Below are 121,896 nucleotides of genomic sequence, written 5' to 3' on the forward strand. Positions count from 1 at the left end.
CACCCTACCTCTCTCTTTCAATACTCCGTATTAATCTTTATCTCTCTACCCCCTTTCAGACCCATTCTCTCCCAACCTTATCTTTTTCCCTGATTCTCCCAATCCCTCACCATCATCTCTCTCTCTCTCTCTCTAAACTTCTGTATATATACATATATATTATTTTTATTTTTTTACTCTCTTTCTCTCTCTCTAAACTGTACATATATATATTTTCTCTCTCTTTCTGTGTGTAACCTCCACCTATAACCACTACTCCTTTTTGTTTCATCACCACAAATGACACTATTAGGTAAATTCTCATCCTTCATAAATAGTAGGTTTAATGAATTTTGAATATGAAATTTGTTAAGCCTTGGTGTTGTAAATTGTTGAGAATGTGCTTAGTTGATTATGTTGTTAGGATGTGTTGAAGATGAATTTAATATTCAAGTGTTACTTGTGGGTATTAGTTAGAATTAATTTATGTTTATGTCACTGTTTGATGGTTGAGTGTAGACACTATTTAGGTTGAATTAATAAGGGGATAGAGATTGGTGTACGTGTTGTCCGCAGCGTATTTGCAACCTAGAAATTAGGAATTTATCAATTTTGGAGAATCATCTTTTAGAACAAGTTTAAATTCATGTTATTAATGATTGTGTGAAATTTTAGAGTTAAGTAAGATCATTTTTAGAGTAGAAATTAACAGATTATGATGGCCTTGAATATGACATTTGGCTGAATATATTGTTGAGATAAAATTTTATTGTTTACATCATTTTATTAGAAATTTTTTCACTTTCTTATAGTCAAGAAAACTGTCAACTACCACAACCCATTAAATTGCTACTTACTGAGCACGTGGCAGCTCACCACTTTATTTCACATATTTTTCAGAATTGTAGAAAGTTCCTTCATTTGAAGTGATAACTTTTGATCCTAAGATTCCAGAGTGGACTTGGTTTTGTCATTTGAGGTTGGAAGTTTTGGGGATTGATGCTTTGTTGCATGAAGATGGTTTTGGTTGTACAGAGAGGTTTCTTGTGGTCATATTTTAGTTATTTTATAATTTTTGTTAGAGTATTTGTATTAATGTTTTGAATACCTTATCGGTGACAATTTCGGTCAAGGCATTGAAATGAAATATTTTGATACCGGTACCGTTTCGAATACCGTTTCGAAATAGTCTATATATGAATAAATTATATATATATAAATTATATTCCAAAATAATAGTCTATATATGAATAAATTATAAATAAATATATAAATTATAAATAGTCTGGTCTGAATTGGGGGGGTCAAAAAATGAGCTTGTTGTTTGAAGAAATGAATAAAAAAAAAAGTAAAAGCGGAAATATCGGCCGGTTTGGGCCGAAATATAGGCCGGTACGGGCCGAAACAACCGAAATTCTAACTGATACGAAACTATACCCTTCTCTATAACAACTACTCCACAAAAGGGTATATTTCGGCCATTAAGGTCAGTACGGTACGAAATTCAAAATTTTGATTTGTATTGTAATTATTTAGAACTTAATGGCTCTAGCCGAACTTGTGAATGAGTTTTTGAGGATCATTGTTTACAGTTGTGAATAGTTTGGAAGTTGTGAATTTGAAATATATTTGTAAACAAAAAGAAAGTTTTAAAATATAGGCGGAACTGTGTCTGTTTATGGTTTTGGGTTTGGAGCGTTACATAGGCCTTTTCAAGTTTTTCTTAAGCCTTGAAGTTGCTCGTTCCACTAAGGGTATTTCTCTTTGTCAACATAAGTATGCATTGGATATTTTCAATGATACTAGTTTTCTTGGGGCTAAGCCAGTCAGTTTTCCAATAGAACACAATTTACATCTTACTAAATCAGATGGTGTACTACTTTCTGATCCCAGTGTTTATCGTCAACTCATTGGAAGATTGTTGTATTTGAATCTCACCAAACCTGATCTCACCTATTATGTCCAAGCTTTGAGCCAGTTTCTTGATCAGCCACGTGATTCCCACTTACATGCAATTCATTGCATTTTGTGTTACATTAAAGCTTCTCCTAGCCAATGCCTATTCTTTCCTTCTACTTCAACTATTCATCTTAAAGGGTTTGCAGATTTTGATTGGGTAGCTCGTCCCGACTCTTGGCATTCCATCACATGATTTGTGTGTTCCTTAGTGACTCACTTTTGGCCTGAAATCTAAAAGGCAACATACAATTTCTCATTCTTCTACTAAGGCAGAGTATAGGGCAAGAGCTTTGGCTATTTGTGAATTGTCTTGGCTTTGATATTTACTACTTAATTTCTCAATCTCCCATTCACAGCCTGCACTCCTATTTTGTGACAATCAAGACACACTCCATATAGCTACTAATCATGTGTTCTACGAGCGTACAAAACACATTGAGAGAAATTAATTGCCACCTTGTATGCAAGAAGCTTCAAGCCGGCCTTATACGAGCGTTACATGTTTCTTCTGCTAATCAATTAGCAGATGTCTTAACCAAGCCTTTTGGCTTTACTGCATTTTCTACCTTGTTGCGCAAGATGGGTCTTTCCAACATTTATTCTCCACCTTGAAGGGGAGTATGAAAGATAAAATCATATGTTTTAAGTTTATGACTGTACGTTAAAAGATATATCCATTTGTTGCTTGAAAATATTTATGTTGCTCGTAAGATAATCATTACTTTATGTTGCTCGATTTCTGTGTTGTTTGATTCTTAAATGCATATATAAGCATGTTGAACGGGGCACTATATCCCCCTGAAGCAGAATAAGGTATGCTCAATAAGTATGCATTATTGCTCAGATTTCCTTATGCTTCATACTTGCATTATTCATTATCATCACATGCATTTTATGTTTAGTCATTGATTATAACTTACTAAGATTTCTTTAAATCTTGCCATAGTAGTCTTACTATGATCTCACTCATCGAAACTATAGACTTTGATGTAGGTAAGGGCGTGCAAGTGCAAGAAGACGTAATACAGCCTGAAGAGTAACATGGGGGCATGTCCCCATTCGGGTTATTGTCCTGTACTTGACCATTTTTGTTTGTTTTAATGACTATGATGGATCGTTTATGGTTGTAAAGACATTGTGATGTGAAGACAGTGTGACTTATGGATAGTATATGATGTTGAGGTTAATGTTTTAGTATTTTTTTCTGGTATTGGTATAAGTAGATAATATTTGTGCCCTTTATATTTTTCCACTGCGAATTTTCATGCTAAGTATACGAGCTCATAAGATTATCACAATTGCAAGGGGTGTGACCCGTGAGGTGCACATTCCAACATCTTGACTTTTTGCTAAATCACAAGTGGAGATTGAGGGTGCCACAACTTGTTAATAGAATAACTATTTTGTTTTATTGTGTCTGCTCCTCTCTCTAAACCCATCTTTCGTTTATCTACATAAGGTGCATATCTAATTAGAGGGAGGAGCTTTGACTCGTTCTCCTTCATACTTCTCTCTCTTTCCCTTCCAAGGCTTAAAAGTCAATATTATAGAACTTTTTATGTTTTTTCTCCTAGAATTCTCCGTCTTAGGAGAGCTAGATATATCTTCTCAAGAGAATGTGGAAGTCTCATGACACTACATTGTGCAACCGAGCTTGATGCTTTGACTCCTTTTTCTATCCAAGGTTGTGGAGTAAAAGATCTTCATCAACAACAACAACTCATTTAGAATTGGTGCAATCTTATCTATTATATCATTCTCACTCTTCAGAGACTTGCCAATAAAAGTGCTAGCTCCAATTTGTTTTTTCTTTGACCATGTAGTTATCTACTGGCCAATAAACATAGGATCTAGGCTACTCTATTAGTTCCAACTTTATTTCCTATATTTTCCTTTTACATTTCTTTTAACTATTTAGCACCAAGATACAAACATTTGGTAGCAATTGTGGTTGCCCAACCCCTACTATTGTATATTGGATAATTATTGTAAAGTTATTTACATTACATTTAAAAGAAATTGCAAAGTTTCTTATTACTTACAACTAAAGATCTAACTAATCGTTGCCCCAAGAAACTTTGGTGGAATAAGGTATGTATAGTCAAGAATAGGTAGAGATGCTTTTATTTATTATTATTTTTTGGGTCAAATAGGTTAGGGATGTGCAACCAGATCTGGATCCGGGTATCCGGCCATGACCAAATTCAGATTCTAAAAACTAGCTTGACGTTTTAATGGACAAGCTGACTATGGAAGATATCTTCAAGTCAGCTTGATAGGGAGTGTTGAAAAATTGGAAAGATAATCTGCAGTAATTGCCAAGATTATATAGCTATAATTTAGGCAGTAATTAGTCAATGATTATAAATTAGGCTTGTTGTTTTTCCAAGTTGCTAGTTTGCGATGAATTTTCCAGCAAGTCTCCCAGGTGTGGCGCAATTTGTTGCTATAATCACACCAAGCCTGTGATTTGTCATCATTCATGTGCTGGTAAGTGATGGCTTTGCTGGAATTTGCATTGACAACTACTAAGGCAGGGCTTTCAACAGCAATACCAAGTCCTTTATTGCCTAACATCACATTCCTTTGACTCACCTCTCTCCTTACCTCCGAAAAGACGTCACCAATTGAAGGAAGAGACTGTCTTCCAATAATTCTCCCCCTTAGTTCATCAAATTCAATGTTGAGGCCAATAAGAAATTTAAAAATCCGATTGTCCTCCACAATTTTCTTGTGATGATGGCTATCTTCCACATATTTCCATTCATAGGTATTGAATAGATCGAGATCTTGCCACACCCGTTTCAGAGAGTTGAAATACTTGGTGACACTATCCTCTCCTTGATACATCTCACTAAGTTTGAGAGTTAACTAAAAAATTTGAGATTGATTACCCAAATCCGAATACATTTGGTTCACATTCTCCTAAAGCTCTTGTGTCGTTAGATAACACGTATGGTTAGAGCTAATATCCTCTTCCATGGAATTCACAAGCCATGTCATGACCGTGGAATTTTCAGCATCCCAAGTCACATAGGTCGGATCATCTTCTACAAGGGCTATTTTTTCACTAGTCAAATAGTCCATTTCCCGCACCCTCGAATATACATGCGAACCAATTGAAACCATCACAAAAAATTATTACCATTCAAACAGATAGTGGTAATTTGAACAGAGTGAGACTCGAAGTTGGTTCCATTACCTTTTGACGGGTTTGCATTAGAGGAGGATGGTGAGACTGCAACAGACTCAATTGAAACATCAGACATGGTACTATAGCTGAGACATAAAATGGGAAAGGAGTCAGCAAGCAATTGCCTGCTCTGATACCATAAAAATGGAGATAATAGTTTGGGAATAATTTCCTTATTAAATTGAATTATTTTTTACTTACACGAGCTCCTACTTATAGGAATTACAAGAAATCTAAACTTGGAAAAAAATAACTAATTAGTTTACCTAATAAAGATACATTCCTAATTTATAATCATTGACTAATTATTGTCTAATTTATAGCTATACAATATTGGTAATTATTGCCGAATATCTTTCTGATTTTTCAACTTCCACTAGTCCTTCCAACATCCATTGGAACAATTTGAATGCATTGCCCGTTAACTTATTCTCAGCAAACCCTACAATAATTGCATTCCATGAAAGAACATCTTTATGATTCATGCTACTAAACGCAGCATAGGCATCATCACAAACTAGTCGACATTTTACATACATTGATATCAGAGCATTCCCAACAAGGGTATCTGTGTCCAGTTCAAATTTAATCACATAAGAGTGCAAACACTTCCCCGTATTGAGTTCTAATAACAATGCACACACTAGAAGAATGGTAGCAATAGTGATAGAGCTAGGTTTAGCTTCACCACCTTTGTGCATAACATCATACACTCTCATCACCTCCACATCATACATTCGGGACCCAAAAAATCTAGAGAGAATGATATTCCAAGTGATAGGATCAGAGTTGCCAATTTGACTAAACAGCCTCTAGCAATCATCAAGCACGTCGCATTTCGCATACATGTTAAACAGAGCTTTATATATAGCATGGCAGGTAAGATGGCCCTGCTTCACAATGTAATAATGAAGAGTTTTCCCAAATTTAATGGCTAAGAGAGTAGCACATGATTTAAGAACAACTGCCAAGACTTGGTGATTAGATCTAAAGCCTGATAAATATCGTATATTTTCAAGGAAAAGGGACAAAACTTCATAATGTCGGAGCCCACACAATAGGTCCTGGTTGTGGCACTCCGTATTTTCAAACCCATGGGAAGTAGATCCATTAGAAGCTTTTGTGCAATTTTGTAATATCAAGCTATGATGAATTTTATGTGTGAGATCCCACGAGATGAAAAAAATACCATTTTTTTAAATTAGTTGAAATCTCTTAATATCAACCTAATATTTTGTTGATGAGTCAGAACCTCTGAAAAGCTCTTTAAGCCACGGTCCTAATTCAAGGTAAGCACTTCTACCAAATTGGGTATGTCCATTAACTCATTCAAACCCATTTTAAGTGCTTGCTACAAGTCTCTTTTTGCTATAAAATCAATTATGTCAAGGCAATGGTGAATAGAACTAAAATAACAAGCTAATATTGCCACAATGCATATAATACTAGCAAGCATAGATAACATCAATTTTCCTCTCCGTTTTTGGACTCAACCATTCAATTTACACAACAATGACTATACAAGTAAAGGGCAAAAACAAGTTAATCACCTATTTCAATGTAGCTCCTAGCAGCAAAGATAATCACCTAATTCAATGCACACTTAATACCAATTCAATTTCTATTTAAGCACATACTATCAATTAATAAATCAATTCTTCTAATTTGCCATCCATCATCCAATTAATCTGCTCGTGACATTAAACTGAGTACCCAAAACAAATTTTTTCTTCTCCTAACTCAAAATTATAGTACTCATAATACAATTTCACCAAAGAAATTATTCTCTCCATAAAGCAACCCTTATAATTTGAACATATTCTGTAACAAGTTGATAGGTGCCTTAGGGTTAGGAGGTGAGGATGATGGCAGTACAAGACTCGAGAAGGGAAAGGCAGAAGTGAAGGGGATTGAAGTGTAACCTAGAAGTTGAAGGTTGGCGCTAGTAGTGGGCCCTGTCAGGCTAGGCTTGTCGTGGCCCAGTGGGTATCTTTTTAAGAACGATTCTATGTTTAATAAAGTCAGTCAGGCCTTAGTCCATTTAACCCAATTATTGTTGGGTTGGGCTTCAATATGTTTAGCCAAATTTCAAACGCAGTCTTTATGTTTAGTCCAATCCGTAGTAAGTCTTTAAAATTGTATTCACTGTAGTGAATCACACAGGAGTCAAAGTAGTTTTTGTCAGATGGAATATAAGCCGTGAAACGTGTAATGGGAATGGAAGATCATAATCAAACAGTATTTTTCTTCTATCTCTTTTTTTCTCTCGTCTCTTTTTGGAGGACCACTCCCCTCGAAGTGAGTATTACATTTGTAAAATTCTAGCAAATAGCAGTGATGTGTTACAATTCTAGTATCAGAGAGACACCAATCTCTGTATGCAAAAGAAAAACAAAAAAACAACAATGGCAGAAGGTATAAGGCTTAATCAATTACAAGATGGGCTCACTGCCCTGAAGAAACCCACAGACTTTTAGTACCAAAATCTGGAAACTGAAATGATGGCGTTGAAGAGGCAGAATGACTCCATTGTGCAGCAGTTGGCAGTGTTCACAATAGAGCTGCAAAAGAACCACCATAACAACTCCTAAGGTGAATCATCAGCAGGAGGATTCAGAGATCAGTAGTCAATGGGTGAGATCTAGGCTCGTACAATGCGCCTCGAGTTTCCCACCTTCCATGGAGAGGATCCTGCAAGCTGGATTTACAAGGTGAACCAATTATTTGTATTTCATAATACTTTACCCCAATATCGCAACAGACTGGCATCTTTCCACATGGAGGGAAAGCCTTGGTGTGGTTCCAAAATTTGGAAGACTTGGGCCAATTGCATGATTGGGACTCATTTATTAAGGACTTGTTGATTAGATTTGGTCCTAATGCATACGATGATCCTATGGAATCCCTAACCAGACTTAGACAAACAGGGCTTGTAAAGGAATACAAAGCTAAGTTTGAAGCACTAGCCAACAGGTTGAGGGGCTTATCAGATGATTACAAACTTAGTTGTTTCCTAACTGGGTTGAAGGATGAAGTGAGGGTACCAATAAGGATGTTTAATCCTACTAGCTTAACTAATGCTTATAGCCTGGCCAAACTACAAGAAGAAAACATTTACATAGCCAGAAAAAACCCAAGATCCAATATATCATACTCACCTAACCCAAGAATCCTCAGAACACCAAATACCAGCCATATAGATCCAAATAGAACGAACTTAAAAAAACCATTACCAATCCAAAAAATAAACCAACAACAAATGAAGGAAATGAGGGAGAAAGGGCTTGGTTATTATGCCCCGAACTCAAATGCCAAAATCCTAAGTTGTTCCTTTTGGAAGAAGTGTTGGTTGAGAGGGATGACAGGGAGCTCAAGGTTGATGAAGAAGAAGAAGAAGTTGGTCGGGAGGTGCTGGGATTACCTAACCAAATTGAAAACCCAGAAATATCCTTACATGCCCTAACTGGTTCCCAAAACCCAAAAACAAAGAGGCTAAAAGGGAGGCTAGGCAATCAATGGTTAAGAATTCTTGTTGACACTGAGTTCACTCATAATTGTTTAGGCCCTGTGGTAGTTCAAAAGCAGAAATTAACTATGGATTGTAGGGAGACAGTGAAGGTAAGGGTAGTTAATTGAGAACTATTGCTCAGTGAGGTAAGGTGTAAGGGCATGAGATTAAACAAACAATGGGTGTTAATTGAAGTAGATGTCCATGTACTTGTGCTAGCAAGTTGTGACATTGTCATGGGAATCCAATGGTTGAGGGAATTAGGAACAATGTCATGGAATTTTAAGAGTCTGTGTATGCAGTTCAGCCTTGGAAATAAGGCTGTGAAGTTGCAAGGGTTAGCTCCTTCCCAACTCATTGAGGAGGGCTCTTTGAACATCCTGAATAAGTTAGAAACCAGGGGTATACTCCTACATGTGATGGAAGCTGGGGCAATGGGGAAATCAGACTCACCAGGTAAAAGTTCCTAAGGAGATCCAAACACTGGTCTCTCAGTTTGGAGATATTTTTTAGGAACCTAAGGGACTTCCCCTACCTAGATCCCATGATCATGCAATTAATCTAATACCTATAGATATCCTTACTACCAAAAGGGTGAAATTGAAAGAATAGTCAAAGAATTGTTGAAATCAAGGGTTGTCCAACCCAGTCAAAGTCTATATTCCTCACCTGTCCTCCTGGTGAGAAAGGCTGATGGATCTTGGAGATTATGTGTTGACTACAGGGGCTTAAATGGGGTCATAGTGAAAGAAAAATTTCTCATACCTGTTGTAGAAGAACTTATGGATGAATTTCATGGTGCTAAGATTTTTTCCAAGCTGGGTCTTCGATCTGGATATCACCAAATTAGAGTTAAGCCATCAGATGTGTTTACAAATTTTAAAGCCTCATGAATGAGTTATTCCATTTATACTTACGCAAATTTATATTAGTATTCTTTGACGACATTTTGGTGTACAACAAAACAGAGGGTGAACATGTGCAACATTTGCAACTGACTTTGGAAATTTTAAGAAAGAACCAGCTCTATGCTAAACAGTCCAAGTGCCACTTCAAGTGTAGAGAGATCTCATACATGGGCCACTTAATCTCAGGAAAAGGGGTCAGGGCAGATGCTGAGAAATTGAGGGCAATGGAAGGCTGGCCTCTACCTAAAACTATCAAGGCATTGCAGGGTTTCCTTGGGTTAACTGGGTATTACCGCATGTTTATCAAAGGCCATGGGGGTATTGCAGGGCCCCTAACTAGAATGCTAAAGAATAATCAATTTCAGTGGAGTGAAGAAGCCAAACTGGCCTTCCACAAATTGAAGGAGGCTGTTACCCAGCCCCCTGTGTTAGTTCTTCTAGATTTCACTCAACCATTTACCATAGAGTGTCATGCATCTAGTATTGTTATTAGGGCTGTTCTAATGCAGATGGGAAGACCCATAGCTTTCCACAAGCAGGCACTGAAGGGCAAAGCCTTATTATTATCCACTTACGAAAAGGAGCTATTTGTGCTGGTTTTAGCAGTGTAAAAGTGGAGGCCATACTTGCTGGTAGGGGTGAAAATCGACCCTATTGGTGTGGTTTCGATTTGAACCGAAACCGCACCGATGTGTTTTTCAGGGGGAGATACCAACTGATACCGCTGATGAAGGGAGATAAAACTAATTACCATCGGTTCATCAGTTACCATCACCCTATCTGTGTTCCCGTCGGTTCATCAATTACAAGTCTTGCCAGAAAACGCATTACAAAATACCAACCCAGAAAACTCAAATCTCATCAACAAAAAACTAGAAAAATTAAAAGAACCCATCAATAAATCTCACAACAAATATCACAAGATTCGCAACAAAATCACTAGAAAAATTAAAATAACCCCATCAACAAACCTTAAATGAATCAGCGATGGGAGAACTTGAAATGGCGCAAATGGATGAAGTGATGCAAATGGATGGAGGGAGAGAGGGACGATAATGGAAGAAGAACCCCATCAACGAATCTTAAATAGATCGATGGCATCGAAGAGAGAGGGAGATGAGAGAATCTGAGAAAGAAAGAGAGACAACGATGCAGAGGAAGTGAGAGGAAGGGGGGCTCGGGGGTTAGGGCTTCCAAAACGGCGTTGTTTGATGTATTAAACCAAACAGTGTCGTTTCATATATTTTTTTTTTCAAAACAGTGGGTATCAAATGATGTTGTTTAAATCACTTAAATGAAACAACATCGTTTTGTATCAGAAATATATATATATATATATATTATATCTGTCGATTCAGCAGTTTGAACTTGGTTCAAACCGGAATTGAACCGGCCGACGTCGGTTCTAGCTATTTTTTGTCACTGGCCTACCAGTTCTTCACCAATTTCAGCCTATTCCGGACTCTGGCAACCCGTCTGCGTTGGCGACAGTTGGTCTGACCTGTTCCTGTACAGCCCTACTTGCTGGGTAGGGCGTTTGTGGTCAAGACTGATCAACATAGTTTGAAATATTTGTTGAATCAGAAGATAGGTACCCCCATGCAACAATAGTGGGTTACCAAACTTTTGGGCTATGATTTTTTGGTAAAGTATAAAAAAGGGTTTGAGAACAGGGCGGTTGATGCCCTCTCAAGAAATGAGGCAATGGAGGTCTCACTGATACTGGTGACGTTTCTTTCTATTGGGTGGGTGGAGGATCTGAAGGCTCTCTATGCTCAAGATGACCACATGAAGGACTTGGTGCAACAATTTCAAGAGCAAAAACTTGGCCAAGATTACAATATGAAGGATGAGCTATTGTTGTACAAACAAAGACTTTACATTCCACATATCAAGGAGTTCAGAAAGAAGTTGCTTGAATTAACCCATAGAAGCCCTTGGAGTGGTTACTCAGGATATAACAAGTCAATCCAGAGAACTAGAAGAGATTTCTACTAGAGAGGCTAAAGAAGGATGCCAAGACCTTCATTAATGAGTGTGAGGTACGTTAAAGAATGAAAGTGGTGAATTCTCATCCCAATGGCCTTCTCCAACCCCTGTCTATACCCTCTAAGCCATGGATCCATATCTATATGGATTTTATTGACGGTCTTCCACCCTCTAAGAGTTTTAACTGTCTATAGGTGGTGGTTGACAGGTACATGAAATATAGCCACTTTACCCCTTGAAACACCCATACACATCCAAAAGTGTGGTTGACCTCTTCCTAAAAAACATCCTCAAACTTCATGGCCTACCCTAGTCTATAGTCTCAGATCGTGACAGAACAGAACATTCACCAGCCATTTCTGGCAGGAGTTGTTCTCTCTACAAGGGTGCAACTATCAATGAGCTCAGCCTACCATCCCCAATCGGATGGTCAACCGAGGTGGTTAACAAGACCTTAGAAGGGTACTTGAGGTGCTTTTCAAGTGAACATCTTACCGACTGGTCAAAGTGGGTGGTTTTAGCAGAATGGTGGTATAATACCACCCATCACACCTCTACAAAGATGACCCTATTCGAGGCTCTCTACAGCTACCCACCCTCGAGGCTTTTAGACTATATCCCCAGCACCACTAAATGGGAGGAAGTGGACCAAACACTCAAAGCAAGATATCAGATCTCGGATCTGTTACGCAAAAACTTACACAGAGCCCAAAATCAAATGAAAAAGTATGCAGACACCAAAAGAAAGGAAATGGAGTTTGATAAAGGTGAGTGGGTATACATGCGCCTGCAGCCTTACAGGCAAACCTCCGTGCGCCAACGACGGGACTTGAAGTTGGGCCCTAGGTACTATGGACCATTCCAGATCGTGGCCATGGTTGGAAGTGTTGCCTACACTTTGGATCTGCCCCATTCTGCCAGCATCCACCCCACGGTGCACGTCTCTCAGTTGAAACAAAACTTGGGTTCTCAGTTCACAGCCATCCTAAACCTTCCGCCTATGGATGAGCAAGGTATTTTGTGCCCAGAACTAGAAGAAATTATTGGTAGAAGAATGGTCAAGGCAGGGAATCGTGCAAAAATCAAACTTTTCATTTGTTGGTAAGGTTGCAGCTCAGATGAGGCTACATGGGAAGGGTACGCATACCTCAAAGACAACTTCCCACATCTTGTGGGCAAGGTGTTTTGATGGGAGAGGGAATGTAACAAGTTGATGGGTGCCTTAGGGTTAGGAGGCAAGGATGACGACGGTACAAGACTCAGGAACGGAAAGACAAAAATGAAGGGGATTGAAGTGTAACCTAGAAGTTGAAGGCTGGCTTTAGTCGTGGGCATTGTTGGGCTGGGCTTGCCATGGCCCAGTGGGTATCTTGTCAAGAACAATTCTATGTTTAATAAAGTCAATCGGGCCTTAGTCCATTTAGTCCAGTTATTGTTGGGTCGAGCCTCAGTGCGTTTAGCCAAATTTCAAACGTAGTCTTTATGTTTAATTGAGTCTGTAGCAAGTCTTTACAATTGTATTCACTATAGTGAATCGCACAGGAGTCAAAGTAGTTACTGTCAGATGGAATATAAGTCGTGAAACGTATAATGGGAATGGAATATCATAATCAAACAATATTTTTCTTCTATCTCATATTTCTCTCGTTTCTTTCTAGAGGACCACTTCCCTCGAAGTGAATATTGCATTTGTAGAATTCCAGGAAATAGCATAGGTGTGTTACATATTCTTCCTCCCCTCATCATAAACATCAAACGTCCCATGACACATATCCATCTCGTAGTACCCATACAAGTTACCTTATCATAAGCACCCTTAGCCTTAATGCCTGTTCAACAAACTTATATAATTATCGACAAGTTCAACCAATTTGGTGTGAAAGAGAGAGAGAGAGGCGTACCGAGAGAAAGAGAGTTGTACTTTTCGGTACATGGTAGGAGGAACAGATGCCGTGGTGGTAACGAGGTAACTGGGCGCACTAAGCAGCGTCGTGGTAGGCACCGATATGAGACCCATATAGCTTCAGTGGCAAAAACGACGACAAAAGGTGTCGGGTAGCGGCTGGGTGGCTCGATATTGACGTCCAAGCGTGGAGAGTGGCCGAGTTGAGCTCACTTTCGGTGGTTTTTGTCAGTGCAGATGAGATGGCCATGAGAAATAGACCTTGAGAGAGAAAGAGGCGTAAGTGCGGTCTTGAGAGATGGTCTTCGTCGGTGCAGTCTTAAGAGACGGCGTGATATAATAACAGTCATGGTTCAATCCCATCTAACCAACCTAATCAATGTCACAACACAGACTTCCATGAATTTCAAGGCCTAATAAAATCAATTGAAAGTTAAAATTATATGCATGAGTGATATAATAACAAATTGTTAGAAAGAGATATACAAAATGGGTTTGAACTTGAAGCAGAGAAAGGAGGAAGGACTGAGGCAACTAGATCGACAAAATTAGTAAAATTCTTGATATAAGTTCCACTCTTATATATCACTTAAAAACATATGATTCTATTATTTTATTCTCATGAAATATGAGAATAAAAAAATAAAATCACATATTTTTAAATGGTGTACAGAGTGTGGAGCTTCTGTATAATATGATTCACAAAATTAACATGAACACATTGCGAATCTTTTATAGATATAATATTTATAGATGATCAGTCGATATAACATTTGTAGTGGTTGGTTACCCTACAATTATCTTGCAAAGGACTACAAATTAATAGAGCAACTCTTCAACTGTTTGAGAAATATATTTATTATGGAATTATATTTTTATGAAAAATTATTTTTATCAGTCATTATTCACCACTTCACTCCTCATACTTTATGAAAAACACTCTTACATCTTATGAAAAATACATCTACACCTTATGAAAAAACTATAGATGTAGAGCTTGAGAGTAAATAGTAACTGATATATAACGTTTCTCTATTTTTATTCACAAATAAATAAAATAGTTCACCAACTATTTTAATTTTATCTATATTATAAATTTATCTTTAAATTTCGACACACCAAGTTTGAGTTTTTTAGTGTCTAATATACATATATCAATATATATTTAAAAGAATCTGAGCATGTATCTTATTAATAACATAATATCATCTTATATTTTTATATTTGAAAATTATATTTTTATTTTATAAAAAATAATAAATATAATTCGAGCGTCCGAAACAGGCTTGTTTGTTATCGGCTCTAGTTGCATGTAAAGCCGAAACTGACTTGGCGAGATTTCCAAAACTCCATCTTAAGCCAACTCATTACAAATATCTTTTCCTATTCGATTCCATCAGTCCCTCTCGGGTTTGTGCGAAAAGAGTTGAAGGGAAAGTTGGGAGCGTAGCAGGGTAGAGAATCAGAGAGAAAGAGATGGCGCCGCCCCCGGGGACGGAGGGGCAAGTTCAAGTGCAGCAAGGTAGACAGCAACAGCAACAACAGGGTGGGTTCTCTCAAATGATTACGGGTGTCATAAGGATGGCTGTCTTTTGGTACTTCGCTTCCAAATTCTTCTCTCCCAAAACCCCATCCGAGCCTTCCCAACTCATCTCCAATCTCTTTCACAAGGCCGAGCCCCTGGTAATACCCTACTCGAGCCTTTAATCTCTCTCTCTCTCTCTCTAGACGTATTCTTTCTTCTACTTACTCTGCGATCCCTATCTACGATTTTATTTGTTAAAAATTTTATTTATTTGTCGTAAAAATTCATTCATGGTAGTGATCATCTAATAAAATCAAAGTTCTAGTTGTTATGATTTTGGCGCTGCTTTGGCGGATTATTAAGGTATTTTTTGCGGCTAGGTTGTGTGGCGATTTGGAAATTATTATTTTTTTTTGTTTCTTTTACGTGTTTGAGTTTTGATAATTGCATCATTATATACCTGATAAGAGTAGATAAACTACAGTATCGACCGAAAATAAGTAAATGGAATTTAATTTGATATGCCAACATGGTAGACTCCTTAAAACCCTACACATTCATTACCATCTTTAGATTTTGCCACTTACGTATAACGCGGTTGCCCGAATTTATTTTTTGGCTGTTAGTGCTTTACACTGTTTTTCATCGTGTGTATAGACCAAATATTTCCCGTTCATGTATTCTATCTTCTTGTTTATGTCGTGGACCTCACCAAAGCAGGGCCTTTCGAACCCAACCATGGGGAGTAAATCGGGATGCACGATCCCATTTTTGTATTCTTCTCCTTCCCGTACTTATATTTTATTTCTTGTTTCTTGTTTGATTAGGATATGTGGTTATATGTCTCTGAACATGAGAAGTTCAATGACTTCGGCAACGAACAGGCACTTATTTGGCATGAAAGAAATATTCCGTTTGCAGTTTGGGGACTGGAGAGTACCAGGTCTCTTTCTTTGAAGTATTATCCATCTGAGGTATCACTTGCAGTAGGATGCACTAGATTTATCAGCATTGTCTCTTCTTTGTATGTGTACTTTATTAAAGATATTGGGCAATGTGTAATCATTTCCTTGTCCTTGTTGCTTCTGATAAGTTATTTTCTTCTGAGCCATGCTTTTGATAAGTTAATATCCTAGAAGTTGATTTCTTTTTTCCAGGCTTTGAAGCACAATGGGAGTCTATATGCTCATGTTTTCTTTGCACGCTCTGGTTACCCACCAGACCCAAATGATCCAGAGTACCTACCTCTGGCTGCTTTCGGAAGGACACACCGTGAGAATCTCCCTGGGCATTTTCTATATATCCATTTCTCTTTTTATTCTTTTAGTTCTTTCTTTTGTATCAATAATTAAGTGATGACTCAGATCAGCAGTAAAGAGAGCTTCCATTTAATTGATTTCAGCTGTTGTAACATACTTGCCCAAGTCAAGAGCAGATAAAAGGAAGAGCTTATTGGGAAACTCCAAAGGTTCTGATGAGGTTGAAACAGTGACTGAGGTTTGTCCTTTACTATTAAAGCGGTTGTAAACTTATGTGATGCACAAGAATAACTAAATTTATCAAATAAAAAAATTCTGTATGTAGCTAAGTTACCATACCTTCAAGGATCATACTGTGAATATAACAATTGAAAGAGTGTCAATGTTAGCATTTTGATCGCCAAAATTTTGTTTCTACGTGGGATCAACTACTATTTACGTATGTATATCAATGTAAAAGGACATAAGTTGAGAAAACAAAAAAGCATGTGTTAGGAAATTTTATTTTGATTAAGAATTATAAATTAATTTGTAATTAAATCTATTGTTTTGAATTTAATAATTTTATTACACGATTTCCTGGTTTCTTTTTCTAGTTCGTAATTTGTAACTAGGTGTACTCTTTTGTATACTTCTTGGGTACTTGGATTATGCCTATTTCCTTGATTCAATAAAATTTCATTTCTTACTTATCAAAATAATAATAATAATAATTTATTTTAAATAAAAGCACTAATTTAATTGGATATAATATTTTTATTTCAGAATTTCAACTTAATGATATATATTATTTGTTTTTCATTTCATGATAACAATTAACACGAATAGGGATTGAATGATTACATTTTTTAAACACTATTAGTCATTTAATAATAAAATAGTGGGGTAGTTGATGATATATGAGCGAAGTTTCATAGTTTGAAAATTATGAAAAATGATTTAGAGATACATTCATCCATAACTTTAGGATGACATGTTGCAAGCAAGCTTTGATTCTCTATGCTTGAACTTGCTTCTAGGCTGAAAGTGAATTTAGTTAAGTCATAGCTAGTTCCTGTGGAATTTTACCCATGAAATACCTTGGCCTCCTCTTGGGTGCCTATTTCAAGGTTATCTATTTGGGATGGTATGATCGAGAAGTTTAGTGCTAATTGAATGGTTGGAAGATGATGTATTTGTCCAAAGGTGGTAGGATTATCCTGCTAAAGAGCACCCTCTCTAATTTGTCTACATATTTCTTCTCTTTGTCTCCCATCCCTATTGGTGTGGCCAATTGAATAGAGAAGTTAAATCAATCGTTTTATGGAGTTGGCCAGGTGGAGTTAAAGTTTCACCTAGTAAATTGGGGCTAAGGTTTGCTCTCCAATTTAGATGGCGGTTTAAGAGTTTGAAAATTGCTTCTATTCAATCGTGCCTTTCTAGGGAAATGGCAATAGCAATATCAAAATGAGATATAGGCCTTGCGACCTTGTGGAAATTCATGGTGGATTCAATATTTACGTGTGCTTGGGATGGATGAAGTTCTAATGAGGAACATGGGCCATATGGGGTGTGTGGTTATGGAAGAGTATTAGGAGAGGATGTGGGTGTTTTCTAGTCAGACTAGAATTGAGGTGGGTGATGGCTCTAGGTCTCGATTCTGACATGATTTATGTGTGGCAACAGAGCCAGAGAACCCTCAAGGAAGCTTCTTCCTAGATGTATAGTCACCTATGCAAAAAGCTTCGATGGCTAATCTATTGAAGTTCTCTAGTGGCTCCTTGCAAGATTGGGAAGTTGATGTCTTTACAAAGTTCTTCAACCTCTTGTATTTTAAGGGGTTGTTTGGAAATAATTTTCATCTCATCCTATCTTATCTCATCTCATCTCACTTCCTCCCCAAACATCACTCAAAAGCAAACACTATCAAACTAATCATTACAACTTTTCCAAACTTTAAAAAAAAAAAAAATCGACCTTTTCTAATTCCAAAATAAAAATAATATTAAATAATTATATTCTAACAATATTTTAACTTTATAAATTTTTTATTCAACTTTTCTCTCCTTTCCCAAAACCCAATAAATACTTAACTCAAACTATCTCATTACTATTCACAAATCATCTTATTACTATTTATAAAATTCTCATCTCATCTCATTTCCCAAGCATCCCCAAATAGATTACCTATTGGAGGTTTGGATAAGATGCCTTGGGTCCTTACTAAGAAAGGGAATCTCACTGTCCGATCTTTCTATAAGGCATTTGCACCTCAGGATAGATACCCATTCCCTTGGAGGAATATTTGGCCGACTAAGGGTACGTTTGGATCCCAAATCCATCTCAATTCATCTTATCTAATCATTACAACTTTCTCAAATTCCTACACAAAATAGAATAAACAATTCAACTTTTTCAAATCCTAAAATAATAATAATATTAAAAAATAATATTCTAATAATATTTTATTCAATTTTTAACTTTCAACTCAATTCAACTCAGTTCAACATCCAAACGCAGCCTAAGGGGATGCTTGGGGAATGAGATGAGATGAGATGAGAAATTTGTGAATAGTAGTGAGATGGTTTGTGAATAGTAGTAAAATAGTTTTTATGGGGTTTTGGGAAAGGAAAGAGAAAAAGTTGAATTAAAATATTATAAAGTTAAAATATTGGTATAATATAATTTTTTAATATAATTTTTTTTATAATTAATAAGAAACTTTTTTATCAAGAATAGGCAAAGACCAAGTATACAGGACATATACAAAGGAAATACCTACTTCTCTCTTGAAAATAGAAGAAAAGCTAATTCAAATCCATAAAATTAACATCATTCAGGATCTTGTTTTAGCCCACAAACACAAAGTACTAAAGAAGAAATCCCTAAGTTCTCCCATCGAACGTTCTGTCTTTGAAACATCTGCCATTCCTTTCCTGCTAAAGACACCACATCAAGCATGAAGGAATCATCTTCCACATGACAGCTCCACGTTTTGTTCCTTCAAAACCATATCAACCTACAAGTAGATCCACCACATCCTTAGGCAAGTTGAATTGCCTTTTGTGTTTTGTTGGAAAGTTTGGAAAAGTTGTAATGATTAGGTAATGATTAGAAGGCTAACTTGTTCCATCAATTATGATGTGAAGGAAGGGAGTGACGGAAGGGATAGATCGAAAGGGAGGGGCAATCTATGTTTATATGAAGCCTAAGATTATATCTTGGAATGTGTGGGGGCTCAATGATAGCAATAAACGCTTTCGTATCAAATCATTATTGCGGATGTGGAAGGGTGATGTGGTGTGTTTTCAAGAAACAAAGTTGTGATTCATTGATAGAAAAATTGTGTGGAGTTTATAGGGGTGCTCGTATGTGGGTTGGTCTTATTTGGCCTCTTTGGGAGCCTCAACCGGAGTATTATTAATGTGGGATAAAAGAGTGGTTGAGGCGATTAGGGAGTGTATTGAAGATTTCTCGGTAGCGACTTTATTCAAAAACGTTGTTGACAGATGGGAATGGGCATTTGTAGGCACCTATGGTCCTAATGTGGACATGTATAAAAGAAGGTTGTGGGAGGAGTTGGCGGGCCTATACTCCTTATGGGATGTACTGTGGTGCTGGGGGGGGGGGGGTGATTTTAACATTACTCGCTTTCCTAGCGAGTGATCAGGGCATTATCGGAATATTGTGGCCATGGAGGAGTTCTCCGAGTTCATTTTTTATCTAGACCTCATGGATCTCCCCCTGGTAGGGGGCGAGTACACTTGGTCAAACGGTCGGGTTTGGTCGAAATTGGATAGATTTATTGTCTCTCCTTCGTGGGAAGCCCACTATCTAGAGGTAAGTCAGAAACAGGTAGCTCGAGTCAGCTCAGATCATTTTTCTATTCTACTAGATTGTGGGAGCATTCATAGGAGTCATCGGTACTTCAAGTTTGAAAACATGTGGCTAACAGCGGACGAGTTTGTAGAGATGGTATGTGCTTGGTGGTCCTCGTATCAGTTTACTGGCACTCCAAGTTTTATTCTTGCAAGTAAGCTGAAGGCTCTGAAACAAGACCTGAAGAAATGGAACTTGGAAGTTTTTGGCCACATTGACAATCAGAAGTCTACATTGTTGGAGGAATTGCAGGAGTTAGAGGAAAAGAAATTATTGGGAGATACCTTGGAGGAGGTGATATTGAGGAAGGGCACGGTTATGACAAATTGGGAGAGGGTTTTGTTGTCGGAGGAGATTTCATGGCATCAAAAATCCAGGGCCCTTTGGTTGAAAGGTGATAAGTGTATGGAGTTCTTTCACAAAGTGGCTAATTCATATCGGCGCAACAGCGCTATTGAGTCGCTACATTCAGGTCCTTAGGTGCTATCTTCTCCTCCCGAGCTAGAAAACCATATTGTGAATTATTATGAGACCCTTCTCACATAATCGGCTTGTTGGAGGCCGAAGCTTGATGCCTTGTCCTTTTAGGCAATTGACTCTCAAGAGTGTGAGTGTTTTGGAGAGACTTTTTGTTGAAGAAGAGATCTACAAGGTCATCTCTGGTATGGCCAAGGATAAAGCGACGAGTCTGGATGGTTTTTCAATGGGTTTCTTTCAAACTTGTTGGGACATCATGAAAGGTGATGTTATGCAGGTCTTTAGTGAATCACTCTTTTCAAAAGTTTGAAAAATCCCTTAATGCAACGTTCATTGCTCTCATTCCCAAGAAACACGGGGCTCCGAGTAGAGGATTTTCGCCCTATAAGTCTGGTTAGTGGCATATACAAGATTATTTCAAAGGTTCTTGCCAACTGGTTAAATTCTGTGTTGGATTATATTATTTCCAAACCTCAAAACGCATTTATTCGTGGGAGACAAATTCTTGACTCGGTGCTCATTGCAAATGAGTGCTTGGACCATAGACTGCGGGAGGGAGGTTCAGGTATTCTTTGCAAGCTTGACATGGAGAAGGCCTATGATCATGTGAACTGAGAATTCTTCTTATACTAGCTTGAGAGGTATGGCTTTGGGAATAGGTGGATTTCTTGGATGCGTCATTGTATTTCAATCGCTTGGTTCTCAGTTCTAGTTAACGGACATCTGCTGGTTTTTTTGATAGTTCCCAGGGTATGCGGCAAGGAGATCCTCTATCTCCTCTTTTATTCGTTGTAGTTATGGAGGTTCTAAGCCGGTTGGTGCAGGCCGCTGTTGGTGGAGGTTTCTTATTTGGTTTCCAAGTGGGCAATGGCTTTGGTGGCCCTATTATCATCTCACACCTTTTTGTAGATGATACTTTAGTCTTTTGTGAAGCGGATAATAGCCAGATCCAAACTCTACGTGCACTGTTGCTTTGTTTTGAAGCAGTGTCGAGGCTTAAGGTAAATCTTGGTAAGTCCGAGATGGTTCCGGTGGGTGCAGTCTCAAATATCCTCAGTTTAGCAAGCCTCTTGGATTGTAAGGTGTTCTCTTTGCCAATGAAATATCTGGGCCTTCCATTGGGAGCAGCTTTCAATGCTAGAGCTATATGGGATGGGGTGGTTGAGAAGATAAAGAAAAGGTTGGCTGGTTGAACATGGGTGTATTTATCGAAAGGGGGTCGTCTCACCCTTATTAAGAGTACCCTTACTAACCTTTCCACATTTTTTTTTTAATCTCTGTTAACTATGCCTGTAGGGTGGTGAATATGATTGAGAAACTCTTTAGGGCATTCTTATGGGGGGCATGGGGGAGGAGAAGAAATTCCACTGGTTAGATGGAAGACAATATGTGCCCTAGTTGTGTATGGGGGGTTGAGAGTGTGTAACTTGAGAACTTTTAATAAAGCTTTATTGGGGAAATGGCGATGGAGATATCACTCGGAGGGGGGATCATTGTGGAAGGAAATTATCGACGCTAGATATGGAGCTACTTGCGGTGGTTGGTACTCCAACGAAGTGAGAGGGGGGTATGGTGTGGGTTTATGGAAGTTTATAAGGAGGGGTGGCCATGCTTTGAAAAACATATTCTCCTTATAGCCGGATAGGGCAATCAAATTAATTTTTGGCAGGACGTGTGGTGTGGAGGCCAAGCATTGGAAAGGGCTTTTTCGGCTCTCCATCGTATTTCAATTAATAGGGAGGCTTCAGTGGCGGATATGCGGCTATTTTCTCATGGTTCTCATCAGTGGAATATTCTTTTTAATAGGGATTTTCGTGATTGGGAATTATCTATTGTATCTGACTTTTTCAGCCTACTATACTCCATGGGGACTCCTATGGCACAACGTGATAGATTGAAGTGGAGGTCTAATAATCACAAGAAATGTATAGTTAAGGCATATTATAACATTTTGTCAACACAGGATCATACTCCGTTCCCCTGGAAGAATATTTGGAGGTCTCGTATGCCTTCTAAACTAGCCTTTTTTGTATGGAGTGCTGCTTTTGGGAAGATTTTAACCATGGACAATCTGAGGAAGAGGGATGTGTAGTGATGAATTGGTGTTATATGTGTAAAAAGAATAGAGAATCTGTAGATCATCTCTTACTGCATTGTGAGGTAATAAGGGTGTTGTGGGATGAGATCTTTCAAAGGGTTGATGTTGTTTGGGTTATGCCTTTGAGGGTGGTGGATTTGTTGGGTTGTTGGAGAAAGATGCAAGGCTGTCATCAAGTGGCATGTGGAAGATGATCCCGTTGTGCATCATGTGGTGTATTTGAACAGAAAGGAATGCACATTGCTTTGAAGATAAGGAACACACAATGGAGGAGCTGAAGAATTTTTTTCCACACTTTTAATGCTCTGGTTTTTCGCAATTGTACTAAATGGGGACAATGTTCAAGTGGCAGTAGTGTGGAAGATGATCCCGTTGTGCTTCATGTGGTGTATTTGAATAGAAAGGAATGTACATTGCTTTGAAGATAAGGAACACACAATGGAGGGGCTAAAGAATTTTTTTCCACACTTTTAATGCTCTGGTTTTCCGCAATTGTACTAAATGGGGACAATGTTCATGATTTATTGTCTTTAATTTATTGCTCTTAGAATGTATTTAGGTGTTCTTCTATATACTTCCTGTGTACACAAGCTGTGCCTATTTCATTCATATCAATAATATTTATCTCTTACTTATAAAGAAAAAAAAATAATGATTAGATGAAAAAATTGAAGATTTGAAATTGAAAAGTATTTGTATTTGAGTGATGTTTGGGAAAGAAATAAGATGAGATGAAACCATCCCATCTTCCAAACAACCCCTAAGGCCCCTATTAGAGCAACGTTTTTTGTTTGGATAGGATCTTTAGGGAAAATTCACACTATGGACATCCTAAGAAAAAGTCACATAATTGTGGCAGCTTCATGCTGCATTTGCAAAAGAGTGTAGAATCGTAGACCACCATTTCCTCCATTATGAGATTGGTAGTACATTATGGAATGACGTTTTCAGTCGATTCGGGTTGGCTTGGGGTATGCCTTGGAGGATAGTAGACCTCTTAGCCAAGTGGAGGGGTTATATGGCAACCCACAAGTTGCAGCATGTGAAAGATGGTCTCTTTGTATACTGTGGCGTATTTGGAGATGAAGGAATGATAGACAGTTTGAGGATCACGAGTGGACGTTGGAGGAGTTTAAAACTTTCTTTTTTATTACTTTGTTCTTTTGGGTGGATTCTATAGATTGTAATGGGTTTTACTTCCGTGATTTTCTCATCTCTTTTCCTATTCTAACTATGCTTTCCTCTTATATGCTAACCCATGTATTTGTACTATGCCTTTTGTGTTTTTAATAAAATCTTTGATTATCTATATCGACGATAGCATTTCTAGAGATGGGTCACATATGCTTGCTTTTTCAATTGGATAGCTATGAGGATTGGCTTCCATATATTATGTAGGAAGTCTATAAAATCATTTATTATATCTGATTTTGGTATGGGGTAGTCACCTGAGTGCTATAATTTTTTTCAAGTTCTGTATATGTCAGATGTTCCCTTGGTCACCAATGTCTGATTTTGGTCAGAGGGACATGCAAAGGCTTAGAATGTATTAGTAATTATATAACCAAATCCACTGTATGAGTGCTAGGCCCCTTTAGATGCCTGTATGCAATCTTAGGATATAGAGTGGGAAGCTTACAGTAGTTATATAATTTCAATACAAGCTATTCCATGAGTGGGGGAAATCTGGAATATTTTTGTGTTCTCTCTTTTACAGTGGTTTTCTGCTTTTGTACTGAAGGGTGGGAGTGTCCATGAGTTTTTATCTTCTTTTCAGCTCACTAGAATGTAATTAGGTGTCTCACTTTGTATACTTCCTGTGTACTTGGGCATTGCCTAGTTTCATTCTATTCAATAAAGCTATCTATTTACTTATCAAAAAAAAAAAAAAAAATACAAGCTATTCCACCCAGCATCAACTCTGATTGCAAATACATGGTGTCTTACGTGTAATGCAGTATATCTGTATATGTCAACGTTGACTGAAATAGAAGTCTCTCAAATGGTATTATATATGTTTAACAGAATTTATTTTCTACAATCATGATAGCTCATCATGATTTCCATTCTGTACTTCTCCATTTGGTGTTCATATCCTAATGAAGATTTGCGTGGGCTTCAGGTGGTTGATGGTACTGAAGGTGATTCTATAGATGATAAACCTGTGGAATGGGTTTCATATTGGAAGCCAAACATTACAATCAATTTAGTCGACGATTTTACAAGGTATGTGTTAATGAGTCTCTAATTCGGTGTTTATCGTTTACACTCCCTATGTACATCAATAACACTCGATTTTCAATAACTTCACTTATTTAAAAAAAAGAGGTATACCAATAGAAAAAATTATAAGAGGTATGTTTAATGAGTGTTAGTTCTTTGCAAGGTTTGGTTTGTGGTAGGAAGTTTGTTGAGTTTATACCACTTTCTTTTTTCTATTTTTTTTTTATTGGCACCGGGTGTCCAGGAACAACGTCTCTACTAATCCCGGGGGTGCACAAGCCCTCGACAAGGAGTTTCCAGCAAGTGCACCTCGGGTAATTCAATAAGAAAATCCCCTAGTTCGATGGCCCCTAGAGATTGTTTGCACCTAGGGGATTTGAACCTTAGACCTTGGGGAGCATACCCCCAAGCCCAAGGCCTTTACCATTTGCGCCAACCCCTAGGGGTTATACCACATTATTGATTCCACTGCATTTTAACTTGGAGTCTTGGTTATGCTCATTTCTGTAATTTTTTATTCTTTCCTTGTGTATATATTAATTTCTCCTTATAGTTTGCATTTTTCATCGAAACCCCCTTTAAGACTGATTTTATTTAGTATCAGATGATGGTTTTGGAACTATAATCACTAGTTTTCATAGAAAAGGAAAAATGATGATCTTTTGAGCAAAGTATTTCTGGAGTATGGTTGTGAAGTCTTGTTAAATAAAGCCATATATTTATGTCATGGTTTCTTTGGAATGCCCCCTTTAATATTACTTTCCCCTTATCAAAAAAATTTATATCATGGTTTCTTGTAAACAAAGCCAAGAAATAATTTAATTCGTTTCTTGTAATCATTTCTATGTATATTTCACTCCTTATGTTATTGAAAATCATGGATACCACTAACATTGATGAATTGAAGTGACAGGATGTAGTCAGCACGTAATTATCAAAAAAAAAAAAAAGGATGTAGTCAGCACGTTAGATATAAGAATTTAATATGTAATTCCTCGGATGTATAGGAAGGTGGTGAGTGGGATCCCTCATTGATTGGGAAGGAGAAAGTTCAAGCCTTTTATACTGATTCCAATGGGCTCTCCAATTATAATCTTGACTAGTTTTTTAGAGTATGGGCCCAAATGTGGCTTGGGCCTTTCTTGAGTTGTTACATAATTGCTTGGAATCAGATGTTAAAACATATTCACTGCCTTAAAATGCTATTTCCACAATTTAAATTCTAACCCTAGATCTTGATAATAATTTCATTTCTTCTTATGATAAGTTAATGACAATAATTTCATTACAGTCAATGTCTTATGATGCGAGTGTATCTTTTGGTCCTGCCTTTTGATTTCTAGATTTTTATCTAAAAATGTTTCTTGGCTGTAATGGTTGTGTATCCGTGAATTAGTTTAGCTCATTTTCTTTGAAGTGTATAACTAAATGTGCAACTGATTTAGAAATAGAAAAATCAAGCTTACACTTATTCCCTTTTTTCTCTCTTCAATTGTATGAGCCTCTTTGTCACTGAAATTGTTTATGCCTTCTCCCCAACCCCCTCTCTCTCTTTTGCCTGCAGATACCCCCATAATGCTGCACCTCCAAATGTTGCGCCTTGTATCCTTCAAGATCTTATTTTTGTCAATCTACCTTTAGTTTTGTTGTCACTCTCACTACTTTCTCAATTACATGGAAATTTCCCTGGAGCTTTTCCAGCTTAGTATGTTTCTGTTTATTCGGTGCTTTTACAATTATATTAAATGTGAGATTTCTGATTTTGTTCTGTGCTTTTACTATTCTAGTAAATGTGATTTTCATTTGCTGAAACAAATTAGAAAAGGGTTACATACACATGTAAAGGGGCCTATAAAAATTTTGATTTTGATACATATGTTGATTTGCACCGAGATTATTGATGCAACCAAATGTCTTTACTGATCTGGTGTGCTATAAATTTACTGGACCTGGAGCTACATGTTAAAGTAGATCCCGCATGGCCCTTTTGGACTGGGCTACATGTGCTAGGGAAGAATGATGTCATTACCACATCTTTGAGTTTCTTGACTTAGAGTTGCAGATTTGAATGTTGAGCCTAGTACAGGGGACTACTATCCTACCATCTTCTTCAATGAGTTTTGGTTACTCAAAGATAAGTTGATACCATTGAATGAGACTGTGACAGAATTGCCACTAAACCTGGAGGTGGGTCCCATAAGCATGACCAAGTGGCAAATATTCCTGCAGATTGACCAATCTTTCCAGATTCACCGTAGTTACGGAAGCATGCTTGAAGGCGAGGCTGATGAGTTGAAGGTATTGCTTAACTGTCACCCTAGCAAGTTTCTATGGCATGAGCCAATGATTAGTTTTGAAAATCTCCTTGGGTTTTGAACCGTTCCTTTGTTTCTGGATTTGTATTGAAATAAGCTCTGCAAGTTTTGCAATCTGAACTTCAAGTTACTTTTCTTCTTATTATTTGGAAAGTTGCCATTGGGTCTTACAAGTTACTCACCATGTGAACTGTTGCGTTTAAAGTAGAAAGAACATTTGGTTTTTTTATGGACATCTATGAGGACGAAGATACCATAATTACTAATAAAATTTCATAAAAAGTTATTCATGTCTGAACCTGATAATGTTTTATGTCATCAATTTATAAATGACTAGTGGTGCCGAGAGTTTGCACCATTCGTAGATACATATCATTTACTTTGCGCATAATAAGATGACATATAAATCTATAGTGAAATTTGGGTTGTAATCAAATGTTATGGAATCAAATATTTTATTGTATTTCTTCTAGCACCTATCATGCAACTTAAAATTTAGTTTCCTTGTTTCTCTAAATGTCAGTTATCTGATAATTTTCTCAGAGGGTGTTCTTGGAAGGAAATCCATACCTCCTGGCAATCACAATGGTTGTTTCCATGCTTCATTCAGTGTTTGACTTCTTGGCATTTAAGAATGGTATGGTAATTTCTGTATAATGCAGTTCTTAAATTTCGTCCCGTAGATGTTCTTGGGGATTAATATTACTAATTAATCTGATTGTTTCCCAATGCAGACATCCAATTTTGGAACAAAAATAAGTCTATGGAAGGACTGTCTGCAAAGTCTGTTATAGTGAGCTTTCTGTGTCAGCTCATTGTTTTCCTCTATCTACTTGATAATGATACCTCATGGATGATTCTGGCAAGTTCTGGAATTGGTTGCTGCATTGAGTTTTGGAAAATCGGAAAGGCCATGCACATAGAGGTATCATCTATGATTGGACGTTAGAATAATGTTTGTTTGTGCATGTACATCACTTTTTAGGTTGGCACAATTACACTGGCTGTTTGCATGCAAGAGAATCTGCTCAGAGATGTCATGCCTTACATATGTTTTGTGTTTATCACTTATCTGCAATTTGCTTATAGAATTCTTTTTCAATCATTTGCCGCATGCCGCATTCCTTGGGTTTCACTGTCTGTCTTCTTTTCATGTTTCTCTGTATATATATGGGGCATGTCAGGTATCCATCTACAAATGCATTTTGATTTTGGGCATGCTCTTCTAATTGGTGTCATTTTCTAATGCCCTGAAACCTACACTTTTTGACACTTGCTTATATTACATCTACTAGGGAGTTATTTATACTGCTCTGAATCTTTGGTTTACCCTGTTGTGATAGCAAATTTTGTAATTTGTGTATTTCATCCCCAGATTGATAGAAGTGGGAGAATACCCATGCTAAGGTTCCGGGATCGTGAGTCCTATGCAGGGAATAAGACAAAGGAATATGATGATATGGCAATGAAGTATTTGTCCTATGTACTGTTCCTCCTTGTTGCATGCTCATCTGTATACTCGCTCATGTATGAGCGCCACAAGAGCTGGTATTCTTGGATTCTATCTTCGCTGACAAGCTGTGTGTACATGTTTGGTAAGATTGTTCCTCCAAAACTTGTTATATTGGTAGTTCTATCTATCTCTTCTTCTTAACACGCTTGTCGAGTCATGGAGATTTTGTGCTATATTCTATGGAGTTGGAAAAAAAAACAGTTTTTCCTACTCAGGCGTTGGGGGTCATCTCTTCAAAATATCCTTTTTAAGGGCTTTATAGTTTTGGCTTTGTTTGGCAATAGAGATGAGATGAAAAACTTCTCACAATTTCCTTCCCAAATATCACTCAAACACAAAATACTTTTCAATTTTAAATCTTCAACTTTTTCATCTAATCATTACCTAATCATTATTCAAACACAAAACCCTATGCAACTTTTCCAAACTTCCGAACAAAATACAAAAAACAATATAGCTTTTTCAATTTTCCAAACAAAAATAATATTCAAGCATTTTTAACTTTATAAAATTTTTATTCAGATTTTTCTCTCTCATTTTCCAAAATCCAATAAAATATCTTAACTCAAACAATTTCACTATTATTCACAGAATTCTCACAATTTCTTATCTCATCTCCCCTTAGTTGTCTTTTGCTTATTCTGCCTCAAAAGATCTGTGATACCCTTACAACTATTTATGATGGATTTGTACCGACCCCCTGTGCTGTATGTCATAAAACTTATTTAGTGAATCTCATAAATCACAAGGCTCAGACCTGCGATGCCCCCACTAAGTCTCACATTGGGTGGGGAGCTATTTGATACAAGGGAATGAGTATGTTAAAAAGTGCATTGTGTTATAAGTCCCATAATGGTTCCTTACTGAACTATGATTTTTAAGAACTCTAAGGAGCTTCATACCAATAAAAAAGGAATTCTTTGGAGTTCCATTTGTAATAACCTAAGGAAAAGGCTCAAGCCACATCAAAGCTATTGTAATGTCCTGCTAAGGCCCACATTGAGTGAGATATATGGTGGAGTGAGTGATTTATAAGAATTCGAAGGAGATCTAATTGAAACATTGACTAGTCCTTTTGTAGTATAAGTTCATATCTAGCTTGAGTTTTCCTTGTGTTTCCACAGTTCTGTAATATGCTTGGGCTTTCACTGTGACCCTTTTGACCACCATCATCAATAGTAACTTATCAGACTGCTTCCTTTGTTTGCTTGTTTATCTTAGAGAGTTTTACTTATCAAACCTGTTATCTGCACACTTATTGATTCATTATGGTGATTCCCCTCCCTCCTCCCTCCTCTTTCTCTCTCTGATGGTAAATCATCCAAAGATTTTTCTGCCTGCTCAAACAAAATAATATGCGTCTTACAACAATATGACTTTAGATCATTGGCCAATTTTGCACTTAAAATATTGCCTGTGTTATAACCTTTTGACTTTATGATTTGGTAGAAGTGTGCTTACAAAAAAAAAATGATTTGGTAGAAGTGTGCTTACAAAAAAAAAAAAAAAAAAAATGATTTGGTAGAAGTGTGACAGGTTTGTTTCCCTTTGCACTTGAATTCGTTGTTGCAGGTTTCATAATGATGTGCCCTCAATTGTTCATAAATTACAAGCTGCAGTCTGTGGCTCATCTACCCTGGAGGCAGATGACATACAAATTCCTCAACACCATCATTGATGATCTCTTTGCCTTTGTCATAAAAATGCCAACACTGCATCGGCTGTCTGTCTTTCGTGATGGTAAGATATAATTTACATCACAATGCATATTAATTTAATCCCCTTTGTAACTTTTCTGGTACTCCCTTTTTTAACTGACATACGCCTGAATGAGGTTGACAATGGAAGTGTGATAATGCTAATTATGAAAATTTCATAAGAGGAAAAGAGGTAGAGGAAGTGCAATGATGCAACGGATGATACCAAAGTCAAATTAGATTGCTGATGGTTTTACAATGATCATGTAGTATATTCAAAGGAAAATTGATGCCACCATCTGAAAGCTGCATAAATTAGTGGTAGAATTACATTGAGAATACTTCTAAAAAAATAAAAAATACATTGAGAATGAAGTTCCTCTAGCAGTGCAGCAATCAAGCCTGTGTAATGTCCCCAACAGGCAAACAAGGATCTTCATACGTGTATGCTGAAATTTTTTTTTTTTTTTTTTTTTTTGTGGTTAAAATATTCCAGTCTTGTTTGTCGTGCGGGTGCCATTCATTGTCAATGCATCCTTTCAAGGGTATCATAATGAAACTCTGTTGATGTTGTGATTCTGCGTTGGATTGTGTCCTCTACACAGACTACACATATGTATACGTTCTGATTTTTTTCCATTTTTCTGCCTTGCAGATATTATATTTCTGATCTATGTGTACCAGAGGTGGATATATCCAGTGGACAAGAAACGTGTCAATGAATTCGGTTTTGGTGGCGATGATGATCAGGTCACTGATGGTGCAGAGGTGGCTGCCGCAAATGAAGATGAGAAGAAAACCAACTGAAACGGTTTTCAAACTTTCAATTGAAACCATATTACAGCGCATAACTGTAATATTTAGTTAGGATAATAGATTATCATCTTTTTGTTTGTTTGTTTTGTTTTACCGTTTTCATCAGAATGTTGTTTCAGAAAAAAAAAGGGTCTCTTCCGGATGGGTTTTTTGGGCCCAGGAGGGTGGTTTTGATATTTTCGTGTTTGTTCCTTCTTTTTTATTATTATTTACTCCATTAATTATGCAACGTTTTTTTTTGTAAACATGCGCCTTTGTACTATATCTTAACCATCCTTTTCAAACTGTTGTAACTCAATTATCACAGTTGATGTCATAAGCCTGTCCCATTTTGAAATTTGTTCCTTTAGAAACCAGACTTTTTAGAAAAGAATTTGTAGTCACTCTCTCTTGGATGAATTTTTTCTTGTGTAGCACGTACAGAGAAAGATAACCGTTATAAGGTTATATATATATATATATATATATATATATGCTTTGTGAAGAGATTTTTTTTTCCTTGATGACTAATAGGTGAGTTGTTAATGATAATTACCATAATATGAACTGAGGGGAGCCGATTGAGGAGAGGGGAGAGGTGGAAAAGAAGATCCTAAAATAAAATGGGGTAACTCTGTCATGGCTACCCACAAGAGTGTAAGCCGAAGAAATTCAAAAACTCAACAACCAATTCGGCCCTCTGTCAAAGACCGACCGTCGTCGTATCAAGGTATCAAAAACATGTTGCAAGCAAGTCCACGCACCAAAAGATTTGACCTAAGTGAAACCGAGATCTATTCAAGTTTAAGATGCATATCATGCATTTACCGACTCAATATTTTGCACACTATTTTTAGGCATTATAATAATAACAATAGTTCTCAATAAATTCATTCACAGAAAACTAAAAGCACCACCAAAGAGCCCCCAACCAAACCTCTTAATTAACCCAACTGCAAATCATACCATAGTTACCCCAACTGCAAATCATACCATAGTTACCCCAACTGCAAATCATACCATAGTTACGAAAGCCACAAAATAAAACAGCTTATAAAACAGCTGATGCGGGTAAACTGCAGGACACTGGTCAGGGTCCACACGAGCTAACTATTATTTTCCCTGTTTCTATCTTTGGAGTATATTCTTTGAGCGTGTACCATTTAACCAGAGGTAAAAGTTTATAGCGTCTTTTAAAGTTCCCAAGGAATTAGTGGCAAAGTGCGCAGGGAGCTTTCTGTTCAAGGAGGTGGGGGAGGGGAGAAGCAGGCTTTTCCACTCCACCGTCAAAAGCTGTTGTTGGTGGAATCATCGGGACGCTGTGGGGGAGTGTACTTGTCCATGAGCTGGGTTAGTTCAGCATTGAACTCTTTTTCCAGCTCTACTTCTTCCTCCCAGTGCCTCCGCTTCATTGCAGCCATCTTCTCCTCGTGAACTTTAATTAGTTTGTCTCTCTCCTCCGCGAAATCTTCCATCTCTCTGTCTTGTAACTTTATGTATTTTTCAATTTCCTCCACCCTATGGACAAAACAATGGCAAAATGCAAATAGAAAAAAAATGGTTATTCTGGGCACGACTCAGCTGAATTATCTACCCAAAAGTATATTTTACCTGAGCTTGTATTCGTCTGCATTTGAAGGATTTTCATTTAACTGCTTCACCTTGTCACGCTCTTCTTGCTGCATCTTCTCAAAATCTTCTTCCTTGGCCTCCCTTGATTCATGTATGGTTTTGATCTGGTCCTTAAAAAATTGTTCTTGAAGGTACATCTTCATTTAAAACAAAAAAAAAAAAAAAAAAAAACACTTTAAAACTAAGTCCACTTGAATAGATTTACAGAACAAGAACTGATATACACAACCATTAAGAACCAAAGAGCAAAAGCGCAGCAAGCATTTCATCCCGAGAACATGAAAAATTAGGAACTCAATGATGTTTCTAAGTTGAAAAGGGGAGAGAGAGAGTGAGTGACTCAGAGACAAGCATATTAACATTGTTTATCATGAATACAACCATAGTCATGGTAACATAAATATAATATTTTTTCAAATGGCACCAACAAAATTTATTCTTTCGCAAAACTGACAGCATATCAAACAATAACCACAATAGCGCATGAATAAGCAAGCAAAATCAGCAAAATCCCAGTAATTGAAAAAGATCATATATGCAAAGCCAGAAAAAGCATACAAGTCTTTCCTTGATGGCTTATGGCTACAAAATGAAAATGAGATGACAAACCATCAAATGGATTGATACCAAAATCTAACACACGGTATGTATATATATATATATATATATATTTTTTTTTTTCCTTTTCTGATAATTAAAACTTTGCAATCTGGTAGGCTTTAATGGTATATAAGCATGGTGAGTCTCAGCATGTAACCTATTTATACAAAAAAGATCTTTCATCTCAATTGCTTAGTTACAATGGACCCATTACTCATCATTGAATTTATTTGACTGATCAGAAAACCTTGGACACATTGCTGTACCATATAGCCCATTGACCATGCCCATTCCTCACGTCAGAAATTATACCTACAAAGTTATCAAAAAGTAACTGATAGTAATAAGACACCAACAAAGTTGTCTAATGGGTCGGTAACCTCTACTTTTGTCATCATTTCAGGAACAAACTCTGGAACCCGAACTGCTTTGTTAATAGTCTCCACATAATATAGCACATGAAAGCAGGGTCCAACAACTGTTGCTTAAATACACCACTAATGTGTATATCAACCAGAGTAACATTACCTCTTCCTTGTTCTCTTCATGCTGCAATTTGGTTCTGTGTTTTACAATGCGCATCTCCTCCTGTGTCTTGCGCAGCCTCTCACTCGTAATACCAAGACATTCTTCAATAGCTTTTGAATAACTCTTTTCCTTCACAACCTTGTTCTTCAAATAGATAAGCTGCTGGTTGTCCTCACTCATCTGCCTAATTTGGTTCACAACCATCTCCTGGTATGATCTAATCTCATACTTCAGCTTAGATTTTCCTAATCAATCATAAAGCATGTCAGAGGCAACTGCACATTTAAAAAGACAGAAATTTAAAAAGAACATTATGCATTTAAGTTAGTTATTATATTTTGATGACAAGGAATCCCAAAGACAGCAAACACAACAAGTCTTTTACCAGGTTAAACCCCAACCCGTGTAATGCATTCCCATCACACGGATCAGGTAAATAATAGGCTTTTAACCAATGGAACGTGGCCCTTAGGAATTTTTTGCACCAAAGGATTCAAACCTTAGACATGGAGGGAGTATACCACCAAGGCCAAGGCCCTTATCATTGGAGCCAACCCCTAGGTGTTATGCACTTAAGTCACCACAAGACCTCGAGGGATTCAACCAACAGGAAAGAGATGAAAAAGATGGGAAGAACCTTGGGAATGATAGTTAAATGTATCCAAATCCTCTTTCACTGCCATGTAGCCATAAAGCTGGCGCTTCCCACCTTGATAAAATAAGACACGAGTACGACGGTGCTCCCAAGCATCTCTATCAGTTCCTTGCTCGGCAAAATGCTTATGCAGGCGCTCAGCTTCCAAATAACCCCTTGCAGATGCCTCAAAGATCAAAACACTCATACCACGATGCCCTTGTGGACCGTACGAGTGTCGAGCCTTAATAGCAGCATATGAGCTGAAGTAATCAAGAAGCTCTTGATTCCCCATTCCTACCCACTGAAATCCATTTCACACAAAGTAGAGTAAAACGAGAGTAAATATCAAATCAATCTTTTTCTTTATAAGGTTAAAAAAAAAAAGGCAATCTTTAATATAAAGGATAAAAGACTACATTTTGTGATTACAATTTATTTGGGTATTAATTTGCAAAAACAGATACAAAATATGATAATACCTTTTCATTTTCATCCTGTTCAAGCCTTGTGTTCATGATGACAACCATCGGAGGCCAAATTATTTCATGGTCTTTTTCATCAACTTTCAGACCTTTCCATTTACCAAATGCCTCTCCAGCCGGAATAACCGATGTTCCCCTCACGCGCAATTCTTCCTCCAAGAGTTCAGCCAGCTCCCTGTGGATCTTCATCCTGTTTGCCCCTTTGGTTTTGGCATGTGTCATCAAAGGCTGCAGCCCTCGATACCAATCAATGGCACCAGGACCACCTTGGCATGCAGGACAATGCCACTGCCTTGCCGGATCATTTATGTCTTCTACAGACAAGCTATCCAAAATTTCAAAGAACTTCTTGAACCATCTGCTCTTCTTTCGAGTGTTATGGCTCTTTTGACTAGCATCAGAGTCATCATCATCACTCATATCCTCATCAGTATCTTCCATGACATCAGAGTCATTATCTTCAGCCTCGTCAACATTGTCATCCTTATCAGCCTCGACATCATTATCATGACGGGAGTTCAAAATGGTTTCATCCTTCAACTGGCCATCTTCTAAACCCTTGGATTGAGTGGAAACAGATATAGCAGGCCAGTTCCATCCATGCTCCAATGGAGGGCCAATTACAGGTTGTGGGGCTACATAGTTACCCTCAAAGCCCCTAGTGGATACTTGGTGCCTTGGCTGTCCCCTACCTGCAGGTCGCTTAGAATCAGCAGTTTGTGTTGACCAGGAATTCACAGAAGCCCTTCCTGGGGCACCGTTACCTCGCATCCATTGTTTTTGACCCATATTTGGATTTCCCCAAGCTCTAGAACTATTACTACTCTGAGAACCCAATTGTTTTGCAGCACTGCTTCCAGCTCTGTTCTTGGGCTTCCTTGCAACCTCCCATTGACCATCATCTTGTTCTGAGTTCAGGTTGATGTCTGCCATTTTATTATTCAAGTGGTCAACCTTAGGGCTATTGACTTCTGATACATTTTTCCCCTTGGATGATTGATCACCTCCTCTAACCGAACTCATCTTTTCCTGTAATGGAAAGTGCACAAGTGATACACCTAAGAAATGGATGCACATAGGAATCAGGTCATAGAAACCGACTTTATCACCAATAACAATCTCTCAAATATTAAATCATACACCCTTATGAAAAACTGTATCCTTCTTCTTGTGTGAAGTGAGAGGTGAAAGATATTAGGAGAAAATATGCCGATGAGAGAGCAAAAGAAGTCATCTTTTCACAATGTAAGCTGAAAAGTATCTACTATATCACAGCATGTAGAATGCAAAAGATTTGACACAAGACAGTAATAATCATTGTATGTATCCTTTTTTCATGGCATTAGAAAAACCTGAATGACATTAAAGGAGAGAATGAAAATCAAAACAAAATATCATTATGAAGACCTCCAAGACCTACATTGCCATATTAAATACATTATAACAGGAGATATTTAAGACTCCTATTGTAAGATCAAGAGGATGGTATCCAGCAGTACAAATTTGATCTTTTCCAGCCATTTACGCACATAACAAAATATTACATTTAAGGGGAATATACTATTTTTAAACTTCAATTATTTGAATATCACAGAAAACTTACTACAAGAAGTGAACATCCTCTGAGTAATAGATGAATAATAAAACCATTTCACAGAATATTATTTTCCACCAATGCTTCTGTTAGAAAAATTTCTTTAAAAAAACTTCAAATGTGCAGATAAAACTAAAAATGGCGTCCCTTATTTTTTTTTTAATTCTTTAATACCAAAGTTGTTGAATGTTCAGATTCATATTACCACAAGCATTCGTCCGTCCTTTTCATTTACTTTTGCTTTCTCGGAAACTAAACAGAATATATGAGTTGTTAGGTCAAGAATAAACCAAATAGCACCGAGTTGATTTTTACATATTTACAGATAAAAAATGCAGCATCAGTATAACGTTTACTTTTTGCATCAGTTTCTCAGCAACCAAATGGAGCATAAGGGACATTAAACCCAAAAATTCAAACTTTCTAAAAACATAATCTAGAATACCGCAATTAATACACGAATGCCGACAGACACCAACACCACGTCCATCGCACATGCCAGGCCATAGATCAAACGGAGCAGAACACAAGTTCAAAAACCTCTACTGAACGAGAGCTACAGTTTTAGAGAGGGCGTAGGCTAAATGCATCTTATGAAAAAAAGACCCTAGCTTGCAGAAACTGTTCGGATCCGACATTCCATTTGAGACAAAGATCAACAAGCAGAAATAAGCACACATGCATAGACACCTACATATAGCGCGTATATTTATACACAGAAATGGAAAAATAGGGAGAAAAGTTAAATAGGTTCGAGTTCAACGAGATGTAATGCATGAAGAGCAAACACGAAAGCTATACATATTGAAACATAAATGTAGATAGCGTACGGAAAGAGGGTTTGGTGTGAGAGAGAGAGAAAAGAGTACCGCAGGTGGTATCAGTGAATTGGAAGCAATCGTTTCCGAAGAAGGAGGCAGAAGGGCGAGGTTAGCTGAGAAACCGGCCGGCGATTTGGTCGTGAGCGCAGTAGGATCGGGCGTGAGAGAAAGGGAGAGTGAGCGAGAGAGACTGAAATAATGGGGGAATACTTGTTGAGAAAGTTTTGTCTAATATACAGTCCCGGTCCAGTAAAGGTCACGTCGGTCGTCTCGGACCCAAAAATATTTTAAAATAAATGAAATATTAATTTTTAAAAGAAAATAGAAAATAAAAAAGAAAGGTTATAAACTTATAAGCATTAAAATGTTATTTGAACGGAATATTTTTATGACAAAAGGAATATTTTTTAATGGACAATGTTACATCCCCGCTGGGCTCCGTAGAAATGTAGTATTATTTTATATGTATTTTTTTAAAAATTATTTTTTATATAGATTTTTTAATATTTTTTAATATTTTAAAAAATAAAATAAATTTAAAATATCATTAAAAAAATACTTTCTTAATGAGAAAGTAAAAAAAAATAATTAAAATATATTTTCTTAATCACGAAGTAAAATAAAAAATTATAAAAATACATAGAAGTACATTGCTAGACCCCAGCAGGGGCCTCCAATGGAACATCTATCATTTTCCTTTTTTAATTGTGTTTATATGTGGATTGGATCTTAAATTTTGTGTGCTTTTAAAAAAAAAAAAATAGTACCATTCTTGGGTTTTTTTTTTACATTTAAAATATGAATATTAGTTAATAATAATGAAATTATTTAAGTTAAAATGTTTTATTTGATTTTGAATGATTAGAGAGTAAAAATTAAATAAAAATATTATAAAGTTAAAAAATTATTTGGATATTATTTTTTATATTATTTTTGTTTTAAAATTTGAAAAAGATTTTTTTATTTTTTTATTTTTTTGCAAAATCTAGAAAAGTTATATTGAGTTTTGTGCTTGATTAATAATTATGTAATAATTAGATATAAAAAATTGAAATTAAAAAATATTTTGTATTTAAATGATGTTAAAGAATAAAATATTTGAGAATAACTTGAGTGTCCAAACTAACCCTTATTCTCTACTCTCCACCCATACTTATGTTTTGCTTGGTGGCTATATATACTAATATTCATATCTATTGGCAGTTTAGGAAGGATCTAGTTGATCTTTACTAGTCTTAGACACGAAAAAAAATATGTATATTGGCCCTTTAATTTCTATTAGGAACTACAAATTGAGCATTAGGCAACATGATTGCTTTATTTATCGGTGAAACTTTTTACTTGAAGTAGGAAAGATTCAACCCAATATTATATGGATATGTAAAAGAAGTGGGTTGTGTAGCAAATTATATAAGTTAATGACATATGATCTCACTCTTCGTTTCATTTAATTATAATAGAGCGAAAATTCTTTTCTATTATATATATATAATGTAGCTAGGTTTTTACCATAACTACGTACTGAAGTTGTTGAATATGTTAGCTAGTGAAAGCTCCATAATATTGCCCTAAACAAGAGCTAAACAATTGCATGTGGTTTCTATTTAGCTGTTCCACATGATGATAAGATATTGATCGGATGCTGAATATATAGTACTCCAACAACATTATTGTTAACAATGGATAAACATGTCTCTGTCGAGGTAAAAAAAAAAAAAGAGGAAAATGTTAATCGTGTCTCACTTTTTTAAAGAGAATTGTTACAGACACAAAAAAATTATACAAAAATAAATCTATAAATTGACATTACTTTATGGGATCTATTAGATTTACTTTACAATAAAAGTAATTTTACAATCTACATTAAGTCACTTCAGTTTGTGATTTACTTTTTTATAATCCTTTTATAGCTAAAGTATTTTCTTTTTTTAAAAGCATTTTGCAGCATTTCTATGGCCACTTCGTTTCCCCTTATACTCGTCAAGAATATAAAGTTAGTATGTGTGGAAAAGTGCAAATATGAACCCTATTTATATATCGTATGAGGATTCCTGTTAGTCTATCAAACAATCCATATAAGCTAATATGAAGATGCACAACAAGTGGATAATTTACTGTCGAAAGTGCATATCACCTACAAATAGAGATATTGTATAGAGCTAAAGGACAATCTTCAAGATCAGGTAGCAAGAAAGATGTATGACACAAAGTTTGGAAATTAAAAATCCCTAATGTAGCAGAAGTCTTTCTATGGAGTGCTTGCTTAGAGGTATTACCTACAAACTTAAACCTCTTCAGAAGGAAAGTAGTGAAATCACCAAACTACCCAATATGTTTGGAGAATGAGGAAAATACTGTATATGTTCTTTGAGAGTGTACAACAGCAAAAGATGTATGGAGTCTATGCTCCAATAATATACATAAAAGTAGTCTCTTAGTAGATTGCTTTAAGGATTTTTTTGCATCTATGTATAAATCATATGAGGATGAGCAGATGGAAGGGGTAGTGTTGATTGCAAGGAAACTTAGGCAAAGAAGAAATAGCTTTGTATTTGAGGATAAATTTTCTCACCCAAACTAGCTGATCAAGCAAGCAAAAACTCTACTACAAGAATTCAAAGAAGCGCAAGTGACTAAGGGTGTAAAAAAAAAATCAAAAAACTGGTTGAACCAGACCGCACCGGACCAAACTCACTGGTTTGGTCCGGTTTGTAAGCGGTTCGGTGCAGTACCGGCTCTTAAGAATCAAAACTGGTCATAAACCTATGCGATATCGGTTTTCATATTTTGAAAACTAGTTTAAATCAAACCTGACCGGTATATATATTTATAATTTTGTACTATATTATATATATTATATGTTAAATTGCTAATTAAGATAACATGAAATTCTAATATTATTATTCAAGTGTATTATTCTTATAACATAAAATTAATATAACATGTCATATAACATAAAATTAATCTTATAATTTTTAATATAACATTTTATATAACATATAAATTCTAATCTTATAACATAAAATTAATATAACATAAAATTCAATTTTAAACATAAACATAAATATAACTTAATATATTATATTATAATATAACTTAATATTAATATTAAGTTAGTAATATAAACTTACTTTTGATATATAATGTATTTGTACTATAATATAAATAGACTGATAGTTTAGTCTATATAAACATAATATTATTACTAATATAGATAATTCATAAAATTGAAAAAATAGGACCGGACCAGACCAGATTGAAACTGGAAAAATTGGAAGTTTCGGTTTCGGTAGTGAATTGGTTCGACATTGGTTCTTAAAATTTTAAAACTGGTATATACCAGTTCGATTATAAAAAATTGTACAAAATCGGACCGAATCGAACCGGTTACACACCTACAAGTAACTATTGTCAGACCAGGTGAAGGTGGGGAAAATGTGACAAATAGATAGGAACCTTCTCTGAGTGATTTTGTTAAAATTAATTGGGATGCAGCACTTAGTAAATCTCTAGGCAAAGTTGTCATTGGTATTATAGTAAGAGATGGAAAGGGTAATGTTTTGGCTACAAAAGAATGCAATGTGACTATTTCTATGATCCATTACTAGCTGAATCCTTTAGAGCTTTTCAAGCAACTATTTTTGGTAGAGATGGGTCTAAGAATGATTGTTTTGGAAGAAGACTCTTTTCAAGTGATTAACAACATCACTCAACATGATCCATCTTGGAATTTTGCAGGGATGATAATAACAGATGTAAAAAAATATCATTTACTTTTTTAGAGGTGGGATCTTAAGCATGTTAGAAGGGAAGTTAATAGTGTGACTCATTGTTTAGCCATGCATGTATACATGTGTGTGAGATCTCAAGCTCCAAGCTAGCCAGCAATATCGAAAGTTAATAATTAACTGTTTATAAAAGGTGGGCATTGATTCGCAAGAGCTCCAACAACTGATGCTGCTTTGGAAAGTGTTTGATACATTAACTAGTTTGGTTTTCTGATCGAGCTTCTTTAGGATGGATCAAGTGTTACTTGAGCCAAAACATATATGAAGGTGCAGACATATATAATTAAGGAGAAAGACTTTGATATTAGGGTGTCGACTACTGCTTTTGGAACGTACCGTTTGTTAGATCGAGAGAAAATATTGTAGAAGAATTCCTTCATTGATTTATCTTGTACAAGACTTAGTGTATTTATACATGATGAGCAAGAGAATAAAATAATTGTATTTGTTACTAATAATCGTAGAGATTAATAACTAATTTCTCTACTGTTCTTTTCTAGACTTTGTCTGCTGTTGCATGGTATCTCGCCGTTGTATATGGCGATGACTCTGTAACTGATTTCCTTCGTCTGCTGCAATGTAGTGAGTGCCCTCCTTCTGTTTGTAAAAATGCACCATAGGGTCTTCTAGTTTGATACGCCCCCCCGAGCCCAAGGGGGTATCAACCACATTGAGACTCGTTCTAAAGTGAGTGAACTTCTCTGCAACCAATGGCTTAGTTAGGACATCTACTAGTTGATCCTTTGGGCTGCAAAATTGGACTTGTAAGGCACAGGCAACAACTTTATCTCTCATGAAGTGATAGTCTATGTCCATATGTTTAGTTTTGGAGTGATAGATTGGGTTGACAGAGAGATATGTGACTCCAATGTTGTCACACCACAAGATTGGAGCCTTAGGAAGAGAAATACCCAGCTCTCTAAGAACCGTTTGAAGCCATATGGTCTCAGCAGCCCATGATGCTAGAGATTGTATTCAGCTTCTGTTGTTGATTGTGCCACAGTCCTCTTTTTCTTTGAGCTCCATGAGATGAGGTGACTTCCAAGATAGATACAAATGCCACCAGTTGATTGTCAATCATCAGGACAACCTCCCTAATTAGCATCCGAGTATGCTTGGAGTGTGAATGTGGAATTTCTTTTGAAAAGTAGGACATGGTTAATGGAGGCTTTGAGGTACCTGATGACTCTTTCAATGGCACTCCAATGAGATTGTTTTGGAGAATGTATGAATTAACAGATCTTATTCACTGCAAATGAGATATCTGGTATGGTGAGAGGGAGGTATTGTAAGCCACCAACTATACTCCTATATAAGGATGGATCATCAAAATCTGGAGAGTCAAACTTGGATAGTTTGAGAGAAGCCGCCATAGGGGAGGAGATGCCTATAGCATTAATCATCTGACTCTTGATATACTTGCGTTGAGTAAGAATAAGACCTGTTGCAGTGTAGTCAACCTCAAGGCCAAGAAAAAAAGACAAGTTTCCCAAGTCTTTGACTGAAATTGTCTTTCCCAAGTCTTTGACTAGAAAGGCAGAGCCACATATGAGCAGGTCAATGGTTGAGGATTTAGACCCAGTGATGACTAAGTCATTGACATACACCAAGAGATAAAGCAGTACATCAACATGTTGTAATATGAATAATGAGGGGTCTGCCTTTGAGGCCTTGAAGCCATATGCCAGTAACCACAAGTTAAGTTGTGCAAACCAAGCTTGTGGTGCTTGTTTGAGACCGTATAGAGCATTGTGCAATTTGCACACATATGTGGGATATAGTGGATCTATAAATCTTTGAGGCTGGTGCATGTACACTTCATCATTCAACAATCCATGTAAAAATGCATTTTGGATATCAAGTTGGCGTAGAGGCCACAATCGAGTGACAACAATGGAGAGAACAAGCCGAATGGTGGAGGGCTTTACCACGGGAGAGAATGTTTCATTGTAGTTTAGACCATGCTCTTAATGATACCCTTTGGCAACAAGACAGACTCTCCAACGTTGAAAGGAGCCATCAGTGTTGGTTTTGGTGCGAAACACCTACTTGCAACAAAGAATATTAGTCATAGGTGTGGGAGGTACAAGACACCAGGTAGGGGTGTAAATTCATACTGGAAAACTGGTCCAGACCGGATTGGACCGGACCGATTTTACCAGTTTTGAACCGAACCGGTCAGGTCCGAGATCGGTTCTTAGAATGTGAAAATCGGCCGGTTCCAGTCTGGTTCCAGTTTTAGGATTTTTTGGACTGGACCGGACCGGTTGATAAAAATAAAAAATAAAAAATAATATTTATATATATAAGTTTTATGCAAAATATTTTATATATATATTAATATATATAAGTTTTATATATTATGTATAATTATAAATTTTTATGTGAAATTTGTATAGATAATATATAATTATATATATTCGTATATGAAATAATTTCTTATTATAATTTATAAATTATTACATAAAATGTTAATACTAATAAATAAGTCTATAAGACTATAACTTTTTAACTAATACTAATAGTCTAATATAGACTATAGACTATAGTTATACTTATAATTAATACTAAAAATTTTTACTAAAAGTTTATAACTAATACTAATATTAAATATATATTTTATAACTAATACTAATATATAACTATACTAATAGACTAATATTAATACTATTAGACTAGTCTAATATATTATATAGCTATACTAATAAGTAATATATAAGTCTATAACTATTTAACTAATGCTAATAGTTTAATATAGACTATAGACTATAGTTATAACTTATACTAATATAGTTATATTAAATCACTATAACTAATACTAATATAAAACTATACTAATAGGTTAATATTAATACTATTAGACTATAGTATATTAAATGTATTACAAATATATATATGTAGTTATATTAAATCACTATAATCTATTAAATGTATTACAAATATATATAATTTTAATTATCATTTAAAAAAAACACATTGAAAATAATCAAATATTAATTAAATAGTAAACGCCAAATGGTGATGTTTTCCCTATAGGCTACAACTAAACCCTAAAATCGTCTGTCTCTTCTAACTCTCGTCTCTCACTTCTTACTTCTCAGACTACTGCTATTGCTCTCGCCTCTCACTCTCTCGTGTGCTTAGTGGCTCACTCTCTTGACTCTCGTCTATGACTCTCTGCCTCTGTCTTGGCTCAGTGACTCAGGGCTCGTTTGTTTTTAGAGATGAGATGAGATGAGTTGAGATTAAAGTTAAAAAGTTGAATAAAATATTGTTAGAATATATTTTTTAATATTATTTTTGTTTTGAGATTTGAAAAAGTTGAATTGTTTATTTTATTTTGTGTGGGGATTCGAGAAAGTTGTAATGATGAGGTGAGATGAGATGAGATATTTCCTGAAAACAAGCGAGGCCTCAGTCTTTCGTCTCTCGCTCTCAATCTCAACTCTCTCGTCTCTCACTCTCTACTCTCTCGTCTCTCAACTCTCTCGTCTATCGTCTCTCAATCTCTCTTCTCTCAACTCTCTCGGCCCCTGTCTCTCTACCGATTTGCCCCCTCAACGGTAAGTTTTTTTTTTTTGAAATTACATACTAGGATTTTTTGTGATTGAATTTTGTGATATTATGATTTTTGTGATTGGGTTTTGTGATATTGAGATTTTTGTGAATTTGTGATTGCCGATTGGGTTTTCAGTTTTGTGATATTAGGGTTTTTGAATCCAAAATTTAAGATTTTTTGTGATTGTATTTATTATTGTGTTTGTGATATTAGAGTTTTGTGATTGAGTTTGTGAAATTGATTAGAATGTAATATTATTATGCCCATGATAAACATGCCATTTTACAGGTCAATGCCGTATTATTAGAATGTAGTATTATTACAGGAAAATCATCCAACTAAATTTTACATGTCTTTGTATTTTTAAATCCGAAATTTACTTTGATTAGGTTTTGTGATTGGGTTTGTGAAATTAAATTGATAGGGTTTTGTAATTTTTCTACTTGAATAACATCTGTGTAGTGTGGCCTGAAATTAATGTTTATCAATTGGGGTTGAAGATTTGAATAAAATGTGAAGGCTCAACAATTAATGTTTATTTTTGTTACTACAAAATCATATATGGATCCTTCAAATGAAACAGAAACGCATGGCAATATTCAACCTACAATAGAAAGGAGTCAAAGGACTATGGAATCAATGGCAACTAATGATCCGCTTTCTCCCAAATATAATGTAAGCAAGCCATCTATTGGTAGGAAAAGATCAGTAGTTTGAGATTATTTTATAAAGATTCATACTAAGGATAAGTCAAAACCTAGGGCTTCATGTAACTTTTGTGGGATGAGTTATGCTTGTGATCCTAATATAAATGGCACAAAATCAATGTTGGGGCACTTGGAAAAAACATGTAAGAAATCTCCACTTAGGAAAGTGGATAGAAACCAATTTATATTGGGTTTCCAGTCTAGATCAAGCAGTGAGGGGCTTGTACCTATTGCTTTTACTGTTGAGGCGTGTAGAGAAGCCTTAACAGAAATGTTGGTTGTTGATGAGCTTCCTTTTAAACATGTGGAATGGGAGGGGTTTAAGAAATTTATATTTGTTGTGCAACCTAGATGGCATGCGATTCTTTCACGTGTAACGGTTGCAAAAGATATTTATAAACTTTATTTGAGAGAGAAAAACAAGCTGAAAAGTGATCTTAAGGGGCAACGTATTTGTCTAATCATGGATACATGGACACCCGTGCAAAATTTTAACTACATGTGTCTCACTGCACATTTTATTGATGAAGATTGGAACATGCACAAAAAAATTATCAAATTTTGTAAGGTTGAAAACCATAAGGGTGAGACACTAGGTAAAGAAATTGAAATGTGTTTGCTTGAATGAGGGAGGCCCAAAATATTTACAATTACATTTGATAATGCAAGTTTAAATAATGGGGCAGTTTCGTCTCTCAAAAGAAAGACAAGGAATAGAAGGGATACGATTTTGGAACATGAGTTCTTGCATATGAGATGTTGTGCTCATATCTTAAACTTGATTGTTCGGGATGAGTTGAAAGAATATAATCAATCAATTGCAAGAATTAGAGGAGCTGTGAATTATGTAAAATCATCTCCACAAAGGTAGAACACATTTAAGCAATATTGTGACAGTGAGGACATTACTTGTAAAAGTGGTGTATGCTTAGATGTAGCAACCCATTGGAACTCCACTTATATGATGTTGGATAGGGTTGAAAAGTTTCAAAAAGCATTTCAACGGCTAGATGATGAAGATCCAGGATATGTTAAGAGTGTTGGGGAGGATGATAGTAAAGATGATGATGGTGTTAGTGAGTTGGGTAAAGGAAGGGCATCCAAGTTAGGGCCTCCAACCATAGATGATTGGGATAAGAGTAGGTTGTTTGCAAAATTTTTGAAACTTTTTTACGATACAACATTGCGTTTTTCAGGGACCAATTATGTCACTTGCAACAGTTTTGTATTTGAGCTATCAACAATTCAAGGGTCAATTAATTTGGAGTGTGTGAGAGGGCCTCATAATTTGAGGATAATGGCATTTAGTATGAAATCTAAATGTGAGAAGTATTGGGAAAATATTGAAAAAATTAATCTTTTGTTGTATGTTGGGTTGGTTCTTGATCCTCGATATAAAATGTGTTGTCTAACATATATTTTTGAAGGAATATATGAGGATAATAGTTCAAAAGTTCTTATGTTAGTGGATCAGGTTCAAGATGACTTGACTCGTTTATATGATAGTTATTGTGAAAATGATGGAAGTAATATTGGGGCACAAGATCAGACTATGAGCCAATCAAGCGAGAGATGGGCTAATCATACAAGTTCAACTGCTGGGGTAGGTCAAGGTGATTTTAGATCATTAATCCATGCACAAATTAAGAAGCGTTTGGAGTCGGAGAACTCTTTGGAGACTAAATCTGAATTGAAGAGATATTTATGTGAAAAATGTGAAGAAGATGATGTAAAATTCAACTTGTTTACTTGGTGGAAGGTCAACTCCATTAGATACCGTGGGCTTTTAAGAGTTGTGCCGGATGTTCTTGCAGTTCCGATATCTACAGTGGCCACTGAGTCAGCTTTTAGCATAGTAAGTCGAGTACTTGATCCTTTCCGCAATAATCTATCTCCACTTATGGTAGAAGCCCCTATTTGTACACAAAATTGGCTCCGTTCTTCTGCCCCGATTAACATTCACACTTTAATGGATGATGTTGAAGAGTTTGAGAAAATTGATACAGGTATATAGCATCATTCACCTTTTCTTTAACTATATCTAAAGTGTAAATCATATTAGTAATTTGTTTAAATTACTATGCTTTTTTTTTTTTCCTTTTGTGTAGAGCTCATAGAAGACCTAGGGAGTTCTTCAAGACCAACTTCTTTGGCTGTAGATAATTAAATTTAAGATAGGTCAACTTGTATAACATCTTTCCTTAATTTATTATTATTATTATTTAATGTAATTACTAACTTTTTATTAGAATTAATTGCTTGATTTATTTTCATACAATTGCAAGGATTGTTGAAGGGACTATTGGAGTTGGTGGCTTGGTGCATAGTTATTGAAATTTTTTATTGTATGTTCTAAGTTATTGTAATTTGGACTTGTAATTTGTTGGACTTTTAGACTTGTAGTTCAGACTTTTAAGTGTTTGGACTTGTAATTTAGACTTTTGGACTTGTGATTTGTTGGACTTTTGGACTTCTAATTTAGACTTTTGAACTTATTTTATTCCATAGGCTCACAGGCTTGTTGATGTCCGTTCTTGAATTTCTTGTGACTACTCTAAAAAATATATGTGTAAGTACTAAGTTATTTCCTTTAACATGTAAGGACTTGTTGTAGACTTGCAATGCTTTGTTTAATGTATGATGTGTAAATTCTGTAAGTTGTATCCATTGGACCATTAGTCATAGACTCATAGCAGATAAAGCAGTTTATTGCAAAAAAATTTTTTCCAGTTTTTGTAGTAGTTATATTTATAAGTTTGTAGCAGATTTTTTTAGTAAAATAGTTTTTTGGAAAGCAGTTCTTACTAAAACAGATTTTAGTTAAATCAGATTTTTTGTAATAAAGCAGATTTTTTTAGTAAAAGTTAAAACAGATTTTTTTAATAAAAGTATAAAAAAGATTTTTTTCAATCAAATTTTTTTTTATAAAAAAATTTTTAATAACAAATTGTGAAACTTACATTTAAAAAAATCGAAAAACCAAATCGAAAATCGGTAAAATCAGAAGTACTGGTTTAGAAGGATAACCAGTGCGTAATCGGTTTTGAAAAATACAAAACCGGTACATACCAGTTCGATACTAGATTTTGTCTAAAATCGAACTGGACCGAACCGGTTACACCCCTAACTCCAGGTGCAATTTTGTTGAAAAACAAGATATTCTTGGGCCATTGTATCTTTCCATTTCGTGAATCTTGAAGCAACTGAGTAGCTGGAGGGTTTGCCTGGAACAGTGACAGTGGTGGTGAGACAGAATTGAGTAGAGTATGAGATGGTGTCATCTGTGAATTGTCTTGGTTTGGAGGAGTTGGTCTGGGCACGCATAATAATCGGAGAGCAAGGTGGTTGTAAAGCTGTTGGAGGAGAGGGAAGAGTAGAAACAAAGGAGGGGATAAAAAAGCGACAAAAGATGCAGAGGAGCTCGAGGTAGACGAAGATACAAGGGACATAGTGAGTTGACTTGTGTTTGGGCTTGGACTGGGCCCAATAATAGAATTAGAGAAAAGAGGGAGAGGAATCAAATTTGAGTTTGTCTGAGATGAAATGTTGGTGGGCCGAGATTTTAGAAGAGAGAATGAGGCCTTATTAAATATAACATCCCGAGAAATGTATAACCTGTTGTTGGTGAGGTCCAAGCATTTGTAACCTTTATGTGAGGAGCTGTAACCCATAATAAGGGATGAAACAGAACGAAAATTTAATTTATTTGAGAGATAAGGTCTGAGATTAGGCCAACATTCACACCCAAAGACTTTTAAAAATTGATAATCTAGTTCAGAACTATGAACAATAAAATGAGGTGATTTATTTTTTAGAGTAAGTGAGGGAAGAAGATTAATTAAATAAACCGCAATTTCAAAAGCATCGGCCTAATAAGAAAAGTGTAAGGATGAGTGGGCTAGTAAAGCAAGCCCAATTCCAACAATGTGCCTGTGTTTTCTCTCTACCAGTCTATTCTGTTGGTGTGTGTGAGGACATGAGAGACGATGAGAGACGATGAGTTATTCCTAATTTTTGACAGATCTGAGTTAAAGGTTTAAATTCCCGACCACCATCCTTTTGTATAATTTTAAGTTTGGAATTGAATAAGCGTTCAAGATAAGGGAGAAAAAAAGTAAAAATTTATGTAACATCAGACTTGAGCTTAAGGGGAAAAAACCAAGTGTACAGTGTATAATGATCAACAAATGAAAGGTAATATTTAAATCCAAGTCGTGAAACATACGAGGCCGGGCCCCATAAATTAGCACAAATTAGATCTAAGGGCAGAGAGTATTGAGTCTGGTTATTACAAAAGGGTAATTGATGACTCTTAGCTAAGGGACATTCTGGACATTTGAAAACTAAGGCACTTGAGAGAACTGGTAGGCATCTGGAGTGCAACACACGTGATACAAGGGCTAGGGAAGGATGTCCTAGCCTACGATGCCACTGCTCTAGACTGGTTCGTTCACCAAGATGAATGGGGGGGACTGGAGCTAAGGATACGTCTGAGGGGAAAACATATAAACCATTATGCGTTGGCCCTGTGAGGAGGAGAGTCTTCGTGTGTTTGTCCTTCACAACAAAGTGAGAAGAATGAAATTCAAAAAAGCAGAAATTATCAATATAGAACTGAAGAACAATACTAAGTTCTTTGTAATGGAAGGTACATGCAACATATTATGAAGTGAAAATGAGGAAGAAGAAGACATGGGTGAGAAGGAACAGTCACCAAAGTTTTGAATGGGGAAACCACTGCCATCTCCAACCCGAATTGTTTCACCACCACTATACTGTTCAAAAGAAATATTTAAGTTACTCAAATCATTTGTTATATGATGTGTAGCTACTGAGTCCGGGTACCATGAGCAATCAGAAAAAGAAGCAGGGGCAGTGTAATTTCAGATAAGGATCTTGGAGCATCAAGTTGATAGGAATGATCAAACCTGTATCAGCACTGGAGAGTAACTTGACCAAATTTGTTACAAACTTGGCAAGTGGGGCGCTGGGCAGTGTAATGAGGTGCAGGATTGGTGAATGAATTTGTCTTGCCACCATGAGTGTTTGAGTTAAAACGGCCTCGCCCTCATCCTTGACGTCCATTTCCACATCCACGTCCATGACCACATTGGTCATGTCCACTTGAGGCACTAAAGTTGGCTGTGGGTTCAACAGAGGAGATAGGACTCCTGGTAAAATGAGCGGCTCAAGCCTCATGTATGAGGAGGAGTTGATATAATTCCTCAGAAGAAAGAGGTTCTGCTCGTGTTGTTACTGAAGTAATGAAGGATTCATAAGCTTGGCCAAGGCCATTGAGTAAGTATGTAACAATTTCTTTTTCGGGTAGGGGATTTCTAGTTGCAGCTAGTGAATCTGCTAGCAAACGAACTTTGCCAAAATATTAAGACATTGGTTGGTCACCCCTGGAAAGATTGGTAAGTTGAAAACAGATTTGAAACTCTTTGGCTTCGGAATGGGAAGCAAACATGGAGGCTAACCAAACCCATAGGTCATGAGCAGTAGTGGATGAAAGAACATGGCCAATAATGGAGTCAGAGAGGGAGGAAAATAAAACATTGAGGACAAGTTGGTTCGTGCGTTGCCAAGAAAGAAATGCTGGGTTAGGTTTGTGTATGGCATTAGAAGAATCAGTGATAGTTTTAGAAGGAGAAGAAAGGGATCCATCGACATATTGAAAGAGGTCTTGGCCCCTAAGATAAGTAGAGATTTGTACCTTCCATAGAAGGTAATTGTCGGTGGTGAGTTTGGTAGAGACAATGTGGGAGAAGGAGGATGAGGTGGAGGAAGCAGGCGGAGGATTTGAAGAAGAAGTAGCCATGGATCAGAGAGACGATAGTCTATGGGCTCTTAATACCATGTTAGACTGAGAGAAGATATTGTAGAAGAATTTCTTCATTGATTTACCATGTACAAGACTTAGTGTATTTATACCTGATGAGCAAGAGAATAAAATAATTGTGTTTGTTACAAATAACCGTATAGACTAATAACTAATTTCTCTACTGTTCTTTTCTAGACTTTGTCTACTGTTGCATGGTATCCTATTGTTGTATATGGCGATGACTCTGTAACTGATTTCCTTCGTCTGTTGCAGTGTAGTGAGTGCTCTCCTTCTGTTTGTGAAAATGCACCATAGGGTCTTCTAATCTGATACCGTTTATTTTGTTATACTCGATCTACTGCTGACACAAGAAATTTATAAGGAGAAAGACTTGATCAATTAGTAGTACTGAGTACTATTAACCACAACGAAGGTGGACACTGGCCACTAGCTTTAATTAATTTCCTTCCTCCTGAGTTAAGATCAGATTGAACGTCGTACTAGCTTTTAAATGCTGGTTTGTCAAACATCTGGCCTGTTAAAGAATGCATTACTATATATATATATGCATGTATATATATGAATAATTAAGTATGATCTCGATCGATCCCTCCACAGGCAATCATGCATTTGGAATTTGATCGTACCTGCAGCATGCATGAGTACCACATGATGTGAGAAGACAAGGCGTGTGCATAGCACTTTGTAGAAACGCGTTGAGCTGCGCACATGTGCATAAAGAAATTTATAAAACTATCTTATCTCATAAAATCAATTTTACAAGAAATTATTATTCATTCCTTATAAATATTTTCAATACCTTATCTATAGATAATGTGAAATTATTCTTCAACTTGATCCCTCACTTACATGTCAGTATTTTTTTTCTAGTCCTTATCACAGGATAAATAATGTGGGCTTCTATCCGTCCTGTGATAAGTTTTAATACCATAAAGATATTTATGGACCTAACTCATCTCATAAAACTGGTACTACAAGAAAGAATTACTCATTTTTTAAATATATATATATCTAAGACTTTATCTATAAATAATATGTAATTATTCCTCAACACAGAGTACCAACCCTTATCGCCAAATTCGTTTCCTCCACTTCACCAAAAAAGAGCTAGGGACCTTGGGTCCTTGATGATTTTAATTCCTTTCAAAATGGAAGCCAGCTAGCTGCATGCACTTCCTCCCACTATCACAATCTAGCTCACAGCCACCCCTCCCACTATCACAATCTAGCTCACAGCCACCCCTCCCACTATCACAATCTAGCTCACAGCCACCCCGGCCCCACTAATTCCCTTTTACTTTTCTCAAACCAATCCGTACATGTTGCATGTTCTCATCGATCGATCTCCTTAGCCACAAGGAATTAATTTGACTTCAATTTCTAGCAAGTTCCATGACAAAGTGATTTTGTCAACCCGTTGCCGCCCCAATTAATCAGAACGATTAGGAAACGAACCGGTTGAAAAAAAGAAAAGAATGATCACAAACCTTCTTATAATCAGGTTTTTTTCTTTAATAGGATATGGTAATTCATAACAGCGATCGAACAGAATACAACAATTAAGCTATTTCTTGTGTAAATGATAGTCATGATGCAAATTAAGTACAGTAGTAGTGGCTCGATCGCTGATCTTAAATATTAAAAAGTTACTCACTCCCACTAGTAAACTTTTGTCCAAATCTTTAGTGTTGCAACACACGACTTCGATTAATTCATAATGTGTATAATAATGATTGGATAATTACTAATCGTGAATTAGTAACGTGTCATGCAACGTCGCATATGCATTATAGTCAATTATCATATATATATTGACCATTGTTTTAGGTGGAGAGAAAACGATAAACCACTAACTTCAACTTTTTGATTTTTCCAATTCTTTTTGTTGTTTTTTTTTTGGGGTGGTGGGGGGCAACCCTTTTACTGTAATTTACATTTATATAGAGACTGCATCCTCTCAACTCTCTATACTACCACAAACTCCAGACCTTCCCGGCCATTATACCAACACAAGATGAGCTAATTTTCTCAACCTCACACACACACACACACACACATATATATATATATATATATATATATATATATACCTCCCAGCTTGGGTTCTTCTTTCCTTTAGCGTTAGGCAGGCCCTTAGCCACTGGCCTTATTGGGTGTTTTGAGCATATATGTACTGATTATAATGACATCTCTGGATTTAGTTAAGATGGTCACTGGGAATTTTCTTGGTGTAGTTGTACTATTGGAGATGATAGTGAGCGGTTCTAGATTTGGAGCAAACGGTATGAGTATGAATTATTATATGATGAGTTGCCCATTCGCTGAACCAATTGTGAAGAATACTGTCATAAGAGCTTTGCAAGCCGACCCTACCCTGGCAGCCGCCCTTCTTAGAATGCATTTCCACGATTGCTTCATAGAGGTTCTCTCTCTCTCTCTCTCTCTCTCTCTCTCTCTCTCTCTCTCTGTGTGGTGACATTTTGCCTTGGGAAAAATTCTTATTTTACTTTAGCTGGGATGAAGTGTTTCGTTACATGATGAGCTTGTTGATGAACTGATCAACAAATAATGACTTTTGTCAAGTAGGGATGTGATGGGTCGATTCTGGTTGATTCGACAAAGGATAACACAGCAGAGAAGGACTCCCCTGCAAATTTGAGCTTGCGGGGATATGAAGTTATTGATGATGCAAAAGAGGAGCTTGAGGAACGATGCCCGGGCGTAGTCTCATGCGCTGACATTCTTGCGATGGCTGCCAGAGATGCAGTGTTCTGGGTAAAGCTACCAAAATTCAGAACGAATCAGCTTCAATTCCTTCTCACATGCATATTTTTCCGTAAAATTAATATTTAATTTGTTTTATTATTGCACATAACTATGCAGGCTGGGGGTCCAGTATATGACATACCAAAGGGACGAAAGGACGGTAGGAGGTCTCAAATGAAAGACACAATCAATCTTCCTGCACCCTTCTTCAATGCCTCTCAACTCGTTAAGATGTTCGGGCAGCATGGTTTTAGCGTCCAAGAAGTGGTGGCTCTTTCGGGTACGTATAATATGTAACAAGTTTGGAATTAATGATTGTTTAGGAATAATATATGAGTAATTCTACGTATAATTGTGAAGTGCGTAAAAGTTACGTAATTACTTTAAAAAAAGTGAGATCTACTATTAAAAAATTAATTTTTTCACGTGGATCTTATAGTTTATTCATTTTTTTTAAAACGATTATACGACAGTTACATAATTCACAATTACAAATATATTTTCTCATTATATATTATATATATATATATATGCAAGTCACAAATTAATATCTTGCTTCTCAAGCCAAAATTATTGAAATGATAGTTACGGAGTCAATGTCACAATTAAAGTTTTCTTGTTACTCTGGCCAACATGATCATTGCAGTACTGTTTCTGAATATTGGTGTCGGTGATCTTAACTTGGAATTGCATGCAGGGGCACATACACTAGGAGTGGCAAGATGTTCATCATTCAAATCCAGACTGAGTGCTGCGGATCCAAATTTAGATGCAGATTTTGCAAATACATTGTCCAAGACATGCAGTGCTGGCGATAATGCTGAGCAACCCTTTGATTCGACGAGGAACAGTTTCGATAATTTCTACTTCAATGCATTGCAAAGGAAAGCCGGGGTGCTTGGTTCAGATCAAACATTGTATGCGACACCTAGAACAAGAGGCATCGTCAATGGCTATGCGATGAACGAAGCCATGTTCTTCTTTGATTTCCAACAGGCAATGCTCAAAATGAGTACACTTGATGTTAAGGAAGGATCAAAAGGCGAAGTACGAGAATCTTGCCGTAAAATTAACTCATGAACATCCAAGTAAATCAAGCATTTGAGCTATTTATTGTATTTAATAAATGAAGATATAAAACCACACACATATATATGTGTGTGTGTGTGTATTTAGGGAATAATTATGGTCTTTGGTGCAATATCAATGTGTTCCTGTAGATTGTTCCTATGCTGCTCATCTTTTTGGGTCTCATGTTTGAACTGAGTTCATTTTGTACCACTTTATGTGCAAAAGATATAAAATATGAATTTAGATTTGAAGTATATTTTTGTGATGCCCATTTTACAAATAAGTTTATCTCTTTTTTAACATTTAACACAATATATATATATAAGTTTTATTTATAAGCCAGTATCCACACTTAATAAAATACCTGACATCATTTCATTTGTAATAAAAATTTAATCTCACTTTTATAAATTAAATGTTACTATTTAAGTGATGGGTGGTGCTACATGCACCGATGATCAGTACCGAAAGGTGTACTAATCAATGTTATCTATTTATTTTTTTAAATCATTCTGTGTGTATTAAAAAAATACTAAAAAATAAATATACGCAAATTCTTTAAAAAAACACTAATTGATACGCTTTATCAGTGTATAAAATATTTTCCTTAAGTGATATTTATAGTATGATCTCTATATCACTTATTTATAAGTTTTCCTTAAAAGATGAGATGAGATTAAATGACACATCCCAACATCTAAGCAAGGCCTAAGCTCTAAGGTGTTGTTTGAGAATATAAATGGTTTTATCTTATTCCATCTCATTTTCTTTCTAAACATCACTCAAATATAAATATTTTTTAATTTCAAATATTCAACTTTTTATCTAATTATTATTTAGTTATTACAATTTTTTCAAACTTTTAGATAAAATATAAAAAACAATTTAACTTTTTCAAATTCTAAAATAAAAAAATATATATATTAAAAATTTTTATTATAACAATATTTTAATTTTATAATATTTTTATTTAACCTTTTACCTCCCATTTCTTAAAATTTTTTAAAAATCTTAATTCAAAACATATCATTATTATTTACAAATTATTTTATTTTTATTTATAAATTTTTTTTATCTCGTCTCATTTTCAGAACCCAAACCCAAAAAAGATTTTAATCCAACCTTAGAAAACACTCTCTGTCATTCGAAGCAAACCATCTGCTCACTCTGATAATCTCCCTCGGTCGCAGATCTAATTTTCTCCAGAAAGAGTGAGAAAAACTAGTAGGCAATAATGGAGAAGATGAACCAGGCGTTTGAGAAGATGAAGATGCTAGTGGGAATGGAGGTGGAAGACGAACACCAAGCTGCAGCGCTAGAAGAGAACAGCTCCTTATCCTTCATGGAAGACTTCAATCGCAACTGCACCCTGTCCACAAAACAGGTTCTTGATTTCACTTCATTCTTTCTTTTTCGCCTCTGTTTGGTTGCTCAGACAAACAAGGAAAAGGATTAAGCAAATTAAAAGTAAATTTTGATCTGCACCAACCACTTAAGTCAAATACTTGCATTACGCTCTCAGTTAAATTTGATTGCTTGATTTATAAGCTTTACAGTAACCTCGATTCTACTTTTTTTGGTTCTGTGGCCATTGTTTCGGACTGTGCTTGAAGCTAAATCACGAAACGTCAAACTACTATGAAGAGTACGTGAAATTGTGTATTGTCATGGGAGAGTAAATTTTGTCGATACGCTAATACGTGAAATTAATGATGAATGTCTTTTCATTTAGATCAATCCCTGTAAAAATTGCAAACCGTTAGTGAAATAAATAAATTGCTTATTGTTTGCTAATTGACAAAAGTACGCGGTCAGAGGATTCGAGTTTAGCCTCGAGAAAGAACATGCATAGTAACTTGTCCGCATCGTAATACTAAAACTAAACAGATCGATTGTTAAGAATGTATCAAAAAAATGTAGATTTGATCTATTACAAGGGAACAGAAGCATTGGACTTTACGGATGCATAATTGATTAGTAGTCTTGAATAGGTTCGCGAATGCTGAATTGCAAAAGTTCTCCTTCAGGGAAAATATAAGCTTAAGTTTGTGATTTTCCATCTGAGCTAGTTGGTCAATTTATGCCAATTGGTTAGATATGCATTTTTTCAGTTTCCTTTATCTTGGAATTTTTTTTAGTGAATTGGTATATCTTGCCAGAGCTATACAGTTTCACTTAGTATCCAGTAAGTTTTATTTTGAAATTATTCCATGTTTTGCTGATTGACGTTTGAAGATATTCTCTCCTTTGAAAAGATCCTTTTAACTCATTGGTCTCTCACTCTTTTTTATTAAACAGAGGTTTAACGGTTTCGCCATATGCTTCGTTGCAGGTTTGACTTGTACACTCTTGGTAAGTTGTGACCATGAAATAATCTGAATTCTTCTTCTTCTTCTTCTTTAACAAATATAAGCATATAAAACTAAAGACAATGAGTTATAACTAACAAGAGACGGAATTGGATTTCATATTATCATATAATTTGAATTCTGATTTCCTTTCTGGACTAGTAATGTAGTGAATGGAGAAGTTATATTGGTTGATTACTGTGTCTTTGGAAATTATCTCGTTAGATGCTTTTGGTTTTTATAAGTCAGCTTTAAATGGTAGCTTGCGATCATCCCTCTTGCCTCATTTCTGAAACACGTGACAGTTTATTCCTAAATACTCAATTTAGCACTTAAAAAAGGTTTCTTACCTTGGTTTGCCTTTTTATAAGGTGAAGAATCAAGAGCAATGAGTACAACCTTACAGAATTGGGCTTTTCTCAGGAAAAAAGTCAAGAAGGCAAGGACTGCAGCATCTCAAGAGATCATTGCTTTTTCGCTAGACTGAGTTTCATGCTTTTACCTAATTTGATTCTCCATGACAGACTTCTAGAAGTCTTTAGACACATTATGTGTCGAGATAGTTTTTCTTGTTTTCATAATATATTCCATGACATGAAAGCCAGTCTCACAATTAGAACAAGCCCATTGCTTTACAACTAGCTGATCTTAATAAGCATTTTTAAACTAATTCTCAGTATCAAGGATTTCACCAACTCTCTCTCTCTCTCTCTCTCTCTCCATTGATAAGCAAGGGTTCTTCCATTGCTCATTGTCTTGCTTTTCACTCAACTGAACTGAACTAAGCCTTTATCTTGATTGGCAATTGCCTTTATCTTGAATATCCTACTCTGCAAGTGGTTGGGAATTTTTTACTGTACCAGAACTTGCTTTCTGCCAAATCTATGGTCAATATGCCATTTCTTGCTCGTGGTTTTAAATGTTACTCTAGTGCTTGATCTCAAGGGCTAGGCTGGCGTTGCCAGCCCTTGTTCGTATCTCCTACCTTTTGCTTTAAATATGCTCAGCAGTGTTACCTTATATTCAGAGATTGTAGTACAATTCAATGAAGCTTGATTAACATATTGTAAGGACGCTACTCATTGCTTTAAGCTTTCCATGCTTCAGTTAGCTTAATGAACATAAGCTCTTCCACTTAGTGCTGAGAGATGTGTCCAAGTCAAAATTTCATAAATCATGTGCACCTTAATCTTGTTATTTATTTTCAAATAGATTCATACTCACCTTCACTTTATTGGATTAGAAAATCTCATTGACATAAGTTAGTAGCATGACATTCCTCAAGTGTTATTCAATACTTATATTTCACTCCATATATGTTTTGAACGAGGGAGATGCTGAAACATTGAGAATGTACAACTCAAAATTGGAAAAAAATGCTGTTCTATGAATTTGCTGGCAACTTGGAGTTATAAGTTTCCAAGTAATCTCGATATTTTCAGGAGCTTAGACAGAGTTAAGGGAGCCTAAATGTGTAATCCATGTATTAGTGAACTAATCACAAATTAATGTACTTCATTATGAAACTGCTATGGCTTTGTGGAAGGACTTCTTCAGTTGGGTGGGATTGACTTTGGCAATGCCCAAAAGAATAATGGAGCTTTCTGGTGCTTGGAGAGGGTGAAGTGGAAATCCACAAATTACAGCAGTGTGGGAGATGGTCCCAACGTGCCTTATATGATGAATTTGGAGCCAGAGGAATGATAGAAATTTTAAAATCAGTGAACAAACGTTGGAGGAACTCAAAACTTTCTCTTTCTCAAAACTTTCTCCTTCTAGATGGGCGTTTCTCTTGTATACATACTGTGTACTTGGGTTGTGCGTTTTGCACTTTTCAATGAAATTTATTTCTTGCAAAAAAAGGAACTAATCTGCAGCATTTCCTCTTCTTGGCCTTCAAAACTAATAGCACTAATGTGCACACATTTTTCCTTTTCATGTGACAGTCAATGCTGGTTTTCTTCAATCCCATCAAGTTTGGATTAACTTTCACGCTTGGCAATCTTCTTTCAATTGGAAGGTTTGTGTATGGATTTGTATGTTGATGTTCCATTTTGCTGTTCTCTAATTAAATAATTATATGGTCATGTTGTAAGTGTTTCTTCTGTTATTTTGTGCCTGTATGAGGTGGTCAAAAGCTAATCAGAGCTTCTGATTTTCATCAAGGTAACAGATGATGTCTTTTGAGGTTATATACCTTGAAAAGGTTGTCTACACAAATGGTAAAGATGAGGAAGGAGAAGGGAAAGGCTATTGGTCCTTTTATGCGGTCTTAAATTTAGGTTTCTTTTGTTGTTTTCATATCATTCGTGGTTTAAAAATAATTTAAAGAAAACTGCAATGCATTCTTTTTGCAATGCATAGATCTGTGTGAGCCTTTGCTGGTTGCAGTTTTTCTTAGTCTATTTCACAAATTCGGCCATTATTCTTTAAAGGATGGATTTTTCTTTTGTGTGCTTCCGATGTTAAGTTTGAGTCTTTTGTTTGGCAGCACAGGATTTCTCATAGGCCCCAAGAGGCAAGTGACGATGATGCTTGACCCTGTTCGTATTTATGCAACGGCCATATACCTTGCAAGTATGATCATCGCCTTGTTTTGTGCTCTCTATGTAAGTTGCATAGTGGCCCTTTGTATGTTTTCCACCCACTCCCTAGTTTTCTTTTATTCCTGTTATTATAAACCATGCAATAATTTAAAACTCATTCTAAGTTTTTCTTTTTTGTGTTGGAGCAGGTTCACAACAGATTGTTGACACTTCTGGCAATTATTTTAGAGTTTGGTGCACTAATCTGGTATGTCAAGTTAGGACGTACTTTCTAAGTATGCCTGTCTTCTACATAAATTAGGGTTGAGATGACATACATTCCACCAGGCATATTATATGGCCGAAAATTTAATTGGCACTATTGAGTGAAAGACAAAACCAAATGAAAATTAGAATTCAGACAAGAATCGAGTCAACTTCTTAACCATGAAATGCTTTCTTGTTTTTTTTTTTTTAATTATGAAATGCCGAGTGGCGATATCTATAATATCAAACATTGCACTACTTATTTGAAACTGCCTCACATTTTAAATTTTCCTCTAATACATTCATCTCATAATTAGGAAAAAATTTCCTTCTACCTTTAGAGGGGGCTAATTGCTTTGAATCTTTGTTTTTCAGCATAATAGTTTTACACCCGAGTCTTGTGCTCGGTGGCATGTCGATATAAACTGGTGTTATAATTGATTTTTCTGGAGAATGAGTGAAAGTTTTTAATATATTGACCAATAAAAAAAAAGTTTTAATGTACTGAAGTTGTATGTTTTTCTCTTTGCTCACAACATTTGATTGCATGGTTTCCAACAAACTAGTGATTTTCCGTTTTGGCTGAAACCTATGATGAGTTTCTAGCTTCCAAAGGTAAATTTATACAAAATGTAAATGCTTAATCAAATAAAAGGTAGTTTTAGGTCCTGTTTTGGGAACATAACTGTTCTCATGTATTTTCAAATATTTCCTTTCCAAATATCATTCAAACGCACAACATTTTCCAATTTCAAACTTTTTACTTTTTCATGTAATTTACCTAATCATTCCAACTTTCCCAAATTTTCAAACAAAACACAAAAGCCAATACAACTTTTTCAAATTTTAAAACAAAAATAATATTCAAACAATTTTTCAATTTTATAATATTTTTATTCAACTTTCTCTCTCTCTCTCTCTCAGTTCTCTAAATCCAGTAAAATATCTTAACTCAAACTATTTCACTACTATTCACAAATCATTTCACTAGTATTCACAGACATTCTAGTATCCAAACGAGCCCTAATCAGTCAGATTTTGAGTTTTGCCTTGATTATATTTTCAGGTTCTAAATTTCTAATATAGAAGTGGAAAGTTCTTTTATTTTCTAGAATACTTCATTTTTACAGATATGCAACTTCTCTGTCCATCTGTCACTGGTGCAGATTTATTGATTTAATTTGGCCCGTTTCTTTCTGTGAATGACAGGTATAGCTTGAGCTACATCCCTTTCGCGAGGTCCATGGTTTCAAAGGTCATGGTTTCCTGTCTTGATACTGATTTTTAGAGTGATACACACCATATATAAGAGACCATGATGTATCCATTCAAGAACTTCTTAACATGATCACCCTATGTGTCACTTTTGCGAGCTGATGCACACAGGGAGTCTAGTCCACTCTGAACTGCAGAATTGAGATTTGTGTATGCTGGACTGAGATTGTGATCAACTTTACCTAATTTCCTTATGGTAATTCTATTTCTTGACATCTGTGTTATGAGAAGAAACTTGACTCGCCTATGTTAATAGAAATTGAGCTGTTATTGAACTATGTAGTCTTTTCAGCTAGGCCGTTGAACTCCATTGAAACCAACTCAGCTGTTGTCTTGACGAGGTACATTTGCTGAAATTGTGGCGTTCGTTAATGGAGATGTATATTATATGTACTTATCAGCTTCAATGTCTTCCATTCATTCCTCTTTCACCTCCCATGCATTTAAATTATTGTGATCGGTTGTGCTGGTTTTCAAGTAATTAATATTATGCATCTCCGGTTGCTTGTCGCTAAATTAACCAGCTTTAAACTGTGGAAGAAATGTTTAGTTGTAGTAGGGCTGAATGTCAATTGCCATTAAAATACAGCCAGAAACCACAACTTATAGTTGTGCATATTTTGGTCAAATGCATACTATAGCAAGTTTGGCTGGGACCAGACTTTGTGGCATTACCATGAATGGTATATATTATCCCGTACTCAAACATCGGTATGTGGAAATCTAGAATCCTGATTGGAAGCAAAGTGAACATGTTTCCACAACAATGATGTGTAAAACATTTGTGTTTGAGAGATGATATGAATTTATATTCCAATTGCTTTTCTTAATTTGTAAGATAATATGAGTGACAGAAATATGGGGAAAACTGCCTTGTCTAGCTCCAGTGGCTCATGAAAGCATTTTCTTTCTTTCTACTTGTATGAAAAGCAGATCGGGCCCGGCCTGGTTGGATTAAATGAGAATCCAAGGATCCAAAAGCAAACACTATGGATCGCTTGAAGTGTGGCCTTTTTATAACTAATTCATGAAGGATCATGGCAGGATGCAATATCAATTAGTGCCTATGATTTTCATGATTAGACCTGCAATTCTAAGTTTAACCTTCCTAATTTGGGTATCATTAGCTTTCGACTTATATATATATATATATATATATATATATATAATATAAATATAACGCACACGTACACTTTCTCGTGCATGCAAACCTTGTCTTTTCATTAATGTTACCACGCACAATAATGAAGAAAAAGAATAATGGCTAGCTGATGCATTGGCAATCTGATCTCCCACAACATTACTCGCGCCGCGGCTTTTTATAATTTGTACTAATTCCCAAGTACTACGTACAGTGTATGTATTTGACATCTCATTAATGATGGAGTACTGTAAAACTCATATCATGCAATATATATGAACATTCAAGTGAAGTAGTGATAAATTTAATGTTTCATGCATGTACTTTCCATTCCTTGCTGTATCCTCGACAATGAATTGATCCTAGCTAGCTAGATCATCATCAATAAACAAACAAAAGGAGCATATATATATATATATATATATTAGAAGCACTTTCAAGATGACTCAACTTCTACTTTGCCCAGGGAAAATTACAAAGAAGGTCCGTTGTCACCGAATTATTCCACACATAATTGTTTATTTCTTTAATATTCTTGCGTCTGATCTAGTTTAACTGATCAAGAAAAGTGAGGTATTAAATAATTAAAGAAACCACTGAACAGACTAAACTAGTTTGGATTTTGAGAATATTTTCAGAATATCTCACTACTATTCATTATTTTATTATTATTTTTTATCTACTTTTCACTACTATTTAATATTCTATCATTACTTTTTTACTACTATTCACATAATACATAAAAATATATACCTCAGTACCCAAACGCAACCTAAGATCGAAGATAGAGAAACAAGCTCAAATACTTTCCAAAGCATGAACATGATCTACAGCAGCAGAGCTGATCTTACAATCTTCATATATTAGCTCACTAAACTAGCTAGACTACCTAGCTAGTATAAATCAAAACATGTAAGATACGCGATAGCTAGCTACCAGCAAAAGAAAATATTAAATGATGAAAAGAATTTAATAAAGTAAGCTAATTGGAAATCATGCATGGAAGCCTTATAATTAAGAATGAAATATGAGATGATCAGAATGCTTGATCTAGCTAGTGGAGTTTTTATTTGCAAAGTGGTGTTTGTTGTTATGCATCCACACCTTTAGAACTCTCTTATTGATCCCAGTCTCTTGGCAGAACTGCTGCACAACAGATTCTTCTAGCTTCTGCATTCTCCAACCAGCCTTTTCTGCAAAGCTCAACATCTTTTCCTTCTGCTCTTTTGTAAACTTGGTCCTAAACCTCTTTTTCACCTTATTAGCCGGCCTTGCCACAGGACAGCTCCCATATGCATCTTCCTTCTCATCATTCGACTCTGAGGGGACCGACCCACTTTTATAGGAAATCATCATTGTAGTTGTAGGGCACCCAATGGATGACCCCAGAACTGCATTGTAGTACTGATCTTCATGATGGCCCCAATTGGGTGATCTCCTAGCATTGATGTTGAGTATGGTTGGAGTAGTGTGATAACATTGACAGGAGCATGAATCAGATTCAATCTCTTTCCTGTGGAAATTTCTGTGACAGTTGCAGGCTGAGCACTTCAGGGCTTCAAAGGTGCCTTCTTCTCCGTTTGGCATGAACTCTCCACAGCCATCAGTTGCATTCCCACCATTTTCAGCTGCATGGTTCTTGTGGCATTCCTTGTACCTCACCACTTTCTTGTGAGCATGACAGTCGTTTCTTGGAAGCTGTAGTTCTGCTTGTTGGGTTGAATTATTCATCTCTCTCTCCCGCTCTCTCTCTCTCTCGATCGGAACCTGGCCTTGGGCTAGTATTAGATCCTTTGGATCCTTGTTAAACTCAGCATGCAGTAATAATTCAAAACGATCGTGGTCATGGATTGAAACCTTTATAATTAGCAGAGATAACGTCCTTGGTGCTTCCTACTTCAAGATCACGTACGGTGGAAGAAAACTAATTAGCTAGGGACGGTCTAAGATCAGAAATCAATTTGTAAGTATGGGGAGGACGCTGATTTGATGTCTCTCTTCTGGGAACAGAACGAAATGACCCGGAAAATGAGATCAGCCAACCGACACATAGACGATCAAATGTGCATAAACAAAAAGTTGCTGAGCGTAAGAGTACTTATACTGATCTAGCTCGTACCGTCCGACATATGGAAGAATATAACTAACATTCATGCAACTTCTCTACGAAGAAGATCTTGATCATGATCAGCTTAAATGTCTTGATCAATAAAAATGACGCGGTGCTGATCATGGTAGCCGGAAGAATTAATACTACGATTTTTCTGTCTTTTCTAAAAAGAGATATATTGCAGAGAACAATTATAAGCTGGGCAGAAAATTGGAAAAATGAGGGAGGGCGCTGTATAATTTGACTCTGAATTTCTCGAGGGAAGCAACTGAAGCTCATCTATATATATATCAAGTGAGAGAGATCAAAGAGACTAGAGATCGGCGCATTTATAAGATTTCTTTTGAGTGAGCTTTTGGGAGTAACGATATATATACGCGTTAAACTTTTTTACATTAATCACGTTTAAATAGAAGAAAGTATTATTATAAGATTAGTAAAATACCGGCTAATAAGATTATGAAATTAATTTGTTAGCTAGAGGCAGATCAGAGCAAATAGACAAATTATAATAAGGCGGAAATGAAGTTGTATGTACGGGGGATTTACAAATGTTGCTAATTTGCTTGCATTATCAGATGACATTTATTAATTAGTCTACAGAAAGATGTCCAAAATCATCCCCATCTATGATCTATTATATGTTGTAATATTTTCACGAGTTATGATAAAATTTTAATATTGACAGATCAATTTTTCACTGTTCTAAATCAGTAAGATTTTTCACACATCATACACAGAATCGTGCATCATATATACACATTATATAGAATCTATTTTAAGTAACTAGGTAAGTCTGTGGCTGCAATTTCCTAGCTATTACAACCTTGATTTTAGCCTAAGTAACAGCTTTGTTATCTTGAGATTGATTTGAGGAATCATCATTTATAAGTCAAGTGTTTTTTGTTGGGAAAAATATGGAAGATATAAAAGATGTGTGCATACGCTTTGTAAACTAGAGAATAAAATAAAATAATCAGAACAATTTAGATAGAGATAACCCAGTGTTAAGGCATACGTTGTGATAAAATATTTCCTTATAATAGATTATGCCGCCTCCAAATCTTAACATGAACTAGGTTAATTTCTTGATTGTCTACTCCTACGAGACAACAACCATCGGTTCTCGTTTATATGCCCCGAAGTAGAATGTGCTGTGAAAGGTCGTACGGTGCCGTGAAAGGTCGTACGCTACTTTCCATTGACACTTAAATTACAATGGTTATTTAAGTCACGTGCAATGACTGTAGATATGACATGATACTCTGGGAAAAATATATTTGCACAATTTGTAGATATCAGTTGTAATGAATTTGGTAAAATGTAACGGAAGAGAAAACGAACTGCGAATGACTTGAATTGGACAAAGAATAGTATACTTTTCAAACTCTCGTAATGGTCGACGTTAAAATTGTGACATAGTCTCGATGTTATGCATATTGAGAAAAATATATGCGAGTCTGTGTTGGGAACATTAATGTCAATTGAAGGCAAAAAGAAGAATAAATTAAACTCATGGAAGGATTTGAAACGGTTGGGAATAAGATAAAAAATGTACTTGTAACAAAGTGGTTCGTTTATCTATATACCGAGTGGGTGGTATACATTGTCAAGGAACGAAAGAGCTATATTTAGTGAGTGGCTAATGAAGATTAAATTACTGGACGGTTATGCCTTGAATCTAATAAGGTGTGTGCGAACAAATGATTGGAAAATTACTGGATTAAAAAGTCATGATTGTCATATATTTTTACAACGTATCTTACCTATTAGTATCCGTGGGTACTCAACGAGAAATGTGTGTGTGGCTTTGACTGAGCTGAGTGCATTTTTTGAAGACTTGCGTGTTAGAATGTTGAATGTAGAAGTTTTGGACCATATGGAACGAGAAATTGCTATAATATTGTGTAAGCTGGAGGGTATTTACCCACCATTATTCTTCAACGTCATGATTCACTTAGCCGTTCATTTGTCATGTAAGGCTCGATTTGCAGGACCAGTCCAGTATAAATAGATGTATCCCATTGAACGATTCATTGGAAAGTTGAAACGCATAGTGGGTAACAAGGCCCGTCGAGAAGAATCAATTGCAGAAACATATATTGATGATGAGTGTCATATATTCTGTTCCAAATACTTCCACGGAGTTTACATGAGGTTTGACCGGTCGGAAAGAAACTTTGATGTTGACAAAGCAATACAACGAAATGGGTTTTTTGTGTTTTTTCAACAAGTACGTACACTTGTTACAGCGCATGGTTATGATTTGTATGGAAGAGAGTTAGAGAAAGCTCAGTAGTACGTGCTAAATAATTGTCCTGAGATAGAGAACTTGAAGTAAATTGTCATTGTTTGTTAATTAATATTGTAATTTACTTAACAAAATTATAAGAACATAAATTATTTGGTAATGTTCAATTTCAGTTATCATATTAACGTACTCGAAGAATTGAGAGTAAATGATATAAACCAGAAACATGAAGAGGAATTCCCGAAAGGGTTTGAAAAATGGGTAATGATAATACAGATGCGAGTTTGAATTACCAAAAAAAAAATATTGTTTGTTTATTTGTATATGTTTATGTTTTATTCAATATGCAGTTTATACAAATGCATGCGAGTAATCCAAATGATATATCAGACTAACTGTATGCATTGGTGTGTGGCCCCTCGAGATGTGCTATTTGATATTCTGCATGTATTTCTCGGAATAGTAGGTATTGCACAATGGATCGAGAACGCTATAGGAAAATACAAAATAGTGGTGTCATAGTTGAAGAAAGTCATGATGTAGAAAACATTGATTTCTATGAGTTATTGTCGATATAATCAGAATGAGATATTTGTGAGAGTTTGTAGTGTATCTGTTTAAATGTGATTGATGAGATTTAAACAATCCTTGAACGGGAGTGCGCGATGATGAATATTTTTTGAGTATTAATATATAAAAAAAATAGTATGAAGATGATCTTTTTATTTTGGCTTTCCAAGCATATCAAATATTCTAATTAGATGATCCTAAGTTAGGAAATCAATGGCGAGTAGTACATAAGTTTTCTCCAATAAATATATATGATGTTATCTCTAAGGCGGAGGGACAAGATGAAGAAGAAGATGATCCCTCTATTCAAGAAGCATACCAAGAGAGTCAACCTGTCTTTAACTTGTTTGTGGATTTGAGTCAGTATGAGATGATTTCATTGCATAGGGAAGATATTGAGGTTGAAATTGTTGATGCGATAGTTGAACAAAATGTTGAGTCATCTGAAGTATCTACAGATGATGAGGGCGAATGGTCAAATGAAACTGATATAGATGATTGACCGGTTTTGTGTTCACATTACACTTTATGAAAAATCTTGTGCGTAATGAATGTATCGGTGTTTCAAAGTTATGCCACTGAAGAGGATGAAAGTTTGCATCCCATCTCCACCTATTCCTAGCTTTCCATTTGACTCACTACTAGAGATTGACTTTACAGAATAAGATAAAAATCTAATAGTCATTTTGTTTTAATTAAGGTCATTCATACATATTACATCGTTTCTAACCATCATTTACTTCGTTTCTACAACGAATATTATATTTTATAAAGTTAACAATACAATCTCGTCAAGGTTGAGGTACTACTAGATCAAGCGTGACGTTGGAAAAATATCATAAAGTGAGTAAGATTAAGGTTAACGTTCCTGATGAACATAGTGGAGGCGAATGACAACCAGTAGCTTGGCTTGCATCGCATGTATGTGCTCTTACACGAACTTATACACCTTTAACTACGAGTTCATGACAGAAAGTCTCCCAAGATGTGAAATAGCTTATTAAGAAATGTTGTTTGGTAATGCTTAAATAATTGATTTATATTGATATTATTTAATATGTATGCAAATTTTAGAATATTATGAGTGATAATATCTTTGTATATATATTTTTTCAATGATGACTTCGAACTAATTTTTAGTCGGAGGAATGAGTGTAAGACTGTCGATGAGTTTATGTATAATGCATTCAACAAATATAAGACAATGTATCATGAGCATTATAATAAGTTCGAGAATAAGGAATATGCACGCCAACATCCTTTTCAGGATGTTTAACTTTCCGATTGGGAAAAACTTTATGACATGTTTGAGGATCCATCATATAAGGTAAATTAAATAAATTTTTTTTACGTATTCTATTTATAATTTTTACTTCCTAATATTTACAACTTCTATGTAGGAGCTAGAGAAGAAATGCTAACATTGACATGAGAACTCTTTTAAAGCCTCTTTAAATTAAAAAAAAAAAAAATGCCTCGAAGGAATGCTAACTTTAGTTACATTTGAGAGAGAGAGAGCACCCCTTACTTTTGCCGCATGGCCTTTAATTAACTAGCGGTAAGGGCAAGGGAGCCGTGGAATGACTTGCTTCAAATGTCATCCAAGCAACAAAAATGGAAAGCAATGTATGTCTTGTATATTAATATAGCTTTATGGTTTAAAGATATTTGCAAATTAAAGAGCACTAGTAACAGAGGAATTAAGTGGACCACACCTCGTCAGTCCTACAAATTATATAAAGCATCACTTCGAATATAGATAGCGTAAGAAAGCTTCAAAGTAAAGACCTTTTTTTCCAAATTAAGGCGCCTCCACCCAATTTAATTACTTGCATTATAAAAACTCCCCTCGATTTGGTCATCATGTCGACCTTAAGCCGGTTGCCTTTTTCCCCCCCTTAACTAGCTAATTCCTAGCTACTACATGCACAATATTAATACTGATTAAGCTTGTGCATGTGCTAGCTAGTTAGATTTGGTTTTATTGGATGGCCTGATTTAAGCTTTGAGCCAGCAGCTTCCAGATAAGAAAGCTTGAACCAGATCATTTGGTTTTTTTTTCATAAATCCATGCAATTTAGATGCCCGTAAGTACTGTATACATTTTGAACCGGAAATTAAGATGAAAAGCCATGCATGCATAAAAATAAATAAATTTAGTAAAGATCTAGTCTTTATCATCATCATCAATACATATAGATAATGAGAATGACCTCTAAATGAAAAGTTCTAGTTAATGATCTCGCAGCTTAGTACTATTTGATTGTTCATGACTTTGTTAATTCTAAATCTCCCTCTCAGTACTGTAACTGATCTCCCCCCAACCCCCCAATTAGCTGCATGCAATAAGAGATCAAAAAGAAAGAAGATAGATCATCAGGATCAGATGATTAAATATTAATGGATAGATCTACTGATCATCAACTAGATTATTATTGATCTTGGAATGCTTTATTTTTTTGTTTTTTCATTAATAAAAAAAAAAAAGTTCCAAACTATTTTACTTCAAAAATATGCATGCTAGCTAGAAACATTTCCTTCAACAATTATATAGATCTTTGTTGTTATATATAATATGGATGAAAAAGAAGGGTAAATGGATTCTAACTTGAAATATTTGACTAACAATATCATGCTAGCTAGACTTATAAGCCATTCACAGGTAGACTTGTACTGCAGTAGTTACATTAATTTATAATGGTATTTCTATTCCTTATAAATTAAGGGATATATAGATCTAAGGTTTTTAGCCTTGATGATTGTTAATTAAGAGCTAGTTGATCAGCATATGTAGGACAGCAAGACATACTTAGGCTACATAAATTGAGGCTGCTAGCTTTTAGTCGATGTTGCTTAGAAGGAAGGAAACAGACAGAAGTGAGCTTTGAGGTAGCTTAAATTAATTCTCTACTTTAATCCCTTCCTTTTTACAATTATCTAATAAGCTATCTAATGCATGGTGTCAAGGGGTCAAAAAGCCACCCATGCCATGACGATCTTAAACAATGTCAAATTGCATGCCCTCTCGCTTAATTTGCTTCGATCATGGGACACATTTCATTCAAATAACAAGAATTTTTTAATTTTTTTTTTTTTTTGAGCAAAAATAACAAGAATATTATTCCTTCAAAACTTAGGACTTTCAATATATCTCTTTTTCCATTTTGCATTTAGGATCTCAAAAGATCAGTAGTAAAGAGTACATGACATACTGTAAAGTGCAAAGCCTAGGAGAATACAAAGGGGCGAAATCCTAATACACCAAAGGGATGAAACTCTAGCAGAGCAAATGTCGAGAGAAGCTTCTGGAGAAAAATACCTCAATTGAATTAAAACCGTGCATGTACAGTGACCAAAGCAAGTATCTATGTTAGTACATAGGGAAATAAAATACATGTGACTAACACGTGATACAAAGAAGAATTAAAAGAATAAATTTAATTCATGATACATACAAAATCTTCACTTCCTAGAATGGGAATTTAGCAGGTTTTGACAGATCAGGTTGTTCGAGGATGATTATATATAATTCTTCTGCATGCAAAATGCCATTCTTTACCTTAAAAATTTTCAACCGCCCGGGAAACAGAAATAAGAAATTTTTTTATGCAAATAGAGGCCATATTTGTTTCGGATAAGCTCTCGAGGAAAGCACCGTTAAAGCTGACTTCATAAGTTGGAGTGGAAGTGGAGAGTTGGCAAGGGACAGATGCAAATAGAGGCCATTCTTGAAGAAAGACCCAGATCAACTTTCCCAATCCAGGCTAAATCTAAAATTGATTCGGATCGATCCCACGTTAAAAGTTGCCAACAAGAAGGGGAAAAGGAAAGTACTTCCGATTTTAGTCGACACAAGGACGTCCCTGGAGGATCCCAACTTAAAAAATGTTTTTCTTATACTTCTATCCATGGAATTTTTCTTTTTATTTCTTCGTTTGTGAAGTATATGCATTGCTGAGAGCAAGGTTTTGAAATGTGTTAAGATTAGTACCTTCTAGATCAAATCAATTTTGAAATGGAATCAACTAAGATCGGCCTGTTCTACATTTTCAACTCATATGTTGAAAAATTTTCATTTCTAGGCTCCTCTGCGATACAGTAGATCCAATCTATTCACCGACGGCAGACAATGCAGTCAGTCCCTGAGATAGTCTTTGCCTCCACCAGCAGTCTTAAGGCCAGAGGAAAAGAGCCACCAATCCAACCCTTTACCCCATTCAACCAAACAAAGCTTATTTCACATATGCTACATTTATTTGCTAAGAGTCCTAGTAAAAACGCAACATCCATCTTTAGAGCTACCTTGTAACAACCGAAATCCAACAAAAGTTCCCCATTATACACATGTAAATAATATATGCATGGGAGGTATTACATTTGCTGCACAGGCCTCAAATTGAAGTCAAACAAATTTAACTTCTTTCCATTTCCTACATAATTTAATAGAACCCCCGAAATCCAGATCTACTCGAAACTATTTCAAGGTACTAGTACGTCAATATGCTTAAATCCAGTAATCAGAAAGTTTGAAAAAAAAAAAAACAGGAATGGAAACAGTTGAGAGATACCACTTCCACTTGAGTTTTTATGGTCCATTGAAACATCAGTTTGCCAACCAGAGACATACAAGTAATTAAATGCGACCGAAACTGAGAGATTAATAGAGGCATGGGGTACGGTGTTTATTGCTTCAAGATACATAACTCATAATAGGGTTTGTTACAACATCATACAAACATGGATTTAGAGTATCCAATCTTCTTTAAAGATAGCATAACAGCAGATCTCTCCGACCATAATGAGACAGCACATTCAATATAATAGCTTAATTCTGCAATGTCGATTCAATTGATAGCTGCTGTGAACTGGTAAGAGGCATAAGAAAGGGTACCCATGTCCCAGCTATGGTGAACGAGTTTAGCCTTTGCATTCTCACCAGCGGCACCCATGGCAACATGCAATGGGTAAAAGTGATCTGGCCAGGGGTGAGCCAATTTTGCACATGGTGCCTTCTCATCCCAGTGATTCACGTCTTCATACCTACACAGGGAATTGAGTGCTTAATTTCAAACCATAGAAGCTAATGAAGTTAGACAGATTGGACTTTCATGCAGCAATAACCAAGATTAGAAGTCAAGCCAGAAAAGCAATAAAGAAGCCGCCAGTTAATGCGCATTATCCTCCCCATATTTGGTTGGCATTTCCATATGGACAAACTGCCTCTTACCAAGCAACATTCATACCGACTTTGGCTCTAACAAAGCCAGGGCATTTTGTCACCGTAATGCAATGGACATTGTTTTTTTTTTTTTTTTTTTTTTTTTTGCAATTGTTAGAATGCTTTATCGTTGATTAGAATGTCACGCCCCCTAGCATCTATTTTAATAATTTGGTCATTGGGGGCTAAGAGACTCCTAATCACTACTTGCCCAGATTTTTGGATGACTGAATGTGGCCCTAATGGCAAGGTAAGGGGAGAGAGATATCCAACCAGTGGTTTGGTGGCATTCTCTGTAGGAGCTCATGAGAGCAAACAATTTCGACATCCTTTGATGGATATAATTATAATTTTGTAAATTCCGAAAAGTAACCAGATTTAGAACAAAAACGGTGAGATAAGTAAATGGTAAATACTACTAAGTTACCTTCCTTCAACAAGAGCATCTTTAAGCCAGGTATCAAAATCCAAAGCCCAAGAAGGAACGGGGCTGTCCCTGGGTAAAATGTTTCTCAGGTTATGAGTAGCACTACCAGAACCCATGATGAGAACACCTTCCTCCTTAAGAGGGGCTAAAGCCTTCCCCAAGTTGTAGTGATAAGTGCCATCCCTATCTGATTGAACGGAGAGTTGGCACACTGGGATATCTGCCTCTGGATACATTAACATTAGGGGGACCCATGCACCATGGTCAAGCCCTCGCTTTCTATCTTCGTCAACACGCTCGAAGCCTGATGCTTTGAGCAGTTCCTTCACCCTCTTAGCCAGTTCTGGAGCTCCCGGTGCAGGGTACTTGAGCTGGTAGATGATAAGAGAAACAGAATTCAGAGAAGATTGCAACATGAATGGATTACTAAAAAAAAAATACCCTCTTTACACAGCCAAGTTGATGCATTGCTGTCCTCCATGCGTCTTGTGATGTGAGCATATAAACTTGTGTTTAAAGCTTGTTTGTTCTCGCTTAGGGGCGTTTCCAATCTTCCCTCGAGGCAAAAAATTTTATCTAGTATGTCCTTTGAACGTAATAATATTATGTCCCGATCGGAAGAAAGTAGGTAGAATTAGAACAGGGGGAGAGAAGGGTGATTTAACAAAAACGTCTGGAACTATGAGGTTTGGTTGGAAAGGGAGAGGTTGAATCCTTCGTAATCTATCATCAGCACCCATCCACCATTACCAAACCCACCTACAACCGTGCACACCACGTAACTCTTCAGTCTTCCCCATTCATTTGTCCACAAGAATTTCTTTTTATTTTTATTTTTTATTTTTTAAAGATTTGGGGAAGGAGACCATGAAAGTCCTATATGAGGTTTTACAGAAAGACATGGAATGATCAAATATCAAAGTTGAGCACAAGTGTTAAGGAAATCTCCACTGATACATCTGTCCCTGATTCTAAGGGATAATATTCTGCCAAGCTTTGGAAACTTTGACCATTATATTTAGGAGCAATCAGTGCAACGGTCATCCTTGTATCTTGTCCATAATTTTAGGCTATTGATTTGTAGTTTACATTTTTATATTTACCTTGTATACAATCTGTCATATATAAAAGGAGACACTCGACTCTGGATCATCATCCAGAATCATTCCCATTTCAGCTTTTGTTTTATGGTGTCAGAGCTTTAACGTGACCTCTGTCTTTTTTTTTTTTTTCTTTTCAAATGGCTTCCACTCCAGTCACTCCTGTCAGTATTCACAGCCTTGTTACCATTAAACTTACTAAAGAATCTATTGTGGAACGCTCAAATTGGACCTTACTTACGTGGGCAAAGGCTTTTCGGCTATGTCAATGGTTCCATAACCCAGCCACCCACTCATATAACCAACCCTGCGGCAGCAACGTCTGAAGCTGCCCCTTCCGAAATACCCAACCCCAATTACACTATCTGGTTTGATCAAGATCAAGTGGTGCTAAGCACACTGGTCTCTTCTTTGTCTGAAAATATTCTGGCTCAAATGGTGGGGATCTCCACCTCCAGAGAAGTTTGGGTCGCCTTGGAGACTATTTTCGCCTTCCATTCCCGTGCCCGTGCCATGCAAACCAGACAAATCCTTTCTGTCATCAAAAAACCAAATCAATCAATCTCTGATTATTTTCAGAAGATCAAGACTCATGCAGACACTTTAGCCGCCATTGGTGAGTCATTGCTACCTCATGGATTTCAATCCTATCTACTTGGTGGACTTGACTCCACCTATGATGCAATTGTCACTGCTATCATCACTTGGTCAGACCCGATGAGTAAAGAAGATCTCTTCAGCCATCTTCTCAATTTTGAGTTGCGGTTGGAACACCACAACTCAGCTCTTGAAGCAACCATTGGTTCAGTTAACGTTGCTACACCTCGAGGAGGCAAACAGTTTTCTCAACAGCAATCATATTCTCCACAGCAGCAATATTCTACTCATCTTCGACCTCCACAACAATCTTATCAGCAAAATAATTTTAGGGGTCGAGGACGCACTGGACGTAACAAAGGCGGACCTGGCCAACAATCCTCCTCTCGACCACTCTGCCAAGTCTGTGGTAAAACAGGCCATACTGCCATCCAGTGTTACCATCGCTTTGATCAGGCATATCAAGGAACCCCTCCCACCATGGCGGCATACTTAACTAATCAGCAATCCACTTCTGGGTCTACCAATCATCTCACTAATGAATTTCAGCATCTCAATATTCATTCTAAGCCTTATACAGGTGGTGACCAGATACAAGTTGGAGATGGGGCAGGTTTAAAAATACAAAACATTGGTTCATGCAAATTGCATACTTCTTCACACTCATTTAATTTACCACATCTTTTACATGAGCCTCACATTCAAAAGAACCTCATTTCTGTTAGTCAATTTACTAATGACAATCATGTCTTTATTGAATTTCACACCTCCTATTTTTTGGTGAAGGACGAAAACCAGAGGGAAAATTCTACTGCACGGCAAGACTAAAGATGGTCTTTATCCCTTCCTCTCTAATGTCTCATCTTCTACACAACGACAATCCTTAACTTGTCAATGTGTTCCTCTTGGAATGTGGCACTCTCGAATGGGACATCCGTCATACCAAACTGTTTGTCGTCTCGTTTCTCAGTTCTCTCTTCCCGTTTCAACAAATAAAGCTCCTAGCATTTGCTCCAGCTGTCAACAGGGAAAAAGTCACTGACTTCCATTTCCAGTTTCTACTTCCTCTTCTACCTCTCCTCTTGAACTTATTTTCTCAGATGTTTGGGGTCCTTCCCCCATTATGTCAACTAGTGGAAATAAATTTTATGTGTCTTTCTTTGATCATTACAGCAAATACACTTGGCTTTATCCTATCCCACAAAAATCTGATGTTTAAAAAGTGTTTTGTTCATTTCAAAAACTTGTTGAAAGACAACTTAACTATAAAATCAAGTCTGTCCAAATCGATTGGGGAGGTGAATATCGTTCTCTTCATAAATATTTTGAAGCCAATGGTATCCAACATCGTGTCTCTTGCCCTCACATGTCTCAACAAAACGGTTCCGTCGAACGAAAATACCGTCATATTGTTGAAATTGGTTTGTCACTCCTATCTCACAATTCAGTTCCTCTTTCTTTCTGGGATCATGCATTTTTAATGGCCACTTATCTCATTAATCGGCTTCCCACAACTCCCCTAAATACGACACCTCTCCAACAATTGTTTGGTCGTGATCCTGATTTTTCACTTATGCGTGTTTTCAGTTGTGCATGCTACCCATTTCTTCGCCCCTTTAATCATCATAAGCTCAACTTCCGCTCCAAACAATGTGTGTTTCTGGGCCTCAACAATATGCATAGAGGATATAAATGTCTTGATCCATCCATAGACAAAATCATAGTGTCTCTACATGTGGGCTTTGATGAACACGCATTCCCTTTTTCTCAACCAGCACCTCAATCTCTTCAACCCGATTAATCTCAAGCTGACATGACTTACTTGCCTTTTCCTATTAACCACCAATCGAGACCTCACACAAACACTTCTTCACCTCTCATCTCAGGTCATGCCACGATATCCTCTCCACCTTCTCTCTTTGACTTGCCCTCTGCATCTAACCTTCCCTCTTCTCCAACTGTATGCTCCTCCCCATCTACAGCTCATGGTCCTCCTACTCTTGCTGTTCCAGTTGAAGCTTCCGCGGCTTGCCCTCATCAAATGAGGACTCAATCACAGAATCAAATCGTCAAAGCCTAAATCCTTCACCAATGCTACAGTTCGTTACCCTCTCCCAAAAGCTTTACTTACTGCCTGAAGCTCTTTCCAGTTACACTAAGGCTAGCAAATATGCTGAATGGAGATCTGCCATGGATGATGAGTTCTCTGCGCTAATGAAAAACGGCACATGGTTGCTGGTCCCTGCTCGTCCTGACATGAATGTTGTTGGCTCTACGTGGGTTCCTAAAACTCAAAAGAAGTCAGACGGTACTCTTGACAGACGCAAGGCCCTATTAGTGGCTAAGGGATACCACCAATAGCAAGGTATTGACTTTGATGCACCTTCAGCCCGGTTGCCAAGCCTCCAACAATCCGACTAGTTCTCAGCATTGTTATGTCTCACAACTGGGAAATCCATCAAATTGACTTCCAAAATGCATTCCTTCACGGTTTGCTCGCTGAGGACGTTTACATGCACCAACCCGTAGGCTACGTGGACACCAACTTCCCGACTCATGTCTGCAAGCTTCATAAAGCCCTTTACGGTTTGTAGCAGGTACCGCGTGCTTGGTATTCCAGACTTGGTGATTATCTTCTCACCTTGGGTTTTCTCACTTCAGGCTCAGACATGTCCCTCTTCATCTATACCACAGGCTCGGTTCGATTGTTTCTCTTTGTCTATGTCGACGATATTGTGATCACAGGCCATCTCTCACCTTAACCAAAATTTGAGTAGTGAGTTTGCCTAAAAGACTTAGGCCCCATAAGCTTCTTCTTGGGTATTGAAGCCTCCAGGACCTCTTTTGTTCTTTTTCTCTCCCAAAGACTATTTATAACATTCTCCAACGCACAAATATGATAGAAGCAAAGCCCGTGTCATCACCAATGTCATCCTCGCAGCAGCTTTCTCTGTTTGATGGTGCTCCCTGTGCAGACCCTTCACAATATCGCAGTGTGGTTGGTGTTGTACAGTAATTATCACTGACTCGTCCAAACATCTCTTATGCAGTTAACAAAGTTTGTCAGTTCATGCACAAACCCACTGAGATTCACTGATCGGCTCTGAAGCGAATTCTCCACCATCTGAAATTTTCCATTGACTTTGGTCTACAAATTCAACCTGACTCATCCACCCAGCTCTCCATTTATTGTGACGCTGATTGGGCCGGTTGCCCTGATGACCGCCGCTCCACATATGGCTACTGCATCTACTTTGGTTCCAATTTGATTTCCTGGAGCTCCAAAAAGCAGCCAACCGTCGCCCGCTCCAATACAGGAGCAGAATACAAAGTTGTTGCTCATGCCACGGCTGAGTCACTTTGGCTTCAGTCCCTATTGCATGAGCTTGGTGTTTTTATTTCCTCAAGACTAGTTGTTTGGTGTGATAACATAGGGGCAACTTATCTCTCAGCGAACCAAGTTTTCCATGCCCGCGCTAAACATGTGGAAATTGATTATCACTTCATCCGAGAGAAGGTCCAACAAAAGTCACTTGAAGTTCGTTTCATACCCAGCCGTGATCAACTCACTGACGGTCTTACGAAACCATTAGTCTCTGCCAAATTCTCAATAATGCGAGACAAACTCAATATGGTTCTCTCCCCGTTGAGTTTGCAGGACGTGTTAAGGAAATCTCCACTGATACAACTGTCCCTGATTCTAAGGGATAATATTCTGCCAAGCTTTGGAGACTTTGACCATTATATTTAGGAGCAATCAGTGCAACGGTCATCCTTGTATCTTGTCCATAATTTTAGGCTATTGATTTGTAGTATACATTTTTATATTTACCTTGTATGCAATCTGTCATATATAAAAGGAGACACTCGACTCTGGATCATCATCAGAATCATTCCCATTTCAGCTTTTGTTTTAATAAGTAACAAAGATCAAAGTTGAGCATAAGTAACAAAGATAAAAACGAAAATAAGGTTAAAAGACTTGTACCTTGTACATATGTTTGGGGAAGTTATAAAAATCGTGGATGGTTTGGTTGGGGCCAGATATGACGTTGACGGATGGCACAGGGGTGTCCCAGTGGCCGGAAATAACGAGAATGGAAGTGGGCCTCCGGCAAAAACCTTGGTCCTCCCAAGCTTTTAAGAAATGCCTAGCAGGTATCTCCTCGTCAAATGACAGCGTCGGTGATCCATGCGATATGTAGAACGTGGCCATCCTACGCCAACACAGAATCGCCCTTCTCCCTTCTCCCTTGTTCCGACGAAGATGATGATGCCGTTACCGTGACACGACCTACGATTTGAGATACAGAGAGAGGAGGGGGAAGCGTTGACTTGTCAACGCGCGTCCGCTTTTAACGATGAGCTCAACTTTTGATTCTTGGTTGTTGAAGAAAACACAAGGAAGAACGCGTCGACTTTTTATTAAAGAACAGAAAAAACACGACTCATAATAATTAAAATTAACAGTATAAAAATGGGGTAGTTGTCACGCATAGATGGCGGTCGAGCGGTCTATTCATTTCAGTCTATTTTGGATTTGAAAAATATTTTATTTTATTTCATCTCATTTTATTATTATAATTTTTTTAGATTTTTATTTAAAATATAATAAATAATTCAATTTTTTCAAATTATAATGCAATTTTTTCAAATCTAAAAATAATAATAATATTAAAAAATAATATTCTAACAATATTTTTTTAACTTTCATCTAAAGTCATCTCATCTCATCTCTGAATCCAAACATTTCCTTAATGTTTCTTTTGATGACACAAAAGAGATGAGATGAGATGAAAGTTAAAAATTAAATAAAATATTATTATAATATAATTTTTATTTTGATATTAGAAAAAAGTTATATTATTTATTATATTTTGTGTGAAGTTTAGAAAAGTTATAATAGTTATATGAGATGAAATGATTTGTATAACCAAACAAGTTCTACTCTAATTTTTTTTGAAATTGTAAATAAATTATTAAAAGAATCAAGTGCATGTTAGTGCATTTATAAAAACCACACCAACTTTATGTGTCAATGTTTTACTAGATAATTCATACATCCGGATATAGATGCTCCCTATTTATAAATGTGAGTTAATCATAGATTTTAGGATATGAATTATGTGATGTGGGGAAGATGTTTTCCACCCCTCATTTGTTGGGCTGGCTCGGTCCACTTTTATGAGAGCCCACCTTATAGATAGACGACCCACCCCAGAAGGAGAGAAAGAAGAAGGGTCAGGTAGGGTTCGTAGGGCATGTACCAAGGGAGGAGAAAGAGACAGTCACATCACTTGCACAAACCATAGCCCATGCAACCGGACAAGGGACACGACACGTTAAGTGATCAGAGGAGACAACAAGCAAAGTCTGAAGCCACCATCTCGTGTGTTCCTAAAGCCACAATTGTGGGTGCACCTGCCCCTCACCTGCCACGAAGGACAGACGTGGGAGGGAAGCAGGCCCACGCATGAAATGGCGGGATGACGATTGGCTTGGCAAGCGATCACCCTACCACTAGTGCAACGCCCAGTACGACCCTGACACAATGCACTGGCATTACTTGGGACCACCTTGACTCGATATATAGACATGTTCCAAGTTCAGGTAAGGGATCTTTTGTTTTGTTTTTTGTTTTTTTTTTTTTTTTTTTGGGGGGGGGGGGGGGGGAGCTCTTTCTATTATCACATACCTTTCTCGAGCCATTCACATCTAGATACTAACTTAGACATTAGAGGTGTCCCCTACGACCCCAAGCCCTCATTCTAGTGAATCTTGCAGGTTCAGCGGACAATGAGTGGAGTTGCCCAAGATAATAATAAAAAAAAAAAAAGTATGACATTACAGTGGTGTCATCTGTGGGATCTCTGGAATAACATGTCATTCGTATGCCAGCAACAACGCGTTCACAAACCACGTGTGGAAAAGAAGAATCGTCGAGAAACATGGAGGCAAGGCTTCTCGAAATGGAGGACATGATAAAGAAGCTGACAACAGAAGTGGGAAGACTCCGACAGGAAAACAAAGCCCTGTGGAGAATGAATGGCAAACAAATGGGAGATGTCGGACCAAGCCAGAATGAGCATGCCAAGTTGTAGAGTGCTGCGGAAGTAGACACGACAGAGGAAGAGAGAAGATAGATGCATCACGAGCAGAGGGACCTCATGGACAAGTATGCTGAGATGGCTAGCTACTCACTACCACTAACTTCCATACAATGCGGAGATCATGGAGGCTCCCCTCCCGCTTAAGTTTAAAGTCCCTCAAATGGAGATGTATGATGGATCTAAAAATCCCCTTGAGCACTCGGAGACATTTAAGGCCCACATGACTTTTTATGGGTTCTCGGGCGAGGTTGCATGCCGAGCCTTCCCCCTGACATTGAAAGGCGCAACAAGGTGGTGATTCGGGTTGCTACCCCTAGGATCTATTGATCAGTTCAAAGAGTTGGTCTTCCTATTTTTTACACAATTCATGACAAATAGGAAGAGGAGACGACCAGCAACATATCTCTTGACCTTCAAGCAATGTGATGACGAGAGTCTAAAGGCATACTGATCCCGGTTCAATAGGGAATAGAGGACAACGGATTACCAAGATAAGAAAATCACCCCGGTTGCCCTATTGGGAGGCATTTGGCCGCGAAACCCATTCATGGAGGAATTGGCGAAAAAGACCCACATAACATTGTAGGAGTTCATAAACTGCGAAAATAGCTTCATCAATGCAGAAAACACCCTACAGGCCCTCATGGCCACTGGGAAGGTTGAGTTGGAGTAGGCTGAAAGGAAAGCCAGCGGCTCAGCACGAGGAAAGGCCCATGAAAAGTCTAAGAAGACCCAGTAGGATGCTAGGTGAGGAGACAATACGTTGAGTCGTCGACCAAGGTGCAAGGCACAAGACGAATCCAGACCAATCTAGCTGTACAAGAGGAAAGCGTGCCAATCTCACGAGAAGTCATGCAACAGGGTCAAAAAGACCAGTGGTTCTGCACATACCACTAGACAAACCGACATCGAACTGAGGACTGCTACACCTTGAAACAGAGGATGAAAGAGTTGGAAAACCTTCTGGGTCAATGCCACACAAGGGACCAACGTCCTGCTTATCGAGGAAGCGGGCGCACAAGGCCGTAACAGAGTAAAAGTCCCAAAAGATGCCAAACTGGAAGAGACGCACCTTGAAGCCCACCTAGTCAGATCTCGGCCCAACCAGATAGCCCCCTAGGTGAGATACGCACCATAGCAAGCGAGCATGCTGGAAGTGGCCCCACATCATCAGGAAGGAAAGCCCATGCTCACAGAGCCAGGTATAAAGAGATATTCACAGCTGAAAGACCCCTGGCCAGGCAGAGGCAGTGCACAAAGGGCGTCATTTTTATATTCGGCGAAGAAGATGATGAAAAGGTGCTTCACCCTCACGAAGATGCCCTAGTGGTAACCATGCACGTCACCAATTTCACAACCCTAAGGATCTTGATTGATAACTGCAGCTTAGCTAACATCGTGTTTTGGGATGCGTTCAACAAAATGGGGCTCGGTCCCACCTTGTCGATTTTAGCCAACAAAACACCAAGACATTCGCGATAATGACCAACTTCTTAGTGGTGAAAGCCTTGTCATCATACAACGTGATACTAAGGTGACCCATTTTGAACAACCTGAAGGTGATATTGTCGACTTATCGCCAAGAACGATGGGATTGGCGAGATCAAGGGAGAGCGAGTGCTTGCTTGAGAATGCTATCCATAAGACTTGAAGGGCAGGGGAAAGGTCGTGCAAACACTTGAAGGACGGGCCTACACCGAAAGGCCTCCAACAAGTAGAGCCAAACGTGCCCTTGGAGCTTGTCCCTGTCAACCCTGCACGACCCAAACGACAATAAGAATTGGGACCAGTATGAAGCCCGAGATGAGGCAGTTCATGAAGCAACTCCTCGTTGAACACCATGATGTGTTCGCCTGGAGTCACGATGAGATGCTCGGGATCGACAGCACAGTCATTGAGCATCGCCTTTGTGTCCACCTCGAGGCCAAAAGGGTACGATAGAATAACAGGAGCTTCAGCACTGAAAAATATGCAGCAATAGCTGAGGAAGTCGACCGCCTTCTTACTACAAGGTTTATCCAGGAGATACACTACCCCGGGTGGCTGTCTAATGTTGTGTTGATAAAGAAGCCAAATGGAAAGTAGAGGATGTGCGTAGACTTCACTTATTTAAATAAGGCTTGCCCAAAGGATAGCTTTCTGTTACTCCGCATCGACTTGATTGTTAACTCCACAGTAGGTCACTGATTGCTCAGTTTCATGGAAGCTTACTCGAGATACAACCAAATCTGTATGAACCCAACGAGGAGAAAACGGCATTGATCACAGACTAGGGATTCTACTACTACATAGCCATGCCCTTCGAGCTGAAGAATGTGGGAGCAACCTATCAGTGGTCAATCGAATCATCAAAGATTAGATAGGTTACAATATGGAGGTGTATGTGGACGACCTGCTAGTCAAAAGCAAAGAGCCCAAACACGACCTAGTTGACTTGCGTGAAGCCTCCGCAGTCTACCAGTTTAAGATGAAGTTTAACTCACAAAATTGTGCCTTCGGAGTGTAATCAAGAAAGTTCCTAAAGTTAATAGTCTCCGAACGCGGAATCAAAGCCAACTCGAAGAAGATCAAGGCAATAATAAAAATGGCCCCATCACGAAACATCAACAAGGTACAAAAGTTGGCCGGGCAAATGGCTGCCCTAAACTGATTCATCTATCATTCAACAGATAAGTGTCTACCATTCTTCAAAGTCCTGAGAAAAGTGCAAAATTGGAACGCCGAATGTAGCCGAGCGATCAATGAATTGAAGAAATACCTAGTTCACCCCCCGCTCCTCAATCAGGCAGAACCAGGAGAAGATCTAGTTGTGTATTTGTCAGTATCACCACACATCGTCTCGGTGGTCTTGGTCCTTGATAAAGGGGACTAACAGTAACCTGTCTACTCTACTAGTCGGGCTTTTTGAAGAGACGAAACAAGATACCCACGAATGGACATGATGGCTTTCACATTGGTAATCGCCGCCAGACGGCTGAGGCCATACTTCCAAACCCACCCAATGAAGGTGCTCATTGATACGCCCCTTAAGAAGATCTTGCAGAGACCAGACACTTCCGGCCACCTGATGAGCGACACTTCCGGCCACCTGATGAGCTAGGTTGTCGAGCTGAGTGAGTTCAACATAAAATACTTCCCCCGCATCTTGGTAAAGGGATAAGTGTTGGCAGACTTCGTGCCTGAATTCGCCAACTTCCTGGTGGAAATACTTGTAGCACCCACAGGAAAGTCCTGGCTAGTCTTCCTTGATTATTCGTCCTGCTGGGCTGGAGGGGGTGTGGGGGTGCACATCATCACAGAATCTGGTGAAGAGCACAATTATGCAATCAAGCTCACCTTCAAGTTGACTAACAATGTAGTTGAGTATAAAGCATTGCTAACCTGGCTGTCGATAGCCCGAATGTTAAGGGAAACAGAGGTAGAATTCAAGGCTGACTCCCAAGTGCTCAATAACCAAGTGTGGGGTGAGTTCGCCATGAAGGGTGAAAAGCTGAAGAAATATTTACAGCTAGTAAGGGAAAAGCGTAACTCTTTCCGTTACTTCCACATTCAACAAGTACCAATGAAGGAAAACCAAAAGACTGACAAACTAGCACAAGCTATGTCAGGACAAGAAGACTCGCGCCTGCCGGAACACACCATAGCTCAGAAGGTGAATTTCCCCTCCATAGAGGCCGAGGTCTCAATTGTCTGGCCAAGAGAACCGAAAATGGCGCTGGACATGATAAAGTACCTTGACACCAATGAAGTACCGAGTGACAAAGGGGAAGCACGAAAAGTCAGGAACAGAGCAACATGTTTTATGTTGATAGACGGGGTCTTGTATAGGAGAGGCTTATTTGAACCGCTCCTGAGATGGGTCTCGTCGAAAGAAATCCAATATGTATTGATCGAGATACATAAGGGCATCTTCGGAAACCACTCTGGAGGTAGAGCACTAGCTGAAAAGGTAATGAGGGTTAGGTACTATTGGCCCCACACTCTCAAGGATGCAGAAGATTTTGTCAGGAGATGTTCAAAGTGTCAACACACACGTCAATTCCGCATTGCCCACCAAAAGAGTTGGTATCAATCATGTCCCCATGGCCTTTCACGTAGTGGAGGCTGGATTAAGTCAGACCCCTACCCTCGAGCAAAGGAGGGGTAGAATTCGTGGTACTTGGGGTAGATTATTTCACCAAGTGGGTGGAGGCAGAAACTTTGGCGACCATCACCGCTGGAGCTATCAAGAGGTTCTTATGGAAATTCATTATCTACCACTTTGGCATCCCATAAAGCATCATATCGAATAATGGACGGCAGTTCGATTCCCATCACTACCGAGTATGGTGTACAAAACTAGGAATCAAGTTCAAATACTCTTTTCCGAGCCACCCATAGTCTAATGGGTAGGTCGAAGCAACCGACAAAACTCTAATGACAATCCTAAAGAAGAAGCTAGCAAATCAGAAAGGAAGGTGGGCTGAAAAACTCCCAAGAGTCCTATGGGTGTACTAGACGGCCATCAAAACGCCAATAGGGGAAACGTCGTTTGCTTTGACTTATGGCAGTGAGGCGATAATACCGGTGGAAGTAGAAATGTCGTCCTACCAAGTACAACACTTCCACCCGAGCTCCAATGAAGAAAGGTCAAGAGAATACCTAGATCTATTGGAAGAAAAAAGATAGGAGACCAAAATGCAGATGACGAACAACAAGAGGAAAGCTGAGTGGTACTTTAACAGGCGTGTGTAGGGGTGTAATCCGGTCGGTCCAGACTGGAGAAACCGGACCGGACCGGATCAGACCGGACCAGATCGAAAAAATGCATGGTCCGGTCCGGTCCAATAAATAGAGAAATTTCAGTCTTCGGTCCAGTCCCGGGGTGGAGATTTCTCGGACCGGACTGACCGAATAAAAAAAAAAATTATATATATTATTTATATAATAATTGTACAATTAACAATATAAAATTTTAAATATGTTATTAATACTTGGATGCTTACCTTAGGTGGGTAGCACTTAAGGTCATGTCTTGGATGCTTACCGGAGTTCATTGTCTTCGAAAACCGTCAAAACTTTCGTTTGCACATAGAACTGGTTAAGTTCAACACCCATTGGAGTAGATATCATTGATGCTGAGAGCTATAGACTTGAATTGGATAAATTTATGGTTTTAAATGATCATTTACATAATTTTAATGTTTTTATTATTTTTAATTTATAACTTATATGATTTTGTAGACCTAGCTATGAACTCCAAACTAATTGTTGATGACTGAGACGGACGCACCATGAGATGGAGAATCCCCTAACCCCTTTATTGGTAAGAAATTCGATATCATGATTATTATCATGCAAAACTCGTCAAAATTAGACGTGGAAGTGAGTTCATAATGTGTCATATTTTATGTCATGTATCCCTTGACTGATAGTTTAGAAGTCTATAGTTAAAAGATTAAAAAAAAAAAATAGTGCATCTGATTAGTAAAACTTCATATATGAAATCACTATCAAGTCATCGACTCAAATGCATGGACTGTCAGGATTGATGCGGGGGACTGTGGCTATTTGAATCAAATCTATGATATTGTTTATATTTTAGTGCTGTAAATTTAAATTTATTATGAATTTCTAGTTTTAAATTTAAATTTATTGTTTGCACACATTAAATCACCTATTTTTGTATTGTATATGATTTAGTCATTGTATTTGAATTTTAACTTTTTAACTTATTTTTTACAGTATTTTAGATTTTTCAATTATTTTTTACATTTTTTTTGTCTTTTTTTAATATTTTTAAATAGGGGTGGGTCAATCTGAATTTCAGATTGAGACTTGGATATTGGGTCATGGGCCTAGGCCCAATCAGAGTAGGGCAAGCCCACTTCAACTCTGATCGAAGCTCTGAGCTCTAACTCCAAGCTCCGAACTTCGATTCCATTCGGATTTGGAGTCGAAGTCGAAGGGTATTTTGACCTCCGACCCCAGTTGGAGGTAGGCATTCCGACATTGTCAGAGTCGAAGCTCACCCCAATCGGAGGTGTCTCCTACCACTCCAAGCCCTTATTCTAGTTAATCCTGCAAGTTCAGCAAGAAGTACAACAAAGTTACCCAGGATACGAAACATGATGTTAACATGATAGGTTCTGATGTCCCACAAATCAATCCAAAATATTATTTGAGGATAGAATAGTGCAAATGAATTTTAAGGGTAGCTGCTTTTGAATAAAACACATTCCCATAATTTCTCATATGGCGAGATTTGGTTAATGAGTTGAGACAAAAGCCTCTCAACTCATCTCATAAGGTGAAGGCATTTCACTATGCATAAAATACAATTTAATTAATCTTATGTTACTGAATTCAACTCATCTCAAATAATACTGTGCATAAAGCAAACGTTAGGTACACTGATAAAAGCAACATGGCACGAAAAGCAAGCTTCATCTGACATGAGCAAAACCCCCACTTTCCCATCTTACCCCCCTCCAGAAGCTCCACCTCTTTCCATCCTATTGAATATATTTAAATATATTTATAAATAATATTCAATCATTATAAATACTATACAATAATTAGTAAGACTTACAACTATCAAATTCTTCAAAAAGTTAAAACCATCTCATCTCACGTTTAAATCCAAACACACTAATTTTAAAAAATCAATTCATCTCATCTTAACTCAACAATTTTACTATTATTCACAAATTATCTCATCTCAACTTACTATCCAAACCTCTCTTATTGTCGCCAAACTCATCTCTCCTTTTCTTCTGTAATCACAAACTCATCTCTCCTTTTCTTCTGTAATCACCAACTCATCTCCCTTTGGCATTCTCATTTTTTCTGTCATTTGTTATTCATTAAATTTGAACAGGATGCTGTTGTTTGATTGGGAAATCGCCCAGCAATGATTTAGAATAGAATTCTGTTATTCGTAAATTGGTTACCATTTTTCAGTTAAACAAACAAGTGCCTCAAAACTTGCATGAGCAGCCTACAAAATGAATGTCTCCATCTCAAACCAAATGAAATAGAAAAAAGATGAATTCCCAAGAGAGAGCGACTCGAAAGTTTCACATTCGGGATCCCCAAATGGTGAGATTGCCTACTAATTGCCAGTCGTCACACATTGGTTCAATAAGAAACCCCCAGGAATGCTGTTTAAAGAGACTGGCTCAACTTTCATGTCTTCCTCACCTTCTTCGTCGAGGATCGCTTAGCAACTTTAAAAGACTGAGCACCAACAGCAGCATAAGTTCTGAGCCTCTTCAGTATCCTCCTCTCGCTGACACGCAGCATTAAAGAATGGTACAACTTTCTCTCTCTTATTATGCAACAATTCTCGAGTGCTTTAATATCATCTTCTATTGAATTAGAAGTATAGAAACACTCTCGCATGTCTGCCAGAGAACAGAGAGCATTACAAACATCCTTTGTCAAAAACATATCCCCGCTCAATTCCGAAGCTTCTTTCCACATTGACTTGCCTTCTTTCAACAAAATCATGCCTATGGCCCCATTAAGGTTCCCTGCAGTTGACAATCTTAAATCCAAATCATAATATGTATCCTCTGGCAACAGCATTGTGTACAATAATATTAGCAGCTCAATTTGGGGTTCCCCATCAAATGAGATCTCAAAATACTCGGTGTTCTCACTGACACATCCAGAGAAATCCAATCTTCTCCACAGGGATAGCCTTGCTCTACTGTACCGACTAGAGAACAGAGATGAAGTCCATTGGAGTACTAGTTCCAAATCAATATTTACAATGTCGAATGGATTATTTGGTTCTGTGAATCCATATCTGTGAAGCAATGCAGCATTTCCCAATGATCCATATGTATTGAAGATCTGAGAGGTGAAGGAAAAAAGAAAAGAAAAAAATTGAACAGTTCAAGAAAACACAAAATGTTGCTCTACCTCAGTGTAAAAACAAAAAGTTGCTCTCCCTCTAGCAGGCATGCTAATATAGTCAAGGCCAGTAACATAAATATTGCTCTACCTCTACCTAAGTGAATCATCAGGATGCAAATTGATGCAACATCTTCTGTGGATTGGGCTGCAAAAGTTATGTATTCAGAAGGTCCATAACAATAAAACTAACAATTCAATTTTAGAGCGACTTAGGCATGTTTGGACACTACAAGAATTCTCAGTGTTCTTAAAATTCTCAAAACTTCTCATAATTTCATTTCCAAACATCACTCAAACACAACACTTTTCAATTTCAAATTTTCAACTTTTCTATCTAGTCATATCATCTAATCATTATTCAAACACAAAAATCAATATAACTTTTGCAAACTTCAAAACAAAACACAAAAATCAATACAACTTTTACAAACTTAAAAGAATTATATTAAAATATTATATTCTAACAATTTTTTAACTTCATAATATTTTTATTTAACTTTTTCTCTCTCATTTCCCAAAAATCCAATAAAACATCTCCACTCAAACCATTTCACTACTATTCACAAAATTCTAATATACTCCAAGTGTCCAAGCATGTCCTTAACTGACTACAAGTCAACTCATTTCAAGAAACTCCCTTCTTTGCCGAAGATGTCAAACTAAATGCATCTTAAGATCCAAAATCTATAGGACACCGAGCGTTACTGAAAGCACCGGTAGGAGAATTTGATTTAAAAGGCAACTCCCTAAACAAGAACAAATTCTAACCTCAGCTCCAACTTCAACAACTTTCACCATAACCATTTCCAGCATTGTGGTATGATCCCCAAGAACTGAAGAGCAGTCCAAGTCACCACCATGACAAGGATTCTTCCCGACAAGGGTGGTATTTGATCCTTCCACATCTGAAGAAGTTTTAATGGATGGTTCATTATCACCAGTATTGGAATGCATATCATTTTTCTTGCAGTCAGCATCACTTTCAGAGTCAGAGTTGGAAGATACAGAGGTGAAGTGTACATCCTCAGCTCCTGTCTTGTGATTAAAACTGGATTTCATAGAAGAGATATTTAGTATAAGTTCATTGCTGGAGATGTAGAAACCATAAAAAAAAACCATCAATGAAAACTCAACCTATTATAGATCTTCCAACAAAGACGAGGAAGCTAAATTAAGTCCATAAATTAATTACAGAAAGAAACATATGACAGCATTTTCCAACGTTCAACACTTAAGGAAGCAAAGATCCTTTATTATGAATCTTTTTGTAGGTAATCCTTCATATGGATACTAAACAGTATATCTTACGCATCACAACGTGTTTCGTAAAAGAACCCAGAGAAAATGGTATTTGACCAACTACAGTGACCTCTACTAATAATAGGGAAAAAAAAAAAAGCCAGTGCCCATAGATGAATCACTTTAATGACTAGTTGTAACATCCGGGACCAAATTTTTTAGGATTTATAAGTTTGGACCACGAGCCCAATTTTTTTGGGCTTTATTATTTGAGGATCTAGTATTGAGGAGATAGGATTGGATATGCAATTCTGAACCTAGATTCAAAATGGAATAGGTTTGGCCCATTAGGCCCAGATATGGATGGATAAGCTCAAGTATTTTCTAGCCAAAGCCCATTTGATTTTTTGCTGTTAAATTCGTGATAATTGGAAACCAATCCCTGACCCTAGAGCTGCTGTTAGGGGTGCTACCCGCACCATACGGTACGGGGTAGCCCCCTCCCGACCCCCATGGGCCGGGGGGTGGGGCTTTCACCCCCGCCCCCCGCACACTTCAATAATGGACTACAGTCCACTAGGTCCAACAATTATTCATGGGTCCAAAATTGATCAAAAACGCATTTTTGGTCCCAAATTGTAAATTTAAATTTGTAAATATGACTATAATTTAAAAACTATGTGGTTTTTAAATTTGCTAGTACATATTTTGTGTAAGTTGTAGTGTAGTAATCCTGTCAAGGCAATACAAGAGTCTCACATTCCTTAAGTGTGAGACTTGTATTGTGAAGGCAATCTATAAAAGGGTCACCCTACTATACTACAACTTACACAAAGTATTAAGTAAAAGTTCTACTTAATACATATTACTATATTTATATATAGTAAAAATAATAAATATTTATAAATATATATAGTATAAATATATATTTATATATAAAAAAAATTGGGTGCAGGGTGGGCGACAGGGCGGGGCCCCACTGGGCCATACCACCCCATGCCCCAGCCGGTGTCTTGCCCTGCGGGGTTGCCCGCCCTACCATGCGGGGGCGGGGCAATGGGGTGCGGGGCCCCACTGCCCACACCTAACTGCTGCAATTTCAGGAGATTGACAAAAAGAACCAGCCCCACCCAACCATTTTTCAACAACTTAAAGTAGGTGATTATTGTCGTGTTATCGATAGAAGCAAAGAGGTAAATAGCATGATCATACCCTTACATATATGGTAAACAATGTTTTTTTAAGTATTATGTATGTGTGACCCTTCATTGAAATCTCCTTTTTACGTACACAGTTATGGTATGCTGAAAGTGAGTTTCAATGTCATGTTATTATATGTTTTTTTTTTTATAAGTAAAAATATTATATGTATATCAATAGGAGGAACCAAGTATACGGAATATATACAAGAAAATCCCTAACCCATACTAGAGAGCTCTTATTGCCCCAAAAACCCATGAAAAACTACCAAACATACATCAAGCCCGAAATAGAATAGCTCACCCCTCTTCAGCCCCAACCCCAACCCCTTGTTTCCCATAGCCCAACATAGATCACACCTCCCAAAATACCCTCTATGCGAAAGACTTCCCAACATACATCAACCTCAATACCCTCGACTTGAGCTACCATCCTTAAGGTCATAGTTGATTGCACTAAAAGGACGCTTCAACTCCCTACTTTTCTTGAAGCTTGATTTGGTATCATGTGAGTGGCTTGCCTCAATCGTAGTGATTAAAGCTTTAAGCTGGTCTTCACATCCTCCAGGTGAGATTCTCATAATATATTGAATCTCATTAACCTTTGCAAAACCCAATTCGAAAATGATTCATCTATATTGTTTAATGGAGGAAGAGATACCAAGGGGACAACGTCTTCTCCCGATGTAGCACCTGACGTAGATCCAAACGGTACCAACGATAAACCCTTGTTCAGAACCTGTGCCTCCTCAACAACACCAATGGTACTCTCCATTGGAGATTCTGGGTTGGCAGCAAGTCCCTTCACCTCTGGCGACCTTGTGTGTGCAACTTCAACAGACCCTTTAGACGTCGGCATTACACCATGATCATGGGACGAAACCAAAGCCAAGGGACACATCATTGTTATCTGTGTCTTCCCACCGTGCCCCAAGCCTTCCACAAACTCTCCTCCTGTCGTGGACTTCTCAGATACCCTACATGTCGCCTTCTCCGCCATTATGACTGGGGACAAGTAAGAAACCCCTCCAAGTGTTCTGTAGAAGCTTGCATGCATTTTTGCATAGGAGCTGTTGTCACCGACAAAGGAATGCCTGCGTAGGGGTCATGATCGACGACGGAGGTTACCGGCTTCAAGATAAGGGTCTTATCTGGCCTAGGACTTCCGTTGGACCATGAAACTGGCCTAGAAGTGGAGCCATTCTCAAACACGGGCCAATGGAGCTTCGGTCTCCATTTCGGGCTTAAGCAGCCTAACCCAAGTTTGGCCTTCCCTTTGTCTGGCCTCAAACTATTACACCTAGCAGCCTTCCTTTTTCCTGTTTTTAGAGGCCTCATACATTGGCCCAACCCCAAGCCCAAACCTTTGATTATCTTTTTTTTTTTTTTATAAGTAAAAAATATTATATATCAAAGGAGAAACCAAGTACACTGGATGTATACAAGAAAACACCTTACCCAAAATGACCCAAAAAGCCCATGAAAAGAACAACCCAAAATACACCAGACCGGTCCCCAACCCTTGTTTCTCATAGAACTAAAACTCTACCCGAACACCCAACCCCAAACCCTTGATTCCCCCCGTCTTCACAATGTCCTCCCTCTAGACTTCCCTCTAGTTGAGCTACCACCCTTAGCGTTGTAGTTGATTGTCCAAGAAAGACGCTGTAACTCCCTGCTTTTCTTGAAACTTTTGGTTTCAAGCGTGTGGCTTGCCTCAATCGCAGTGATTAGTTCATTGAATTGGTCTTCACATCCTCCATGTGAAATTCCCACAAACTGTTGAATCTCGTTAACTTTAGGCAGAATCTAATCCGCTATTGGTAGAAGAGACACCAAGGGAGCAACGTTATCCCCAGACACAGTATCTAATTGCACTCCCGAATCTGGACATTCATCTACACGAGGCACCAACGCCAAACCCTTTGGTTCTCCAACAACTCCATTGGTTCGCTCCAATGGTATCATGGTCTCCATTGGAGATTTTGGAGTGACAGCAAGTCCCTTCACCTCTGGGGTTCCTACATCTCCTTTAGACCTTGGCACACTATTTTCCTTCAACTCTGACGAGGGAGCTTCGGGGACCAAGGGTGTAGTACCGACTATCGGTCTATCCTGTGTTACATGAGGCAAATGACATTCCATTACTGATGTCTCTACGCCAATACCCGATGTAGACCCTGCTTCAAACAACCTGGATTTCCTTTTGACCCACCATACTCTCCTGGATCTTCTGTTTTCCTTTAACTGGGTTTAAATGATTTGGGCCTGTCTTGTTTCTTACAACCCTGTTGCCTCCAATTGAAAGCCGGTCTACTTTCGAAGACAAGAAAGTTATCACTACCTTTAGCTCAACAAGTTGGGTTTCCATCTCCTTTAAGGAATTGTGCATCTCAACAAGCTGGTCCTGAGATGTGATTTGTGGATCCCCTTCACTCTGAACTCCCGTAGCATGACCAGTCTTTAGAGCTACTGCATAGGATCGCCTCGCCACTAAGGATGTACTAGGATCTCTGTGCACCTCCAAGTTTTCCTTCGTTGACACGCCACCGACATGTCTGCTATGCGACTCCCTAGCAAAGCCACGTCCTACAACACCTTGTCCTTCCAAACTGCCACTCCCTCTCTTGCCGAAGGAAAAGTCACTCAACACCTTCCCCATCCTTCTCCAACCATTGCCCCCTTCTCAGGAATGAAAATAAAATTCCTCCTCCCACCACCACCATACTCTTCTACCGCCATATAACATCCTCGAGCATTTGAGCAGCGGTGTGCCGTGAAACTGCGTCTACCTTCCTGAACAATGGAGAAAAAATATTGTTTGTCATCCTTTGTGCATGCTTCCATGGCCTCAGCCAGCCACTGCACTGTTGTTGAACCCAAAACCAACTTAGAAATCACCCTTCGACCCCTTTCAGTAATGGCCAACATACGCCCCTCCTTCACTAGAGTAAAGGATTTAGATTCTATGACTAACACCATAGACGAACCCATATTGACCAACTCCCCTCCTTCAACAACCATTCATCATCACATTGAGACCAAATCAGAAATCTGCTACACAAACACACGGCTAAGGACCACTGTTGAAGACCAATGACTTCACACTCAAAGCTTGACACCAGAATACTCCCAGAAGACTCGTCGGAGAGCGTCAACTCAGTCTATGTCGACAGCACAACCAACGGAGTCGTCGGGAGGATTGCCAAAGTGCTCTGAGAGACAACACAGCGAGATCTAGGTCCCCGGAGGGGTGACCAACGCCAGATGACCCTCGGCGTAGATACCGGGGTCCGTCGGGCTATTTTGTGCAGCCAGGAACCACTCGTCTGCCTAGGTTACAGCGAAAAGGATTTCTCTCTTACGAGTAATACTCCTTACGCACAAGCGTATCTCTCGCCGGCAGGATGACCAACTCTGAACAACCCTCTGTGAGATCACCGGGGCTCGACTATAATGTATGAGCCAACGGTGAGCAACCACTCGCTGGCCAAGGCAGCGATGAGATACTATCTCTCACACGAGTGTTTTCTCACGAGTGTTTCTCTCTCCTCTCTCTCACACGAGTGTTTCTCCTATGAGAGTCTAAAAAATCCAAGACTTTATCTCCTTTCTAAACAATTTCAAATCCTCCTTCACGCCCGTTACCTCCTTTTTTAGACTATGCAGATATCCCTGCAACTCATTTTCTCCTAGACAGCTAACCATTTCAGGTAATTGGATAGCTAAAAGCACCCCTGCCATACCTCCCTTTTTGTGTTTTTTATCAACCACAAGAGGATGACTCGAACTGCAAGTGCTGCCGCCCTCTTCCCTGCACCACCCACCACCACCTCTGCATACAACTTGGACTGCCTCTCCTTCCCCTTCTCTACCTCTCTGTTTATACGTGGTGCTTGGACTGAAGCCTTCTTAGCCAAACTCTGTTTTAACTCCAAAGAAAGGGGGATCACTAAGAGACCACGACCCCCCTACCACCACCATAGTCAGTTACTTCCAAAAAATGCCCAAAATAATTCGACCTCCTATGAGCAAACAGAGCTTTGATTCCATCCCTATATGTCTTGAAGAAGTCTTTCCTTCCCTCCGATAAAACACATTCTTCCATTGTACTGGCCAGCCAACAAGCACTGGCATGACTGAGCACCATCTCCTTGGTTACCTTCCTGCCCCTTTCTGTGATACAACAATAATTTCCACCCTCCATAGACAAAATAAACACCTTTGATTCTATTAAAAGGTGTTTAAGAGTCCCCATCGTATAAACACCCTCCCAAAGCTATATAAAGACCTTTCACCGGATCAAACTTCCCATCGTTGGAATGAGACCTAGAAAAAAGTAGATCAGTGCAGCGAAAAAAACCAGACTACTCAAGAACTCGGTCGCCAAAGATGTAACCGGTGTCGGAAGTCCCTTCCAGGAGTCGCCGGACTTGTCTGTGTAGGTGGATGTGCCGGAAACTCAGATCAACCACTTGAGGGAATGATGGAAATACAACGCCGGAACACAGATCTAGCAAAAAATGTGTCACCAGCAGATTGCCAAAGCCAGACGACCCTCGGCGAAGTCGCCGGGGGCCGGCGATCTTGTCTGTGCCGGTTGTGCAAAGACACTAGCCGGGCTAGAGGAAATGGGTGAGTATCAGCGTTACTATCTGTGCGAGAGAGAGGTGTAGACAAAGTCACGGGGATGGGGGCTAGGGTTAGAAGGGCCGACGGCGTTACTGTCAGTGGGATGGCGACGGAAGGTTGAAGGCGACCGGGATGAAGGCTAGGGTTTTTTGGGAGGGAAATGCTGTACAGAGAGATTGGCATGGATTTGTATATCGTGGGTTATTATTATATGTTTTACATGAATCATGATATGTTTTCATTTATGATTACAATAAGCTATGTCCTTATGTGTTCTAAATGGATCATGGAAAGAAAGATAAAAGATAAAGTATGAAAGAAGCTTTAAGAATGGTCATAAGAGATGCATGGTACCAACACAATTATGGGTGGAAGTGCAAGCCATGAACCTAAGCGTGGTCCCCCATAGTATGTTATGATAAATTAAATGGTTCCCCTTGTAGCCACAGGCAGTGGAACCGGTACACAACCCTGCACACGGGGGTTAAGGTGTGTTGGCCTTCAAAGAAAGGGAAAGACAAGTTTAATAAGTTATGCATAGTACATGTTACATGTTTATGTTAATATAAATATTAAGTATGTACGCCTTTCAAGAAAATGTTATGTTTATTATGTTTACTGCATGATGTACTACTAATTAAGTATTTGACTAATTTTGGTTGTTTGTTTTTTTTTTTTTTTTTTTTTTTGTTTTTAAAATGTCCAGGTAAAGAAGATAGTGTTGACGAGCCGACGGCCATGATTGATCACATGTCAAGGATTTTTCAGACTTAGTTAATAAGTGTCTTTTTTTCACACAAATATCAATTTTAAATTTTCTTGCTATGAGACTATATTTTTATGTTATGTTTTTTGGGAATTTATTTTCGATAAATTAGATATTTTTATTATGTTGTGTCTCTTTACTGGGCACAGTTACAAAAGCAGATAACACTCCTAACCTAGGAGAAGGGAGTGCTACACTAGTACAAGTTAAAATACAAGTAAATATCCATCATTCATATCAATTGCCATTTTTCTTTCTTTAGCTTTTTCTCTCTTAAGACTCATGTAACAAAAGTTTGTGCAGCATGAGCTGCCATGAAAGTCTACCAATGATTTCATCATGATTTAAACTTTAAAGTCGAGTTTTGCTCGAAATGAAGATAAGTATTTTTCAACCTATATTATCATAACTAAGAAAAAGACAGCTCAAAGCCCGTAACTCCAAAAGCAGACTTTAAGATGAGAATTGGGCAATGAGTTGTCAAACCCGAGATAGGAATGTGCAAAAGCAATCAATCAGTTAAAAGAACCAATGAGACGAATAAGATCAAAATATCCTAGAGACAAATGTTTCCTATAACTTCTATACGATAGCTCAAGAAATCAGAAGCCTGAGAGGAGGCGCAACTTACAGATCAGCCAAAGGAACCATTCCAAATCCATGGTAATCGTCTATCTCAAAAGACCGAGAGTAGATAAGACTTTTAGCGGCAAAGTATTGTTCAATGCCGAAAAATATTGGATTCAGATTAAAATGCTGTGAATCCAAGAGGGGAAGAATATTCTCTTTCCAGTCCTCGTATATAAGAGCTTTGTCTTCTTTCATAGTCTGCCTACAATTGGAGAAGATATTATCAGATGCACAATGTTTCGATGCTCAAACAGTTTTGCTCTACTTTCACGGTCCGCATTCGTACCGTGTGGAGCTCAGTTCCACGTAGGAGAAAGTCCACCTCGTCCAGAGTCCAGAGCAAGGGTAAGCACTCCTGGCAAGGCAAGAGTTGGAGGTAGTCAGCCCAGGGCGAGCTTTCTCCTAAGCTCCTCTCGTACATGAGCGCCACCGCTAGCCCCAGATAACCACCAAATCCAACGGATTCGATTACGTCGCGCGCCCCACTAGTCTGGATGGTGAGGCACGTAGCCTTGGGTATTCTCGCCACCACATCGCCTTCCTTGAGATCGCACAGCGCTCTCACGGAGATACCGTCGCCTTCGGGACTGTCAACGAAGCCCAGCGCGCTGCTGTACTCGATTCCTTGGGAATTCATCCACCGCTTGAACGCTCTCAGTCGCCTGTGTTACATGCTTTTGGTTGTAGAGAAAATAGTGAAGGAAAATGAAGGAAAATATGAGGTTTAGACTTTACCTGGTGGCCATTACGTTAGTGAGGTGAATAAGACACCGCGGAGTTCTTGGCGTTGGTCACAGCGGGTGCTCTGAGAGCTCTCGTCCTTTGATTCACGCGATGAACAGTTTAGGGCATTCTCCTGAACATGTTTAGGGTTTACATCGCCGCTCTTTAAAAAAATTTAAGAAATTATAAAATTATAGCAAACAAATTGATTAATTATTTTTTAATTAACCCACTTTTAATAAAAGGAATAAATGATCATGCTTTTAGCTATCTATTATTGAAAAGGTGTTCTCGTAAAATGAGTTGCACGGTTGATTTGTAGCACATATTACGTCTTTTTTTTTTAAACAAAATCTCGTTTCCCCCTCCCCCACCTGATTCTCTCTCTCCCCACTCGATTCCCTCTCTCAACTCACTGCCTTACCCAACCCCATTGTGCACCACCTGCAGTGCCACCGCCCACTACCAACTCCCCTTACGCCGACAACTTTCAGCCACCTTCAAACCTCCATGGAAGCTCACACGCATAGCACCCTCTCTCAACCCAAAATGAGTTCTCTTACATGGTTTGTCGTTGCTACCGTCGCCGTCGTCAGCCTCCAACCCCACCGTCGAGCACCACCGAGCTCCCTGACCTCCCCCTAGCTACCATCGAGCTTCCATAGCACAGCAGCCCTCTCCCTCTCTTTCTCGAAATGGGTTTCACCCATACAGGTTCTGTCCCTTACTGAGTCGTACGTCGCCACCCACAACTCCAACTGCCACCTCGATCATCCCTCAGCCACCACCAGCTCCATCATACCTCCCTTAGCCCTCCATGCTCAGTCATACATCTCATGTGGCCTATATGGGCGACAGGCGGTACAGGTGGGGGAGAGAATGGCGATGTGGGTTACATGTGGGGGAGAGGATGGCGACGCCGAGTGGGGGTGGGGGAAAGGATACCAACGCCAGGTGGGGGAGAGGATGCCAACGTGGGTGGTGGGGGTGGGGGTGGGGGTGGGGGTTGGGGGAGAGGATGGGCAAGGGGCAGGGGTGGGGGGGCTTGGGCGACACGGGGGTTAGAGAGAGGAAGAAAAAAAAATATGAAATGTGTGAAATGAGAGGGAATTGGGTTTTGTTGTGGGGTGTTTTTTATCATTTTACTCAATGACACGTTAGGTGTGATCCAGATGATCCTAAATAGTGGCTGCTCCCAATACTTTTTCTCATAAAATAATGAAAAATTCTATGATTAATGATAGTCTTACCACTCTTCTCCTATCATTTTACTACTCTTTTTATTTTATTTTTTAATTTTTCTTTTACTTAATGGTTAAAAAAGTGACTATTAGTAAAATTGTATATTTTTTAAATTTTTTTCTTAATGATTAAGGATGTTAAAAAAATACTTAAAAGAAAATAATAAAAAAAAACAAATATACTAAAAGTAGTAAAGAGGTGGTAAAAGGGTTGTAAGCCTATCATTACACAAATTCTATATACAGACCGCAATTTTGGGACTCCTCGTGCACACCTATCGTTTTATTAATGAGACATGCGTGCCGCCCAACTTTGACCGCTAGGCGTGACTGCTAGAATAAAGTTGTATTTTTTTCTTTTCATATTTTTTTAACATATTTAAATATTTTTTTAAAAATAAAAAAAAAATATGCCAATACATAATAAGTCACTTTCTTAATCATTAAGTAAAAAAAATTAAATATATGAGCGGTCAAAATAAGTAGACAAACTTAGACGTCATACTAACATTTCTCTTTATTAATAGTCAAAACGTTGAACTTGAATTAAAGCTTCTTCTTGTTAATAACATTTACAAAGATAATTTAATGCAAAGAAAGAAGCCAGCCAACTCATTAATGAGGGGAGCAACATATGTTAGAAGTTACTGAGAGTTGGTTTTTTTTATTTTTTATTTATTTAGTACTGAGAACTGATTTGGTTACATAAAACTAATAATTCGGCTAATAGGAATACCATCCATTTTAATCTTGGCATCCACACTCAAACAATTATTAGTAGCTTTTTACATCATAATAGAAATTTTCTTAGGAATGTTAATATGTCAAATCCAATGGGCCCAAAAGGGGCGCCTGAACCCTAATACAATCCCAAGCACTTTTAGAAATGAAATTCCGATCACTTTCCGTTTTCCAAATAAGAACATCTTGACCTTCCTTACGCTTAGCCAAAAAATTATACAAATCATTAGCCTTTTGTGGACCCACTAACATTTCCAAGCGCGAGATATGACACTCATTCTCAATATAGCACTCTTTAATCTTAATCAAGGGATACTCTATAACCAGATACTGATCTTTTAAAGGTCCACCTGCCTCCCAATTGTCATACTCGAAAGAGATGTTACCCTCACACACAAGCCACTTTGAATTAACTAAGACCTCTAAAATATAGTTAACAATAGACTTCCAAAACCGAGTACCCTTGTTAGGATCTAAGAGGGATAAATGATTAACTCTAACATACTTGCTTCTAAAGAAATCCGCCCACAGAGATTTACCCAAGATCAAGCGCCAAGCAAGTTTCATATGTAAGGCCCGTTGAATATCCCCAAAATCCTGAATGCCCCAACTGCCTTCCTTAGTAGATCTACAAATATTATTCCAAGTTACTCATTTCTTTTTATCTTTTTCTTCAAATTCACACCAAAAGAAAGAACTCAGGAGCCTATTTAGCAACTAAAGCACAACATTAGGAATATAAAACAACTAAAAGAAGAGTGGCCATAGACAAGACATGACGCAACAAAATAGTTCTACCACCAGCAGAAAGTAATTTCATCTTCCAACTTGCAATTTTCCTTTTAAAATTTTCAATTAAATCACCAAAATCACAAGCCTTCAGTCTACTAACCACAATAGGCATGCCCAAGTATTTAAAAGGAAAATACCCTTCAAAAAAACTAGTAAAATGAAGAATAGAGCATTTTCTAGAGACAGGAATATGTTTATAAAAATAAATAGCACTTTTATCTTTATTGAGAACTTGTCCTATCCATTTTTCATGAAAATTCAAAATCTGCATCAAAGCTCTCATAGACCTCTAACCACCATTAGCCAAAATAACAATATCATCAGCATACATAAGATGAGAAAGAAAAAGAGTACCTCGAGTTTGAGTAAACTGCCCAATTTTATCATTCACAAAGGATTTCTTAAACAGGCAAGAGGGAACCTCTTGCATAACAATAAATATATAGGGTGAAAGGGGGTCACCTTGCCATAGGCCACGTTCTCCTTTAAAGAAACCCAAAGGAGTGTCATTCATCATGATAGAAAACCACGACAAAGAAATATATGTCTTAATCAAAGCACAAACTTGAGTGGAAAAACCAAAAGCGTCCAAGACATGTAAGAGAAAATTCCAATCCACTTGGTCATAGGCCTTAGACATATCAAGCTTAATCAACATATTACCCCCGTTAGATTTTTTGTAAATAAAATGAACAAGCTCCTGAGTTAAACTGAAATTCTCAAAAATGCTGCGTTCAGGAATAAATGCCCCTTGCTCTTGAGAAACCATCTTAGAAAGCACGTTTGTCATACGGGCCACAATAATTTTAGCACAGATCTTATAAAAAATCGAACAGAGACTAATTGGCCTAAATTTGTCAAAACCAGTAAGTTTCTCCACCTTAGGAATCAAAACAATATAGGAAGCAGTGAAGAACCTGAACTTATAATGGATGTTGAGACGGCTAAGGAACCCTGTGATTCTGTGCAGAAATGTATAGACAAGCCTGTTGTTCCTAATAGTTGCATGCAAGAGCATTTGACATCCTTCGTGGTTCAACAGGAACTTTATGGTGCAAGTTCTGCTCGTGAAGTTGTTTATACTATTTTGGGTGGGGCACATGTGCAAGACATGCAGGAGTTGTCGCTGGTGGTTTGAGAAGAGTTCATTGATGCAAGTGTTGTCTGTGAAGCAGTGGGATCTTTATCGAGTGGAGATCGTGGCCAGTTTTTGAAGGATCTGACGCAGCAAGAGGGGACCGTGTCAGTTAGAAAGGCTAGTCCTATTGTTAGTGTTTTTCAGCAATAGGGGTCTGGAGGAAATGGAAGTTTGGAGACTGTTAAGGGAGTAGGTGAGGATGGGTCAGGAAATGTGCAACTCGAGTCTGAAGATTTCACTGATATTGGTAATGTACATGCCGATTGTGTTGAGACCATTGCTTTGGAAGGTGTCGGTGCTGCTGCTCTTGAAGATACTCATTCCGAATATGAAGTTGAGAGGGATAAGATTAGGGACGATATGCAAAAGGACTACAGTACAGATTCGAAAATTCCAAAAAAGACAAATGGCAAGGTTTTGAAAATGAGCTCCACTAGGGCGGTGATTCGCCCTTCTAAACTCAACTTATGATTAGTCTTATAATGTTTTGGAATATAAGGGGAGTCGGAACTTCTCAATCACGCTTGAGAAAAATCATTTCTAAGTATAGGCCTAATATTTTAGTTTTGGCTGAGCCCTTCTTACTAGAGAACAGAATTCCTAGTTATTTGAGAAAATTTTCTTGTGATTCTTTTCTTACAAATGAAGCGTATGGTGGTAAAATTTGGCTTTAAAACAAGTACAATGCTGGGTGTTCTTATGGTGCTTCCAGGCAAGCTACAACTCATTGGGTCCTCCCCTCATGAACGAATTGGCTTTAGTCACATGGCTCTCGATGTTCTCTAATTGCTCACCTTGTGCCTAGACCAACACTGCCATGTCCAAGAACAAAAATACCAGGTGCAGCTCCTTGAGATTCTTCTCCATCTCCCTCACCGTATCGTGCCTCTTTTGTAACTCATGTATTGTGTCCAAAACTTTTCATCTCCCTTGCTCTTGAATTGCTTTTTGCACGAATGTCTCGCTCTCACATGTATAGATTTATCCTTGTGCTATATTCTCTCGAATTTCGCTAATTTGTATACAAAAGATTAGGATTTAACTAATAAGCAACTGTAAAGAATGCCTCTAAGAAAAAAGTTTTGATTTTTCATAGGGGAGGTTTTAAAAATCGAAGTTAGAGTCAAAGTAACTCTGAATCCCCTAGTCGGAGTCCAGAGGCCATGTTGGCTCTGAACTCTGACTCTGAACTCCGACTATTTATATCGTATATATTATATATTGTAATACATATATCAGGTAGCCAAGTGGCCTAATGGTTGAGAGAGTATTTAGAAAACATGAGAACCTGCGCTCGAGTCCCTCGGGCCCCAGTTTCGTGTTTTGCAATTTTTTTAAGAAAACCTTAAACGACATTGTTTTTAATATGGTATATATTCATCTCTTTCAAAGAATAAAACACTAACCTACGCATTTCTTCTCTTCTCTCTTCCCCTTCCAGTGCCTCAACTCATTTAGTCATTTCATCATCACCTCTACATTCTTTGATCAGACTGAGTTAGATGCCATGCTCTTTATCTTCTACGTCTTCTCCGTCGTCCCTTTTCCTCTTGGTTGGTTTCAAACGTTTCATCTTCTCCATTGTTCCTTCAAGATTCAACTTCGTCGTCTTCTCCATCGTGACTCATCCCTTCTTCGTCAAGATTCAGATTTCAGTCCAAGCGTTTTGCTACTACAAGAACGTCATGCGCATGCTCTTCCTCGTGTTCCCTTGCATGTTCTTCAAGATTCAGCCATGCTTTCTCAATTTCTCGGTAGCTTGATTTGTGCATATAATTTCTTGTTGTGGGTGGTTTTTGCAATTTGATTTGGATTGGTTTTTGTTTGTGTTGTGGGTGATTTTGGCAATCAAATTTGGATTGGTTTTTGCTTATGTGGCTGATTTTGGCAATCAAAGATTCATATTTTGCATTTGGATTGAATTTTATTTTCCTGTGGGCGATTTCTCTCTGCGACTACAATATCCCGACTCTGAATTCGGCAACTTCAATCGAAGTCGAAGGGAATTTTGACTTGGAGTCAGAGGTTAGAGGTGGGCATTCTAATTTCGTCGGAGTCGGAGCCCACCCCTAGTTTTTCCCCCGAATCATTCGTATTAATCAAAGAAATTCACCAAACTATCATAGCAATAATTATAAGCACAAAATATTTAAAAAATATATATATCAGCGAGAGAGAGAGAGAGAGAGATGGAAGACGTTAAGATCGTGGAAGTAGGTAAGGTAAGATCAAACTCACACCTGCGGAGATGAGAAGGTCAACGGTTTTATCGTCTAGATTTTCATTGGTGACGATGAAGTATCTTCGTTGTACGGTCTCCTTGTACTTGGAGGAGATTTGCCACCTTGGAGTGTTGAAGCTCTCCATAGAGTCCTTGAGCTTCTTCTTGAGGCCATTCACCATGGAAGTCTTGGTCCGATTAGAGGAGGAATAGGGTCCGCAGTCGGGGAGGCTACGATTGGCAGCGTTGGAAAGGTTGAGGGCCTCAAGCTTTACCTTGGTGAGCTTGGCCTTCTTGATGGCAAGAGAGACATCGGCATCCATGCGAGATTGGAGGTCCTTGGCAGCCTTGGCATTGTAAAGGGTCTAGCTCTACTCATGGGAGTTGCGGACGGTCTGGTTAAGGCGGTCGAGCTCCTTGAGCTCATCCTTGACAGACTCGACGTACTCGAAGAACTTGTCCAGATTGAGAAGAGAAGAGAAGAGGATGCTATGGGAGAATGTCGGAAAGCGTGGTTTAGAGATTGGAGAATAAGGTAAGGGGATGATGCGAGGGAATGGCAGAGGGAGGACGTATTGGTTCAGTCCCACACCAAAACGCACAGTCACCAAGTCTCATTCCAGCAATGAAGCGTTTAATTTTTTGATGTGGCACGCCAAGTCATTTTCGTGCGCAAGGGTGCACCAAAACGATTGTATTTAGAGTCTAGCAATTTTTTTTTATAAAAATAAATTTATAAACTAATATGATTTGAAAGTAGCTTTAGGGGCTACCTTAAGTGATAAAGGTTTTAGTATTGGTAGTATGCTCTTTTCAAGTTTAAGGTTCGGATCTTTTTAACTATAAACAATTATTAGGGGTTGTCAAATTGGGGAAACTTCCCCTTGAATTACCCAAGGTGGCCTTTTGCAAACTAGAGAAAATTGAGATATTGAATTTATAATTAACCACTTTTTTTATAATTTACTTAGTGAATATGCTTTTATATATTTACATAATAGAAAACAATTTGTGCAGATCAAAACATACTAAAATGGACTAGGATAACCATATGATCAATTTTGTTTGGAGTATGTTGATGCATTTTACATACAGATGGAATGTAGTTTTGGAAGAGGAATGCAAGCTAAAATTTAGGCAAAGAAGAGTAAGAGAAATGCAATATTCGGGCGAGTAATAACAAAGACGAGCAATGACAAGGTGAGCAAATGATAGGCGAGAATAGCAAGGGTGAGCAATACGTGATAGCAAGCAAGTCCAAGGACAAGCAATGTGCGATAGCGAGCAAGTCCAAGAGACTTAGTGGAATCTAACAAAGTGCTTAGAAGGCATGCGGGCACTCTCACGAATATCTCAAACTCAACGATGATGTTTTACAAGTAACATGTGTAGGTTAGAGGGGTCACATACTCAACCACTACGCGCTCGACCATGTGCAAAAGTTTTTCGCCACGTGGACAACATTCACAAGCGACAAACTGAACTCATTGGTCGAGGTTCTGTATTTCGGCAAGGCACATCATAACAATCTTTGCCATTCTTCATTCGACGAACGCATGGGCAGCTGAATGCTCGCCTAACAACAGACCAACCCATGATGAGGTTTTGTCAGACTCGTGAAGACAACCCATTCTCTTTTCTCTTTTAACTTCACGTCGTTCTGCCCCCTCCAAACATAAAGTCTCTCTCTCTCTCATTACCTAACCTCCAAAAGAAAAGAAAACCCAACTCTACAAGGTTGAAGTCGTACTCACACACACACTTGGATGCCTGAAGTCACCGTCAAACCACATAAAGTTGATGTAACAATAACTGATCCCATGGAACTTTCACTGCTCGGGTAAGTACTCTCTATGACAGAGTCTTTTCCTTTCCATTCGTCAGCTACCACATTCTTAGACTCACTACAATGCCTGAGGTTGTCATTGGGCCACTTGAAGCCAACCCATCAACAATCAACTTAATGATCACTACCCGAGGTAGGTTTTCCTCCACGAAAACGCTTACAATGATGTTAAATGACCGTGAGCATGTTGTGTACTGTTCGAATAGGTTTGCTACCTTTGAAAGGTCTATGCATGGTACATTGATGATGCCTTGCTTATGGGATACTGATTGTGAGATATGCATGTCTTCCCTTAGATTTGCTTTTCATGTTAAAGATGGTAGAATAACGGTTCTATGTTTCTAGGTTATTCAAAAACGTGCCTTTGTTTCTCCCTTATGATGTTTTCTAGTTACTGAGGAGCGTATAAGAATTGAATGACCTCCTCTAGGTTGACGCTAGGCTATCAACATGCTTGAGCAAGACTGTAACACTCTCAGTAGGGGTGCTACTCGCATGGTGCGGGGCGGGGGCACCCCCTCCCCGCCCCCCGCCCCGCACCATACGGGTGGAGGGGTTTCATACCCCGCCCCAGGGAGGCAGGGGCAGGGCCCCCCGCCCCGCTACGGGGGGTGGGGTTGAAACCGCACCCCGCCCCGCCCCTCGCCCAACCCATTGTCTAAAAATTTTTTTTAGTCTAAAAATATTTTTTTAGACCCAAATTATAATATAATTTAATGTATAAATTGAAATTTATACATTAAAAAAAATATAAACTCATTAGAGTTATATTTTGGATTGCTTTGGACAGTAAGTCCCACATTGCTTAACTATCACTATTGTATTGCCTTGGCCTCCTATATAATAGTTGGCCTAAGAGGCCAAGGTAATCCATTAACTTGAAATTAAATTCAAGTTTTTAACAAATTGTATATATCTATATACAATATATTTATATAAATTACTTATATAAATATTAAAAATTAAAAATTTTTACATTAAAAATGGGAGGAGTGCCGAGTGGGGGGTAGGAGCTGGGGCGGGGCCTCGCTGGGGTCAATCCGCCCCCCGCCCCCGCATGGGGTGTTCCATGCAGGGAGGGGGCGGGGCGGACGGGGGCGGGGTAGCGGGGGGCGGGCCCCCGTTGCCCACCCCTAACTCTCAGGTCGAATCGTTATCTCTCGGCTAGTGGAGACTAGAGACGTTTGTAGTGAAGGATAGATATGAGAATCCAAAGTGGTTCTTGAGACGAAGTCACATGTGCGGTCATTACTAGCTGTGTGGCGAAGGAGCAATGTGTGTGTGGGATCATTTTTATGAGAGGTTGTGGTGCACACGTTAATAATGAAAACTAGTTTGTAAGCTTGGTTTTCAGGAGGTCGGAGGATAAGGGGTCCTCAGCCAAAGGAGCTATGTGTTATGTTTGAGCATTGGATGCCCAACGTTATTGTGTTGAAATTATGTATACATTGTTTGTTGGGCGAACTACTATTTTCAATTCATAGGTTTTCACTATGTCGTTTGTGTTTACATGTTACTTGATTCCATACTATAGGGCTCAGAGAAAGTTTGCTCGGGGAAGGAATAACAACAAGCTTTTCTTTTAAGGCTAAAGAATAAAGGAACTATTTTACGTGGGCTATGGGAGGAGAAGCTAAAGTAAGCGACTTAGAAAGGTCTAGTTTTATATCTCAGACTATGCATGGAGTCCAAGATTATGCTGTAAGGCATCAATTTCCTCTTGAATGGATGGTTGTCGACACCTCTAGGATGATGCTTCTGAAAAGATATCAGGTTCTTTGATAGATACGATAAAAGAAAGAAAAACACGATGACCTCTAAAAAAAGAATCGAAACAAACTCACCTCTGAATTGGAAATTTCAGATGTGAGGAGCGATGAACCTCAAGAGGTGAGCAGTGTTAATATACTATCATTTATATATGATATATATATAATCCCTAGATCCATCATTCATTCCCTCACTCACATTTTCTTATGGTATCAGAGCAAGTGCTCCTCTAAGGTTGTTTTCTAACCCCTGCCTAATTCTCCATCCATGTTGCAAGGAACCTCAGGTCTCTTAAGCCTCCTCTATCATCATCGTCCAGTGGATCTTCACTTTTTGCAAGGTTAGGGAGCGGCAGTTGGAAATCTACAGTGTTCGTCAATTCAATGCAGAGCAATGAGCCATTTCTTTTCTATGATCGACGAAACCTCTACTATACAAGGGAACAAACCCGTGTTGACGATTCAAGTGATCGAGATGCTATATTTCCTGAAACAAAATAAGGTTTTGCTCAGAACCTCTCATCTCGATAAGTCTGTAACATTACTTGATTTCCTTATGTTCTAAACTTGTAATAATCATCATTGTCAATACATACATTTTAAGATATTTTCATGGAGTATAACTTATTGAAATTTTTTGAAATCTCACAATAGTAGTCCTACTATGATTTCACTCACTAGAACCTTAGACCACGATGCCAATGTAGGAGATGTTGGCTCATACAAACAAGAAGCCTTAGTACAACCTGAGGAGAAAGACAGGGCCCTGTCCTCGTTTGGGCTACTGTTCTATAGTTGATTATGTTTATTTTCAAGTGAATATTATGGACAACTTATGTTCTATAAATTAACTTATTTGTTACTGATGTTTTTAGTTATGACATATATCTTGAATATTTTAGCTTCGATTATTCTTATTCGCGTGAACTAAGCATACGAGCACACAATGCTCCATATGACGCTAGGGGTGTGACCGATGTGGTGCATGTCCCAATGCCACAACTTCCTACCAAATCAAGATTTTTGGGAGCTAAGAACGTCACAAATCCACTATATTTGGTGATTTCATAGTCTCTCATGATCTCTCATAGTTATCAACAATTGAGAAAATAGGGTTTGAGGGAAGTTCAGAAAGATGCCGTCCCTGTAAAACTATGAAGAGGGACTAGTAATCTTCATTTTTCGTGTGTAGGGAAGTCTGTAAATCTACAGAAATCCTCTCCTTTAATAGATGTTTCATTTATTATTTTATGTAGATCAGTCCTACTTAGCTTATGTCACTTTCTCCCTTTTTATATCTAAATTAATCTTTTTTGCTTTTATCTCTTCTTTGTCTTATCTATTTTTTATTTCATCGCTTCATTTATTCTTGGTAATTGGCTTCCAATGACTTGGACCCGGTTCATTTTAAATCCAACAGAGTCCATTTGAATTGAATCAATGGTCATCTCCCCACCTCGTTTAAACTATTTAAAGGGTAATAGTGCTACACCCCATTCCCGTAGGTTAAGAGTATCACGTATTTTTCATAAAATAAACTCGGCAAGAGATCTCATATTTCATAAATGAAATTAGAAATTTATTTTGTAGAAAAATGTCTAATAAAATGTCTTCCAAAAACATTAAATGAATAAACTGAATAAATTCATGTCATAAAAGTAAATTTTATTTTAGAAAGTCTGAAACTAAAATTAACTACTCCTTCTAATCCTGGCTTGCCTGCTCGTATTCACCATCTTCATCTGAGTGGTTAAAAACATGAAAACAAACTAAAATAAGTCAAAAACTCAGCAAGAAATCCATCACAATGTAAACATAATGAACATAAGGTTTTCATAAAAGTTTTCATGCTGAGAGTTTAAATTCATGACTGTTCATACTAATGTTTATGCTATGCATGACTGATTTAACTGAAATTAACTGACTGATTTATCTTATTTAACTGATTTATCTGACTGGCCAATACACTTAACCATGTGTACGAGATTGTGCACAGGCCCCTAGTCCCTCGGCCGCGAGGGGAGCCGTTGATAGTATTCTAGTATACTATGGTGGACCACGCTTGAGCCCGTGGCTTGCACATCCACTCTGAAATTGAACTGCATTGGTACCATGCATCTAAATGGTCATGTAATTAACTGATCTTATCTTATTTTGTACTTGAATTTAAGATAGCTTATGTGTCTTATACACATGAGATGCATCACATATTATATACATAATCATAATTTCTGAATTTAAACATAATGCGGAATGACATAATCGTATGCTATGCTAGATGATATGTTTGCATATGACATGAGTGGTGTATAAATAATGGCTGGAAATGAACTGGCTTGAATAATACTTATATATAAGCTGAATTGTGATGATCCTAATTTGTGATCAAATTACTTACCTCGCTGCGCTTCTTCTTGAATATCACTTCATAACTCGTCACCTATACGCAATAATAACTATTACTAAATCTGTCTGGGAACAATAAGTACTAATATTCTATTTAATTAAATTCACAATCTAAAAGATAGTCAAATTAGTCTTTTGTTTAACACCATAATCAATAAATCCTGATATTTAAATTACTTAAATATTAATAACATATTATAATTTAGTAGAATATTTGAGTTATTTTAAAATAAATCATAAAACTTCAACTCTTAAAATAAGTTTCATTTATTAACATAATTATTAAATCTTATAAGAAATCAAATAAATATTAATATCATTTGAAATAATTCTTAATATATTTCTTTATTTGCAACCTACAACTTTAATAGCATAATTATAACAACATCTATTAAAGTAGATAGTAGAATATCGTTAAATAAAGCATTCAAAATAATTTAGAAACTTTTACTGTTGAAATATGATATATAATCTTTCAAATATCATTTAACTGTATATATATATGAATCTAAAATAATTGGTGGAAACATTCGATTAATAAAAGTAGACTCAATCGTAATATTATTCAACACTCATAACTTATTCCTTAATTTCTTTTTAAAGTATAACATAATAATTTTATTAACATCCGACTAAATAAATAAAGGAATATTAATTAAAATAATAGGCTCCATAATATACTTCAAAACACATTTTAAATTCCTTAAACATTTTCTTAAGCACAATTCAATTGCAATAATCAATCCCACAAGAGTCCAAACCCATTTAAAAACATATACCAGTTTACAAAATTAGCCCCTTTCATAAGAAAACAAGAAAGCCTGAGGCCCACGTGAAGAAGTCCACTAGGAACCAGGGCTTTTGGTCGGATGGGCTATAAGGCCCACGACCCATCATGAATTTAAGGATTTCTATGGAAATCAAAACATACGGGCCAAACAAACAAAGGAATTGCGAAGGAGGGGAAGTTCTGTGATGGACTCACCAAGAGAGGAGGGGCTGCACGTTGTGGTGGTTCCTACGGCTGGAAGTCAAGGTGGCGTGACTGGATCTTCTGGCAAAGTGGTGCGACGCCGAGTGAGGGAGAAGGAGTTTAGAGAGGGATGTTGTTAGACCGAAAACAAGAGAGAGAGAGAGAGAGAGAGAGAGAGAGAGAGAATGGCGGACGAAGAAAAGAAACTTACCGCGAGAGAGGAGAGATGCGTGGCGGCTCTGGGTGGCTGGAGGTGGGTGACGACACGACCGTTTCTCTGGGCAAGGAGGTGCGACGCCGAGAAAAGGAGAGAGAAAGGTGGTGACACGATCGGTTTCTGGAATGGTGATATCCGGAAAGCCGTCTTCTGCACATCTGTCTCCTTAACCTTCAACTGGTGATATCCGGATCACAAATCTATCTTAGAAAAGACTTGGGCACCCTAAAGTTGATCAAATAAGTCATCTATTCGGGGTAGAGGGTATTTGTTCTTGATAGTTACTTTATTTAACTCCTTGTAGTCAATACATAAACGCATAGACCCATCCTTCTTCTTCACGAAAAGTATTGGGGCACCCCATGGAGAAACACTAGGGCGTATGAAACCTTTTTCTAGTAACTCTTGTAATTGATCCTTGAGTTCCCTTAACTCAACTGGAGCCATGCGGTAAGGTGCTTTAGATATAGGCGACGTTCCTGGAGTAAGATCAATCGCGAACTCTACCTCTCTATCCTGTGGTAACCCTGGAAGATCTTCAGGAAACACGTCTCTAAACCTTGGTAACCCACAGCGGGTGTGGGGGGTGGTATGGGTCGAGCCTCCATCAGCTTTTCCTCCGTCCCAACCCACCTCGCCTAGATTATTATTATATATATATATATATATATTTATAAAAGAAAGTATATTTATATTAAAATGATGCCATTTTGGGTATCCTCAAGACGACATTGTTTTAATAAATCCTAAAACTCCCTCCTTTCGACTCAGGTCTCTCTCTCTCTCTCTCTCTCTCACACACACACACACACACACACACTCAGGCCTCTCTGTACCCTCTCTCTCACTCTTGCACCCTCAATGACTCACACCGTTGCTATCTGCAGCTAACTCCCTCTGTGAGCATCTCTCTCCCACTTTCTATGATTATTATGTAGGATAAACATTTTCTTATATGTGGCTATTGTTCTTGACCCCCAATACAGGTTTGATTAGGATAAATATTTTCTTATATGTGACTATTAGTCTTAACCCCCAGTATAAAATTGATGACGTGGTGTATGGGTTGAAATTGGTGAAAGAGAAGGCATGGGCAGCTCATATTGAATGTGATAAGTTTGTCACATTCAAAGGTTGTAATATTCTAGCACTTACACCTACCAGATCGCTTGCTCCCGAAGTCAGGATGATGAAAGAGCGTAGGTTAGGGTAGGGTGAGAGATTGGGGTAGGTTGCCGAGCTTCATCACCTTTAGATACACAGTCGGAGTTGGATAGATACTTGGCAACGGAGATGCACCCATTTACATAGGGGTTTGATATCTTATCTTGGTGAAAGGTAAACGTCATCAAGTATCTCATCCTTGGAGACATAACTCATAGTATTTTGGTCATCCATATTACTACCGTAGCCTCAGAGTTCGCCTTTAGCACTGGGGGTGCATATTTAATCCATTTTAGAATTCATTGGTTCCTATCAATGTTGAGGCATTGATTTGCATTCAAAACTGGATAAAAGGGAAGTCCATTCATATTCTGGATACGGTAGACTTTGTGAAGACCGACGAGGAGACCAATGATGATCAGCCTAGATCCGGTAATCGCTCTTACATTTGATATTACTATAATATAGCTTTTGCTTATAATTTATTGTGTTATTACTTATATTCAAATTTAATTGTTATAGAGACAGCTTCGACAAATATAGTTACGTCTACATCAGCTGCAATATGACTTCGTACTTCGATTCACCATTGCCATTAGTTTGTATAATTTTACTCTTAATTATTTGTAATATGTATATAATGTTTGTAATTCTAACTTTTTTTTTTTTTTGTATTTATTTTAGTTTTTATAGTCTCACTGTCACATTCCTAATCCTAATCTCAACGATCTCATCTTGAGCTCAATCTCATATCGGTTTGTAATGTTAATTTTTTTTTATAACTTTGTCACATATCTATATAATGTTTGTATTTACGATTTTCTTTTTCGTATTTTATTTTTCCGGTTTTATAGTCTCACTTGCCTAACCCTAATCCCAAATTTTTAATGATCTAATCTTGAAGCCTTCATAAAAGACCTACAACCATAAGCTTATGATCTCATCTTAGTTTGTACTTGTAGTTTTAAGTTTTTAACATATGTATATATTATTTGTAATTATAATTAGTTTTCCTATTAAAGCTTTAGGTTTTATAATTTCACAGTCTCACATTCACTTGCCCACCACGACACCCCCCCAAATTCCAATTTCAAGACTCAAAGTCAATGTCAAAGGCATCTTGCTACAATTTGTAATTTCATTAAAGCATTATTATTCATTTAAATTATTTGACAATTTGTAATATTTTTAGGTTAATTTGGGATAGTTTTAGATTAGTTTGTATTGTTGTAATAGTTTATAATTATTAGTTGCAACTTAGAAGTTACTAACTTCATTTAAGCAGAGAGTGTCGTCTCTTTAACATTTGTTTGTAGAGAGTATCAGCAGTAGTGAAGACCAGACCAATCACAAAAGGAAATAATGTACTGGTGAAGCTCCAAATACACCATTTTGGTTTATGATATCAAGTTTGATATTAGGACATCCCATAATGTATCCACTCATATATGTAATTTTCTTAATGACTGAATGATAATAGTTTCCCTTCAAAAAACAAAAGGCAAAAAAACTTAATAGTTATTTAAATATTTGGGCTCAAAATGGTTCAAAAATAGGTTGAGCCCAGTGGGCCATGGGCCCATTTGAGCCAGACTCCAACGAATGAACTATGGGTCTAAATCTGCTCCTGACACCCGATCGAAAGGTCTCGCCCCCGGGGTGCAGGGCCTAATCCCGGGAGGCAAACCCCACCCCTTACCTATGACTAGAGATGCGTTAAAAAATAAAAATCAAAAATCAAAAAAATCATTTGAACTATATTGGACCAGGCTGGTTTAGTTAGATTTGTAAGCGGTCTGGTGCGGTACCGATTCTTAAGAACCAAAATCGGTCCTAAATCGGTGCGGTACTGGTTTTCATATTTTGAAAGCTGATTTAAATCGAACCGGACCGGTATATATATTATAATTTTTTATATTATATATAACTTTTTATATTATATTATATTATAGATTATATGTTAAATTGCATTAATAAATATAACATAAAATTCTAATATTGTTATTCAAGTCTATTAATATTATAACATAAAATTAATATAACATGTGATATAATATAAAATAAATTTTATAACTTTTAATATAACATTTGACATAACATATAAATTTTAATCTTATAATATAAAATTAATATAATATAAAATTTTAATACATGAACATTAATATTAAGTTATTCATATAAACTTACTTTTGATATATATATATCAATGATAAATACATTTTTGGCATAATAAATTATAATATAAATATATATATTATTTTAGCTTCTTTTAAATTTTAAACTATATAAATTTTAATATGTTATATAATTTAAATTATACTGCTTCAATACCTCCACCTTATAATTTTTTGGAAATAGTAGGTAGATTAAAAACTGAAAAACAAAAGGTTATATTAAAAGAATTATAACAAGAAATTAATAAAATAAAACAAAAAGTTAAAGATTTGAAAATATTTAATTTTAAATTAGAAGTTTCAAATGAACAACAATTACAAGATATTATATTATTAAAAATAGATAATAAAATCAATACCCCTAATAAGGAACAAGGAGAATGCACAACAATAGTTATAAATGATGAAACAGATAAAACTAATAATTTCATTAACATCCTTGACAAAGTTAATTTTAAAAAATGGTACACTAAAATAATAGTTTTTATTAATCTTTATTTTACAAGAATATATTTATTAGATGTTGGAGCAAATTTAAATTGTATCCAATAAAAATTAATACTTTCTAAATATTTTGGAAAAATAAAAGAAATATTATCTCAATCCAATGGAACAGAGTTAAATATAAATTATAAGTTATTAAATGCCAATATATGTAATAATGGAATATGTTTCAAAGCAACATTTATTTTGGTAAAAAATATTAATACTAAAGTAATATTGAAAAATTCATTTCATGCCCTACTATACCCTTTTTTTTTAGCAAAATAACGAATTTATACTAAAATATTTGGATAAGAGATTCAATTTAAATTTATTTTTTCCTCTATTTCAAAATAAATTAATTCTCTAAAAGATGTTGATTAATTAAAGAAATTAACTTTTTAACAAAAAATAAGATTAATAGAAAAGAAAAACAAATAAATTTCTTAAAATAAGAATTAAAATACAAAATAATTAAATAACAATTAAAAGATCCGTGATTAAAATTAATAATTTAAAAAAATAGTTAAAAAAAAAGTATGACCTAGCTTGCCAAATGCTTTTTGGAATAGAAAATAACATATAGTTGAATTACCCTATGATAAAGAATTTTCTGAAAAAAATATTCATACTAAGGCTATACTAATCCAAATGAACAATGAATTATTAGAATTTTACAAAAAGGAAATTAATAATTTGTTAACAAAATGATTAACACAGAAAAGTAAATCACCATAGAATTGTATTGTTTTTTATGTTAAAAATAGATAGAATTAGAATGAGGGGTTCATCCATTAGTAATGAACTATAAACATTTAAATAAAGTATTACAATAGATTCGGTATCCAATCCTTCAGAAGAAAGATTTACTATCTCACTTTTATAAAGCTACTGTATTTTCAAAATTTGACATGAAGATTGGATTTTGACAAATCCAAATTGGTGAAAATGATCGGTATAAAATGACATTCATAGTCCCATTTGGACATTATGATTTGAATGTTATGCCATTTGGACTTAAAAATGCTCATTGTGAATTTCAAAATATTATGAATAAAATATTTACTTATTTCACTCACTTTTCAATAGTTTTTATATAGATGATATACTATTTTTTCTTTATCTATTGAGCAATATTGGAAACATTTAAATACATTTGTCTAAATTATTAAACAAAATAAATTAGTTGTTTCATCACTAAAAATAAAATTAGATTCATTGGACATAATATTTATCAATGAACTATTACACAAATTAGTAGAGTAATAAAATTTGCTAATAAATTTTCTGATAAAATTAAAGATAAATAACAATTACAAATATTATTGAGAATCCTGAATTATGTTACAGATTTTTATCAATCTCTCAGAACATTATATAAACTATTATTCAAAATATTAAAAAAATCCATCTTCATGGACAGTAAAACATACAAATTTTATAAAACAAATTAAGTCTCTTGTTAAGCAATTACCGTACTTGGGACTCACAAATCCTCATACGCTAGACCATTGTCTCCTTCCTATCCTTCACATTGTCCCTCTGTAACTCCAGACCCTACACAATATTGGAAACATTACCACGACCAACTAGGCCATCTTATAGCTCATTCTCACCATTAGCATTTTCAAAATTACCAACATATTCAAAAATATTTTTTCAAATTATTAGTCATCCACTCTTTTCTCAACCTTCTATGTCATCTATTATTATTAAGACTCATTGTCATCCAATCTTTCCTATTGAAATTGAAATCCAGCATCTATTTGATCTCCAAAAATTACTTGATACATTTCTCTTACCAGATTGGCATTATATTGCACAAAATATTAAGAAAATCCAACACTTTTAAGTTTATATTAGTAGACACAGATTCAATTATTCTTTTTGAAATCTCCTACTCTCTTTAAATTCGGCTTTCTCCGGTTGCATCTCTAATTATTGCATTTCATAAAGTTTTCACTAAGCAAGTTCTCACTCCGAAACAATGTGGAAAAACTCTTATTTGATAAGAAAATTTTCTCATCCCTATGACTTGCTATATTTTGATTATTTGCATTCTTTAATATTGATTTTATATTCTATTTATTTGCTCACTTGAAATATAATGATCACACCAGCCTTTTAATTGGCCAGTAAAGCCTGTAACAATTATGTGAGCCACTTGGTGATCGGTTTATTCATTTCCTTTATAAATATTAGCAACCATAATAATTTTTTAAAAATGATTTAATATTTCATATTCTAATAATCCATTTATGTTATATTCATATAGCACATCTGGTGAAAATGAAGATCTTACTATATGTTCTATTTTCTCAAATTGCATATTCGATGGGATTGGCCACAGATATCAATTACGAGTAATAGAAACATGACGTTTAAAATTTATAGCAAAATATTCGTTAACAGGATCTCCTCTAATATTGTTTATTTGAAGATCTATATTTTTAAATTGATTTTTAATATTACTAATTTCAGAATCAGAAAATAAATTATGTGAGTCAGTCTTACTTAATACATTAATATTAGGTTGTTTTAGTGAAGTAGAAGTAGTATTAGTAATATTTAATTTTTCTAACTTATCAAAGATCTGTTCTAACAAATAATTTTTGCTTTTAGAAAAAATAATTTTTAAATGAGATGAAATTTCATGAGAAACAAATAAAGAGATTGATTTTGCTTATTTAATGGTAGGATTGATAGGAGATAATTGGATTCTCTCTAATTGTTTAATGGTAGTTTGTAAATATAGATTAGTATAATTATTTTGTTAAATTATATTATCAATATTTTTAGTATCTAATGTAGAATTATATTTCTTTAACGGTGACGCTAAGACTTGAGTGCTATACTTATGGTTTTAAAATGGGGATATTTCTCATAAACTATTTGATCACTTTGTTGTTTAATCCATTGATTAATAGTTCTATTTATGGTCGATAATTAGTTTGATTTATAAATTTCAAATCATGTAAAGAAGGGTATATTTGCCTGTATTTCTTCTAAATATTCATAATATTTCTTTTTAATATAATATCGTTCTAATTTTGAAAATGTTGAGAAGAATAATAATCTGTTTTGATTATTTTCTTCTTTCATATAATCTTTTTTAAGGTATTTTTTATAAATTTTAAAATCTTATTTACTAAGTTTGTATATTTGAACATCATCTTCAATTACTTGTGAAAATGTTAGAGAAGATGGTTCTTATAATTATACATGATTATGAGAGGTAGAAGGTATAGTACGATTAATTGTATAGACATATGTGTCAATAATATTTCTAGGAATGATTCATCGAATCTGGGTGTCCAAATTATGAGATCTATTCTGTGAAACTGAAGTAAGATTAGATCTAAGTGTGTGATAACTAGAGGGTGCTAGTTAGGAGTGTTCAACCGGGCCGGATTTTTTTCCGGTTCGGTCCGAAACCCGGAATCTTGGTGGATCCGTGCGGTTATCCGCCCGGATTAAACCCGGGCGGGTAAAAAAACTTTTGTACCCGCCCGGATCCGGTTTTTAACCCAGTTTCCGTAACCGGCTTTTTTTTTTAAAAAAACATTGCTTATGATTTAAAACAGTGTCATTTTTGCTAATGGAAAACTACGCCATTTGCACTCAGTGAGACTGCGTTTGGATGTTGAATTGAGTTGAGTTGAGATGATAAAATATTGTTAGAATATTATTTTTTAATATTATTATTATTTTGGGATTTGAAAAAGTTGAATTGTTTATTATATTTTGTGTTGGGATTTGAAAAAGTTGTAATGATGAGTTGAGATGAGTTGAGTTGAGTTTAGCTTCCAAACGAAGCATAATCCTCATTTCTTCGAGTCCTCTGCTTTCCTAAGTTTCCTTCTCGTCCATACTCTTTTCTGTGTCTGTCTCCGAAACGGTGAAACCCTAGCCCTCATCTCATTGGCTTGCACCTTGCTCGAGCGCCTCTCTTCCTCTCATTTCACTCGAGTCCTCGAAGGCTCAGAACCCCTTTCTCTCAACTGAGCTGAAAAGTGAAACCCTAGCCGCTAGCCGTCACTGCGAGCGCCGAGTCTGCGAGCCCTATCTCTTTCTCTCAACTCCGAAACCTACGGTATGTTCATCTCTCTCGCTCAGTTTGTATAGATATTTTTTTGTTATGTTTAAAGTTAGATGCACTTTGGATTTGAGTAAGTGGGTTTGGATTTGTGTGGGCTGTTGGTTCGTTTTTGGTTTGTTTAAAAATGGATAAGAGAGTCATTGATCTGCTTTTGGTTCGTTTAATTTGGGTCAAAATAGTATATACAAATCTAATGCTGTGTTTGTTTGCCAAGAGTATTCAAATTGGACAATTTTATTGAATCAAAAATAAAATTGTAGAAAATTCATGTTGGCATTTGTTTCGTTGGTAATTGTTTTTAATTCCCCATTTTCCATTTATCTTTTCTTTTTAATTCTTTTCGGGTTTATCAGAAAGTAAAAGTACTGTTTGTTTATTGTGCAATACTTCATAAGGAATACATAAATGCTTTGAAAGGAAAGTACTAGAAAATTTCTAAAAATATATATTAGAAAGTAGAAATATATATTTATTGAATTAATGAATTGTGGGTTTTATTTTTTTTTATTAATAATTAATAAATATATATTAGAGAGATGCATGCACACAGAATATATATATGCAGGTTGTAGATGTTGCTGTAGCCTGATCTTTTTTCCCTTTTATCTTTTCTGTGAGTGTAGTCAAATGACTTTAGTCACCCACAAACTTATATAATATATATATATATGCATGCATATTCAACATGAGAAAATAATATTGGACTCGAAACCATATTATATGTCACTTATATATAATATTAATCGAAGATGATCAAAAGTACATTAAAATAAATATTGCATGTAGTGAAATTTTTTTGTAATTTGATTGACAGTAGAAGATGATGATGTTATGGGTACTGATTCACTGAAGTCAATATTAATTGCATGCCATATTGCATGGTCAATCGATCATATATATTATATATATATATATATATATATATATATAGATTAGACAGTATTACTCATTTTATTTGTTTTATACATCCTTTTACATCCTTTTATATATATCATTGGACGATGCTAAAGCATATACGCCATTTTTTATGTTTAAAACAGATGAAAGGTAGTTCTAGTGGTAGTGTTGGTGGATCAGCGCCTATTTCATTGGACATGGAGGAAAACACTAGTCCTTTAGTGCCTTCCTCTATGAATACCCAAAACCCCACACAATCTCTCCCCCCAAAGTCAAAAAGAGCCAAGAAAGCTACGAACCAATCTCTTGTATGGGATCATTTTACAAGGGTTAAACCTATTGATCCCATTGCACCCAAAGCTCAAAACAATTATTGCTTTAAGATTTATGGATGCCATTATAAAAATAGTACTTCATCAATGTCACACCATCTAAGATATTCTTGTCCAAACTCTCCCATTAGAGAGAATAAAAATCTTGGGAAGGATAAATCACCATCACACACTGGAGTTAGGATTGATGTAAATGATCTAGTCCTCAAGTGTTAGAACAATATGATCGTGAAAAATTAAAGGTGATGATTTCCAATTTGTTTATCCAGTGTGAATTGCCATTCAAAGTTATAAAGCATCTGGCATTTGTTAAACTTTTGGGTTATTTAGAGTCTAGACACACTATGCCATCCCGAACCACCTTCCAGAAAGAGTGTATTAGTTTATATAAGGAGGAGAAGCAAAAATTGAAGGCATTGTTGAGCAGTCAAAGAGTTTGTTTGACCACCGATATATGAACATCGGTGCAAAACAAGAATTATATTTGTGTTACATGCCATTATATTGATCAAATTTGGGTATTACACAAGAAAATTATAATGTTTTTCAAGATTCCTAATCATAGGGGTGAGACCATTGTTTGGATGTTAGAGTCTTGCTTAGCGGATTGGGAGATTAACCGTCTTTGTACGATCACCATGGATAATGCTTCATCTAATGATGTTGCTATTGATCATGTGAGGAGGAATATAAGAGATAATGAGTTCACAATTTTGGGAGGCGAGTTCATACATGTGCGATGTGTTGCACATATTTTAAATCTTATTGTATGTGATGGTTTAAAAATTATTCATTGTATTGGGCATCCCTATTTCCACCGTCGCATCCGAGTCCGCATTCAGCACCGGTGGACATGTAATAGACCCATACCGAAGCTCATTAGCTCCGGAGACTGTCCAAGCACTAATTTGCACGCAAAATTGGTTGACTTGTAAATCACTTAGTTCTTAGGAGGTCGAGGAGCATGTAGAAAGCGTTGACATCGAAGGTAAACACTTTTATTTGTTAAGTTTGATTTTTTATTATTACTTTATCCATTTAACTTAACCTCTATATATTTTTTTTTGCTTAAGGTAACCATCTTCCTTCAACTTCAGTAACTTAAGCAACTTCAACTTCAACTTAATTCTCTTCTTAAGGTTCC

General features: G+C 37.0%; 8 protein-coding genes, 1 long non-coding RNA gene and 1 pseudogene across 14 annotated transcripts; 5 read left to right on the forward strand and 5 right to left on the reverse strand.

The window, feature by feature from the left end:
• Positions 1 to 14,787: 14,787 nt before the first annotated feature.
• On the forward strand, positions 14,788 to 31,396 carry LOC121242792 (cleft lip and palate transmembrane protein 1 homolog). Its single transcript, XM_041140736.1, has 12 exons — positions 14,788 to 15,122; positions 15,792 to 15,938; positions 16,122 to 16,236; positions 16,367 to 16,461; positions 24,779 to 24,882; positions 26,444 to 26,481; positions 26,942 to 27,177; positions 27,738 to 27,831; positions 27,929 to 28,119; positions 28,570 to 28,789; positions 30,280 to 30,447; positions 31,060 to 31,396. Exons 1-12 carry the CDS (start codon positions 14,916 to 14,918, stop codon positions 31,209 to 31,211), a joined length of 1,767 nt encoding a protein of 588 aa, XP_040996670.1. The 5' UTR covers positions 14,788 to 14,915; the 3' UTR covers positions 31,212 to 31,396.
• A 725-nt stretch (positions 31,397 to 32,121) lies between these two features.
• LOC121242794 (protein SUPPRESSOR OF GENE SILENCING 3) lies at positions 32,122 to 37,711 on the reverse strand. 2 transcript variants are annotated; one of them, XM_041140737.1, is made up of 6 exons: positions 37,542 to 37,711; positions 35,076 to 36,107; positions 34,597 to 34,897; positions 33,960 to 34,204; positions 32,811 to 32,968; positions 32,122 to 32,717 (listed from the first exon to the last, which is right to left on the reverse strand). In XM_041140737.1, the coding sequence occupies exons 2-6, from the start codon at positions 36,099 to 36,101 to the stop codon at positions 32,486 to 32,488; spliced, it is 1,962 nt and encodes a 653-aa protein (XP_040996671.1). In that variant the 5' UTR covers positions 36,102 to 36,107; positions 37,542 to 37,711; the 3' UTR covers positions 32,122 to 32,485. The 2 variants fall into 2 exon arrangements, with proteins under 2 accessions (XP_040996671.1, XP_040996672.1); XM_041140738.1 differs by having other exon boundaries at positions 35,076 to 36,136; positions 37,542 to 37,708.
• Positions 37,712 to 53,383: 15,672 nt separating this feature from the next.
• Positions 53,384 to 63,228, forward strand: LOC121242795 (peroxidase 47). 3 transcript variants are annotated; one of them, XM_041140742.1, is made up of 6 exons: positions 53,384 to 53,432; positions 53,471 to 53,814; positions 53,979 to 54,167; positions 54,276 to 54,438; positions 54,856 to 55,233; positions 63,185 to 63,228. In XM_041140742.1, coding segments are annotated over exons 2-6 (972 nt in total). In that variant the 5' UTR covers positions 53,384 to 53,432; positions 53,471 to 53,574; the 3' UTR covers positions 63,187 to 63,228. The 3 variants fall into 3 exon arrangements, with proteins under 3 accessions (XP_040996676.1, XP_040996673.1, XP_040996674.1); XM_041140739.1 differs by lacking the exon at positions 63,185 to 63,228 and adding an exon at positions 62,787 to 62,824; XM_041140740.1 differs by lacking the exon at positions 63,185 to 63,228 and having other exon boundaries at positions 54,856 to 55,483.
• Positions 56,373 to 62,037, forward strand: LOC121242796 (vesicle transport protein SFT2B). 3 transcript variants are annotated; one of them, XM_041140744.1, is made up of 7 exons: positions 56,475 to 56,613; positions 57,528 to 57,581; positions 57,949 to 58,016; positions 59,524 to 59,597; positions 60,069 to 60,186; positions 60,312 to 60,370; positions 61,579 to 62,037. In XM_041140744.1, the coding sequence occupies exons 2-7, from the start codon at positions 57,548 to 57,550 to the stop codon at positions 61,655 to 61,657; spliced, it is 432 nt and encodes a 143-aa protein (XP_040996678.1). In that variant the 5' UTR covers positions 56,475 to 56,613; positions 57,528 to 57,547; the 3' UTR covers positions 61,658 to 62,037. The 3 variants fall into 3 exon arrangements, with proteins under 3 accessions (XP_040996677.1, XP_040996679.1, XP_040996678.1); XM_041140743.1 differs by lacking the exon at positions 57,949 to 58,016 and having other exon boundaries at positions 56,373 to 56,613; XM_041140745.1 differs by lacking the exon at positions 57,949 to 58,016 and having other exon boundaries at positions 56,373 to 56,613; positions 60,069 to 60,154.
• Positions 63,229 to 63,576: 348 nt separating the features above from the next.
• Positions 63,577 to 65,154, reverse strand: LOC121243161 (zinc-finger homeodomain protein 4-like). The gene has a single exon (XM_041141226.1). It carries the CDS (start codon positions 64,514 to 64,516, stop codon positions 63,836 to 63,838), a length of 681 nt encoding a protein of 226 aa, XP_040997160.1. The 5' UTR covers positions 64,517 to 65,154; the 3' UTR covers positions 63,577 to 63,835.
• A 7,133-nt stretch (positions 65,155 to 72,287) lies between these two features.
• LOC121243115 (extradiol ring-cleavage dioxygenase) lies at positions 72,288 to 79,502 on the reverse strand. The gene is made up of 3 exons (XM_041141172.1): positions 79,047 to 79,502; positions 73,362 to 73,732; positions 72,288 to 72,756 (listed from the first exon to the last, which is right to left on the reverse strand). The coding sequence occupies exons 1-3, from the start codon at positions 79,272 to 79,274 to the stop codon at positions 72,561 to 72,563; spliced, it is 795 nt and encodes a 264-aa protein (XP_040997106.1). The 5' UTR covers positions 79,275 to 79,502; the 3' UTR covers positions 72,288 to 72,560.
• A 4,598-nt stretch (positions 79,503 to 84,100) lies between these two features.
• Positions 84,101 to 85,502, forward strand: LOC121242478. Its single transcript, XM_041140321.1, has 3 exons — positions 84,101 to 84,251; positions 84,339 to 85,332; positions 85,391 to 85,502. The coding sequence occupies exons 1-2, from the start codon at positions 84,101 to 84,103 to the stop codon at positions 85,313 to 85,315; spliced, it is 1,128 nt and encodes a 375-aa protein (XP_040996255.1). The 3' UTR covers positions 85,316 to 85,332; positions 85,391 to 85,502.
• A 2,530-nt stretch (positions 85,503 to 88,032) lies between these two features.
• LOC121242925 (ribosomal lysine N-methyltransferase 3) lies at positions 88,033 to 98,427 on the reverse strand. Its single transcript, XM_041140934.1, has 5 exons — positions 98,272 to 98,427; positions 97,823 to 98,198; positions 97,538 to 97,734; positions 89,839 to 90,118; positions 88,033 to 89,007 (listed from the first exon to the last, which is right to left on the reverse strand). The coding sequence occupies exons 1-5, from the start codon at positions 98,280 to 98,282 to the stop codon at positions 88,336 to 88,338; spliced, it is 1,536 nt and encodes a 511-aa protein (XP_040996868.1). The 5' UTR covers positions 98,283 to 98,427; the 3' UTR covers positions 88,033 to 88,335.
• A 4,461-nt stretch (positions 98,428 to 102,888) lies between these two features.
• LOC121242479 lies at positions 102,889 to 105,010 on the reverse strand (annotated as a pseudogene).
• A 1,995-nt stretch (positions 105,011 to 107,005) lies between these two features.
• LOC121242927 lies at positions 107,006 to 119,038 on the forward strand. The gene is made up of 4 exons (XR_005936007.1): positions 107,006 to 107,031; positions 112,003 to 112,010; positions 117,967 to 117,970; positions 118,812 to 119,038. It is a non-coding gene; the product is annotated as an uncharacterized LOC121242927 (long non-coding RNA).
• Positions 119,039 to 121,896: the final 2,858 nt, after the last annotated feature.

This window comes from Juglans microcarpa x Juglans regia, chromosome 8D (assembly GCF_004785595.1).
Source record: "Juglans microcarpa x Juglans regia isolate MS1-56 chromosome 8D, Jm3101_v1.0, whole genome shotgun sequence".
Taxonomy (NCBI): domain Eukaryota; kingdom Viridiplantae; phylum Streptophyta; class Magnoliopsida; order Fagales; family Juglandaceae; genus Juglans; species Juglans microcarpa x Juglans regia.

Bases quoted from the DNA above. Each gene is read 5' to 3' on its own strand.
- LOC121242792 (XM_041140736.1), top strand. From the start codon at position 14,916: ATGGCGCCGCCCCCGGGGACGGAGGGGCAAGTTCAAGTGCAGCAAGGT. The intron at 15,939-16,121 runs GTATCACTTGCA...TCTTTTTTCCAG, and splicing joins TGAAGTATTATCCATCTGAG to GCTTTGAAGCACAATGGGAG. The intron at 24,883-26,443 runs GTATGTGTTAAT...TTTTGCCTGCAG, and splicing joins TTAGTCGACGATTTTACAAG to ATACCCCCATAATGCTGCAC.
- LOC121242794 (XM_041140737.1), bottom strand. From the start codon at position 36,101: ATGAGTTCGGTTAGAGGAGGTGATCAATCATCCAAGGGGAAAAATGTA. The intron at 34,205-34,596 runs GTTCTTCCCATC...ATGATTGATTAG, and splicing joins ATTTAACTATCATTCCCAAG to GAAAATCTAAGCTGAAGTAT. The intron at 32,969-33,959 runs GTAATGTTACTC...TTTTAAATGAAG, and splicing joins ATGAAGAGAACAAGGAAGAG to ATGTACCTTCAAGAACAATT.
- LOC121242795 (XM_041140739.1), top strand. From the start codon at position 53,575: ATGACATCTCTGGATTTAGTTAAGATGGTCACTGGGAATTTTCTTGGT. The intron at 53,815-53,978 runs GTTCTCTCTCTC...TTTGTCAAGTAG, and splicing joins TCCACGATTGCTTCATAGAG to GGATGTGATGGGTCGATTCT. The intron at 54,168-54,275 runs GTAAAGCTACCA...ATAACTATGCAG, and splicing joins CCAGAGATGCAGTGTTCTGG to GCTGGGGGTCCAGTATATGA.
- LOC121242796 (XM_041140743.1), top strand. From the start codon at position 56,464: ATGGAGAAGATGAACCAGGCGTTTGAGAAGATGAAGATGCTAGTGGGA. The intron at 57,582-59,523 runs GTAAGTTGTGAC...TTCATGTGACAG, and splicing joins GTTTGACTTGTACACTCTTG to TCAATGCTGGTTTTCTTCAA. The intron at 59,598-60,068 runs GTTTGTGTATGG...TTTGTTTGGCAG, and splicing joins AATCTTCTTTCAATTGGAAG to CACAGGATTTCTCATAGGCC.
- LOC121243161 (XM_041141226.1), bottom strand. From the start codon at position 64,516: ATGAATAATTCAACCCAACAAGCAGAACTACAGCTTCCAAGAAACGAC.
- LOC121243115 (XM_041141172.1), bottom strand. From the start codon at position 79,274: ATGGCCACGTTCTACATATCGCATGGATCACCGACGCTGTCATTTGAC. The intron at 73,733-79,046 runs GTACAAGTCTTT...ATCATCTACCAG, and splicing joins TCCCCAAACATATGTACAAG to CTCAAGTACCCTGCACCGGG. The intron at 72,757-73,361 runs GTAACTTAGTAG...TTCCCTGTGTAG, and splicing joins GATGCTCTTGTTGAAGGAAG to GTATGAAGACGTGAATCACT.
- LOC121242478 (XM_041140321.1), top strand. From the start codon at position 84,101: ATGGACATGATGGCTTTCACATTGGTAATCGCCGCCAGACGGCTGAGG. The intron at 84,252-84,338 runs GCCACCTGATGA...AAGTGTTGGCAG, and splicing joins CCTGATGAGCGACACTTCCG to ACTTCGTGCCTGAATTCGCC.
- LOC121242925 (XM_041140934.1), bottom strand. The intron at 97,735-97,822 runs GTACGAATGCGG...AATTGTAGGCAG, and splicing joins GTGGAACTGAGCTCCACACG to ACTATGAAAGAAGACAAAGC. The intron at 89,008-89,838 runs GTTAGAATTTGT...TTCACCTCTCAG, and splicing joins TTGTTGAAGTTGGAGCTGAG to ATCTTCAATACATATGGATC.